General features: G+C 35.1%; 8 protein-coding genes and 1 long non-coding RNA gene across 20 annotated transcripts; 4 read left to right on the top strand and 5 right to left on the bottom strand.

The window, feature by feature from the left end:
* Nucleotides 1-704: 704 nt before the first annotated feature.
* Nucleotides 705-43,983, top strand: LOC130638689 (short-chain dehydrogenase/reductase family 16C member 6-like). Of its 4 annotated transcripts, XR_008982362.1 has the most exons (5): nt 8,769-9,063; nt 10,190-10,320; nt 13,546-13,992; nt 14,233-14,621; nt 41,430-43,983. XR_008982362.1 is itself a non-coding variant. In XM_057447024.1 (4 exons), exons 2-4 carry the CDS (start codon nt 10,191-10,193, stop codon nt 14,532-14,534), a joined length of 879 nt encoding a protein of 292 aa, XP_057303007.1. In that variant the 5' UTR covers nt 705-781; nt 10,190; the 3' UTR covers nt 14,535-14,657. The 4 variants fall into 4 exon arrangements, 3 of the variants coding, with proteins under 3 accessions (XP_057303007.1, XP_057303005.1, XP_057303006.1); XM_057447024.1 differs by lacking the exons at nt 8,769-9,063; nt 41,430-43,983 and adding an exon at nt 705-781 and having other exon boundaries at nt 14,233-14,657; XM_057447022.1 differs by lacking the exon at nt 41,430-43,983 and having other exon boundaries at nt 14,233-14,657.
* LOC130650199 (uncharacterized protein DDB_G0290685-like) lies at nt 17,012-19,465 on the bottom strand. Its single transcript, XM_057456040.1, has 3 exons — nt 17,467-19,465; nt 17,174-17,330; nt 17,012-17,114 (listed from the first exon to the last, which is right to left on the bottom strand). The coding sequence occupies exons 1-3, from the start codon at nt 19,463-19,465 to the stop codon at nt 17,012-17,014; spliced, it is 2,259 nt and encodes a 752-aa protein (XP_057312023.1).
* Nucleotides 29,503-39,601, bottom strand: LOC130638663 (protein Wnt-5b-like). 2 transcript variants are annotated; one of them, XM_057447021.1, is made up of 4 exons: nt 39,321-39,601; nt 31,443-31,675; nt 30,511-30,818; nt 29,503-30,215 (listed from the first exon to the last, which is right to left on the bottom strand). In XM_057447021.1, the coding sequence occupies exons 1-4, from the start codon at nt 39,341-39,343 to the stop codon at nt 29,745-29,747; spliced, it is 1,035 nt and encodes a 344-aa protein (XP_057303004.1). In that variant the 5' UTR covers nt 39,344-39,601; the 3' UTR covers nt 29,503-29,744. The 2 variants fall into 2 exon arrangements, with proteins under 2 accessions (XP_057303004.1, XP_057303003.1); XM_057447020.1 differs by lacking the exon at nt 39,321-39,601 and adding an exon at nt 33,204-34,216.
* Nucleotides 43,984-49,207: 5,224 nt separating the features above from the next.
* Nucleotides 49,208-52,433, bottom strand: LOC130638647 (uncharacterized). Of its 2 annotated transcripts, none has more exons than XR_008982361.1 (2): nt 52,028-52,433; nt 49,208-49,335 (listed from the first exon to the last, which is right to left on the bottom strand). It is a non-coding gene; the product is annotated as an uncharacterized LOC130638647 (long non-coding RNA). The 2 variants fall into 2 exon arrangements; XR_008982360.1 differs by lacking the exon at nt 52,028-52,433 and adding an exon at nt 49,954-52,016.
* A 2,991-nt stretch (nt 52,434-55,424) lies between these two features.
* On the bottom strand, nt 55,425-68,131 carry LOC130638631 (isocitrate dehydrogenase [NAD] subunit alpha, mitochondrial-like). The gene is made up of 12 exons (XM_057447019.1): nt 67,973-68,131; nt 62,300-62,344; nt 61,921-62,007; nt 61,457-61,571; nt 59,291-59,348; nt 58,277-58,406; nt 57,744-57,877; nt 57,395-57,497; nt 56,896-56,960; nt 55,996-56,080; nt 55,673-55,825; nt 55,425-55,596 (listed from the first exon to the last, which is right to left on the bottom strand). The coding sequence occupies exons 1-12, from the start codon at nt 68,066-68,068 to the stop codon at nt 55,516-55,518; spliced, it is 1,152 nt and encodes a 383-aa protein (XP_057303002.1). The 5' UTR covers nt 68,069-68,131; the 3' UTR covers nt 55,425-55,515.
* An 8,228-nt stretch (nt 68,132-76,359) lies between these two features.
* Nucleotides 76,360-81,487, top strand: LOC130638563 (uncharacterized). Of its 6 annotated transcripts, none has more exons than XM_057447016.1 (7): nt 76,360-76,761; nt 78,292-78,468; nt 78,587-78,721; nt 79,087-79,221; nt 79,779-79,862; nt 80,188-80,283; nt 81,076-81,487. In XM_057447016.1, exons 1-6 carry the CDS (start codon nt 76,689-76,691, stop codon nt 80,247-80,249), a joined length of 666 nt encoding a protein of 221 aa, XP_057302999.1. In that variant the 5' UTR covers nt 76,360-76,688; the 3' UTR covers nt 80,250-80,283; nt 81,076-81,487. The 6 variants fall into 6 exon arrangements, with proteins under 6 accessions (XP_057302999.1, XP_057303001.1, XP_057302996.1 ...); XM_057447018.1 differs by having other exon boundaries at nt 76,362-76,761; nt 79,779-79,838; XM_057447013.1 differs by having other exon boundaries at nt 76,363-76,761; nt 79,087-79,440; nt 80,188-80,287.
* A 15,202-nt stretch (nt 81,488-96,689) lies between these two features.
* Nucleotides 96,690-104,215, top strand: LOC130638537 (proline-rich protein PRCC-like). Of its 2 annotated transcripts, XM_057447010.1 has the most exons (8): nt 96,690-97,883; nt 98,274-98,710; nt 99,093-99,152; nt 99,701-100,762; nt 101,522-101,581; nt 102,186-102,319; nt 103,506-103,573; nt 103,992-104,215. In XM_057447010.1, exons 2-8 carry the CDS (start codon nt 98,294-98,296, stop codon nt 104,129-104,131), a joined length of 1,941 nt encoding a protein of 646 aa, XP_057302993.1. In that variant the 5' UTR covers nt 96,690-97,883; nt 98,274-98,293; the 3' UTR covers nt 104,132-104,215. The 2 variants fall into 2 exon arrangements, with proteins under 2 accessions (XP_057302993.1, XP_057302994.1); XM_057447011.1 differs by lacking the exon at nt 96,690-97,883 and having other exon boundaries at nt 98,245-98,710; nt 102,186-102,320; nt 103,508-103,573.
* A 1,138-nt stretch (nt 104,216-105,353) lies between these two features.
* LOC130638505 (tubulin polyglutamylase ttll6-like) lies at nt 105,354-124,376 on the bottom strand. The gene is made up of 17 exons (XM_057447008.1): nt 123,835-124,376; nt 123,624-123,664; nt 122,605-122,723; nt 122,188-122,318; nt 121,910-122,018; nt 121,340-121,531; nt 120,228-120,313; nt 119,659-119,731; nt 118,421-118,573; nt 117,329-117,504; nt 112,091-112,180; nt 109,527-109,714; nt 108,761-108,855; nt 107,836-108,039; nt 106,577-107,175; nt 106,024-106,075; nt 105,354-105,522 (listed from the first exon to the last, which is right to left on the bottom strand). The coding sequence occupies exons 1-17, from the start codon at nt 124,215-124,217 to the stop codon at nt 105,484-105,486; spliced, it is 2,730 nt and encodes a 909-aa protein (XP_057302991.1). The 5' UTR covers nt 124,218-124,376; the 3' UTR covers nt 105,354-105,483.
* Nucleotides 113,790-115,414, top strand: LOC130638521 (melatonin receptor type 1B-like). The gene has a single exon (XM_057447009.1). It carries the CDS (start codon nt 114,037-114,039, stop codon nt 114,979-114,981), a length of 945 nt encoding a protein of 314 aa, XP_057302992.1. The 5' UTR covers nt 113,790-114,036; the 3' UTR covers nt 114,982-115,414.
* Nucleotides 124,377-126,906: the final 2,530 nt, after the last annotated feature.

Here is a 126,906-nt window from a genome sequence, read left to right as displayed (position 1 = left end):
GTAGTTCAAAAAGTTTGAACTTCTGGCGACCATTCGCGCGACCAACAGAGGGTTGCGTAAATGTTCAAAAATAGATTTTGCGCATGCTCAGATATCTATTTGCTAGAGTCGCGCGACTAAAGCGAATGAGTGGAAACCGGCCTCAAGAGAGCTCTATTCTCCACCTAGATGGTACTACTGAGTTTTTTACTGTAAGTATGCTATGCTTTTCTATGTCTATATGAAACGTTAAACCTTAAGTTCAATCCAATGGTGATGTTACTCCTGTAAAAGGCTAGTTTTTGGGGCCGTAGATTAGTGGTTATAGCTCTCGTACTCTGTGCGGGAGACCAGGGTTCGATTCCTCTTGACGGCGATTCAACATGGGCGAGTGAATGTTACCATAGCCCGGGTTAACCCAAGCCATGTGAGGGAAATTGGGAAGATGGCACACTGTGTGGGCCGTTGGATGTTGCCGGGAGTTGTCTAGTAGAGCGCGGGCTCTAATTGGGTCTGCGTAGCTCAAAATGAGCATTAAATACTCTAGGACTCTCCATCTACGCCATGGCCCCTCCTGGAAATAATAGACAGGGTATATCTCTCGATATTTGTGAGGCTAGCCATGTAAAATATGCACATCCTATCTAGTTTGATAGTGTTTGTTCCAACCCGTGTTGTTATCTACACCATCTTGAGCAATATTTTTCGCGTTCTGTAAATTACCTAACTTGGCACTGCGCTAGTCAGACATCGCGCAGCCTATAGACGCAAGGAAGCGGGAAAACTCTGTGGAAGTCAAGAGGTAGCCACAGTTCTTGTTTTTAAACATAGTTTTCTTTTTTAATTTCATTGTCCTGATAGTTACATTGACACCAACCTATTTATGTAGCTAGCAGTTGCTACATTTATATTCTTTTATATTATATTTAGGCCGTGGGCCAATCTGTCTTAAAAGCTCTGAAAAAAGGTTTCGTACCCCAAATCTCGGGACAAAAGTATCTATATATAAATTAGCGATTTTAAACATACTGAATTCAAAAATAAATGTTACCAAGCTGGTAACCCCATAGTTTTCGAGAAATTGAGCATCAAAAATACATTATTCGTGTGTTATTGTGTTTTATTGTGTTAGCTAAGTGCTTTTTAAAGTATTTCTTTGTAATATAGCTAGCTATAGTTTAAAAAATTAAAAAATACATGTTAACACAATATAAATATTAACACACCCAAAATTTTTATAGCCTTGAAAAACTAGGTAAATATTTAATTATTGGGTCGTATCGAGAACTTTTCAATGAACTGAAATCTCCAGCATCCCTTATATCAGTTTTTTATTTTTGCTTGTACCTAATATTATTTTTTCTTGTACCTAATATTATTTTCATGTATATCGACTGAAAAATACAAAAAGGTCAGTAAGTAGCTTAAATATAAGTAAAATAATCTAATGGAAAAAGCAGACCGTGTGTTATCGATATTTTGCCAGCACTTATGCTTCCCCTTGCCGTAAAAGCAGCTGGCGGTATCGCAACCTTGAAGATGAGTTAAAAATTAAAAGTGTATTTATATTTTCGAGTCACTACACTCTTTTAAGAACATTTGATTTTTTGCAGATTGTCTTTACATTAGAGAAAAACAAATTGGTCATGTAGAGGAATTGTGTATTTTAACAGAATTTGTTTTAATTACCACTTGTTTTCTCCTGAAAAATTATTTAGCTATTGCTTAAAATTTTGAATTCCGGATTGTTTATACAACAAATGAGTTTATTGTATCATGCATGAAAATGCATGAAATCTGATAATTGAATTAACTTTGAAAGGGAAGATGTCCAAAATACGTTTCCTCTCACCAACTCCAGTTTCGACGAACAGGTTTGAAGATATTGAACTGTAAGTCGCAACCAGGATAATAACATATTAGGTAATTCTTTTAATGAGTTTATTGACTGTTCAACTAATGCAGTGTCATGTCTCAGAACAGAAGAGTGTGAAACACAATGTCCAAATCCATTTAAAATTCTGATAAGACGCTCACTACCAGTAATCTGTCGAACAGCCCATGACAAGTGCCATGGATTTTAGGGTTGGATTCCGTCCATTACTTTCGTGATATATCAAATCTTGTGCAATAGCCATTACAACATTCTCATCTTTGGTCAGTTTTAGAATTGTGTAATCACGGTGAGTCACTTTTACCAGTTGCCCATGCAACAAAGTTATACACCAACGGTGGTATTGAATCTTTTACAGCATTTATATTGAATTCTTCTGATGTAGGTGGCCATGCTTTAGTGAATTTTGGAGCATTTTTCAATAACTCACGCAAATTAAGAGCAACCAAGTACAACTCACGTTTAATATTAGGTTGACACCGTTGATCATTGATGATCTCTGTTAAAAAATAAGACAGTATGTTTATACCAAAGAAGAACTATATACTCTTCATAACAAGCCTGAGGAGTTCTTCTTAAAGTATATATGATTATATACTATACTTCTACTGTATTTTTAAATATACTAGTAAAAATTAGCAGCTTCTTATTATGAACATATTTTCTTTTTCTTTCTTTGACCATAGCTTAATTTTATGTATAGAACATGTCTTTTCTAATAACAGACTGTTTAAGACTTTTTTCTAATTTCACAAATTTTTGGCACATTTAGCAACCCTAAACAATATTACCTTTTTCTTTCTGATTCTAAGTTACTAAATTCTACTGGATTTTTTAAAAACTGCTTTCTTTAACAAAGTATATATTACATCTATTTACATATATATGCATTGTTCTACATGAAATGGGCCACCCAGCATTATGCCTATATTAGTGTCACCAGACATTACGTGAAGTGGAGCAAAGGAATTGAACCTTAAAACCATGCAGAACTTACCTTCAAAACTTTCATTTACTTCTAACTGACTACATCTTTCTTCAACTTGACTAGATGATTGAATATTTGTTTCCATAAGTTCAAATCTCCAGCAACCATAACTTCATAAAATACTAACTCACTACTATTTCTTACACTTGGTTGATGAAAAACAGTATGTGGAAAACTCTGTTGTATACGGGCCTTTTATCTCTCTGATTTGTAGTTGGAAGCATCTAATTGCTCTACAGTCTGAACAATTTTCACAAATCTATTGTTAAATGTTTTAAAAAATATACTTTTCCTTGATTAACTAACTTTTCGTTGATATACTTGTCACAAAACTTCATGAATGATTTTTCATACATCAATGTTTTCCTTTTTTTTCAACCCAAAGTATTTTGGGGTAGCTTTTGTAACATGGCATATGATATCTTACTTCCAATGCCACCATACCTTGTCCACTCCCCAGCTTGCACAGTATACCACTATAATAAATTGTTGCATTAAACTATAATATCAGGTTTTATTTTAATACACATAAAACAATTCCACTTTTGTCATTCAAAACATCACATTCATATATGTAAAATGACTTAATTAGAACATATTAGAACAATATAAGCACTTACGGTTTTAATAGTTTCCTTGTTGCATATACAGTACTGTGAAAAGGTTTGTTGACATCGTGGTTCGTGTTTATTTCATGTTGCGCACGAACCACGATAGCCCACGATGCGTATTTTTTTAACAATCGTGGACCTCACGATCATGTTTCGTGGACTACACGAACGAAAATTAAATATTACATCGTGGCTTCCACGATAGATAACTGCTATTGTAAAACAACAAAGACCGTTAGTTTATCAATTAAATCAAAAACTGACGGCAAAAATATAAATTAACACTTGTTGTTTTAATTCGTTGTCATAAAGCTAGCTACATAATAGATTTTAATTGTTCGTGAATCAAAATGTGATCTTAAAAAACATTTTTTATCGCCGCTTTTCGTCTATAAACTTTTAAAATGCGATCTAAAAAAACATTTCTATCGCCGCTTCTCGTTTTTAAACTTTTAAAATGCGATCTAAAAAAACATTTCTATTGTCGCTTTTCGCTTATAAACTTTTAAAATGCGATCTAAAAGAGCATTTCTATCGCCGTTTTTTCTTTTTAAACCCTTAAAAATGTGATCTAAAATAACATTTCTATCTCCGCTTTTCGCTTATAAACTTTTAAAATGCGATCTAAAAGAGCATTTCTATCGCCGCTTTGCGTTTTTAAAATTTTAAAATGCGATCTAAAAAAAACATTTCTATTGCCGCTTTTCCTTTTTAAACTTTTAAAATGCGATCTAAAAAAACATTTCTATCGCCGCTTCTCGTTTTTAAACTTTTAAAATGCGATCTAAAAAAACATTTCTATTGTCGCTTTTCGCTTATAAACTTTTAAAATGCGATCTAAAAGAGCATTTCTATCGCCGTTTTTTCTTTTTAAACCCTTAAAAATGTGATCTAAAAAAACATTTCTATCTCCGCTTTTCGCTTATAAACTTTTAAAATGCGATCTAAAAGAGCATTTCTATCGCCGCTTTGCGTTTTTAAAATTTTAAAATGCGATCTAAAAAAAACATTTCTATCGCCGCTTTTCCTTTTTAAACTTTTAAAATGCGATCTAAAAAAACATTTCTATCACCGCTTTTCGTTTTTAAACTTTTAAAATGCGATCTAAAAAAGCATTTCTATCGGCACAGACAAATTTAATTTTTCTAGACAAATGACATTTCGTAAAAATACAATCGCGTCCATAACGAAATAGTATACACCAAGCAAAAACTACGAATATGCTTTTTTAGCTTGATAAAACCTGAAACAAACAAATTGACTTTCATAAAAGACTTTTTTAAAAAGAAAAAAAAATTAAATTATATTGGCTATAAAAATCGTGGAGCTCGCGAAAATAATCGTGTGACACACGATCCTTCGTGGAGATAATAATATTAGCGTGGTGGCCACGATAGAATGTTTGAATGTTTGTTATACATAAAGACCACGATTTTATCGTGGTTCGTGTGCACCACGCTCGTTATACGAACACGATGTTAACAAACCTTTTTCACAGTACTGTAATATGTACATACTGCTGGTAAAACATGACCAGACTTTGCACCAACACTACTGATGAGCGTAGATGTTTGACTGACACAACATCATTCTAGGTCAGTAGGTAAAAAACTTAAGGAACTACTTTTGTCAAATAAAAATAAAAATGTATAACCGAAACCTAAGACATTAAGGGCTTATTTTAACAAATTTAACATCAAACATTAACTTATTACTCACACAGAAAATTAAAGAATTTAAGAATATTTAGTCTTCCATAGCTGGCTTGTAAAAAAATTGTATAACCATCTATAACTCCAGAGCAGGTATTTACCTGATCAGATCCTACTTCTTTGCTGTTTTTCTTTTTGTCACTAGCTCTTTTTAACTTTCCACAGTCTGTAAATCTTTGGTAACATTGCCGATGTTAAAATAACTCAGAAATTCTTTCTTCCTACCAATTCTCTCCCTCACTTTGTGGAAACAAGTCAAATGACTTCATATATATGTCTTTTGGAGGCTCTGAGTCATAGTGGTGTAGCATGATTTTTATTTTTAAAAAGGGCAGCATTAGAAGTGAACGATAAAACAGTAAAAAAGTAACATGTTTTGTAAAAATTAAAGAAAACTGCAGGTTTTGGGTCTTGGTAACATTTAAAATCGTGATCAACATCCTTTAAAGTATTAAAATCAACCAAGATACTTTTGTCCTGAGATTTGGGGTACGAACCTAAACGTTTATGTCTCTTGTCCCACGACCTGATTGTTTAGAGTTGCACGTTATACAAAATGGACGACATTATACTTAAGCTTACCTCCCACTTCAAAAAAAGTTCATCTTATTCTGTTTATATTATGTTGAGAATTTGTAATTTAACATTTATGAAGTAAAATTTGAAATAATGAAGCTAATATAAAGCCACATTTTCTTGTGTTTACAGCATATTCCTTCTTGAAAGCCGCCATTTTGTGATAAATTTTTTTCGGATTAAACCCATTTTGACGTCATCTCCCGGATGGCAAAAAAGGCCCCCTGAACATGTTGACGCAAAACGATAACTCAGGGAAAAAGAAAAAGAGTAAATTGTTGCAACTAAGATTAATTTTGTTAATAATTATAAAATGTGTTTTTGTGCTATGGCTTTTTGTTAATAAGGATAATAGAAGTAGCGCTGCAAAGCATTCCTTTGCCAGTCTTCCAAAAGGCAAGAAAAAACGAGCTGCTTATACTCATTAACAGAGTCGATACCCTTTCAAAGTCGAGTTTTAATCACTAGAATTCTAAATCTCTGTCTACTTGTCTTTGCATTAGGCCATATAGAAATTCTGGTATAGGTGCTCACTCTTCTACGTTGCATCTAAGACTTTTCTATTATATTGTGGTACACTAGGCAGGGGATTTACAGGATTTTATTTTGTTCTGCACGCAGGCCTTGTCAGGAAGGAAAATGCTGGCGTGCGAGCTTCGCACGTCATGATACTTCTTAATAATTTTGAGCCGTGCGATGGCGTGTGCTCATTTTTGTTCCATTTTTTTTTTTCGAATAATCATAGAACTCGCATACAGCAACACTAATTTTGCCATGTTTTAAAAAAGCAGGTAATTTGTTGCGACGAAACTAAAATGTGCGATGCGTTCATTATTCATTATTTTTGAAAAAAAAATTATACGACGTAGCAACAGAACGAAGAAAAATTATAAAACATGCAAGTTACAGTCATAAAACTCTTTCAGTTAATAACTTTTTTGGAAATATTTGTGAGTGTTTTTTACTTGTTTTTGAATGTTTGTCTTCTTTCTTAATAGACATTGCTTTAATCGGTCAATTTTAAAAGCATTGCGTAAACTTTTATCTTTTTATCCCATTTTTTTTGTTATATGATTAGCATCTTCATACATTCATGAAAATTACAAGTCTATAAGGCGCCAATTACATCCTACTAAAGCGCCAAAATTTGCAACTTTTTAGCGCCAAGACCACCTCAAATAATTTTACAACAAAAAAAAATTGATAAAGGGAACATGTGTTTTTACGCCAAAAAGCCCTTGCTTATATATGCTGTTAGAAATCAAATTGAATCAATGTTTCCGCTGCTTAATTTGATTGTATAAATTGTAATATAGCTGTCTGCAGGATAAATTAAACTATACCTTGGCGTGCTATTTTATAAACCCTTCGTTAAATAAACATGGTTTTGTTAACAAAGCTAAAGTTAAAGTTGTTCCTTCTAATAAGGCACAAAACAAGATGTAACCAGGGAATAAAAGCCATAAAAATATATATGAGCGTTCAAAATATAATACAGCTATGTTATGCTGTGATTCTTTAAGTTTTATTAGATGGTTAAATTGAATATAGCATACTATATAATTATACTGTAACAGTAACATCATATTTAAATGTTTTTGCTGAATAATATAACTATAAATACACTTCTTTGGTCACTATCAAAATATCTCCATCATTAAAGGTTTAACATTCATTTTCATAAGTTATACCTAGGATATACATTTATTATGAATACCAACCATAGCAATATAAGGTTATGTTATGAAACCATGCAACCAAGTTAGCAATTCTAAATTTCACATCGTTTATAGATATTTGCTGGAATCAGTTATACTGGTATCTACCAATAAGTCATATATTATTGCCTGCTTTTTTAAAAAATAAGGTATATTATTGTATTAAAGGAAACCCGGGGTATAAAATGATGCTGCACTTCTGTTATAAAGCTTTAGAAGTTGGTTAACAAAGTTTGTTTTAATTTTTTAACAAACCCTTTTGCATTCTTGTGAAAAATCGAAATCGAAAAATAAATTCCAATAAATTAAAAATTTATAACTATCAAGTAATCTTATCTTTTAAAACTTGACTTGTATCTTGCCTGCTGCTGATATTAAAAAAAAAATATAAGTGAATAAAAAAAGTTAATTAAAGGTCAAATTTAGGGAAGCACTTTATGGAAGAGTCCATTTAGTCTCTAAATTATATATATTTCAGTACATATATATAATTCAGAGACTAAATGAGCTGAATTCATTTTTATCATGCAGTTCTAATATAATGAATCTGTTGAATGACAAAGTAACTAAAAAAATTCCATATAAAAAATACCATCACACAGTATTTTCTAATCAAATCGTTGATTACGTATTTGATCAACTAACCCATGGCATCAATTTTAATCAGATAACGGAGAGTATTAGTAAACTTTATTTCTTGGAATATCAGCAAAGTCGTGACACTAATCTTGAGGGGTTTCATAAAAATGAGATGTATTCTTTTCCTGGCAGGGATAAGATTTTAAACACATTCTTAGACATTTTTCGAGACAGAAGGTTGTTATACATAAAAGGCGTGGAAGATTGTGTACCAGCCATTCGCATTAGTGCAGATCACACTTTTAAAATTGCAAAGAATATTGGAGGATATAGAGAAAAGGATGATAACTGCATAAATGAGAATCGAAAGGTCTTTATTTCAATAGATGAAAAGTATAGGGTATGTGGATGGAAAAAACTGTTGGTCATGCTGAAATTCAACCTATCATTTAAAAACATAAGCAGAGAATAAGTAATAATAATACCATTGTATTTCATTGTTGATAACTGCTGTGAATCTAAAGACCTTTACCAGACAGTTTTCCCTGGCATTGAAACAAAGTTAGATGTTTTTCATGCAAAAAAAGGTAAACAAACATTGTAAAATTAATGTCAGGAAGAAAGGCTTTCTGTACCAATACTTAGGACTAATAGTCAGACAGAAAGATGATATTGGCTAAGTAAGAACAAAGCTAACAGAAGGAGCTGGTAAAATCTTTGTACAACTTTATTTCTGGTCACAACGAATTTATTACTAATCTCCCAGAATGAAAAAAAGAACAGTTTCATGCTGAAGTTATAAAATTGAAAAATATACAGTTATAACAGATGTGTGGATATACAGATATATGGATATGTGGATTTTAAGATATATGGATTTGTGGATGTACAGATGTATGGATGTGCAGATATGGATATGTGGATATACAGATATATGGATGTACAGATATGGATATGTGGATATACAGACATATGGATGTACAGATATGGATATGTGGATATACAGGTATGTGGATATACAGATGTATGGATGTATGGATTCAGAGACTAAATGGACTCTTCCATTAAGTACTTTCAAATTTGGCGTTGGCTAAATCAAATTAAGCTAAATTAAGGCCAAATTATGCAGTGTACCACTTTCGAAGACAAATTTGAGTACTCAGAAACGTTTAGTTTTTAGAATGTTAAAAATGTTTGCTTGCTTACATTTTGTATCATTAAATGCATTACAGCCAAATATTTTTTTGTGATCTAAACTTTTAAATGATATTGGAACACTGTGTGTTCGTCATCAAGAAGGGGTTAAACCGTGTAACAAAAATCATGTAAATGCTTTCCAATGTTGTTGGCGTTGGTAAAATTTGGCTATCTCACCAATACACTGGCCAATATCTTATGAATATAAATGCATTTGTTTACTATGCTTTTTACATAGAACGCTTTTTAAATATTAAGTGATTTTTTAACTTTGTTTTTTCTCAATATTTATATTGGTTACTTTATTGCTCAATAAAATCTGCATGAAAGGTAAACGAGACAATAAATATTTGATATACATGAAGGAAAAAAGTATCCCTGTCAGGAATATCGTGGAAAATGCTAAAATATCAAGTAGTAAAAAATGTTTTTTGTACTTTTGTCTTGCCGCTGTGATATCATGATCAATTGATATTGGCCAACTTCTTATATTTTTACTCAGTTAATAAGATGATAAGGATGTTAAAATATAATCGTTATCACCATTTTATTATAATGTTTTGTTTAAATTTGAATATTATTATGCTGTTATCTTCTAAATTTTTTTTCCTAGTGTGGTGTAAAACTTTGTATTATATTTTCTTTTTATGTTAGTGTAGAAGTGCAGGTGAGTTTTCAGAGTAATATCCTGCTTCTGTGTACATGTTTAATTTTTGCAGATTAATTTTCCCTATTGATTTTTTTTGTATTTCTTTATATATTATTCCTGTGTATATTCTTAATACTTCGTATCAGTCATTTTTAGTTTTAAACGCTGTGATGGAGAGAATGTTTCTCACTCTCCTCCTACTGAACGAAACTTTTTGAATTATACAATCAAACTATTTATTTTATTTATATGTTACTATCAAGATTATCCTTTAATTATATTATAGAATGAAATGGTTAACAATTACTACTAGAAGATTTTTGACGCAAGGCATATCATGTATCTCCCGTGACGAAAAAGGATATATTCTTCTACGAGTGCATGCTAAACCTGGGGCAAAGAAAAACAAAATTGCAGGTAAAACTCAGCTGTTGTTTGTTTTTTTGTTTGTTTGTTTGTTTGGTTATTTGTTTAGTTGTTTACTTTTATTATTTTTGAATATTTATTTTTTAATTCCTTTATTTCTATATCAATATTACCTGTTGTCTGTCACGTGAGCTAATGTCGTGTTAGGAAAAATTTTTTGCCTAAAAGAGCAAATTGGATACATTTTTAATGATAACTTTGGATTTTCTACAGGCCTGGTCTATGTTCTATTACCTGACTTTCTGTCTGTAAGTCAAAAATGGTAGAGATGTAAGTAGCGGTAGGTTCTTGTGGATATCTGACACGCCTAGAGACTACTGTATTCAAAGACTCAATAACAGATCTCTTTTTGTTTTAGTATTTCCCTACGGGATGTATAGATGAGTTGCGGCGTAACGTAATGTTTTCATTTTGCATCGAAAACAATGGACATGCGCACACATATTCATAGGCAAGATATATAAACAACAGACCGCGACTATAGATAATAAAAATTATAAAAGAAACACTGACGCTAAAATTGGTAAAGTCTACTCTTAAAGAGAGAAAATAGTAGTTCATAAAAACAATTTCAGTGTATTTTTAACCTTACATTACTATACATCTATAAGTAAGTGTAACTAGCCAATCTGGTTTATGTGGTCCTTCTTTTCTTTCCTGTCAGAATGCACGCGGCATATACAGAACTTTGTAAACAATCACCACTCATCTATAATTTATTATTTCCCGTCTTGGGTCGTTTTTTTCTTAAAAAACAGATATTAAATTCAGCATTTGGAGTTAATTTTTTAAGCCATTGCAACAAAATGCGAATGCATGTCTAAAAGATTTGTCCCATGTCACTTTGGCGTGATGTTTAAACTTTGCTGCTAATTTGTTGTTTATTTGTTGTTTATTTGTTGTTTATTTGTTGTTTACTTGTTGTTTATTTGTTGTTTAATTGTTATTTATTTTTTATTTGCTTGTTGTTTATTTGTTTTTTATTTGTTGTTTTCTTGTTGTTTATTTATTGTTTACTTGTTGTTTATTTGTTGCTTCTTGGTTGTTTATTTGTTGTTTTCTTGTTGTTTTTTGGAATTTTAAAACATGCTGGGAGGACTGTGTAATGTACAGTAGCCAGAATTTAAATAACCAAGTGGTAAGATTGAAAAAGTCGAAAAACAATTTTAGTATAGTAAACATCTGCTAGCTGTTACGCAGATGAATAATATTGTAACATATGGTAGAATACGCGTATGGCAAAACTTAAGTGTAATGTTTCAAGTTATTGTTTGTGAAGGTTTTCTCTATCTTTGTTGAAGATCAGGTGTATTTAAGAATTTAATATGGAAAAGATTTTGGTAAAACACGAACGCGTCTGTCTTCACGATTTTTTCATGCGAAACAGGCGAGAGATTTAAAAGCAAACCTTATATACTTAACAGGAGACTTATGGGATACTGTTGTTGCTACAAGTGCTAAAAGTTATGGGTTTAATTCTCAGCCGAGTTTTACCAGACGGTAAAACCAACAAAGTGTTCCGGGCGATTGTCTAGTTGTGCGGTTACTGTGCTTTCACATTTTCAGGAGTTTATATGGGAACATTAAATACACTAGATTCCCTCGCAGGTCCCTGTTGGATAACAGTATAGAAATCGAATAGGCTACCCTGGAAATCATTCGATTATGTTAGGATAAAGGTTCTGTTTTTTAAGTGTTCTTTAACCGTGCAGCACAAACTTACTAGTCCGAAAGTCAAGACGTAACAGAGTACAATGACAAATGATGGGAAAATTTTAAACTGTATAAAAAGCCATGTTTTAGAGATATTTTAAGGCATCTTCAGAGTTAGGGTTCTGTTGGATGAGAGTAATGTGTAAAAACGCATCTTTTAATAGGACGATAGCGTAACTTGATATTTCAATTGTTTTAGAACTTATTCTTATGTAATTTAATCTTTAGACTTGTCTTCTGATCGTATTGGAATACAAATTGCAGCTCCTGCAAAAGAGGGTGAAGCGAATAGTGAATTACTCTCCTACTTACAGTCTGTACTGAAAATCAAGAGAAGTGAAATTTATTTAGAGAGAGGTGGAAAATCTCGAATAAAAACAGTGAAGGTCACTTCAACTAAACACACGATCGAAGACATCCAAGCATTTCTTGCAGAGAGCGTAAGGCCTTAGTTTAATCCGACCAATCTACTGCTGCAATTTATAAGCATCGCTTGTATCGAACTTATATTTTATCATCAAAATGGTCGATATGAAAGCGTGTGTTGAAGTTACTTCAGATGTATTTCTCATGCTTTTCACTGCCGTCTATGAGGTGTTGAAGTCTTGGGTGAAATTCTTCTACACACCACGTAAAGATTTGACAGGTGAAGTTGTCCTACTTACTGGTGCAGCTGGACATATTGGTTCGTTACTTGCTGAAAAGTTAGTGCGAAAAGGTAGAAAAGCGTAGTTTACTGCTGCTTGAATTCACTGTTCTTTCAAATGATCTTCATTCTCTTTTACATGTTCGACACTTTTTTTAGAGGTCACATAATTGGAGCAACTTTACTATTCAGAAAACTCAATATTTCGAACTTTCCAATGATAGTGTGAATTCTCTTTATTATTTGTTTGTTTATTTTTCTTCACGAAACGCCAACTTTCACATTCACGATCATCAACCGTAAAAACTACTACGCAAAATATATCTTTTTTTATAAATATAGTGTATTTTGAGTCCCGCCTCAATATTGTATTTATTTATTTATTTTTTGAACTTTATTCTCGTGATATTTATCTATCCTATCTCTTATTTCATCTTTTTCGTTTCTGACGTATTGAGTTTGTTATATTGGACACGATGGCGTAGAAAACATTTTTTGACAAGTCAATTTAATTTTGTTTTGAAGAGACATTGATTTTTTTGTGACTTTTTGTTTCTTTTTATCGTTCTCTTATTTTATGATTTGGAAATAAAATATGTTTATGAAAACACTCGTTTTTACACTCGTTTTTAGTTTATCTAGCCTGGACATAAGCATATGTCGAGGCTAGATAAACAAAAGACCATGTCCTTAAACTTTCAGCCTATATATTGTTATACGGATAAAAACTTTTTGCTTATAAAAGCAGTTGTAGTTGACTCGTGTTATCTCGGATACTCGATAACACAAACAAAAGCCAGTCATAAGATATTGTCTGATTTTATTTATTTATTTATTTTGTTTTGTATTTGTTTCAGGATGTATCCTTGTTTTATACGACATCGATGAGAAAAATGTGCACGAACTTGCTAATTCATTAAATTCAAACAATAAAAAAACAGTAGCATACGCGTATAAATGCGACATAACCAATCACAATGAAGTAGAAAGTGTGTCAAACCACGTGATCAACAACATAGGGCATCCAACAATGCTTATCAACAATGCAGGCGTAGTGGCGGGAAAGTATTTCACAGAATTGACAAGCGCTGATATATCGCGTACATTTGAAGTGAATGTGATTTCGCACTATACCTTAGTGAAGACATTTTTACCGCACATGTTAGAACAGAATCATGGTCATATTGTTTGTGTATCCTCCATTTTAGCCTTGGATTCTTTAAGTGGCGTTTCAGATTATGGTCCATCTAAAGCAGCAGCGTCTGTTTTCATGCGTGCATTGAGACAAGAAATTCGATTGCTTGGTAAGGCCTCGAATTTTGTTTATTTTCGCGAAATTTTGCTCAAAAAAGTTGCTCAACTATATGAAAAAAAAAGAAATTTTCCGATTGTAGGAGTTGTGCATTCATATTTTCATACTAAACACAATTAGGGCACTTTAAAATAACCCTTGTTGAAAGCAGCTTCAATGAGAACTGAAGAGGCAATGCTTAGGAAATAACCGATCTTCATTTTTCAATTTAAAAATATATTTTTGTATTTAGGAAAAAATATCCATTGTACATCTATATTTCCATACCAAATCCACACTGATATGTTCAAAGGTTGCGCTGCACGATTCTCATATGTACCATTTTTAAACGTCCTCGATCCGGATTACGTAACAACAAAGATGGTAGACGCTATACAAAAAAACCAAATCGTGCTTTACATACCAAGAATTTTATACGCAGCAATTGCTGTTATGAATGTATTGCCAGTGTGTGCATACGATGCTTTATATGACTTTCTTCACACGAACACTGCTATGAGAACATGGGTGGGAAAAGGAAAGAAAGAAGAGTAGAAAAAAGCTGGACTGGTTTGTTTTTATCAGTAAACATGTTGCTTCCCGAAATAGCTTCACAATATCTTTCAACAACAAAGTCAAAACGTAATTTTTATTTAACAAATTTAGTCTGGCTACTGATATATATTTTTTCTTTGAGCATGCGCATTGCGTGTTTCTTACTCCGGTAAAAACGTTGACATTCCCGAAAAAAGTTTAGTACTGTTTTTTATTTGTCGATCATGCTCTGTTCCTTTGGCCAATAAAACACAGGTTTTCCATCACTTTGACCAATCAAGTCAAAGATTTTCAAATTTTTTTTCCAGACTACACGATTTTAATTGTTTTATTTGTTTAAAAATTTGAGATTTGTAAGCGTTATAAATAGAAAAATGCTAAAAGTAGTTGCTTGCTAGGAATGAAAATAAACCAGACGTTGCGGCAGAAACTCATTTACTCCATTTCCTCTACGGGGGAGTATTTGCTTTGGTTTCGCTAAATATGCATGCTAAAATGCAGAATATCATGAAAGCAAGATTAGTTATGAGCAAATTTCGGGTGCTGGTTGTTTACATGCAAGTTTGAAAAAATGTATTACCAAAATGTTGCATTTTAGAGATTTTAACTAGCAGTGTCAGTCGTAGTTAACACAGTTATAAAGACGGTATTGGTAGTGTGACAAAGAAGTTAAAATATTGCAAATTTAAGAGTGTAACTTTTTTATATGTTAGGTTTAGCTAAACCTAAAATCTAGCCACGTTTTTAGAATGATGTGAATGCATTTTTATTTTACTGTTTTTTACTGTTTCCTAGTAAATTTAAAACTAAAATGTACAGTTTACTAACGCTGTGTGGCACTTCATATTACTCTGATCAGTTCAAAAATATAAAATTAGCTGGCTGGTAGCTAGCCAGCATATCTACCAGGCAAAACAGCATGTAGCTAGTTACGTTACGGACGGGGGAGAGACTTTATTTATCCTGCTGACCAGGAAAAGTTCCTCTGCTAGGTAAACCTAAAGAGACTAAGATTTTAGAAGGTGTGAAATTTTAACACAATCGTCTATAACTGATTTTAGTTGACAAACTAACACCTCTACAAAAGTTAAAAAAAAATTAAAATTCAAGCTGATCACCACGACGTAGTCTGTCATTTTGTTTCTTATGCAGTTTTATATGTTACATAGCTATTTTACAGAATAACGCTTGAGCTCAAAGCAGATTGGTGCTGATTATAGTGTTATCTCGGAAAAGTCACCCACCGCTTTTACGGATCTGCTAGTTAGCAACGTCGTTTACATGACTGATATGAAGTTGGTAAGGTTTACAAAATGCTTACAAAAAATGTTTGAATATATATTAAAATAGAGCACACACACAAAAACTAGTGAAAAAAAGGAAGGCTAAATTGATTGAAACAAATAATTAAATGCTATTGTCTAAAACATCACAGAGACAAGACTGCCAAAATAAAGTAATTCTCAATTTTTGCAGGAAAATATTTCATTGAATAATAATAGTCAGAATCCACCTCGTCCCCAAGGCTCTTTTATGCCTATGATTCTGACGTGAGCAGACGTAAAAACCCTTAGGGACAAGATTGGGATCAGAATCTTATTACCAGGTCTTCTTGCTTTTTTTATATTGAGACCGGTTTCGAAAGAAACTTGTTTGCTGTTTAAGTAATCGATAGTGACTCCGGCATGAGGCAACAAACACACAGAACGAGGCTGCATTTATCCTATTGCAGAGCACCAATCACAGTCCCGTTGTGGGCTAAAATATTTTCGCAACATATAGTATGACTACCACTAACCTGAAGTGAGAAATAAATTTTATGTCATTAAAAGCCATAGTTAGTTTTATTTTAATTCGTTTGATAATATAGCACCGTGACATGGAACGAAATCCTGCTTGTAAAAAAAAAAAATTCGTACGTTTTTTTTTCAAATAATCATTTAAATCAATTCCTCGAAAATTTTATCCCTTCGAAAAAAATGGGGAAATGTTATTCAATAGTACCCATTATGTAATCTCTTGTGTAATGCAGCAGAAATTCCCTACGCGAAAAAGGGTACAATAACATTTCCCATGACAAATAAAAGGATATTTCATAAATATCAACCAACAAGGTACACCCTGGTTCCCTGTGATATTACTTTCGTGTTTATGTGAGAGACAAGGTAAAAAGAAATCATCCTTGGGAATTAAGATAAGTCGGACTAGCAAAATAGCCTACGTCACCTCTTACTTTTGTTTTTCGTCAAAAGATGAATGTCAATAAAAACTATAAAGAGAAAACAAGTATTTATCCTAATATTTGTTATCCTAAAAACAGTATTTATTTCTCATTATAAAAATTATTTCTAATTCTAGTTTCTGTCTACGTTTTCTTCACCCTGTTCTTTTTCTCTCAGCTCTTGGAAGAAATTTGCTTTGTTGCATTTTCCTGTTGATAGCCAACAGTATCTACATGAAGCCGAAGATGTCCTTTGTTAATCCTCCATACTGCGTTCATTCTGATCAACTATACAGTTGAAATTGCTGTAGCTTCTCTGGTGACACATTACTTTCCCTCTAGTTTTTTGACAATTTCCACTGTATGTAGTGCACGAGTATTAAGCATCATATTGTCCTGTTTTTCTGTCCTCACCTACACCCCGTGTATTATCTTCATCATCGCGAAGTATCTTTTCGTTATTATATTTAATTGTATTTTGAGTGGCATCATATTGCATTGTTTTGGTGTCCTCACATCAATTTCTTTATCTTCATTGCGATGATTCGTTTCTTTGTTGTCAGTTGTTTTTCGAGCTTCATTATATTGAATCCTTCTGCTGTCGTAACTTACACTCTTTCTCTATCATCTTCATCGTGATATCTCTTTTCCCCATTAATTTCAATTGTATTTAGACCATCATCATTGTAATGTTTTACTGTCCTCACTTACACTCTCTATTATCTTCATCGTGGTGTTTCGTTTCGTTATTATTGTCAATTCTATTTTGACCATGCTCATCATGTATTTTTCTGCTGTTCTCGTATACATTCTCTCTATTATCTTCATCGTGATGTTTCATTTCTCCTTTATTTTTATTTGTATTTCGAGCGTCACCATATTGTATTTTTCTGCTGTTCTCACATACACTCCCTCTATTATCTTCATCGTGATGTTTCTTTTCGTCGTTGCCAATTGTGTTTTGAGTGTCATCATATTGTATTTTTCTGTTGTTCTCACATACACTCCCTCTATTATCTTCATCGTGATGTTTCTTTTCTTTGTTATTGTCAATATTGCAATCAACTTTTTTATTGCCATTTTTTATCTCTTCTTGATCATATTCTTTGTTTTTACCATTTTTCTCTGTGGTATTTTGTCCAAACATAATATCCTTTCCGGTGGGATTTCCAGTTACAGCTTTTACATCTTTCTCATTTATATATGATGAAAGATAGCTGTGATAATCTTGTTCATTTGATATGTCGTCACAGCCAAATCTATCATCTTCAGTAACAGAGCAACTCTGTTTTTTAGATCCATTGAGATACTGACCACTGCAACCAATGTCATAGTTTCTACAGTTGTCGCTAAGTTTTCCCTCTTTTTCTATTTGGTGGTAAAGAATATTCTGAGTGTTAGCAATGCCACTATTATCTTCACACCTAATTTTCTTTTCTTTATTGCACATCAATTCAATACATTTCATAATGCATAAATTGTCTTTACCTGTCAGCTCAGTAGTAATGCAGTGCTTACAATATCTTTCACGCCTTGTATCGTCACGATGGTTGTTTTTATCTACTAAATATTCATTGGAACTATTCTCGAGCTGGTAAAAGTTATCCTGACTTCCAGAGTCAAGTGCATTCTTATAGCTTTCTTTATCTTGTTGTATTTCTTGCATGCCAGATTTATTTTCAACCTTATCTGCTATTTTGTCGTTAGCAAAGACATTGCATTCTTCTTGGTTCTGATTTCTGTCGCACTCCTTCTTAGCATTTGTCATTTGGATATTCGCCTCCTCCGTCTCTATGTTATTCTCGCAATCATACACAATCCCTGTTGTGGTCTTTTGGTAATCACCAGATACTCTGTTCTCAACATAACCATTTGTATTTGCCATATGGCTGTACACATCTTGCATGTCGCTGTTGTTTTGACAGCCATTCACATTCCCTTCAGAGTTCGTTTGGTTATCACCAGATGCTATGTTCTCAACATAATCATTTGCATTTGCCATATGGTTATATACTTCCTGCATGTCGCTGTTATTCTGATAACCATTTACATTCCATGCAGTGTCCTTTTGGTAATCACCAGGTGCTCTGTTCTCAATATTGCCATTTGCATTTGCCATATGGGTATATACTTCCTGCATGTCGCTGTTGTTTTGACGGTCATTCACATTCCCTTCAGAGTTCGTTTGGTTATCACCAGATGCTGTGTTCTCAACATAATCATTTGCATTTGCCATATGGCTATATACTTCCTGCACGTCGCTGTTGTTTTGATAACCACTTACATTCCCTGCAGTGTCCTTTTGGTTATCACCAGATGCTCTGTTCTGAACATAACCATTTGCATTGGTCATATGGCTATATGCTTCCTGCATGTCGCTGTTATTCTGATAACCATTCACACTTCCTGCAGAGCTGTCGTATTTACTACCATGGTCAATACATCTAATGGTGCCTGAGCCTTGACTTAAGATGTAACCACTATCTTGCTGTTTCGGCTTAGTTTCTGCACATCCATCACTCCCATCGTCTTTATCATCGTGATTATGTTTCTCCTTGTAGCAGTCAATGTTGTACGAAGTGTCTTCGTCTTCTTCTTCTTCATCTTCTCCTTCATCCTTTTCTTCATGTTTCTCCTCGTTGTTTCCATGGTTTCTCAGATTATTACTGTGAGACAAATGTCTTTTTCCTATACACACAGGACATAACATTATAAAATGTTTTTGTGTTTTTTTCATTACATGCTAACACGAGAATATATAACGGGGAATGCGAAGCAAAAAACAACGAGAAAATAAATATGACAACTGGATAGAAAGTAATAAAGGTGAAGTCTAAAAAACAGAACACAGAAAAATTTACGCATTCAACATTATATTGGAGAAGAATTACTTTACGCATCACTGACATACTGCCTAGATACGAGCCGCGGTCGACAGGACGGGGAGCCGCAGACGAACCCACCAACTACTTGCAGCAATATGTTATTTATCTGTTTTCTATATATTAAACTTTGCTCGGAATTACCTGTTTCACTTGATCCAAATCCATCGCATGCACTATCAGATTTCTTCGAACTGGAAGGTTTATTGGATGCCTTTAATTTCTCAATATCAGCCAGAGTAAGGATAAAATCTCTGCGGCTATCCAGTTTAGCTTTAATCTGTTCTGCACGTTTCTTTCTCGCCATGTCATCATCCTTGTCGCTTCTCCCCATTTTAATGGTCCAAGCTGTAGGCAATTTAGCTGGTTTGTATTTCTGTTCCTGAGCAGTTTTTTCAATGCTGTCATTGAAATCAAAGAACCATGCTTGGGGCATTTCATGGTTGCTTTCCTTACCATGATCGTGTTTCTCTTCCTTGTTGGTTTCATTTGTGTCGTCATTAAAATCAAAAAACCAAGCTTGAGGCTTGTTGTTTTCGTTCTTTACGGGTTGTTTTGCTTCTTGTAACCATTCTGGTGAAGCTCGCTCAACGTCGCTCGATTCTTGCAACAATTCTGACGAAGGCTGCTTAGCGTCGCTCGATTCTTGCAACATTTCTGGCGTAGGTTGCTCAACGCTGCTTGATACTTGGAAAAATTCTGGGGAAGGTTGTTCAATGTCACTCGATCTTTGCGACAGTTCACTCTCGCCTTTTGATTCTACAATGACATCTGATTCAATTAAATCATTGTACTGTCTTGGTCTCGCAAATCGTTTTGTTGGTGGTGGTTTGGGTAAATAAGGCAACGCTGTGTAAGATGGTAGACGAAGATGGCTACCGTCGTAGTTACGATTACATATATGTTCTGCGTGTTTTGCATCTGTTGTCGCGTTACACAAACTTGGAAGATTATAATCAGTAGCTGCTTTAAATCTTCTGTGGCCGCGTTTTTGAATCGTTGGAGTAGATTCCATAAACATGTGAATATGTGGCAAAAAACCTTTTTTCTCAACATTTTGACTAGGAGCTGATGTTCTGTCCAATCTTGAACTTGGTGGACGAGGTGGAAAATATTCTCGCCCATGTTGAATTGGTGGCAGAAAGGAGCTATGTTCTTCTGTCCTGTCGGCAGGGTTACGGCCACGATTCTTTGCGTTATGTATTTTTGGAGCTTCCCTTTTTTTATTTACCGGTTGGTGATATTCAAATCGTTTACCGCGAGGTATAGCTGGTTTTCTAGGATCATAGTCATCTTTTCGCGTATCCCGTTGATGCCCAGTGAAAACCCGACCCCGGAGTTTTATCAGCGTTCTTGGGCTGTGTGATTCGGTTACCGAGGTTTTTTGGTCATCTTTAGATTCATATAGCAAGGAGCTTTTACCACGTGGTCTGGATGGTTTTCTTGGATCATATTCATCATTTTCCGTGTCTCTTTGACGACCTGAAAATCTTCTTCCACGAAAGCTTATGATTTCTTTTGGACCACGGGTTTTATCTTTGTTGATTGTGTTCTCCTGAACATCGTTTCGTTGGCGAAACAAGAACTTGTTTACACGAGGTCGAGCTGGTTTCTTTGGGTCATATTGACGACGCCGTTGATACTTGAAATCAACTCCAAATGCACGTCTGGTTGCTTCAATTTCGAGCCGCGGTACTCTTCCACTGCTAGGTCTTGTATCATCTCGAGTTAAACCATAACCGGACGATAGGTTATAAGTTATTTTGTTTTTACCAGGAACATACTCATCCTTTCTTGGACGAGGAGGTGGTGCTGGCACAAAATCTTGAGGTGATATGGGATGCTCTCCACCGCGTTTTTTTGCTGGCTTTCTTTCATCGTAATATTTCTTGGCAGGTCTTTGCACAACAGTTGATTTCTTGGCATCGCTGCCTTCTTTCACGTTTGGTGGCTTGTTGTCACTCCAGTGGAAGGAACGCTGCTTCTTTCGAATTGGAATCCAGCTTTTCCAGGTTTTCTTATTTTTTACCTGCTGTGTTTTTTTCTTCAGCTTACTTCTAAGAACTGGTATTTTACTGCCTTCTCTCATTCCTTTGATAACAGGATCCATCTTTCTGTACATGAGTACCTCTCAATCTAAGACAAGGAAGGGCGTTATCGAATACATATGCTTGCACAAGCTATTAGGGTCAAATATCTTACATATAGCTTATGGAGTGTCAACGCAGATCAAACTAAGTGCGATCATTGTAAATCACGTCACGGTTCTAACATGATATATTGCAACAAAGAGGAACCCTTATAATCTTGCTCCCTTATACCAGATATATCACTACAGTACGGTCCCGCATATTTTTTACCTCTATTTAGTACGAGGTTCGAGTTATATTCATTATCTAATGTTCTGGAAAGAATTGGATCTTGAAATTCAGCAGACTGTTGTCTAATAAAAAAATATAAAGATTCGATAAGTATCATAGCTGTGCAACATAGCAAAAAAGGGTTGTTAACCCTAACTGACCTAAAATTTCCAAAGGTCACCAGATTTTGAGTTGTAACCATTCCAAAATTGTAACCAAGATAGCCCGCCCTGCGGTTTCCAGGTACTAAAATGATTAAACATGACCAAAATTCACAAACTTCGCTGGTTAGAGAGATCTGGAAACCATTTGACCTTGTAGGAAATTCTGTCTACTTTAGATAAACTTAGCTAGAGTGTACCAAAGTCACTAGATTTTGAGATATAGCTCTTCTGAAATAGTGACAGACAGACATCACGACCAAAATGTTTCCATCATCTGCACCCTCTTCTATCAGCATATCCTTCTCTTCATGTTTTTGAAACAATTGAGTATAAGAAACAAATAAGAAACATTTGAGGCTTAATCAAGAGTAACTTAAAATTGTTTCTCAATGTTACTTATGTATCTGAAAGAACTTATTTAAAACAGCCTAGTTAGGACAATATATTTATAACTTCTTAAGAGTGTGTAAACTTTCCCTGAGTGATACGTAAAGCAACGTCGTTCCCGGGGCATTTTGTTTTTTAATGAATTTGATAGCGGTGTAATAAGGGCCAAGGAGCCAAGAGGCTCTGGGAACAAGAATGGTACTTAAAGCCTTGTCCAGACTGAAAGCGTTGAGGATGTTAACACTATATGTAGTACAAATGATCCGTATCAAGGGCGTTAGGGCAGTTGCTTTTTTGTATTCAACACCGATAAGCGCTTCATTGTCGATAACGGTTTAACATTGTTAGCTAACTTCATTAGTGTGAACAAGGCTTTAGTAGTTTGTCTCAACAAGAAATCACGTGAGTTCTATATCGTTTATTCTTACTTGTACTTTAAACTTCAATGTTGCTTCAGAGAAGAGATATTCCAAGATGCTACGAAGTATTTCATACTTTTAAGAACTTTTGCACTCACGCTAAATGTTTGGCGGAGGTTCGCCGTAAGTAAGAATTGCAATTTTCATATGATTGTATTTACCGATGGGTAAAACTTTGCTGTAGGGTTTTAAAATTGTGAATATAAATGTTAAGGATCGTTGAAATGGATTCATCTGCCGTCCATCGTATGAATTTAAAAATTAGGGATTTTAAGGTACAGAAAAAGAAAGATGTATCTCACCGAGAGTTGATTTTTCTTCAATCTGTTCTGCCGTTTCTTCGATCTGTTACAATCGTTTCTTGCGATTTAAAAATCTCGTTTGGATATATAAATTGATGCAATCTCTTCTTTTATAAAATCAGTCACACTAACTTTCCAAAAATATACTAATCGCTCAAAAAGCGTCCAAACTGGGCAATGTCTAAATTAAAAGACGCTTGTAAAATATATATTTGACGTCAATATAGTGCATGGTTATTTGACGCCATATATTTGTCACATCTTCGTATCCAGTCTTTTTAAGAAACTTTTAAGGAATATATGGAAAATAGACTAATGAAGAGGTGGTATCCGGTGATGTTTTTGCGACAAAAATAGATAACTCGTTTTCAAACCAGTAATTCCGGTTTGAAACTAGCCAAATATTTAACTCTCGGCATATCGACACGTCATGATAGCTTTCCATTGTTGAAGTTTTGTCGTCTTCTAAGATCCTATCAACCGTGTTGAATGCGTTCCTAACAGAATTTAATACTTAAGGTTCTAGAACAACCTGGGTAATTGCCGCCAGGAAAAATGTCCATGCTAATTTTCACTGTAAAATTGCCCACTTGACAATTCTCACTTAGGATAACTCCCCCTTGAAAATTGCTTCCTGGAACACACCTAGGATGAGCTTTTGTGTTTCAATTGACTATCCCTACTCTCTGATGAAAGATTCGGAGTAACGCATGTAGAGAAATGCTTGGGTGGTGATATTGATCCATGATGAACTTGAATCTGTCCAGCATGGCGATAACAGTGGGTCGCAAGAGTAAACATCAATGTTTTATCTTAAAATGTGCTGGGGTCGAGAATGCGTCGCAAGGGAAGGACTATGCTACGAAAGAGTAAGGTAGAGATGAAGGTTACTCAGAGACCCTGCCTAAAAGCACCTGCTTATAAAGCAGACCAAAATCAAAGACCGTGACTTCGTTCTCAGTGGCACACAACAGAACGTAGAGTCTCAAACACAATGTAGAAAAGAGAGCATGCACCAACACCAGAATTTACGCAGGGACAAATACCTAAACGAAAGAACTGTGAATTCAGATTTATAATAACCAGATTTTGCGTCAGTAAATACCAGAGCATTTCTTAAACTAAAAGTTAGTGAATGTGAATATGAAAACATGATTGAATAACAACAACACGTATTGACAATCATGTAACAAGGAATAATTGTATGTATATATTGAGTGGATATTATGTTTATTTGTTTCACATTACACTCTTATCAAAATTCTGACTACACTGGTCATTACTCTTATTTCTCTACTGTTTTAAACATTAGACCTATTGCTTTTAAAAGCCTGATTTTCTTACAAGATATATTCTTATAAAAAGGGGGGACTGATATCCATTTCACTGAATTCGTGTTACGTGGTAGTGATAATTTTGGTGACGCGTTTCATAAGGATACAGTGGATATGTAGCGCAGTGAGTTACTTCATTAAAACTTTCATGATAATTGAGGTCAAGTGAGAGACGTTCTTATGTTGTATAGGGCATGGTATCATGGCATTGTACAGATAACGCAATGCCACGGTTGCCCATAAGTCAACCTCGATTCCATTACCTGTTGTCTTTTTGCATGTCAGACAGCGAGATCTATCAATAAGCGCAGCGCCGATTAGAGAAAAAGCCTAGGAAACGAGGTTGCCCAGGAGTGTCACAACAACTTTTGCGTATACTTGCCTCAATCGATGTCATTATAGGAGATATGATGATGGTCACGCCAAACAGAAGTCATTTCTGAAAAGTAAGCGAATTGTTTTGGTAATATTTCACCATCACTGTTTAATTTTGCTAATATGATTTTAAGTTATTTGTATCACAACAATTTTTCATTTACTGGTTGTCAGTTTTTCAAAGATATGTGTCGAGAGATCATCCATATTAGCCATTCCAATACAACCAACGGAGTAGGAAATCCTTTTGTGATAAGCCTCTTATTCTGATGTATACAAGATTTTTTATCCAAGTTTTTCTAATTCTTTTAATAGTATTTCATTTATCAATGAAGCATTAAAAGAATTAAAATGCGTCATGGGAAATGGATCATTATCAAAGGTCATTTGCCCAATGCAGGGATGATTTTGTAAATGTTGGATGGAAGGAATTATAGTGGAGGAAGCTAATATAGGACCGCTTAAAAAAACTCAATTACGCCTGGGATCGAAAAAAAATCGGCCGAGAACAATTTTTAATATGGCGGCGAAAAAGTGATCAAAGCGGGCCTTTTTTATTTACCCAGGCATATTTATTTTTTTACTAGTGTTGTTATCAATCACTTGAAACTGTTGGGATGCGTCTCTAATTTGTCGTTAGGGTTTAGACTAGCTCAGTTCCATTTTTATACTTGTGATGGCCACCTTTCACCTGAAAAATAAACTATTAGAACTGCCCAGTGATTGGTAGATACATGTTATTATCCCATTTTTATTATTCATAAAATTTTAGATCACGAAAAAAGATAACAAACAGCCGTTGTAGCTTGATACTGTAACCAATTAAACATAAAAAAATAATGCAAAAAAATAATTTATTTGTGAAAAAAACAGGTTTTTGTACCTTGTTCTTCTGTTATCAACACTCGAAAACTAATAATTTCAAAACGCTACACTAGACTGGTACCCTTCCGTGTTTCACTATTCTCGGTAGTAAAAACGGCGACAAAAAAGGAACCTATTTTAAAGTTTTACCGGCTAAAAAACCGTAAAACAATCAGCGGTCTGGTTATTCCAAAGAATCGATCGCCGGAGTAAATTTGCTTAAAGCGACTGGACGGGAATGTGCCAAATTTTCTGCACCCGGATTGTTTCATTGATCCTATCTTGTAAAAATTTCATAGACATTTGCTGGGTTAACGTAACATTCTTGGGTGAAAATAGAGTTATATTTCCGATCTTTTTTTAGGTCGAAATTAGAGTTGGGCGGGTTTTTGTATCATTTAGGGCTTACCGTTAGTTCAGTGTATTTTTACCACGATCTTTTTAGAAGAGATATTTAATATGTTATAAATTTTAATTAATAGCATAGTATATAATATACATTCGTTTACATGTCAAAAAGTAGTCGGTCAACACGTTTTTTTATAAGAATGCCAAAATTCTAATCAGACTGCTTGTTATCCATATTTCTGCCTTGTTCTAAATAATAGGTCTATTATTTTAACGTGAAATCCCAGCCTGATATTCTTAAAGAATATTCTTATATACAAAACACTAAACGTCATTCTCGGTGTGTTCAGTTTAGTGTACACCTTTTTTTCTCATGAGTAACTTTTAAGTGATTACTCTTAAACAGAAAAGTGCACACTATACGTCAACCCTCGGTGTGTCCAGGTTGAAGGAGTTATTTGAGAACAAAGATATGTCCACTGAAATTAAATTTTTTTTACGATATTAATTTACGATATTAATTCGCGAAAACCTATGTTTGCTTGTGTGGACAAAGAAACGCGTTTATTTTCAACCTTGTCTCCATTGTGTTTAACTCTACCTTCCTGGCTTTTCTAAAGGTTTTATGAACAAACACAAAATGGCCTAGAAACGAGGTCGCTTTATTATTACCGCTGTCTCTATTTTATCGCAACAATAATCTTTTATAAATCACAAAAGAAAAACAATTTGTTTTCAAGGAGGCGCTATTTCCCATCATATATCATGGGTTGGTATTGAAATTTCTTTCTACAACATAACCAAAACGCATCAACGATATGATTCTCCATCATAATCCGCCCATCATGTAATCCATGCTTTGTTGACAGAATAGCAAATTTTAAACCAGGTATGAAAACTGCCATCAGTAACAAAAATAACGCGATTAACCCTGACGCCTCCAAAAGAGAATTTTCTATAACTATCTCCTCGTTGACTCCATCTTTAACTACAACATGAGCACATTCATCTACATCTCCTTCATAATAGGGGTAGACGATCTCCTTCAACAATGTTTTTTCTTGGCAAAACTGATATATGGTAAGCCTGCATTCTCCACTATAATCAATGTCTAGTACATTGGAACAATTTGGTGTTAACGGGATTGTCCAAGATTTGTTGTTACGCAAGTAATTGTACATGTTACCATGGAGAAGTAGATTGATGTAAGGTTCGCAGGAAATATTAGCAATATAATGTGTTAAGGATCCTTCATGCGTAAGGGTGATTGTCTTAGATGAAAATTTGTTTTTGGACGTTTCTACTATAAGGTCATTTCCATCATATGAAGTGCATTCTTGTACGAAAGTGTAACCAGGATAGGTGCGTATGGTGGTATTCATTTCGGCATTCTTTTGGTTCGTTTTCTTCAGCCAATTATAATACACACATGTATGCTCCAACTGATCGGGATTTTCCTTCATATAAGCTTTTATAATACCCAATTTATAACTTACAACTCGCTGTTCTCCTGCGGGAACCTTTACGTGGGTTCTATCATGTTGTAGTATTTCTAATGAGAAACAATCCAATGATTGAGAGTATTCTTGATTGTGGGATGACGGATTATTTAAAGTGATGTATAAATATCCCTTTGTAGCATCTTTGACGCCGGGACTAAATTTCCACTCGTATGTCACGTTTTTACACGCGACATCCTCCACTATTGCTGTCGCATAAACACACAAGATAAGGAAACATCTTATACGCATCATCCCACTGTAACTGTGTTTTTATCGTTTATCCAATTGACGTCAGATTGTTAGTCTTTATTTAATTGACGTCAAATTAATAATCATAACATCATTTTCTGCGCGACCTAATATATATATACCTTCTTTTGAGCTCTAAAATTCGTGAAATTCGGCACCCCCAGGTTTCAATTAATCCTAACCAGAGATGGTGTAGTGGTAGCTCATTTGACTTGTAATCATAAGGTTCGAGTCCTCACTCCGGTGCACTTTAAATGCAGGGTTGTAAGTCCATTTAGTGCCATCTAATGACCGCTAACGGGTTTATGTGTCAGGCAAGCAAGTTAGATTAATGCTATACGATTCTCTGGCGTTAATGTAATATTTACAGTCGAAGTGGAGGAAGAGCTAACCGTTAGAAAGAAATCTCCAAGGACGTTAAAACTTCCCGTTACTTACTTACTTTGTAAAGAAGGGTCTGCCGTGAAATTAATATCATTGGAAATGGAAATTTAATTTTTTTTTTAATTTTTTTTTAATTTCTTTATTTCTACCCAGGATAGCCCCTTCAGTTCCTATTGGTATTGTAATTAACAGGGGTCCTGCGAAGGGGTCTTAGTGCGTTTAAAGCTCCCATTTGAACTACGAAAGTCGTGCAAACACTGCAATTACTCAACTAGACAACTGCAAAATAACAGCAAATCCTATTCTCATGATGAGCGCTAAGCAGAAGAGATAGATTTACTCTTTTATAGTATCTGGCGTTTGAACCCAAGACCTTCCGCACTGTAAGCAGACGTTTTACCATAAGGCTACCAGTCAGAAATTATCTCTTTCGATTGGATAAATTTTGGGTTAATGGTTCGCGATAAATATCTTTTTGGAAAAATATTTTTGGCATTGCTTATAATTTTAGATCATAAAGTTTCAGGGAAAATGCGAAATTAAGGGCATAAACTTTCACGAGAGACTTTTGCATAAACTCAAGTTCATGAAAATTACCACGTTTAGTGTGCGTAGAGTATTAAAGATAGGAGTGCTTATCCTACAGGGACGTAAAAAAAGGATCCTCTCCTAAATAAACCCTTTCTCCGCGCACTGATATTTTTTAAATAATTATTTATACTTGAATCTTTGTGGCATATATTAACAAATTTAGCTAAAATCAAATACGGTACAGGGGTAGAGAAAATAGGGAGAAATTTTGCGGGGATAAATGTTTGCGGTATTTCACAGTTTAATTGCGAATATAGTAGTTCCCAGTAGTATTTTTTATGGCCAATCATGGAAATGAAATTATGCAGGTAAGCGCTTCTTTGTTTCCTTGTAGTGTTTGTAGAAAAAGAGAAAAAATATGAAAGGGAAGAAATAAACAAATATGATGCCGAAAAATAGATGATAGGCGGAATGAGTAGAAAGGAAAAGGGAAATTTCACTAAAGGATTATTTTCCGTTAAATGAGTCTCCTCATGCAATATTGTTCGGTAAAGTCTGCAGTTCTCTGCATTCTGCGGATGTGTTCTTCCCTTTTTACATTTTATTTTATTTTCAATTGATACGTTCCCAAAGGAAACCAAGTAACCAAAGTAGCAAGTAACCAAAATTTCTAGTAAAAAAGAACCAATAAACTCATCAAAACTATTTACAACAATAAATATATTCGTAGCTAAAATCTTGTAATTTCTTCCCAAGCAAAAGCGCGGGGAAGTGTAGTAAAAATCAACTTCGTTACCAGGGTCTCTCGTTTAGGGTCATTTTAATGTCAGAAAGACAAATAGCCCTGGGAAAAAAATTGAGTAAATATATTTCTTGTTCTTAAATGTGTCATTTGCACCTATATTCAGTCACTTCTTTTTCGCACCAATGACATTTGACGTCACAACACCATTTGAATGTGCAGCGACATCTCACCTTTGCTTTTCTTCGTACCGGATTATAACCACGTCCGCAACAAAGTATTTTACATGACGTCATATCATCGCCCGATTTTGGTTTTGTATTTAAACATACTCGACCCTGGGTACCAGCAATACCCAGCGACTGTATGACGTCACAATAGTTTATTCTTTCAGTGTAGACTAAATCAGTTTTTTTTAAAACCCTCCTCGGTTCAGCGGATACCAATTTTTTCATATTTTTCATTTTTACTTTGACAGCATTTTTATATTTATCATAGAGCTTTTGACCTATGACTTTTAGTTTTGGTAACCAACGGTAACATGTTTTTGCAATACAATTTCCTGTCGTTCCATAACAAGAACATTTTCTGTGTTTCTTCGATAGTTCGTGTGCTATCTAAATAATTTAAAAGCATCTGTTAGGAATAACAATTAACCAACCTTGTCCCTAGAACTTTTTTTATTAGTTTCAGTGGCCCCCAGTGGAAACAACCCACTCACTATAGGTTTTTGTGATTTCAGGGCTAGCCACTTTAAATATTTATTAGTATTATATTATTATTATTTGGAGAAGACTTTTTTGTCAAATCGTTTCTAAGAAACAAAGAGTGTTGAGAACGAATTTGTCATATGGTAGAAACGTATTGATTTCCTATTTAAAATTAAAAAGGTCCTAGGTACCAGGTTGTTACCTTTCTCGAAGCTTTATTGTTTTGTATCAAGACAAGCTTCTTCAAGCTTCGCTTCTTCCCATCGATATATGTCTCTTCGCGACTCGGATCGAGAAATATTCGAGTTGTACGTATCGCATATTTTAAATGATCTTTGCAGTAACTCCAATAAACAGGTTCTTCGTCGTCATTTTTACTCCACATGCGACGATGAGGTGTCGCCGTGCGACATCCACAACTGTTTAACACGCCTCGATCGCATTCTATTGAGAGTTTATTTATAACACCTGCGGAGGAGATAGCATTTACGTACGCGGTTTCCGGTGTCCCTAAAAAGTCAAGTAATTAGGTTGTCGTAAAACGAAATATCGTTTGTGGTGACGGAAGACTGAAGTAAAACTGGCTATTTTACTCCGTTTCGAGACTTTTATTTATTTTTTGATATTGTGAGACTTCGCATTGTCTCTAATACCTTCCTACTACGATTGAGTTTGTCTTTTATGTTGCCTTTTGCTACTTCTCAGAATAACAAAAAAGTCCTAGGAACGAGGTTTAATCGAGTAGAACAATATCGTGCACCTTTGATCATGAAGTGAAGTGAAGATTTTTGTTTTGAATCCCACTTTATCTGGGAGTTTTTTATTTTTTTTTTATAAAGGTGTTAAAAATGTTCAATACCTGTAAAAAAATAATTTCATTAAATACAAATATTTTACGGTAATTTTTTATGTGACTTATTGAATCAGAATCGCGCACGTACTTATTGTATTTACTCTAACGCTTTTAGTAAATGGAGAATTTTAGTAAACAGTCATGTCAATTTGATCATTTTCTCTCTCCCTAAACTAAGCTGAAATGACCTTGGGTAACTTGGGAAACCCGTTTACTGTCGAATTAGAGGCACCCAGAGTTAGCTTGCTTAAGGTGTAAAGGTATCCAACGAAGATACATACTTCTTTTAAATAACTTGTTACTGAAGTTATTATTTGAGCAATTCCATCGTTCATTCACGAATTGTCTTTCACAATGTGCCAGACCATCAGTTGTTCCCTTGCCAACGAGAAGCAAAACATTTGGATCAACTAAGCATGCTTTTAACTGGCTGTCATTCAAATTAAAATGGTAGCACATTGACTGGTCTTGTTTATTCAGTTTCTTTGTTTCTGCAATTACGCGGGAATACAACCTAAAAAATAGGATTGTGTAAGACATTGAAAAAGCCTTGGCAGGAGGTTGGCGATAAACTCTAATAGCCATAGCGGGAGAAAATAAAACTTTAAAGCGAGTACGCATCTTGATGTGCCGGTGGAGACTGATTTGGAAATAATTTAGACTTTCTGCTGAAGCAAAACATTTCTTTGAATAACTCGAACAAATCTCGACATTTCGTCCATGCTGCGACGACAATAGGCGTACTTCGGAATACTGCCACGCAGTCAGAATAGAGCACCAACGTAGCGTTATAGACTTCACAAACTTTACATAAATCTCATTCTTACTCTCCCAATGGATGTAACACAGCACAGAGATATTAACGAACAAATGTAATTGTACAAAACTCAATCTCACTATCTTGAATTATCAAAATGCATTTGGCCTTCCAAAGAAGTACAACAATGTGCAAAATATAGTGGTGCTATACAGAAAAAAACCCTTCCCCCAACAACAAAGCTGAGATTGTACCTATCCAGAATTGTTTTCGAAGGCCGGGGATAATTATAGGTAGGATAGAGGAGGAACGGGGGGAGGGGGGGTGATTATAAGGTACATGTTTTACACATGATTGTAGTTACTTGACTTGAGGGGACTGGGAATGAAATTAATGTGAAGTTTGTGGCACCTAAAATGATACGCGCCAGTTAATCTTTTATGCTGACTGTGACAAGCAAATTGACGTCATAACGTACAAACACGCATGAAAGAAAAATAAATGAAAATTAAGTCATGAAAATTATAAGCAAGAAAAACTTCCTTGTTAAAGAGAATTTTCCACATAACAACACGCAAATCAGGCTCTTCGCGTTTTTTGCACTGGTCATTATGTATTTACATTATACGTAACGATAAAAATCAATAATCCCTTGTCGGGTGTTGTAATAACAACCCACCCCAGGGGTGGATACAGGAATTTAGACAGGTTAGTCTAAATTTTTCTCGAAGTCGACTAGAACATGCCTTCAAACCTATTTAGAGGGACCTTTCTATAAAAAATGTTTTTCTGGTTTCTTTCAAATTTAGGGTAACCTAGAAAGCTTTTACAAACCTTTTCTTTTTTATAAGAAATAGAGTAGTAAAACTTGGCATAATATGAGTGAAGTAAAAAGGGTTAATCAATACCTTGAGCTGTAAAAAATACCAGCTAGATAAACCGAATTGTTAACCAAACTTTGTACAACTTAACCTATAACCATATCATTAGCAGTCACGTCGGTGAAACCCTAAGACGGAACCGACGTGGGGGTGTTTATGCTCCCTCCCACTCACGCAAAGCTTACACAGTACCCAATCCGGAGGTATTAAATTTTTTAAAAAAATTATTGACATCCCCAACTATGGCGGCGGCTTTCTTGGTCACAATGTGGACGCCTCAACTTTCAAAATCGTTTCGTCGGTTCCTGTAAACAACCAGCAACTCTTAAATAATTTCAGCGCTCGATAATTTTGCCTTCTTGAACTAATAATACCTGCATATAAAAAAATCAAAGGTTACTCACCACCATTGACCAAAACAAGTGTGCAAGTTAAACAAATAAATAAATAACCAAAATTTGGTCTTCTTTGCTTTGGTGATGAAATATTTCATGCTGAATAGAAGTTTTACCCAGATGCGTAAGAGTTTCATCTCTTTCTTCACAATATTATATTTGTGTAAATCAACTGAAGTTATTTATTTGTTTATTCATTCATGTTTTTGTTTGCTTTTTAATGAATACAGTTTATTGTCACGTGTCGTCACTGTATATTGACACTGTAGTGACTTCTGCTAACACTTTATATACTGCTTAAACACTCCATTGTATAGCCGATTTTTGACACTTCATCGCAGGACTTTTTATCCGCTTTTTCTGCCCACGATATTATTTAGTAATTTTATTTCTATTCTACATAAAAACGTCTATGAATACAAATGCATATACATTGAAAAACGACCCTGCAATGAACAGATAGGGTTGGAAATGAAATGCTGTTTTTAAAAATATCCATTTACTTTTTGAGTGTTTTGATTTTAAAATGTATTTAGATTTAACTTTATATATCACATATTTAAGTTGCTTCACTTCCTAGTAAAAACTCTTACGCTCTCCCCAACTCCCAATCCTAATTTCTTTTCTTCCCATCTTTACCCCGTTCTAAGATAACAAGATACTCTCATGGTCAATAATATTATCAGAAACATATTTATTACTTGTGGGTAGGAGATCGGCACAGCAAGATCTTGTTATAAAAATAACGATTTCACATTTTTCTCGCTTTCTTTTCTCTTATCTTCGTTCTTCTCATAAGCCTTTGTTCTACAGATCCAAATAAACCCCTACAATAGATGTTGTGGTTCATTGCAACACATTTTGCAGTGAGTGGCCTATCAGTGTTCTTATTATACACTTAGCCACGACTTTTGTATAGATCACTCAAACAAACTTTACCTGTCAAAATACAACTTGAATAAACTGCAACTGTAGCACTACTAAATTTCTCAGCACAAAATAATCACAAGACACCTTCTATTAGTATCTTAAAAGCAATAAATAATTGTTGAAATACTCTAGAGGTGAAAGAGATAATGATTGATTAACTAAAAATCGTAGATATTAATTACTGACATCTACACAGCTAATTAAAGACTGCGACAGCTTCAAAAAATTGATGTAGCAACCTCTTCACCATATCCTGTATTATAGTTCTTGGAATATAACCAAAAGCCGTATTTTTACGCGTATCATTGCTACTCAAAGGTGGCCTAATTTTGCTTCGCGGCAATTTTCTTAGAATAGAATTCACTTCCCACAACAGTGTCGATAACTGGTTATCACATTTGTTATTTCGTGACTCCGTAACACGTCTATAGAGAATCCGCTCCCATTGTGTCATTAATAAATCTTTGCCAAAGTCTAAATATACCGCAAATTTGCTGTATAACAGGAGGCGAAAAACTTTCATAGTTTCAAGCCGGAGCTGCAAAGAAGAAGAATTAGTAATAACGTACTAGGCTCGTCATTATTCTTATCTATTGTTCTAAACAATAGACCGATTGTTGTCAACCTGTAAAACCAGCATTACATTCTTACAAAGCATATACTAATAAAAGAAAATTCGTGTACTTTGTAAGACCTTAATTGGTAGAATTGGTATTTTTTAGTAAAACGTAGATAAACAAACAGAACGAAAATCTGAGGGATCCTGAAAGTACCATTAACCTTTCAATATATCAAACCATGAAATAACACAAAAAAAATTCAACAAAGAGTTTGTTATAACGAAGAGTTCTTTAAATGTTTTAAGAAAAAGTGGGTGTAAGTTAGTTCGATATATCGGAGGTTTCGTAATATCGAGAGTTAGCTGTGTGTGTGTACACTTAGTGCTAAGTCCTCGTAAGTTGTTAAAGATCGAAAGCAACAAATATGCAAATCAGCTTAATGTCCTGTCGTTAATTGTCTTAACCAATGAAAAGCTTTTGAAGTATTTTATACCCAATCATATTACACGTACGTTTGTAGTAATCCTTTTAGTGTTCATGCACTTTTGTCTCTGCCATTTCCTAACTATGTGCAGCGGTGTTGTTTCATCTTGCTTTTATGACAAAAATGTATACAAATGTTTAGATTGGGGAAGTTAATGCCGATTTTTTATCAAGAGGGATAAAAATATTCTTCGCATGCCTTGATATATTCAAATTTTATTTTTAGCATTTTAAATTTGATTTCAAAAAAGATTTGAAAAGATATTACAATTTTGAAAGTGGAAGCAGGAAAGACAACCTCGCTCCAGGGCTTTTTTCACTTTTTGATTTTGGAATAGTGTTTAAGAAAAAAAGGCCTGGGGACAAAGTTGTCAGAAAAGACACACAGAAGATGTTAGCTATTTACTTAAGGTCCCCTTTCTTCAGGTTTCCAAGCACCTTTTTAACAATGTTAGGAAGATATAAAAACATCGATTTTTATGGAGGTAAACAACAGCAACCTTGACCCCGGGCTCTTTCTCTCTTTTTTTCTTATATCAAAAAGAGAGAAAAAGGCCTTAAACGAAAGACTCAATACCTTACTGTCCGACTAAATTGCGTCGGCTGATTTTTCCGTCTGTCGGTATTTCTTCTCACCACTTAAGATATCCGTCACCTTTGACCGTCGTCGTTTATTTAATGCGATATCAATATAAAAGACAATTTTTATTGTTTTTACCTCTTTCAAAAAAATTTCAATAATGGCTCGATTTGTTGATCAAACATAATTTTTTCTCAGTCAAAATTTTAGTCGTTGTTAGAATTTTCATCACTTCGCGCGCAAAATGTATAATCTTATTCAGGACTTAATCCTTTAAATTGTAAAAGCACGCAACATGCTTAGGACAAGTCTTTTTTAAAAGAAACATCGTGCCCAGAGCCTTTCGCCTATATAAAGAGGAGAGCCGTCTCATCAGCTTATGATAGGCATAGAATAGCCCTGCGTACGAGGTAGACACAGCCCTTGATAGAATATTTTATGAAGTATGTTACTATTTTTATACCGTAACTCCAATTTTCCAGGTATCAAAAGTTTCATTTTTTTCATTTCTTATATACACGAAGGCATCTTACTAGGCAAAATAAATAAATAGACAAAACCAGGAAAAAAATGTTAAGAAACACCAATCTCGTCCCCAGGGCTCCTTTTTTCGTTTTCTGACATGTAGCTGGTGCATAACAGAAAGAGAAAAAGAAGCTCTGGGAACGAGATTAAAGAAACCCCCTTTAGATCTCATGTTAGTCTAATAAGTGCTAAAACTGTAAAAATTTTTAATAAAGTTTCATTACTGCGGCTTTTTGAAATAGTCTTTTGGAAAATTGTCCCATTTCCTCTGCAATGGAGGGTGAGAATAAAAGCTGCATTTTTAACCTTCTCACACGCGGATAATCTGTTTCTCATCAACTCAAAAATCGATCAAATTATATCTTAATCTAAAACAAGCGGAAATACTGAAGCATCAAATTAAAAATAAATCCCTCTTGTATTATTATCTAGATTACTTTGCTTACACCATCAACACAAACCAAATTCACTAGTGGTTATGGTAAAAAAAAGAGCTATGCAATATCTAAAAGTTATACCTTCTGTTCCTTTAGACTTTTACTTTCCTATTCTGATTTTTAAGTTGTACAGAACACCTAATCCCTTTTTTTGGACACCTACAAATAATAATTAGCCGTTTTGTGTGCTTCATAACATGCAAATCGGATAAACAAAAGAGAAATAAACAAACAAAGGCAAAACAAACAAACAAGTAAACAAAATAAACAAAATACCTGCACCAGCATAAACTTTACCACGCAGTCAATTAGAAATTCACTTAAAAATCAAATCTCTTGATCACCTACAGCGATCATGATTGTTCTGAAAAGCGATTTAATTGCCATTGGCCAAACAAACTGTGTTGAAGAGACCCCTTAGTTTGTTTTTTGTTATCATGTCCGGCCTACTCTTTAGCTACCATTCATCCTTCTTTGTCTTTTTACAGATATAGTTTGTTATTTTTTTTTTAGTATATTAATTTTTTGCTTATTAACAACACGAATGAAGCTTCATTTATAATGCAAAAAATATATGATTGACAAGTATTTGATTGACAGTTGAATGATTGACATATCCAACGTTACCTATTTTGCCTTGATTTATCAAAAGCCTGGAAAAATTATCTTGTCTTTCTTTAACCTAAAAAGAGTGGTTTAGAAAAGGCTAACTACTTTTCCTGAAAATAACGTACTGGGTAAACGAGACCAAACTTCCACGTGTTTCATTTTACTAAAGTAAATAGGAACTTAAAAAAATGGGTCAAGAAAATTATATCGAAATTTTAAATGTGAGTCAACAACGTCGTTCTCGGCGTATTTTGCCTATTTGACGAACTTGATAGCGAACCTGTTACAACGGCTCAAAGTCCAGGAGAATCTGGGGACGAGGATGACAAGCCAGTGTAGTGAAAAGCTCTGCTATATTTAACGCAAAAGATCTGCTTTCTTGGAACTAGGTTTGTGCTTTTTTATTGACTAACGCGCGTAAAAATAGTTCTTTTTATTTGTTTGGCTTGCAAATTTACTTATTTGCTTATTTATTTTCTTTATGCTTGTTTGTATTTTAATTTTTTTACGTCATACTAAACAAACCGTTATGTCTAGACCTATACACACTTTTTTTTAAAAAGCAACAGCTTAGTATAAGCAATGCAAGAACTAATAAATAACAAACAAGACACAAGTGAAGATAACTGAAGAGTGAGGACCTGAGAAACAAAAAGAATATATCGTGGTTACAATTTACCAATTACATAACAAAAAAAATACTAACGTTATGCTGGTAATTTTTTTCCAAAGTTTCAGACATATAGAAGATCAAGAGCAACCTCGTCACTAGACCATCTTGTATTTTTTCTGACTTTAAGACCGTCTCGATATATAAAAGAGATAACAGGTTGGTAGAGGAGAAGTAAAAGGCTGGCACAATGTGCTAATAAAAAACTTACACGGGTAAAAAAAATGTAATTGATTAAAAAGGACTGTTGCTAGGCGTGGCCCTTCTGCATCACACTGTCTCGCCGTCTTGGTATAAAAAAAGAGAAAAAATAGCCCTGTGGTCGAGGTCTAATCAGGTATCAGGTCATGCTTTGAATAAACTTCTCGCTTCTATAAGATGCTTCACTATAATTAATTTTTCAAAAAAGGTCCTCTTATTCACACTTTCTCCAACAAATATCCGCTATAAAACTTAATGCAAATGTTGAATTTTACCGAGAAAGAGTTATTCAAAATATCGGAAGATATACCGTCGACGCTGCGCCATCTTCACCATATAATAAACAATGGTGGCATATCGTCGACGCTGCGCCATCTTCACCATATAATAAACAATGGTGGTATTTATGATGATGTTGATATTATGCAAAAAAATGTATTGCACTAACAAAATAAATTACAAAACTTTAGCTAACCCCTATTACTTATGGGGGAGGGGGGGTACTGTGCCCCTCCCTCCGGTTTTATTTTTTATAACTTTTGCCACGTCATCGAAACAATTTGATTTTTGTGACTTTTCCTAAACAAACATGACCTCATAGAGCATTGAACATTTTTTCCGTCTAAATCTGTCATATTGAAGTTTTTTGTATAAGGCGTCTTGCGATAACTATTTACGAAGCCGAAGATGCTTGGAGGCAGGGGTAAGGGGCATAAAAGGGTAAAAAAAAGGGTGCAAAAAGGCCATCAGTAACAGAGTTAAACGCTCTTCTCTTCGAATAAACACCCTTACAAATAGAAAATTTACCAAACGCCTGTTCTTTTCAGGATAATGGTATACGTTTTTTATTGGAATCTAGTTTGCTCAGGATTATTTAGGCTGACATTTGGTCAAAATTAAAAACACCTCAGACCATAACCTTAGACTCAACCAATTTTTTACGAACGTCACTAAATATGGTCGTGTGGACGGTCATATACAGGTAGGAATTCAGTTTTTCTCTATTTTAGAATATAAACGTAAACGTGTGTGCAAATCAAAACAAAATGATCTCAGTAGCATCTTAAAATTTCACATTATTTAGATCCATAATGGCTTATAAAACCATTTTTCAGCAATCTTTATACTTACAACTGACTAACATGGTTCTGCATCTCGGTGATAATAACATAAGCTTTCTTACATAAAGTTCTTCTTAGTCGCCATAGTTAAAAACAAAATAACGGACAATCACACTGATTTATATTACTTTTCCATCAAACATTTGTGTTTGCTATACACTGGCGAATTTTTTTTATTTTTTTATTTATTTATTTTTTTATATATATATATATAAGAGTACCTAACATCAGGTTTAGCGATCTAGAGGAATAAATAATATTCCATATAATATTCTACGATGTTAAAAGACTTTAGACGAAGTTGTCCTGAACAAATGTGATCTGATTTCTGCCAAGCTATATATCCAGACACATAGGCTTTCAGCAACTTAAAACCTAGACTCTTAACAAGATCTCGCGCACAGCTGTTTTGAAAAGCAACAAGTTCTATGAGGTACAACCCAGTGCGTAAGGCGTAAATTTGTTATATTTTTTTTCAAAATCGTAAGAGCTCTGCGTTGGAGGGATCTATTGTAATTCCTTAAGCCTGGGTATAAGCAGTGTATTTTCTAATTTGACAAGTTGTTTATCCGTGTCAAATAAAAGTTAGTTGTATTTGTAAATACTTTTTGATCGTCTCTACATTTTCTTGACTTTACACTAAGATATCTCTTTGATGAGTTTAGTAACAAAAGAGAATAGCCAGATTAGAGAAAAAAACACGTCAAGCGCCATTTTGAAATGTAAAGAACGACAAATTAATCATTAAGTTATATTTTGATGGACAGTCGAGACAGTTCTTATAAACTGTAATTTGTCATTTAGTGTATTAACAACATGTTCACTTGAGGAGATTATGAGGCTATGTTGAATTTACGAGGGCAATAAATCGGGGGAGGGAGGTTGGGGTGACCATGACCTCCTTCGTCCGAAAAAGACTATGTTTATTTTTATAAAAGCAGAATGCAAGTGAAGTCAAAAGACTAAAAAATTGCGCATGCGCAGGATTGTCACTTTATCTCTTAAGGGTATTTTACTTCGTACACTTTTCGAAATACTATGGATGCATGACGTGTGACGTAATAGTTCATTAAATCTATTACAACACCTTTTCTTGGATATCATTTTGTGTAGTTATCCAACCTTGTCCCCAGGGTTCTTCTACGCCCATGATATTCTGACATGATCAATGAAAGAACAGAAACTTTGTGTATATATTCACATACTTTACGAGTTTTTGAATGGCTGTGTTGTATAAATATTCGTTATAAATAAATAAATAATTAAATAAGTAAATAAAATCACATAAAAAAGTAATAAATAAGGCATATTTCCGTTATTGTACTTGTGTGTGAAAATACTGATTTCTTTAATAAGTCAATGCTTTTCTGCACAAAATTTATATTATCAACCTTGACCCCGGGCTTCTACACCTATAAAATGCTGATAGTCGGCAGTATTTTGTAACATCATAATAAAATCAGACATTCTTGACTTATAAGAAACCCTCTTAAACTAAACGCATAAAGTTGATGCAACAAGACCGTCTAAAAACTGAGACTGGACCCCCCATTCGTAAAATTGGCGAAAGTTTCTCTGGTTAAAGTATTAAAGTTTCTATATTGGTGTAAAACGCTTTTTTCCGTATTCTTTCCTCCAAGATATAATATATATATAAATATAGTCTAGTTTAATTATTTAAATTATATATTAAAAAATTAAAATCAAAAAGATGAAGTTTTGTGTCATTTAATGTCTTTAATACATAAAAGGTGTTTATTTGACGAACTGTCATTTTTTCACATGAAAATTTTGATTCGCCGTATTTCGCTTTCAAAAACCGGAAAGTAAAACAAAGCCAAAGATGCATTAAAGACGCATGTAAAAGACTTTAAGACCTATCTAACATAAAAGACGCCTTTAAGATGTCTTTAATCCGTTTTTCAAGGCGTCTTAACATACTTCTCTAACGGTTAAGTAAAGCTAGCCGTACCTAACAGCCGCACCTTAGCCGTACCTTAGCCGTACTTAAGAAAATTCGTAATTAGCAGCTCTGTGTAAGACCACTTGCTTCTAAGCTTAAAATTAGTAGTTAATGTATATCAAAGTTAAATTGTCTAACTTTTATTTCGTCTTTTAGGTGAATATCTATGCCGATAAAAATGATGCAAAATGGAGCACTCCATCGTCGAGCCCCAGTAACCCCCAGGGAATCCTCAATGAAGAAATACCGATAATAATATATCTTACATGTATTATAATTTTTATAAAATGATTTTAATACAAATACAAAAGAGATTTTTAAAATTGAATGTATGAAAAACATTAGTAAAGTAAGATTGAACATTATTACGCTGCGGACAATATTAGAGCTAGCGCTAAAAGTGACTACAGCTGGCTAAATTTAAATACGGTTGCCAAAATAAGGTACGGCTAGATAATATTAAGGTACGGCTGGGTCTTATCATATAAGAAACAATTTCAAATGCTAAAAACGTTCAATAAAAACGAAATTATGTTAGGTACGGGTAGCCAAAATAAGGTACGGCTGGAAAATATTAAGGTACGGCTGGGTCCTATCATATAAGAAACAACTTCAAATGCTACAAATGTTCAATAAAAACGAAATTATGTTAGGTACGGCTAGTCAAAATAAGGTACGGCTGGACCATATTAAGGTACGGCTGGGTCCTATCATATAAGAAACAACTTCAAAAGCTAAAAACATTCAATAAAAACAAAATTAAGTTAGGTACGGCTAACCAAAATAAGGTACGGCTGGACAATATTAAGGTACGGCTGGGACCTATCATATAAGAAACAACTTCAAATGCTAAAAACGTTCAATAAAAACGAAATTAAGTTAGGTACGGCTAGCTAAAATAAGGTACGGCTGGACCATATTAAGGTAAGGCTGGATTTTATTATATAAGAAACAACTTCAAATGCTAAAAAAAAATTAATATAAACGAAAAGCAATAAGTACGTAGAAGGAGTAGAGTTTACTGGAAAGTAAAGTGTGGGCGAGGTTAAGAAAAAAATTGTATGCAATATGCTCTACTAGGTTGGCTCCACATTGTTTTCTGCACAGGAAAATAAAAAAATGCTACTTTGAAAGTGATGCGGTAAATCTTCTGTCTAACTGAGGTATAGACAGTGAATGTCTGAATAAGGAGTAGAATTAACGTTTTCGCCAGTTGAAGGACACACGCGTTTTTATTCGTTGGATGTTATAGTTAATGGAAGAGATGTAAACTTTTTATATAAAACAAAAGAACTTTTAAAAAATTTTAATATTCGTTGTTGTTTATGAGTGCACGTTATTTTAATGATGGAAAACGATAAGAAAAAGGAAGAACATAATAAAGCCGCGAACAATGTGTGAGTAAAGGTTTTTGATTTTTAATTTTGATTGTGTTAACTGTGTCCCGATTTAATTCAGCATATACACTTTTTATAAAAACAATTTTTTATAAGAACAATAAGGTTAAAAATTATTGACAAATAAGAACGAAATAACAACTATACTCAAGGGCAAAATTTTACTGATTTTTCTAAAAACAACCAACAAACATAAAGAAATATTTCTTGACAGAATTAAAATGAGAATGCGCTAACACATTAACAAATAAGATGAAAAATAATAACCAAGAGAATCCAAGTCTAGGTGGTTTTTACAAAAAAAACTGTCACTTCATTCCTCACACACTCTTTTTTTCTATTACAAGAGCAAAATATACACTACTATTTTCTATTTTCAACACCTAAAAAATATTTTATGCTCAGATGAAGTACACTTCTTGGCATACTAGTTTAAACATGCAAAATCACGCCTGGTATTTTCGGTATGTTGTCAAATGTGGTCAGCCCGTGTTATGAGTTGTCCTTATTGAAGCAGAATGCGGAGATTTTGATTCTGATAAGAAAAAGTAGCGAGAAGTTGGGACCGAGGAACAGTCATACATAATGGCAGATGATTCTCCATTTAAAAAACATTACACGCAATTGTACTACACAAAAAAAGCTGTTATCGAAAAGCAAGTTCATGAAGACAAGGTTTCAAATTTGTTCTCGCCAACATTATGCAACATTATGCTGGCATCGTGGGTCATTTTGCTGCGTTCTTGCTTTTAATTCACCAACTGATTTCGATAACCAGAGCTTAGAATCGATGTTGGCGAAGACAGCAATAAAAGATAAGAAAAGCTTAAGGACTGACTTGGTGTTCCTTGTACTTCCATATGGTATTCTTTTAATTGATATCAACGAAGTCAAATTTTACAATATTGGCAATGAAACGTTTTTGAATTCAAGTTAGTTTTATTGTTACTTCACTGCTATTTTGTAGCGTTTTTAAACTTTTTAAATGTAATGAGGTTATAAGGCTAAAAGTGTTCTTGAAGCGTTCTTTAAAGTCAGGAAACAGGTAACACAGGTTCTTTGATTTTTGTGACAAATGTTCTTACCTACTAAGATACTGTTCTTAACTTGTTCTAAATTTTAACCTAGAAATGCATTATGTTGTTTTACGGCTTTACATGCGTACACGTTCGTTCTAGTAAAATGATTTAAAGCAGTAGGAGATGTTTTTTGAAAAGCATAAATATAATTTCTTCTTATTTTCTATTTCAGGTGTGACATTTGTAAAACTTATTCATTTTGCAAATGTTCTTTATTTACAAAGGACAGGGATCTATCCAAAAGATACATTTTCTATTGTTAAATTGAAAAAATCGGAAAATGAAACATCTCAATCTCATCAAACACATGCTATTTGTTGCGAAATACTATTCGGTCTTCTGAACAAGAGAAACATCCTGACTTATCCATATAAGTTTCGGCAATTGCTTTTGGTAGCTCAATGTTTGATTGCAATCGATTTGGAGAATACAGATGGTTGTTTACGACAGATTAAAGCCTTTTTAGAGTCCCGTTTCTCATACTTAAAGCTGATCACGCTGGACAGCCATCCCAGCTCGCATTTTTCGTGCCTTGTTGAATCAGACGAAACACTTTTTGTAAAGGAGATTGCAACAAACAAAGTAGTTAAAGACATGCAACGTCTTTTTCAAAATGATATTTCATATCAACTTTCTGAAAATATATGTAAGCATGTTTTGAAATTTATTTGTTCTGAAGCGTCCTTTATACGTTCTTACTGTTGTGCAACAGTCAATGATGAAACCTTCGATAAAAGCATCGCCACTATCATCAGAAGTCGACAATATCGAAGTAATATGGAGAGAATGTCATTAGCAGCGTCAAGGAAGGAAGCCCTGGCCAAGTTCTTACCCAGTATTTTTTTGAATTGTTTGGCAATTGGGTTAAGAGTCACACTGACTGACTTTAAACAGAACTGGCCTGTATCTATCCCAGCTACCTCTAAATCACTCTTTACGACCTTTGATTTTATCGACATCTTTCTTTTACAGTTGTTAGCGTTTCGATATATTGCATCAAGATCGGATAGATCTGTTACAGATTTGGTCCTAGAAATGGAAACGTTAGAGAATGTAAGCAATCAATCTGACACTGATAGTGATATTTATTAAAATATAATTATATATTATCGTGTTCGTATTTGTTAAAACATTTTGTTTCTTAGGTAATATTTTTTATATTTTCAGCTATACAATTTATTTTACTTTAAATAGATGTGCAGCCGTACTTTAATTTTGATCAATGGTAGCCGTACCTAACCTAATTTCGTTTTTATGGAACATTTGTAGCATTTGAAGATGTTTCTTATACGATAGGACCTAGCCGTACCTTAATATGGTCCAGCCGTACCTTATTTTAGCTAGCCGTACCTAACCTAACTTCGTTTTTATGGAACATTTGTAGCATTTGAAGATGTTTCTTATACGATAGGACCCAGACGTACCTTAATATTTTCCAGCCGTACCTTATTTTAGCTAGCCGTACCTAACCTAATTTCGTTTTTATGGAACAATTTTAGCATTTGAAGATGTTTCTTATACGAAAGGACCCAGCCGTACCTTAATATTTTCCAGCCGTACCTTATTTTAGCTAGCCGTACCTAACCTAATTTCGTTTTTATGGAACAATTTTAGCATTTGAAGATGTTTCTTATACGATAGGACCTAGCCGTACCTTAATATGGTCCAGATGTACCTTATTTTAGCTAGCCGTACTTAACTTAATTTCGTTTTTATTGTACAGATTTTAGCCTTTAAAGTTGTTTCTTATACGAAAGGACCCAGCCGTACCTTAATATTTTCCAGCCGTACCTTATTTTAGCTAGCCGTACTTAACCTAATTTCGTTTTTATGGAACAATTTTAGCATTTGAAGATGTTTCTTATACGATAGGACCTAGCCGTACCTTAATATGGTCCAGCCGTACCTTATTTTAGCTAGCCGTACTTAACTTAATTTCGTTTTTATTGTACATATTTTAGCCTTTAAAGTTGTTTCTTATATGATAGGACCCAACCGTAAAATATATGTTGTCTTATAATTTTCATATTTTTCCTCTCTTTTCCTTACCTATCCCCTTTATTTTACTTTACTTGATAAGTCGCATTGAAGTTCACCGCTCGTACTAACCACCTTTTTATTGCCGGCCGTACTTAATTTGTCGATTTGGGAATCACCTTCCCGCGCTCTCCCCCGTTTGGTTTCTATAAGAGCAAGATGTTTCGTTAACATTTTTCGTATTTTGCGGGTTCATTGGCGATTGAGAAACAGAAATTCAGTGACACAACAAATTTACCACTACGATTAGCTCAGTTTTTTCCATTAAAATACATTACCTCACCTTAAAAAGAAAAGTGTAGTTACGTACGGCTAAGGTACGGCTTAGGTACGGCTGTTAGGTACGGCTAGCTTAACCTAAGCTTCTCTAACACATCTAATTTCTGGTTTTAGACGCAAATATGACCAGTACACTGATGGTATAGCTAGCAAGCTAGCTAGCTAAGAGCAGACACCATAAAAAACAACAACATTGTGTGCTTATGTGAGCAAGTGTGGTTGCGTTTTTTTTATTACATGTTATTAAATTTCGACATTAAAAACTAGTTAGTTGTAGTACATACCTGATGATTGTGGAGTTTGTGTTTTAACTGTAAGATAAACAACATCTTGCTGGTAGTGGATTTGTATATCTAAAATCCTTTTACACATTTCCACACGTGACATTTGCCTTGACTATTTCATGATTTTCTTTTTTCTTCTCTTATTAATTATTAATTATTTGTATTAATTATTAATTTAATCTATATTATAAAACCCGCATACGTCTGGCTGTCTGTCTGTAACGAAAAATGGTAGCTTAGCTGCACGAGTAGCGAGACGCACGCAATGCGGTGTAAAAAGGACGGGCGAACCCGTGGATTTTTTCCACGGGCTAACGACTAGTTCGAATATATTTATTTTGACTTTTGCCGTGGCTTTTTCTTTTGACGTGACATTTACTATAACCTTTGCCGTGGCTTTTTCTTTTTATGTTGTTTTTTCTTTTTCCGTGGCAGTCGTAAAAAATGTTATTATCTAACAAAATATTGGGAGATCAAGGTACGTACATCTAAATACAAGAACAAAAAAGGTTGAATTTCAAAGATGTGTTTTTCCATCTAGGAACAAATTAAGAAATAAGTAAAATAAGTAAGTAAGCAAGTAAGTAAGGAGGTGTTAACGTCCTTGGGGATTCCATCCTACCGGCTGGGTCTTACTTCCTTCCGGCTGTAATTATGTTACATAACCGACAATGAAACGTAAAGAATTGCTCTAACTTGCTTGCCTACTATGCCAGTTCGAATTGAGTAGATGGCTCCAAATTGGCTGACACACGATTCAGGTTAGATGCTACTGATCTTTATAAAAAAGCGTGTATACTCTCCCATTAGTGGACAAAATCGGTGTATGACCGGAGTGTCCGCTAATTGGAAATGTCTGCGTTTTGGAAAGTTTTGCATTTCAAGCCGCAAATTATTTTAAAAAGTCTTTAATTAATTGTTGTTCTCTGCTAATTTTTTTTACGATCTCTAGTCTCTCCTTAAGGGAGGAGAGGATTTCTCATTCCACTCTATTGAGATCGTTTATTGGACTGTCCGCTAATTGGGGAGAAAAAAAGCTCTTTGGTGGAAAAAATATTGTCCGCTAATTAGAGTGTCTGCTAATTAATTAATTGTCCGCTTTTTGGACTGTGTTTTATGAGACTTTTTGTGAGACGGTCGGTGCATGGATAAAGTGTCCGCTAATCAGAAGTGTCCACCTTTTAGAGTGTCCGTTAATTGGAGAGAATACTGTATTTTGATTGAGGTTTTTTTTAAATTAGTACCCGCAAATATCATTGCCGTCTACAACCACTCCTAAAATGTATTGAGACAAAGGGGCAAATTTCGAAGTTCATTCCACAAGTAATTACTTAGGTCAATCCAATAATAGGTTCACGCAATGTCAAGCGTAATTAGGATCTTATGTTAAATCTCGACTCTTAAAATGTGCTAATTGTTGCTTATGTCAGCGTGGTCTTTTTTTCTCACATTTTCGGCATCCTGATAGACCCGAACGTGAATTAGCACGATTTAAACTATGTCTACATAACCCACGCAACTGTAAAACAGCACTTCCACACCTCACCGACTGGAGAGAGTTTCATTTTTTAACAACTTTGTAAAATGTCGTTGTCCCAATTTTTTGTAAGGAGTTGTAGGTCTGTAGGATCTCACTTTTAAATTCTTAGGATTTCTTCCAAACTGTTTTTCTCTCATAACAGTCTACAAAAGAGCATATTTCGAAATTGATTTTTCTGTCGGATGGATTTTTGATACTTTAGGGAATAATATCAAAAAGTTGGGCTTTCATGAGATTTGCTGAATACTTTCAAAAGATACAAGAAGCCCTGTGGCTTAAAGATTTCCGCCATTAGCAATAATCTGAAAAAGTGCTGAACTTTGAAGAAGACTGGGGGAACAAAATCATTATATATTCTAAAATTTTAAAATTCAATTTTTGATTATTATTGTAACTGTAAATCATAGCTAACTTAACTTACATAAACTTCATTTCTCTATAGGAACAATTTTAAAAGAAAAATAATAATCCTGAAAATTGATGAACAATAAAAACAAAATAAGAACAACGGCAAGGCTGAAAATTTATCTATTTTCTCTTTTTCTCTGAAAAACAGCTTGGAAAATATCTTTAAAGGTGGCAGCAAATTTTTTTTACATAATCAGTTAGGAAAGTTTATTTTTAGACTACATATTCTTATTTTTTCTTTTATGACACATTGTCACGATTTTATAGCTATAAATCTTACACCAAAAATATTCAGCCTCAACAATTCCTCTAAATTAAAATTCATGAATAATTAGCTTTAGTCTACGTTCTTGCAAAATTGTACAGAGGGAAATGATGGCGCATTATAAGGCGATCTTCATTATGCTGTACTGCACGAGCTTTAACTTTCGATTATAAACTTTAAAATAAAGTAATGTTCATTGGATAATAAAACAATTTGTTGCACTATTAGGATTCTTATTGGCTTAAAGATAATTAAAGATAATTAACTCTTTTTTTTTTTGCGAATAGACTGCGCGAGTATTTAATGTGCGTGGGATATTCTTTTCAAAATGTGCGAGAAAATTAGATTACGCGAAACTAACAAAAACGAATAACGCGTGTCAAAATTTTGTACCGCCTTTTCCCACAGAATGATAAAAGTAAAGAGCGCAATACAAAATTACACTTTTAGCAGTATTCCGAAAGATATGTAATACATCGAGTTGTACAACCCGCAGAAGTTGGTCCTAACGTTAACGATTTCGTAAATGACCTTACAACAAAATAGTATTTTTTTCACGTAAAAATACCGGCACTAGAAGCCACAGAATCTGCTGGAACGAATTTCGAAAACTCACGGGAAACAATTAAAACAAAAACAAACAAATCAAAACAGTTTTTTAACTTTATCAAGATTTATTAAATAAATTTTTGGCAGAAAAAACAATAACGGTTTCGCTTTCTTTTCATCACACGCATTGAAAGATTACATCACTCACTCCCATTGCACACAATCTAAAAGAAAAAGAAAACATTTTCATATAGTGAAGCTTCCAGTGCTTTTAAGGGATGGCCAAGTCAATGGAATTGAAAGCGCTGTTTTTCATCTCATAAATAATTAAGGCTAATTCGGAAAAGTATAAAAGAAAAAAACTAAACAATCCGGCAACTTTACTAATTTTATATGCAAAGTTCCAACCATACCAACAATTTCCAAATTTGACAAAATCATTTTAAAAGTGTTTATTTCTTCAGAATTTGATTGATGCAAGGCCAAAGGAAATTAAATAAGTTTATTGTCCTATACCCATTCAAAAACACATGCTTCTCATCATTCAGGTTTTTTTCAACCAACATTAATGTAATCACCCAGAGGAACTTATAATGTCTCTTGTCGGTGTTTTAGAAGCTGAGTACACAAATACAAAAATATTACAAGTGCTGAACTTTGGCAATCATATTTTGCAATCAGACCCTTTTAAAAACTATGCTGAATCATGTCAATTATTAAATTCAGCACTAATAGAAAAGCACCTTGGATAGGATTCTTTTTGGAGGAATAAAATGACTGACAAGTGGTTTATTGTGAATAAAATAGTAATTTTTACACAAATAATTTAAAAAATAACGAACTTTTTTGTGTGGGTTGTTCTCAAACACACGTGGGCGGTGGACAAGAAACTGTGATGTAATTTCTTTTGGTCTATTATTTCTGAGAATATTCTAAAATAAGAGGGTGTCAATAAGCTGCAAATATACAAGAAGAGGAATTCTTAAGTAATTTTTGTTAATTGGATTTACAAGAATTTGAGGTACCCTACAATGAGAAGTAAAGAACAGAAACGCCGTTCCGATGTCTGATGATGAGGGATGGTCACATCTGGATAATATTTATTTTGTGATTTTAAGCTACCTAGCCAGTACCATGCCAGCACTCCAGGGCGCATTTGTTATTAAATAATTAAGTGATAAAGTACAAAAGCTAAATATATTGCTTTAATGTAGCTAGCTGCACAAAAGATTTTGTAAGGCATTCTGTCATTTTAAATAAAAAAAAGCTAGGTAGTTATTTGGACCTCCCATAACAGTGAACATTCAAGACTTGAGTATATAGCTAGTTAGGTATGCAAGACATTGCATGTTGGTAAACATGTTTCCACAACAAACTGAAACCTATATTTCATAAATAAATTTCTGCACATATATATAAATAATTTTGTAGATTTTCAGTTTTCTTTTATGAAATAACAAAATTTGGGAAAGTATAGCCAGAAGTAATATTCACTTGAAGTGGGAAGACCTAAAGTCTTCAGGTTAAGACTTAGTAAAGCGTAAACTGTTTCACATGGACGACACTTAGTGTAATGTGTTACAAATCCAGTGGAGCACTTATAGCATTAAGGGTATAATATCTTTTTCATAAACCAACATTCACACGACTTATGATAAAGATAAAGCCTATTGTTACTTCTGCAAAGCAAATACAGTTGTTTAGCATTTTTCATTTTGCATAAAAAGTTCCTGTGGATATTCAAAAATTAATTGCGAGTGGCACCAGACGGGGCGATTAGTGCAAGGTAAACGTGTTGCAGATCCAGGTGTACAAAAAATAACTTTCTAACCACTTTGTATTTATACGGCATAAAATTTAGATTATGTATTTAACACTGTGCTTTAGAAGCTCATTCCCACTTTCTCTGAGCTGGATAAGGTATTTAGTCCTAAACCTGGGACACATTTTATCTGTTTGAATTATTTTTAATCCTGAGAATCACTTAGAATGTTTTCGGTACACATGGCTTGTCAAAATTGATATGCTGTCAAAAAAAGTTTATCGGCGTCTCCAAAAATGGCCAAAATTAAGAACTCAGAAGCTATGATAGTAGTAAAAAAAATTTTTGGGTTCATTTCATCAAACTGGTCTAAAAACATGTAATACTAAGTTTCAAGTCATTATTTCAATTTTTACTGAAGTAATAGGACTTTTACTTAGTATTGTTGCATAGTTTTTCATACCGCTGACACCAAAATGACTGCAGGGACTAATCGGTTTGAAATTAATCTATATTATAATACCCGTATACATCTGTCTGTCACGCAAAATGGTAGCTTAGCTGTGCAATAGCGAGAAGCACGCAATGCAGTATAAAAAGGATGGGCGAACCGTGGATTTTCCACGGGCTAACAACTAGTTTATAATATTTTAATAACAAACTTTTTCTCTTGATGTGTTTTTATTTTCCTGCAAAAGTTGTTGCACAACTCACGTATTAACATTAGGATAAGAACGAAAAAGTTACTGTGAGACATGGGTTTTAAACCTTAAAAATTTCCAGCGAGAAATTTGAAAACTAATGAATGACAAAATCGCAAAAGTTTATCTTCAAATTTTAAATTTTTGTTAATGTAAAAGTAATCCACATGAAAAAAGTTTTGATGCTTTTTATGAAGAAATCTTCCATATTAGCCATATGGGGTAAGTTGATGAACAATGCATTTTTCAGGTGTTCTCAAATATGTGTAGTATAATCTTAAAAAATGTGATGTAATTTTCCTCTTTAAGTTTTGACTTTTAACCCAGCTCCTTTCATGCTTAGTCTAGCTAGCTATAGCGAAAAAGTTTAATATTCAAACTTGACCTATTTTACTGAGTATTAAGTAATAAATGCTAGTTTAATCCTAAATGTAACTATAGTAGCTAAGCTACCTGTAAGAACAACATCAAACAACATCGAGGCTGTTTTCTTTGTAAACAAACCCATTGGTATTTTTGTAATAAGCACCAAATTTTATGTGTTCATTTCTTGCGCTTATTAGTGTAACCAAAGTGCCCTGTACGTAAGTCCTAAAAATTTATGTCATTGGCTCACTCTTTACGAATGACACAACGTAACAAAGGAAAACCATGCTTTGCTATTTCCCGTAACTTATACCGAGATTTGGTTGTGATATATATCAGAATTAATTGTCTTTAAAACTGAATTTAGCCTCGTTCTCAGAAAAGAATCTGTCAAAACAAGGATTTAAGCTTTAGCCCGGACAAGTTTTAGGCGTCCAGGCTCTGGGCTGTCTCTATCTATCTATCTCTCTATCTTCCCAGGCGATATTAAAGATTCCGCCTTCGCCGGCGGAAATCAACAAGGCCATAAGATAATAAGATTCAAGTATGCAAACACGCAATTTTTATTTCCAATTTTCTTTAATCGACCATAAACTATTTCTGTCGGAAGGATTCGATATATTTTCAATTTATGGTGCTAAATACTTAACCTGGATTTTTATCGAATTAGGGACAAAAGACATCACTATTTGAAGTTTTCTGGTATCATTAATATATATCTAATGAAGACAAAAAGACAAAATATACCATAGAAAAATGTTTATGGAACAAATATCATTACAAGGTTATACAATAAATCTGTCGGAAGGATCTGTCAGATGGACAATTTTGTTTCGAAATTTTAACATTTGAAAAATCGAGTTCTTTATGTCTTTGCGAGTTATTAACTGGATGTCGTTTTCGAATCAGTAAATGATTTGAAGCTAAAAAGTTTTTATTTCTAGAAATCTCAAGAAAAGGTAAATTGTCCATCCGACAGATTAATCACTTAAAAATAAAGAATGTTTGCATCGATATGCTGAAATCACTTTTATAAAAAGATGTTCACTTTTGCTATATTTTGCAAGGTGTATTTCCATGCTTGAATTATCTGATTTTCATTGATTATAAATCCTTTTTCCCTCAGCAGAAATCGTCACCGAATCTAAGAAAAGTCCATCCGACAGATTTATCATTACAGTTAAAGATTCGTAATAAATGATTTGAAATAACCTAAAAGCAACTTTCATGAAACCATTGAAGGCATATTGAACACTTTAACCAGTCCTCCTTCTCATTTTCATGGTCGTATGACCCAGCACACAGGGCACAAATGCTCCTCATAAGAGATAAACTCTCATATTCTTTTTCTTCATGGCCACATTCTAGCATACGATTATCACTATACTGTTGTATTTTGAATGGTTCTTTATCGTTAGACAAATAAAAAAACTTTAACTCACATCCTCCATTCACAACCTCCCGTGACCATTTGTGGATTTTCAATGTGTCTGGAATCTTCGGCGCTTTGTTAATATCTTCCGGTTCTTTAAGTAGATCTGTTTGAAAGAGTGATGTGATTGAAGGAACAAGCCGATTTGCAGCATCACAAAATTCTTTTGCGGAATTGACAACGACTTTTCCCGATTTAACGTGTCGAAAAACGACGTTCTTAATGGTGCCACCGATGCCGTCCATTGGCCCCTTTCCGTGGTGGGCCTCGTTGAAATGCCATTCTAGATCTAAATCTGATCTGTATTGTGAAAGAATTTTAAACACAAATCTAGATCTGAACAGCCATCACTCCATAAAATAATCTTCTTCAGTTGCACAAACTTTTCAATTTCAACTATGATCATGTGTACGCAAGTCATCGATGCGATCCGTGAATGATCACTACTCTCACTAATGACTGTTACCGGCTTCTTGACCAACTCAGCAGAAGCGTTTGGCTTGAAATATACGCACGCTGTGAATATGCTGAATGAAGATTGTCCGAAGTATGCAGATTGAATTTCATCCTGCTGTTTATTTTTATAACTCTCGCTGTAGTCGACGTGAATTAATGCCGTCCCCTGCTCCATATTTTTCTTTTCATTGTTGTACGCAGAATTCTAAACAGGAAAAGGAAATAAATTTGAAAAATAAATCATACCTAATTAATACTTGATGACTTCAGAGATACTAAGTTTTGAGTGTAATTACTGGCAGCATTATATTCCTCACCTGTTCTCTTTTTCGATGGATATGTTTCTTCAGAGTTGAAACAGACAGTTTCCATTCGATATAGAACTCGTCAATGTTTTTTTGGATTGTGGCTTCTTTTATATGTTTATCTTCTCTAATCCAGCTAATAACAACCAGGTGCCCTTTAGTAAGGTATAGTAGGAATAATAGAAAATCTGTCGGATGGACATTCTCATTTTTTAAATCATTGATCCAAACTTTAAACTATACTTTTTCTGGTTATTTTCTCGCTTTTCTTCTGACTTTACCATTTAGTTCTTTGATTCATTGATTAAAATTTGAAAATTACTCTAATATAACGAAGAGTAAAACGTCTTTTAGACCCCTATTTTGATAGAATTTATCTGTCGGATGGACTATTGGTATTCATGGAATTTAAAAAACAATGCCATATCAGGAGTTTCCAGATCAGCTCTCTCTGGTTCAAGCAATCCAAGATTTGATACTTTTGAAAATAATAGATTGTAAACACATGATATATCCATGGAATATTGATTTTTATGTAACGAAAATCTGTCGGATGGACAAGTTTGAACTGGATACGCTAAATTTTTTAATTATGGTTCTTAATAAAATTTGATTTTTAGTTTGGAAACTTATAACATATATCAATAGTTAAGAGACAATTCTAAAGCGATCTTATCATGACGCTTCCCATCGTTTTAGCGCTGTAATTAGTTGTCCATCCGACAGATTTATTTAGTCACTCGCTCATACGATCAGGACCGTATAGGACAGAAGTCTTTGTTTGCAAAGAAAACCTTTTAATTTTATCAAAGTTGGGACATTAATTAAACCATTTTTGAAGAAATATCACACAACACTCAAAAACGCGTGTATTCATGACTTTTTTCTTCTTCGACAGTTTTATAATACTTCTTAACAACTTCGGAAAACTAATGACATATTTTTACTTAACGCAACCTCGTCCCCAGGAACGCTTTTCACTTTTTAATATCGATTGGGTACCATTATATTAAAAAGCAAAAAGAGGTCTTGGGGAGGAGGATTTACTTAGCGCTGCCCTGAAGAAAGAATCATTACTTCTAACTGCGTCTCACCTTGACCAACATAAAAGTGACCAAATATTCTCCAGGTGACGAAAATTTTGTCAGCATTTTTTTTGGAGGTAACTCTAAACCGTCACACTGTCTTATCAAAGTTTTTGTAACGATAGAAATCTTTACACCAATGAAAACGGGATATTTGTAACTCAAAGTTAACAGGGCAAAAAAGTACAGAGCAAGAAAAAAAACAGTGAAATGATTTCATTAAGATTTAAGAAAACTAATTTTTTGTTTAATAAATACATTTAGTTTTAACGCACGAAATATAAAATTTAAAATTATTTACATCGTTTCAATATGGCGGATAATTTCATCTGTGTAAGCAGTGCACGAAGAATTCCCGCCAAGATCTCCAGTGGTGGCCTATAACAAAAACGAAATATAAGTCAAATTAAATCCTAATTCCCCGTATTTACCCGATCGGAATAATAGGGCTTACCTTTCCTTCAGCTATCGTGGTAAAGCAAGCTTTTTCGATGACGTCAGCATATTTATTTAGCTTCATATGACGGAGCATCATAACACCGCTAAGGAGGAGCGCGGTTGGATTTGCTTTATCTTCACCAGCGATGTCTGGTGCTGTGCCATGAACCTAAACAGGAATATGAATGTGAAGCGTATTTTGCAGAGCTATATGCAAAGCTTTACATTATCACAAACCTAATGATTTTACAAAATCTGTAAAACACGTACTACCAAAAACGTTTCAGAAAAAAGTACTAGTCCTGTGAACTTTTTTTAAAGAAAACTTATCTGACGTACCGCTTCGAACACAGCTACACCATTCATACCAATATTACCACTGGGTGTCAACCCAAGCCCTCCAATTAAACCAGCACACAAGTCACTGAAGAAAATAAAAACACGTAAAATAAATAAATAAATAAATAAAACTTGAATTGTTTTCCATTATTGCTTTTTTAGCCGCGGTTTCTAGCGTTTAATACCTGCATTAGATCCCTTTTCTAGCCGCGGCGACTGTATTTTGACAACAGTAAATAAAAGAGTCAACTTCCAAGCCTTTAGTTAATAATCAATGAAAGCTAAGAAAATGCTGCCATCTTTAATTAATGGAAATTAAGCATTTTGAGCGGCAGGGGTTCAAACGCTGGAAACTGCCAATGGAATTGTTTCCGAAAAAAGTATTTTCCGTACTCGTTTGAATGCGGGATAATTGCTCGATTCGGTGTAAATTTTCAAGAAAAACGCATGTATCTGAATAAATTCGGTATAATATGAAGTTGGTTATTCAAAAACTTAAACGTTTTAGTACGCGAGTGTAAAGAGAATGGAAACGGATAAAATATTTCCGTTTTCAAATTATTACGTTTTTGATTTAAAACCGGACTCTTTCTTTGAATCCGTAAAAGTGTTAAAGTGTTAAAGCAGTACTTTATTTTCGAGGAAATTTGCGGGAAAAAATTGTGCCTAAATAATTTGTGATATAGATTTTTATGACACAACTTGACAAAACAAAACGTAGAATAAAATCCTTCAGCAAGCCGCATTAACTCGTAATTCTTTTCATTAGTGGACGATCAAAAGTTTACGAAAAAAAAACGTAGCGCAAATCTAAAATCTTGAAGGAATAGTTAAGCATTCCTGTCACCTGTTTACATACGGGCGGTTGATACTATAATTATAGGTGCGATTTATCATTACCTTAATATGTCCCCGTATAAATTCGGCATTACCAATACATCGTATTGGGAAGGATCCTTCACCATCTATATGAAAAAAATATTTAAATGTACTATAAAGTGATATCAGGTATTCCACCCCCTCTCGCCACCCCCTCCCAATCTTTACTCACGCATGATAAAAATCCACAAGTTATTTAAAACGGCCGACAATATAGAAAACACAATAAAATCTCCCTGAACCAGACATACTTTAAAGTAGACACCTCATGATGGACAGTTTGATTTGTCCAGTAATTTTTTAGTTTCATAACGATCTTCGGTCAAGAGTGAACATTTTGGTTGAAATTGACCTGCGCAAAGTCGATATTTGGAGATAATTTTTATTTATTCATCTTTGTCCTGTGGGATAACCTCCTTTATCTCAAGTCAATGTTTGCCCCGCAAGAATTTAAATTAGGGAGGTTTCACTGCATATTAATAAATTCATAGCAAAAACATCAACAGAAATGCGAACTTACATTTAGACATGTTGTGTCTAAGAATACCTCGGTATACTTAATATCAGGATTTTTCTCTGAAGCTTCTCGACAACACTGAAGAAACAATCCATCTGATTGACGCCTACACACAGAAAACAGAATTGTGCATGTTTACATGGTTACAAAACGTGACCAAATTTTAACAACAAAATCTAAGGCTTGATTTACACTTTACAATAAATAGCAGTGATTTAATATTGATACTTTGATTCTGGACATTCACGATTCATTAAATAAACAACCGACTGACCGACCGACCGACCGACCAAAAAAACAATACAGATCGTAACGTCTTATTTTTAATATACAGTACGTCGAAAATACTCACATAATATTTGCCTTGTGTACTGCAGTGACCTTATCTCTTCTATTTGCACGAGCGTATTCGAAAGCAAAATTTGCAATTCTTTCGGAAGCTGGTCTAGTTATGAGTTTTATGCTTTGTACAACTCCATCAACCACCTATAGATTCAAATCAAAGAATTTTTCAACACAAATTATTTTACTTATTTTTGCCTTTGCTCAAAAGACACCGTCACTAAATGTTCCACATCTGAAGATGTGTACCCCTCTTTAAACAATTCCGTAGAGTGCAGGGAAGGGATGTGGGAGGGTGGGTATTTTAATATTGATAAAAAAACGTTACACACAAGAAAACCCAAGAAAGTGAATTAAATATGGGTAGAAAAATGGTTATCTCTCACCGCCAAATCCTTCGGATATCTTGGGTAAAACCTCATCTTTAGCAAGAAAAGAGATATTCAACCACCAATGGCTTAAATTTCAAAGTAAAGTAGACTAGCCCGTGTAAGTATGGCAAAGATAGTGTTGTTGCTTTGAGGAAAAGAAATAGCGTCTTACCATATGTTCAATTCCACTGTATTCACCTTCAGTGTTCTCACGAATGGTCACAATATCGACATTATCGTATGCAGTTTTAAAGCCTTCTATAGAGCGACAAGGTCGAACGTTTGCGTACAAATTGAAAGTTCTAAAAATAAATGAGCTGCTCACACAGACAATATGTAAAAGAAATGGAAACGTTTCTTTATCTTAAGCCTTGAAATAAATAAACCTCTATAGACTTCCAAATGCAATTAGTACTGTGCTTCTACACACTTTTTTTTACAGCAACCAGGCTGTAACAAGCAAAGAGGGTCTTTTGACCAAAAATTTTTAATTTTGTGTGGATTTTCTTGCATATAAGAGTTATTTTGACAAGATAAGACATCGTTTTTTTACAATGTTTTTATCTTTTGGATTTTGTTTACTGTAAAAACTTAAAGCAGGGAAGGAGTTGTGGTTACTGTAATAAAATTTGTCTCCATATCTTTCGAGAATTGTCTTAGCAACCCACAGAGGAGACAATTCAGGCCAAAAATGTTATTATCGGTAACGATAATGATAACATCAATTGTTGATTTCATAAGGTTACGTATACCGATAGTGGTTACAGAGCAGTAACCTTACCAGTAACTAATTATCTGGCTAATACGGAAACAATTACTTTACAGGAGCTAAATTTATCAGTTACAGGGGGCACGGGTATGTTGGTGAATTAATTCCTGAAACTGAAGAATTTTGGTAATCCACAAGATTCAATTCTCACAGAATTTATTATTTTTATCTCACAACAATTTTTTTCGAAAATGAATGTAAAATAAGTTGCGAGGCAAATCAAATCAAATCTTTAAAATATAATTCAAGAAATGCCAGACGAGTTTAATGACGATTTCTTATCCATCTGTTTTTAGAACATATAATTTATAGTATTTTGTTTCACCATGCATAATATGGATCACTGTCTACCTTGTAATAATCTGCAGTTGGTTTGTACCGTAAATTTATGGATACATTGCACGTAGTGTGCCTTACCTTCTAAGAGTAAGATTCAATGATACATGTCCTTTTCCAATCGGTGTGGCCAGTGGACCTAAAATAAAATTTTTAGGAGTCATGGGCAAAAAAAGAATTAATGTTGTTAATTCAGCGAAGAGTTGACGTTGTTCTATTTTCAAGAAAGCATGTTTAATTTTAAGGTTTTATTGCTGTTTACCAAGTTGATTTGAATCTGCATGCAATTTACAAATTGTTTACATACATATTTACATTGGCATTTAATTAATGAGAGAGAAATTTTAAGGATTTCTTGAACTTTGTTTTTTAAAGAGCAATTTGCCCTTCTTAGATTTCTGGTACCTTTGGTGCCAAGAACCCACGGCTGTTTTACTACGGTCAAACCGCCTACAAAATTAAGATGGCTTTTTTACAATTTTTTTTGAAATTTTGTATTTTTATCATTTTTTAAGTTATTGAAACTTTTTTTGTATTGTTTTAATTTTACTGAAATAAAAAGTATTAAAACGATCTGCTCTTCTTCTTTTTAAATATATAAATATGTTATACATGTGTGTTATAGATTTCAAGTTATTTTTGTCGAACAAAATGCACAAAATTAAAAAAAAAACATATATTTTTGTATACCATCTTTCCAACCTTGTGCCAACGCCTCGCTTCTAGGTACGGATTTGAAAATTGGTATGGGGAGCCTGGAAACATGGCTTTATCGGCCCTTACCGTGTACTGATAGTCTTGCAAACTATAAACTACTTAAATTTTAAGTTAGAGTCTTCTTTAGGCGCTAAAACAGAGGAGAAAAAGTTGCCAAACTAGTGTGATCCCTTTTCTCTTTAATCAAATAATTATTTAAACTTCTAAGAGAGTCATAGCGATGGCATTTAATGTTTTGTTAGGTATGGGTTTTTTCCAAAAAAATACGGCGACCTAGTGTTTACTTTGGCCTTGATTGCTCGACCCGGGAATCCCTGTTTGGAATTTTTTGAAAATGCTAGAATAACAACAGTGTCTTAGCAATTTTGAAGCTAGCTAAAGGTTGACAAAGCACGAGTAAACTACTTTATTTTGCAGGGATTTTGATATTATTTTTTTGCTATTAGAGCACCCTTAATTAGGAAATTGTTTTAAAGGTTTAGACGTGGATAATTGTTATCCGTTTTAATTTTGTTCTCCTGTTTTATATTTTTCTGTAAAAAGTAGCTATTTTTGGTCCTTCAGTTTTGCATTTTGCATCGTATGCTGTAGCTAAGTAACTTAATACTTTTTTTTTATTTTTAGTTAAAACTTTGGTGGGCTTTCTCAAGATGAAATTGTTGAAATTGTTGTTGAAAAGATGTTTATAGCTAGCTGGCTAGCTAATCTTGGCTTTATCACAAGATTGGGTGTTATCATATACAATTTATAAAGAAGCACAAAATGATTTCTTTGTATATATTTTAATGTATATAATAAATAACCTATTTATGAACAACTTGAGATATTTTCTACTAACATGATAAACAAAAATGTTAAAACCGTAGACTCTGAATGACGTTTTATTTAATATAAAGATGTCACATATTCGGCCCGAAAAAATTTAGCACCAAAAAAGCCTTTTAATATATCACCTACATCATCTTTAATGGCCTCAGAATCCATAATGTTTTTTATTCAGTTAATAAACAAACTTTAAGCATACATTGAGACTCTAAAGGCCGTTTGTCACATATCAATTTGGCCTAAAAATAGCCCTTTGGACAATTTCGGACAGTAATAAAATTAAGTAATTTTCATTCTAGATATTTAACCCAACCTTGTGGACCATAAAAAACATGTTTTCCTAATTTTACTCCAGAGATATTTGGAAGACATTCATCTAAACGATAATTTGTAAGACATTTTTAGAAGTTTTGGCCTAAATTTACCAATTTCGGACAGGTGTCCAAAACTTTTTTTGTCTTAATAATATGGACAATTTATCTGAGAATTATTCTCTTTACAGAATATAAAAATCTTATTTCGTTCTTGAGATATCCTGCTTTAACTGAGAAGGTAAATCGAATTATTTTTTCGTAACATTTTTCTCCACTATGAAATAGCCATGAACTTTAGCAGCTATATGCTAGCCGATAAAGAAACAGAAAACTGTTTAAAAACATGGTATAGTTACTACATTAAATCATGTTACAGCATTTCTTTTCATACCTTTCAAACCAATTTTGGTTCGATTGACGGATTCTATTGCTGCAGGTGGAATTTGAGTTTTTCCGTCCAAACCAATTACCGGTGTTACGTCAACAGATTCCCATTCTATTGGAGCCTACAATAACGAAAAAAACATTATACAAAAGTAAAATGAATCTATTGTTTTTATTGCAAAACTGAACATGCTGTAAGAATTCATATCCTTACAAGAACTGGCAGTAGACACGTTTTGCACATCTGTATTATTTTTAGTCTAACTTTCACATCCTACTGGCACCTTTTTGAAAAAGTTCAAACATTATCTGTAACTCACACGATAGAAATCTCTTTACTTTCAAGCAAATATCTTGTAGTCTCTTAAACCAAAACTGGTTTATTAAAAAAATAAAAGAGCAAACACTGAGCAAAAAAATAAAGTTTGATAGAATTTGTGTTAATTAAAAAAATTCAAATTATCAGATTACCTGCGCAGCAGAGAATATTCTTTGTACTGCTCTTGAAATCTCTGGTCCGATACCATCCCCAGGAATTAAGGTTACTTTTCGAACATTCTATAATTAAAAAAAAGCTGTTATAATGTTGTTGATTGAACAAAATCTGTCTTTAAAGAAAATAACTTTTTAGCTTACTGACAGAATCAGCCATATAATATAGGCTAAGTTGTGGGCCCGTGGAAGGTCCACAAGGATATTTCGTGCATACTTATAGCACAAAATAGGGAATAATTATAATAGGCCTTTCAGCATTATAATATACTGCGTTTTTCACTTCTAATGAAAATATTTTCTGAATACCTTCGCTCAAATTGGCTCATGTTACACACAAAATATGGGAGATACTTACCTCAGTGCTGTAGCCACGTTTTGTACATGAAGAAAGTGATACAATCTAAAAAAGGATTTTATTAAGGTAACTATTCTTTGAAGTTAAATTACCATGTACATAGGAGTAGTGTTTAGTGTTTTTTAAAGTATAAGGTTTATTTGTTGAAAAATAGCCAGCATCGCCTGGTTTCAAAGTCATAAGCTCAACGCAATAGTTTCACTAATCCTAATAAATGCATTGATGTCAGGTCTAGTACCTTGATTATATATGCCTTAATGTCAAAAAAGTTAACAGGAGATAAATTTTCAGCTACATCAAGTGAAAATGAACAGATCTACTTTGCTACAGAAAGACAAATGCATGCAATATTTGTATTATTATAACGGAGTAGTCAATAAACCTGTAAAAAATCCACTCAGGCAGGACAATGGAAAAGGCTGGAAGTTATAGAAATTTTAATAACATCAGCATTTCACAGGAGTCCCTAGACATGACATTAGTTATTTTCCCCTTTTTCATTTGTTGGCCTCAAATTTTTAAGTACAATGCAATGGCTTTGCTGATTTTACATAGTGTTTTGACGTCATTTTATATCTATTGACGTTGTGCCGTAACGGCTAGAAAGTTAACAAATAATACATAATTTTGTTGTCTGTATTAAAGAAAATATTTAAAATATTTTGTCAACCTTAGTATTAATAGCACACCTAAGTCATTTTGCATGTTTGTAGGTATGAGCATGATTCTCCTGAAAAAAAACCTGGTGCAGTTCTGGTGCATTTTTTAATATGGGCAATTACAAATATCTAGGATACTTAGAGACATTAGCACACTAAAAATAGGAATGGTCGGTTGCTCAGTCCCTGTAAATAAAAGCTAAAAATTTATGCCCAACCATTAACGCTCCACGAAACATTAATATTTGTATAAATTTGCTGTCGTATTTTACATAATAGTTTTTTTCCATTTTAATAAATTAACTCATTCTGTGCCGCAAAGCACTGTCAGCAGCTCAATATCATGGAAAAAAATGTAAGCTGCTTACAGCAGCTTTTACTATCATGCTAATAAATCAGTAAATACAGCCATTTCCAATAGCTCAAAACTACTGTTATTGCTTTAGAAACAAATGAAAATGATGTGTAAGCATTTTAAAAGGGGTTTGAAAGTATGAACAATTGGGTTTTAAAAGAGTAAGGGATCCCAAGGAACTTTTACAAGTTGGACTCATCTGAACAAGAAGATCGAAGCGGCCATCAAGGCGGCAAGAAAAACAAATATTTAAAAAACGATATCTGAGGTTACATGAACTTTTAAGAAAAAGTGAAAATGTCATTGGGAACTTCTTATGAAAATCTTCCAGGTAAGTCCAACTTGTAAAAGTACCTCGGGATCACTTTAAGCTTTAAAACGGTATATAATGACATGACTTATTTCTGCATTTGCATGGCTTACAGTACCGCTCGAACGTAACTTTACATGTACGCGCACGAACGGAAACCATTTGTTTATAAATTTTTAAAACGCAATAGAAATGCTTTTTTTAGATCGCTTTTTAAAAATTTTAGAACGAAGAACGGCAGTAGAAATGCTTTTTTTAGGTCGCATTTTAAAAGTTTAAAAACAAAAAGCGGCGATAGAAATGGTTTTTTTAGAAGGCTTTTAAAAAATTTAGAACGAAAAACGACGATTGAAAAGCTTTGTTGCTTAAGAACAAAGAACGGTGATAGAAAAGCTTTTTTCGATCGCATTTTACAAATTGAAGAGCAAAAAGGAGCGATGGAAATGTTTTTTTAGATCGCATAGCAAAAACAATATGTCCTCACAATGAGTGTTTTCATCTATAAAGAACGTCAAAAGTTATATTTTCATATTTCTTCTTTGTTCGGTATTAAAATTCAATTGTTTTTGAAATCTCATCATGAGGGAAAAGGCTCGAACGTAGGGTTTTTCCGTTTGCGTTGTTAAACATTGCTTTTTATAAAAAAACTTTTAAAAGTTTAGCATGTTAAAAAATATGCTTTGATGATAAAGAAATATTACTAAAACGTTTAAAAGGCTTTTAAATATTAAGACCTCTGGATTTCAATAACACAAAATCAATTTAATGATGTAACTTTTACATGTTATGTTCGTTCATTTTTCTAAAATAACTTGTTAAATAGCCTTTGAGATCTTTAACACTTTTAAACAATAACATGCATGTTACATGTGCCAACAAAAGGATTCATCAAATCTTATTGTTATGACTCGCGCAAAACGATAACAATAGAAGAAAGTTTGTGTATAAACAAAAGATATGTGAAGGTTCTTTATATAGACATGAGATCATTACATGAAGTCGTAAAACTCGCGTACATGTAAAGTTACATTGCGGTACTGTACATGGCTGATTTTTACAAGATGACATGACAAAAAAATCTTGTGGTATTTTCACACTTTTCTCACTGCACATTCAGTTAATGGTGTGTAATGACTGCAGAAAAACGAAGAGCATAACATATCCTGAGCCCTACATCTAGGATCTAAACCATGTCACCAATTTTAATGGTACCGAAATTTGTGTACTTAATAGAACAGAAACCCAAAACTTCGCTAGGGTAGCTCAGTCATAAAAATACTGTGTGGTAGGGGTACAACATTTAATCTATTGTTATCTCTGTAATCATTTATCAAATACACAACAAACCTATATTGTTATGAAACTTGACAGGCTAGAAAATATTACTCTCTTGGTTAATTCGCTTTACCAAGTTTTCCTAATTTTGCATCTGTTTTGAGGTACAATACAGCCTAAATGTAATTTTAGATTTATGCAAGTTATATGACCTGCGTAACAACCTCTTGTCTGCATAAAGAACCTTTGTATATCTTTTATTTACAGATGAAGTTAATTGATAGTTATTATTGTGCATAAACCAGGAGATATGATAAAGTATTTTGTTCTCACATGTAACATGTAAGCTTTTTTTTAAAAGCACTAAAAATCACAAAAGCTGTTGAACTTTATATATTTTTAAATGTATAGGCACAAACTGCTTTCAATACTGTTTTACCACAATGAAAAAAATAGTTTTGACGGCTATATTAAACAAAATACAGAGATATTTAGGACAAAATATTTTCTCGTCATTTCAGAACGAAATACAGCAATCTTTAAGCTTTGTAGGGTCATTGTCACCTCACTTAAGAATGAAGTACAGCGATTTTTAACCTTCTATGGGACGTGTTCTTGTTATATTAGAACAGTATATACAGTGATTTTACAGTACTTGAATCAGGACACCTAACATCGCGAGCGCGTATCATGCGCGACACGAACAATCCGCGATCCTATCGTGACCATCGCGATAGAAAAAATGTTAACGAAGAGCTTCACGATAGTCGCGATGTATAAAAAATAACGATGCTATCGCAATCGTCACTATTAATCGTGATTGTCGCGATTGATCGTGAATAACATTAAAAATATTAAACACTAGATGTGTATAGCTAATCTTGTGTCTTTGTTTTTGTTTTTTTACATTTAAAAATTCTTTTGCATCTTGTATTTTTATGAGAAATTGGATTTTAGAAATAAGGTGACTCCAACTTAATTACTTCTTCTACGCGTGAAGTAGATAGTAGAAGTAGATAGTAGTTTACGGTTTGTCTGTCGGCGAAATAAAAATAATTTTATCGATAATGTATAAATGGTCGGAACAACAACAAAAAACAACAATGGAGGAGGGTGTTGCGACAAGCATATTTTCTATGTATGTTTTTCTTGTATTAGCGAATATTAAATTAGCGAATGCCCGATTTAATGAAAGTTCATGGAAAAATAAGAATGAATGGTCGGAACAACAACAACAAAAATAATAATAAAAAATAACAAAAGAGGAGGGTGTTACGACAACCGTTTTCTATGTATTTTGGCATAACGCATGCAGTTTATATTTTTTAGTTGCGAAGGAAAAATAATAATAATTTGCCTCATTAAAAGAATGTTACTAGTACTCAAGGTGAAAAGATAAAAATACTTGCACGTTAAAAAACTTATTTTCAAAAGTTATGCAGCAAGTTTTTTTGTGTTGTTTTGAAAGCTGTACAGCTGGAATTATTCTTGTGCTGTTTCGAAAGTTATACAGAATATACCTGCTTTGTTTTAAAGATATACAGCAGATTATACTTGTTGACCTGCAATGCTATAATAATTAAATATAACAATGGTTGACAGGAGCTACTTAAAGTTGTTGTGCGAGACATATATTATTTTCAACATGCAAAAATATCTAATGCAAACTTTAGGTAATAGGTTAAGAATGACAACAAAAGTTCCTATGTCATCGAAAGCTTTTGCGAAGGTGATAACTGTTGTGTACATAAGGTTATATTTAAGCGGTACTATAACGAGGGTGCAGACTTGCCGGAAAGGCCGCAAAACCACAGGCTGTCAGACGAGTTACCTGAATTAACCTGAAACAACATTTTTTTAAACATTTATTTTAATGCATAACTTATTTATTTAATGTAGTGCAGTGGTAGTGGAAGACTGTTTTTTATATCATTTCTTCTATAAATAGTTGTAACAAAATCCTAAAAATAATAAACTGTAAAATTAAATGAAAATGAGCTTGCCTGCGTTCCATTTTGGGCACAATTTGGTCTAGGTTTTCCGGGCGGTTACAGACAAAAACCCTGAAAAAAACTGAAAACACCCACTGCTGCCCTCCATATATACAGCGTTTTCGGCGAGTCTGCACCCTTGTGTACTATATAAACTTAGCGAGGTTAGAAGCAGTCAATCTGGAGTCTTTTGTTTAGATAACCTTGTAATGAATACGGTATATAAAAGAATTAAAAAAAAACCACTTAGCTAGTTAAATAACTGTGACATCGGCCGCCATCCAAAATATGTTATGTTCGCGTCCTCCGACCGAATAACTTTTGGTAATAAAAACCTGAGTCGGTAAGTCGGAAAAAAAACGGAAAAAACTTTTTGATCCAACAAGATATATTTGAAAAATAAAATTTGTGAGAACTAATTTTCCCAAAATTGACAAAAACTCGCGCAAATTAATTCCGGTAAAAATTAATTTATTTAGAGTACCAATGTCAAGTTTACAGGGCGGCGAAAAAGGGTCTGCATACGATGTTGAGTGGCGCTATACTGGCACTAGGAACAAATTTTGCCCCCATTTTTGCGGGGTCTTCAGGACGCGAACATAACATATTTTTGATGGGGCCCTAAATGTTTGTGACATGTGTCCTGTGTCTGCCTCAAAACTTTAGGGCAGTGCTGTGGTGGGAACAAGGGTGTCTATAAGCTCCATAGACTAAAAAGGGCAAGTGTTTTGTGAAGGTAGTATACACTTAGAAAAACCAACCCATATCAAAGTCCAAAAAATAGAAACAGTCAATAAAGAACTTCATTGCACATTTAGCTATAATCTGTACTGGACTATGTTAGAAAATGTTACGTTAAAATAAAAATGTAAGTATATGGAGAAAAAAAGAGAGTTTGGACCGTTGAACTACCATCAAATATGATGTTATCCTGTCCTAAAAAATTCAGGATTGTTGCTGGCACCCTGGTTTTTGGGTGGAGAGGACCTTTTGTTGAAAGAGAAAATTTTGTTAACTTTGCTAAGATCAACGCGAGTCGTCTATGGTTGAAAGGTATGCTACTAATTTAAAACATATCATTACATTTGAATATCTTTTGTTTGATGCGGCCAAGTATTTGGCACACCAGGATGCCCCTTTTGCGAAAGAATTACCAAATACTGCTGCGCCGGCAACCATCTTGTATCAACAAACTAGACGATTGATTTGGGCTTAGTGTAAAACGCTGAACGGTGGGAACACGGAACATCGGAATAAACCGGAAACCAGAACTCCCCGGCATAAGTTATCCAGAACAACACACGGCGCACACCGGAACAATTACAAATACTTCCTTTTTACTGCTCCTCCTCTTAAAAATGCTTTAAAGGTAGAGTCTGATACAAAATAAAAGCTTTTATATTAACTATTATAAACTAATAACTATTTTCCACCTGTTTATACTGATTGGCTAAAAAGCCTTCACAACGGGCTGTATACAACACACAGTAAACTTTTAACCTTAGCAACCAAAATTATTGCTATAAATGTAAACAAATAGCATTGCCAGAGAATCGTTAAAGCATAGCTACATAACGCGCATGCGTTTCAGATGGCTACTGTTCCTGTATTCCGCCATCGTACATTATTATTTGACGACATCGTGCGATGTTATTTGACAAAAAAATATGCAGTACGTATATTTATTTAAAACATTGTTTCCCAAAGTTTCTTACCATGGTGTGTTTCGTCCCCAGGGTTTTTGCCTGACGAAATGACGTCCAAAAATTTTTGCCGTCTTCTTTCATATCACAAAGACAAAAAACCTTGGGGACGAGTGTGTTTCATCCCGAACTAGTCTTTTTTTCATTTTTTTTGACTTGTTTGTTACAAAACTGAAATCTCAACGAGTTTGGCGGGACAATTAAGCAGTCAAAATTGTCGTTTTATTGATAAGAGACAGCACGAACTATTAAGAGCAATTATTAGGAACATTAAGAAAACTAACTATTAAGAAAAGCAAAAACAAATCATGCTTGGGAAAGGCACGAAAAATAAGAACAACCAGTCTCAGTCAGAACGGATTTTACTGGTTGTTACAAAAAAGCTTAAATGAATACATCACCACCTGGGCTGGAATAATATTTCATGTGATGATTATAATCCTACTTGAAATTCTTCATTTTAATACCGAGATTTTATAAAAAGAAAGGCCTCGGAGCGAAGCTGCCAACGGAATTGTGCCAACAACTTAGGAAAATTTGCGCTAAATGTTATTGAAAGATAGCTGTATCTTTGCGAAAATAAAATCAGCAGGCTGCTTAAGAATTACATCGTATTTTACTGTCACGCTTTGCAAGATTTCATTGCCTTCTTTCGAGAAAATTTCGTTCTGTTTAGCACAAGACCAAAATTGCTCACGCTTTTTTATTAGAGCCTGTAAAATCCGACCAGGTATTCCGAATATTGAAAAACTTCGGTCCCGTCAGCATTATTTACGGTCTCCATTTGGACAAATTACAATCTTTATCTCGAACTTTTCAAAAAATGCCGCTGATAGGAACCGGTTTCGTTTTTGTTTACTTTTCAAAGGCTTTACAGAATGTCTCTTTCTCCACTTCGTGATCTTTTACCTACGTTTTACTCTGGACATATCAAAAGGAAGCTTACTGTAAAAACATTGAATGAAAAGTACAAAGCAAAAAGAAATAGAGAAAGGGCTTTAAAACAAAGATGTTTTTATCAAATATGCGGTACTCCCAACTACAATTTCGACCTGGGTCAAAAATAAAGAAAAGTATTTGAAAGCTGTGAAAGACAACTCTTCTAACAAAAAGCAAAAATTAAGAGAGAGTAATTTTGATAAATTTGGCAGTGGTTGTGGTGCTCCAATGATTTTTTCAAAACATAGTCAAACATTCTATTAGACCGCAACTTGTTAAAAGAGAGAGCTCTCGCAAGTATGCCAAAAAATATGATCATAGCAGTTTTTCATGCATCACATTGGAGACATTGTCATTGTTAGTAAAAAAAGGTAAAAATATTACATATTTTTTAGAAAATAATTTATTTTCTAACAATTCACTATAACACAATAATGTTTTCTGTAAAATATCAATAAATTCCTTTCGAAATACACGGAACTTGTATCCTATCACTGTCACCTAAGTTTAACAGATTTCCCCTTTACCAAGACAATGCTCTCAAAAAGTGAAAAACAGTTTTTCATCTTTTCCTAGCGAAAGATGTCCAACAATTTCACTACTTTTCTTAACCACACACGGAATATTTGTCAATCAGATTTCCTGGCTTCCTTTTTGTTGACAAAACCTCACTAATTGTTGGTGTCCAGATGCTTTACATTCAAGTATCCCTTGGCTTGACATACAAATTTAACATTAAAATTTGTTGTTTGTTATTATTATTATTCGCATTCGTGGAAAAATGCACGGGTTCTCCCGTCGTTTAAATTAACCCGTTGCAACAAAATGGACAGAAATATATCGCATTTGGTATTGATGCTCATTTTAAAAATTTTGTGTTTCCGTTACGGGACACGGCTTTCGCGGACACACAGACAGACAGACGACGGGTATTATTGAAGAGATAGATAGATATCTGAAAAAAGATACTAGTATATAGTTGCAACTACTTGCCGCCCTTGTTTACCATGATACGACAGTTGTTCTTTCAAAGCTGATACATATGCAACCGTTATTTTCCAAAGCGATGATTAGCCCCAACACCAACCTTTACCCCAGGGCTGGTTCTCTTTTTATAAACCCTGGGGTCGAGGTTGCACCAACACGCGAAGTGCACAATGAAAGGATACTCAGTTTTATCTGATCACGTGTGCACATTCTACCTCCGCAAGCTAGGTTTAAATCTGGAAGTTACATGCACATTCGACTTTGTTTCTAGTGGATTTTTGCAAGAGCAACAAACGGTCTATAACTATTAGGATCCGGAAAGAATAACAAAATATTTCCAGTTAAGTTTTTTAAAGAATTATTTTGCACAGTATTATATACAGTGATATACGGATGAATTTCTTGCCACATTCTACCTCACTATAAATTGGATTATATTTATACTGTTTTGCATGCACAATTGATACTTTCAAAATGTTTAAAATGCAGTCTGTGAAGCATTTAAAATAAAACTTTATAAATATTTATTTAAAAAAGGAATTAAAAAATCCCAATCAAAAAATAAGATTTTAGGACAAATAACACTTTGTTCAGACACACGCATAAAAAATGTAAAAGTATATATCATACAACATAAAAATATAAAAAAAATCAGGCCAACGGTTACTTTAAAAATATTAAAGCTGCAGGTCTATACCTGCAGCTTTAATATTTTTTAAATCAAATTTATAGTTTAAAAAATTTAAAGGCATAATCTGCAAAAACAAAATCTATAGATATATGCATCAGTTCATGTTAATGGTGGCAAGTTTTTCTGCAAGTTTAAGCCAAAAGACCTTGTGGTTTATTGGTTGTAACGTATCAGAAGGACTTTTCCTTTAATCATTTACAAGTACGTCCTTTATATTTCCAGTTAGGATCTCCATTAAATTTGTCCTTTTTTTGACTCTAAAAAAGTATATAATTGATCAAATAAGCAATCCAAAAATGAAGTTATATTTCAAGGATTAACCAGTCACATGCGGGTAAAACAGACAAAAATCATTTGTCAACAACTACTATAATGGGTCTATTCAAAAATGCGTACATATTATAAATCGTCAATCTTATACTCCATTGTATGCTTTGCTTTCGACTTACCCCTTTCCCGAGTTACAGATTACCCCTCCCATGAAAAATCAACTTAATGACTATTAATTATAACACGTTACTTGAAAAAAGGACAATTGGTAACTGTGGCAGGTCTAAGGTGTTAAGCTGAAATAACCACGCATTTCTTGCAGAAAAGATACCTAAAAAAACCGCAATAATTTTTTAAAGCGTAGCTAACTATATAGATATGTAAGCCCTTCGAAGACCCCCTTCCCCTTGTACACTTTGATACGCTTTTAGACTACCTCTCCGCCTCCTTTTTTTTTGAGCATGCTAGCTACATTACTTTGTGTGAACAAGCTCATAAACCTTTGTTGCTGCAAAGCTACATGGACGTTTGTCATGGTGGATGGGTGGTTTCGTGGAGAACGCCAGGAGCAACTGTAGAATTTGTGCAGAGAAATCTTGTTTGTCATATAAAAGCTGCAAACGCAAATACGCACTTATATTTTATTATTTTTTTTTTGTGTACATTTTCTGAAGTTTAGCCGAACGTCAATTGGACTTTTAAAAAAATGCGAGTGCTCTCTCTTTCCCAAATCCAAACTTACACATTCTTTTTGCACAGCTGAATTTCAGGGGTGACTACTTTACAGGACTTTACAGAACTTTACATAAAGAAAAACAATTAAAATACTGCAGCTACTTACATTACATACACATATAGCTAGCTACCTCCAGGGTGTAGGCTTTTTAGCAGTGTTCAAATGATGAGTCCAGCAACGAGGGTGCCGATAAGCCGCATACGCCGTAAAAAGTGCGGGCGTTTTCGGGCGAGTTCGGCGTTTTGAAAAAAATATAAGGATTCGCCCGAAAAAACCCGCATAGGCCCGAATAATGCCTGATAAAGAAAAAAAACAGACACTAATGTGATTCAAAAAAACTATAAAAATTAAAATAAACTTACTATGTGGTAGTGAAGTTCTTAAAAGAACTGTTTTTGATGGTTTTTGATAAAGTTTACTTTATAAATAACTTATATATGAACTATATTAACTCCTTTCTCTTCAAGCGCCTTCTTCCCAAATATCGTCCGCATGGTTTGTTACAAGGAATTGCATTTCGGGAATGTTCCGGGCGATTTCGGGGGGCAAACGCCAATTTTATTTGAAATGTCGCCCGAACTCGCCCGTATATATGCGGGCGTTTGCGGCTTATCGGCACCCTCTTGTCCAGCAGGGAAATTGATCTAGCGTAGCTATCAACATTATCAACAAAGTATTTTTCACAGCTATGTAATGCAAGAATGTATAAAGTTGTCATCATTAAAAGATTCTTCCAGATCACTGTCATCATCGCATGAAAGGTGATACTCACACAAACCTTTCTATGGTCCCCGCCATGACAAACCTGGCTTTTAAGTACAGCTTCACAATTAATTTTTATTAGGTTCTATTCGTTTATTTTAAAGTTTGTGCTACTTCGAAGCTGTACTACTTAAGTAGTTTGTTTACACGAAATCAAGTACCACAGCACGAAACGCAAGATTTCGCTCAGCAAAAAAATATTTTTATTCACGCCTGGCGGACTAAGAGCCGCCCTTTATGGGGCCGCAATAAGATGCCCCGGGGAGGAGGTTGATAGGAACGCTGTTTCGTTCGGGTGTAACCCTTTTATAGTGTTGTAAATATTTTTCCCACCTGAGATGGAGTGGTTCAATTTAAATAAATAAATTTCAAAAAGGACGTTTCAAAAACCCGGGAAGTTGTTAAAAACCTCCCACTTTCAAAAAAGTATTCGAAAATCAACTCAAAATATTGTACTAATAACGAAAAAAAAATTCTTTTGTACTTATTTTGATTTGTTCGCAAGATATTCGTTGTTGAAGTTGTAAAATATTAGCTGAAGAAGAAGCTTCGTGCCAGTCGCCATCTTGTGTCCCGATTGTAAATAAATTCCTTCGCGGGAGGGCTTGTGACGTCAACTCCCGGATGATAATTTCGCTGACTCTGCCGTTGGCCCATGTTTTTATATACAAAGCGGTTTTTTATATGACAAAGCGGTTGTTGTTTTTTCAACATTTGTAACGGGTACTGAAGATGAGTTTGTAACAGGTATATACTGAAGATAAGTAAACACTTGTTCTTTACTTCCCTTTTTAAAACTGAGTTCCCGTGAAAAAGTTGTGGGCTTTCTTAGTTTTGAAGTTTCGGTCAGTAAAAAGTCTACAAAACCTGACAGTGAATCAGACTCTAGCTGGGAAAGCTGATATGAGGATGAGAATGGAAGTTGAAGCAATAGCTTAGCAGTGAACCGTGGCCTTTTTAGCTATTCCGATGCTCTCAAAACGAGATTGACTCTTTCTGACTTGTGTAGAGACTTCAATGCCCACAGGAGACGGGTTGCGGCGCCGGAAAGTATATTTTAAAGTGAAAAAGAAGCTATTTAGGGCTATCAGAGCAAACCATGGCGGGCGACATTTTATTTTACTCTTTCGAAAAATGCCGCGCTGTAATCCCTAAGAGTTTGTGTTGGTTAGAAGAGTTAGACTCTGAAATTTAATTTAGAAGATTTGCAAAAACTTCATTTTATGACTAGACTATTGGCAGCGTTAATAATCACGACCATGCGGAAGTAAAAATAGAAAGAACGGGTACAAAAACACAACCCTGGGCTTATTATAATAATAAATCAAGCAACCTCGATCCCAGGTCCTATAGCGTTCTTTGATATGAGAATGAAACGCGACACGAAAAATAAAATAAAATAGATTAATAGAAGAAAGGAAAAAAGAAAAAAAAAGAAAGAAGAATCAACAACGCGCGCAGAACAAAATAAAATCCCGTAAATCCCTTGCCTAGTGTACCACAAATATAATAGAAAAGTTATAGACGCAACGTAGAAGAGCGAGCACCTATACCAGAATTTTCATATGGCCTAATGCAAAGACAAGTAGACAGAGATTTAGAATTGCCAAAGTCTTTTTTGCCAACGTTGATCAAAACATTCTAGTGATTAAAACTCGACTGAAAGGTATTGACTCTGTTAATGAGTACACGCAGCTCGTTTTTTCTTGTCTGTTGGAAGACTGGCAAAGGAAGCTTTCCAGCGCTACTTCTATTATTCTTATTACAAAAAGCCATAGCACAAAAATACATTTATAATTATTAACAAAATTAATCTTAGTTGCTTAGTTGCTAACCTTGCTTGCTTCACAATATCCAGGCGAAAATGGCAGGTAGAAGTAAAAATGAAGTCGAGAGTCTTATCAGGGAAATGATAAGTGTGCCTGTTAAGAATTTAAATTTTTAAATTGATGTACTACCTTAATTTTCGCAGCTAGTTAATTTTGCAATTCAAGAAAAAAAATATTTCCGGGTATTAATTTTTAATTTTTTTAAATGACGTGAAAGATGATTACTTTCTATTTAAGGAGCCACTGTGGAAGTTATTGTTGACAGCGAAGATACATTGAACGCTATATACTATCAGGACATGGAGATGAGAACAGCTTTTTCTGCTTACCCAGACCTGCTTATGTTAGACGCAACCTACAAATTAAATGATTTGCGAATGCCAGTATATTTGTTAATATGCGTGGATGCAAATGGAGAAAGCGAGATTGTGGGTGTTTGGATAGTAATGAATGAGGAGAAATCGACAATTGTCCGCATGAGTGAATGTTTCAAGAAACACAATCCTAACCATAATCAGATAGAAGTAGCAGTCATTGATAAAGACATGACGGAAAGAGATATCTTGTGCTCTGCAGTTTCTTAAAGATATGTTGAAGTGCATAAACACACTTAACATAGAACGAAACCACAGAGCTGCTCGATTATTTCAAAAAGTTTCAGGTAATGAACCCACCAATGTGATCCAACACTTGTGTGGTAAAGCTGCGTGGAAGCATGTTTAAAAAAAACACAAAAAATAAGAAATGGTTTTGCGAAGTTTGCAACAACGATCTTTCCGAGGAAACGTCTGTGGGATGTGATGGTTGTCAGTGCTGGTGCCATCTATCTTGTATTGACAGAACAAAATGCCAGCAGCTAGGATCTGGTTCTGCAAACCTTGCTCCGTACGACACACCGCAGCCATAAAATCAGATAAACATGAAAAAGGTTGCTAAGAATGCTCTTTTGTAAATATGTACATACTGTGAATTTCTCTAAATTTCTTTTAATTCCCCCAGATTCATTTTAAATAAATAAAGTACGTGAGTTTCCCGTACGAGTGTAAAGAAAATAATAAAGTACACGAATGTCACGTACGAATAGAAAAAAAATATTAAAGTACGTGAGAGTCACGTACGAATAGAAAAAAAATATTAAAGTACGTGAGAGTCACGTACGAATAGAAAAAAAATATTAAAGTACGGTCACGTATGAATAGCCACTGCGTTTAACTTGGAAGATGCTTTATCCAAAAAATCTTTATCTAATCTCAAGATAACTACAAAGTAAAGATATAATTATCACATTAATATGTTATCTTAAGATTACTCGAGTTATCTTACAATCAGGACATTAATGTGAATATGCACGCATTCCAAAGTCACATTAATACAGTTATCTTAAGATAACATTTGTTATCCTAAGATAACTGTATTAATGTGACTTTGGAATGCCATAAAAATAAGATTCCGTGGTTTTAAATTTAAATTATTATTAGAATTACGTTATTCAAATATGACGTATTGTTGCGTAATACCGAAATGCATTGGGTGCGCATTTAGCAGGAATTCGCGGAAAAAGCCTGAGGCACCACGCACGTGTTAATGCCGAAGTATTTTAAATAAGAGTTACTTTTAAAATTTTAAACCACGGAATGACATTTTGGATAAAGCATCTTCCTTTAACTTAGGTTTCCTACAAGAACCAAGTTTTCTTTAATAAATGTGACAGATGGCTTTTATACTGCACACTTGGAGGTCATTGTTGATAAAGCTTTACATAATGATTGACCTAATGTTTTCCTTTTGTTTTGGGGTCAGAGGGCAGAGCAAAGAAAAAGTCGAAGTCACAATAACAACAAATTTGGAAGGGCGAGTCGTTTCGTTGTGATATTTGGACAAAATGTCACTCAAGTTTTGCTTATATTCGTTTTCGTTGGCCTTCTTAATCACTGCAGTGCAGCAGCAATTTTTAGGTATATAATTCTTATCAATTTTTGTTTAAATAGCTAGCTATATAGCTAGCTAGCTCTTCTCTTGCCAGTCTTGCCCCACCCAGTTTTACAAATGTGCAAAATTAATTTCCACATATAGCTTGCTAGCTAATGACTTTTCACTCAGTTACATTCAGTTGAAATGACCTTAAAAACCTTTGACCATCACTGCACATAAGGCCAAGGAAAATAACATCACAGTTTCCCTCCTAGCTAGCTAGACATATTCAAAAATGTGGGTGGTGTAGATGAGAGAAACTGTGATACCATTTCTCTCCTGTCTAACTAAAGCATTACACATTGATTTCACAGTTACGCGATTTCACAGTTACGCTCAATCTACAAATCAGGGATCCTGGGATCAGATCCCCTAAATTCAGGCATCGGCAGAACCCCTGAATCACGAATATTGTGGTTTTCTCTATTGTTCACACATGTGTTTTTTAACTGAAGGTAGTTTACTCTATAATTCAGATCAGCTAAAATATCTATGTAGATTTATTGGTAGCTACCAAATCAGATGTTTTACGGTTAGAATGGCTAAAACTGGAATTCACTTTGGTTGACATATATATATATATATATATTTGTAACTAAACTTTGTAACTATTTATTTATAACTAAAACATTAGGCTTGAGAAACATGGCCCTTGTGATACATTGTTTTGTGAGTTATTCGCTAATTATTTATTATATATATCTAATATTGGCTGTGCATTTCGAATACGAAAACTAGAACACATTTTTGACAGCTGAGCTTTGTTTGAACTGATTTACAGCCCTGGAAATTTGTTGAGTCCAGGAAAACAATCCATCGTTACCGTGATTTGAATCTAACAGAAATTATCAAAACGTTTTTTCTTTTCCACCGGTAGTCTCACAAAATATTTCATAATCCCCTTAAATAAAGTAAAACATTGCTACTGTCTTTATTGCTTTGCCAACATGTCACTGAAACGAAACGATCGCTTTTACCAAATTTCCAGGCTTGGTATAATAAAGCACGAATATCACTCGATTGCAGTGAACAAAAGTCCCTGGAACATAGGATCCCTGTTCCGTAAGTTGAGCCTAACTGTTTAACAGTCATGTCATCCCAGGATGAGATTTCATCCCACCTGAACACGTAAATGTTATGAGGATTTTCATTAGAAACGGGTTAACTCGTCTCGCAGTATAATTTTACGTGTAAACGGCCCCTAAATATGTTTAAATGAACAGACATGTAGCCAAACTGTGTTCTGTAAAGACGTTAAACAACAGGTGAAACTAGAAATCAAAAACTTATCTCTGCTAGTGTCCAGCTGTGATCGTTTTAAATAGACTTGGTCTAAAAATTCACACAATGGTTTTTTTGAAAGACAAATATCTTTTCAATTTGTTTTTACTGACCCTTAACATTTCCAGAATGAAAGAAAAATCAAATTAACTCCTGTGTGGAATTTAGATAGAGAAGTTGCATAATTTTCTGAAATAAGGAAAGTTGTATAACATTTTTTCTGCTATTTCTAGATTATAATATGCGTGCTTGGGCAGACAACCTATATCCGTTGGTTGGATCCGATTTACGCTTATACTGTTATGCTCATGACAAGACAAATAAAGGACCACTTAATCTAACTTTCCATACTTCGGACGAACTTGAAGTTCCATCTTCAGACCATATTATTTATATGAAAGAATATTTTGGTACATATAACTTCTTCTGTTTTTGTATTGTAGCAGCGTAATGCCAAGTTCTACTCTGTAATGATTTTAACAACACATTTCTCCAGCTTGTTTATTAGTTTCTGCACATCACATTTAGAAAAAAATGATACCACATTAGTCACAGCTTTGATAAAAAATTTAACACTTAATGATGAAAAAAAAGATGGTATTAAAATGTGTCGCTACGATAGAAGATCTAGTTCTTATCTGATAAATTTCTTCATCATACCTAGTAAGTAATCTTTTATTTTACAATCCACTTTTCTAATTTTTTTGTTCTTCTCAGGAAATCTGAGATTACAAGTTATTTGTATCAAACAGTTCATATTTCAAAGTGAACCTACAAAATTTAGAATGATAACTGCATATATTTTTTGTCATTGCAAGAAATAAACTAATTTTTAAACATTTTTAAATTTCATTTCTCCATTTGAATGTTCCAAAAATCAGTATAAGATTACGCAAGAAGATTGTTTATGGTTTTCTGTTTTAAAGTAACAACCAACATCAAGAATACGATTGCGTAGAACATATACTATTCTTTTTACAAACAGCAGTCTCACGAACATTAATGTAATATACCTAATTTTATTCTAGAAACTAGTGTCCCAAATATCACTGTCAATAAAGATAAATTTACAGCAGAGCTAGGCACCTCTTTGACAATGTCTTGTAAGATTTCCGTTGTCTTGGGAGAGCCTGTGATAGGGATGAATTTGGTTTGGAAATACGGTACGAACACAGGAAAACTTCCAAATGACACTGATGTTAGCCTTGACACAAACATTGTTGAATACCCTGACAAAAAAAATTCATATGCATATTCGTCTCTTAATATATCCAATGTACGCGGCTACCATAGTGGAAAGTACTTTTGTGTGGCAGAGTTATCTTTAACAAAACGTATTGGTCGTATTGCTCGTTTTAATAAAATTGTTACTTTAATGGCAGGTACTCTACCAGTTTCTTTTTATTGTATATCAACACATTTTGAACCAGATTTGCTTTTTCCCTGAAGCTTGTAAATTTCGTTGGGTTTGTTACGTTGCTGCTTCAATATTATTACTCTTTGTTTATGTTTTACCTTTTCAACCATTCAAATTATACAGTGATTGAACTTAAGATTTTTTATGCTGAAAATTTATCAAAAAAACATTTCAAATGCAAAAAACACTATTTCGTTTGTTCCGTTTTTGGTAAAATAGCATATGTGGTATTATATATTTCAAACATACATTTCACGTAATATCAAGTGAAATACTTAAGTATGTGCTAATTTATTATTTTAGTTAAAAAGTCTGTTGCAACAAACGTGGGAACAAGTCTCCACATACCAATGTTGAACTTTGGTGAGCTTCCTACTTGTATTCAAGGTGGTGATAATCAAAATTCGCTAGAGTTGACTTTAAAATGACGATCTTTCTGGAAGGTGTATTAGTAACTGTGTTACAAAGTATTGACTATGATGTTTTTGTAGTTACCTCCTGTTCAACAGTGTTATCATGTGCAAGAAGTTAAACTTCAATTTCATTTTCTTTCACATTCCTTATCAATAGTAGACATAGTTATGGTTATGAAACGACGAGTGTTTCAAGAATGGATTTTTCTCACTACTCAGTAATGGGGACTTATTTATATTTAATTTAAGTATTTACCTTATTTAACCATCCACGGTATATGTTTTGTTTTTGGTTTTAGCGGCCCAACTTCCCCTCCTGTTGTGTCTCATTCAACTGGTGAAGGTGTTCGTGCAAGAGTGACAAGTGAAGATGAAGAGAATACAGCGTGAAAAAAGTGGGTATGATTGTCTTTGTGACTTGTAGCTTCTTTTTCCCCTCATTTTTCCTTTAATTTACCACAGCGAAAACTTGTCCCTGTGCTAGCAGGGCTCCAAACGGTTAGCACCGTTGCAAACAGACAGACGGACGATGTTTATTATTAAAGAGATGCAAAATTATTTCTTTTATACTAATTCCAATAAATCTGTCTGGAATTAGTATAAAAAAAATAAAGCGCTCCATAACAACTATTAAGTCAACATTCCTTTTTCTGAGTTATTGAACTTTTGACATCTACCAAAGATGATAGGATGCTCATCATGACGAAATAGTCACTATCCCTAACGGTTGAACCTGTAGGATGTGTTGTTTATATCCTAACCGCTTAAATTATAAATTTTTGCGAGAACTTGTTTTGTAAGAACGGCAAACCAAAAGGATGCATCCGGCGTTATGTCAGTCTTTCAACTAATACAGGTGTATTTACTTTCCTTTTCTCACTAATCGTGACAGGAGTTCTCTAGCTATATCTCTTGGTCTCTTTTTATGAAGACGAATTGTGGCCTGCCTGGTGTCTTAGGTAAAGGCAGCTGTGGAAAGGAAATAGGTGAGAAAAGATGTAAAAATGTATTCCGTTCCACTTATGATATTTTTTACATTTTGTTCTTCTGTAATAGACAACCATCGAGTAACAGCCAAACACGTACAAATTCTACGCCATATTAAGCGCCCAGTCAAATTTGGCTGGCCAGTATCACAGTTTGTTCAAAAGCTTGTAACTTAGATATTAATTTTTTCAAATTTCTAGATCTTTACGAAGAAGTTAATGAAGATATTACGAAGTTAATGAAGATATTACGAAGAAAAATGTTGAAGATGGACGTTGTTGCCCGGAAAAATATTCTCAATGAACATTGTAGTGTGATTTTGTTTTTAGTGTTGATTTTTTTGAGATAAGATGAGCCCCAAGTTCCATTTTTACTGAACAGCGATCAGCTTATAGGTAAACTATTCCTGAATATTTTAATGCTTCCAATAAGCGTCTCCCTTCAATTAGACGCCTCCTTTCAATTGAGAGTTATTACCAGCAAAAGTAGTGCTCAGTGCTCGTTTTATTTGTTTTTCTTTACTTCATTATCGTATTGTTTCATGTCGTGATAAAAATTGTATTGGTTTCTTTTAAAAAGTGTGTTGTGAATTCTAAAAACCCGCACACTCAATTAACTGTTTTCTGACAGCAAATTCATCTTAAAATACCGTGGCAAGTAGTGGTTATGACAAATTTAGGTTTTTATTGCGCATTCTGGCACTTTTTCCACCCAACCGCAATATCAATGCATAGTAACGCACATAGCAACCATTTTCGCATTTTTAGACAGCTTTCTTGTCCCTCCGTAGATGTTTAATTCCTTGCAATAGCTAGATGATACTTTAGGGCCTCCTAAAACAATATATGACAGTTTTCAATATTAAATGTGGTGTTCCACAAGCATTCAGAAAGCTGTCTTAACGACGCACTCGTCAGAGTTTACTCGTTAAGTTCGTTGGTGCTTTTCAGGTCGAAATAGTGCTGGCGTAACCTTTTGTCGACCAACAAGTCAAGAATGTCCATAAAATAATCTTTAAACGAGTTTTTTACCGTTTAAGTTCGGAATACACGCAAAACAAGAATTCTCAAGATCGAAGCACCCACGCTTTACAATTTCTCCTGTCGCCCAAAAAATACTGCATCAGTTCTCTGGAAGACGATGCAGCCTTGCGAAAATGCGCTTCGCTCAATCCATACACGTGACCCTTGAGGAACAAAAGCGGCCAAAAAGGCGCTTGAGCTAGAGTAGGGAGGGAATATACCCAGGATTTTCCAAAAACCACGGTCAAACTCTCATAAAGAATATCATACAGAGTTTTGCTTGTGACGTCACAACTTTTTGTCACGCCTCATTGCTCAAGAATCTATTGTTATACATGACAATAGTGTTATGCGCGGTGCTTAGTCATGCATAACAAGGGTAAGTTCCTAACAGATGAGAAAGTCGAGGAAAATTCCCTACTCATAAATCGAGCAAATACCAGAGCACCATTTTTCAAATAACTCTGTATTTAATAAAGATGGACAGCAGCATCGTTTTAAATACAATCGGGGAGTTCGACGAGGCATTTGAAAAGAAGCCCCGCCTGCCCGAATATGTCCCCGATCAATTCAACACGGGGGACATGTGCAGCAAAGATGTTGGGGGGATCCCTACATGTTAGAGTATTACCGGACCGTTTCAAGACGCGGGACATGTGCAGCAAAGCTGTTGAGGAGGAGTCCCGCGTGCTCGAGGATGTGCTGGATCGGTTCAAGACGCAAGGCATGTGCAGGAAAGCGGTTGAAAAGAAGCCCCACATGCTCGAGTTTGTCCTCGACAAGTTCAAGGAACATATGCAACAAGAATCCGTATATGCTCAGGCATGTACCGGACCAGTTCAGGACGCAGGACATGTGCAATAAGGCCGTTGAAAAGGATCCCCATATCCTTGAAAATGTCCCCGAAAGGTTCAAGACTCAGGACATGTGCGACAACATGTGAAATCCATAAGTTATCCCACAACCCTTCGGGGTTAAGGAATGAAATCAAAAATACTACTATAATAAATGTGCGTTAACTGTCAGAAATCAAAATTTGATATGTTCGGAGCTGCAGCATTCATGACCTTTATGGCTGGCATTGGTATCTCCCTACCCCTCATGGCCCTAGCATTGGTACGAGAATCAGAGTGAATAAACGGAAGATTCAAGGCCTAGATGATCGTCTTGAAGACTATAGAATAAATGGAGCACTGTAAATGGACTACCTGACAGTGTCGAATCCCATTCCTGCCAATGGAGGTAACGATAATCGGTACATAGTAAGATATCATAGACGAGACCTTGTGGCAGCCCTCAGGGTAAAAACACCAAAAATCTGGTCCCCATATAGAGTGACCCGGTATAACGCAAATGCAGTACCAGCAATGAGTCTCAATTTTGAACAGTACCTTGATTGGGTTGCAAAGTATCGTCAAATCTGGTCCAAGATTGAGGAGTTGATATCCGAGCAATTGACGACAGAGCCCGTGAAAAAGGACCGTTATGTGAACGCCAAGCTTAAATACTACAAGGACGCGATCACGACTAAATTCCACGGTATGCCAGTACCGTATGATGAGCAATGCCAAACCAGTGCCACCCTGGCTATTTCATCTGTGTAAATGCAAAGTAAAAACTACTACCCTCAGGTACATATTACAGAATGCCGGTATAAGGACTTCAGAAAAGAATGGTTGCTGAGTGAGGATTAAAAACCATATATTTGATAGGCCATACAGGACCTATAAAATATATACATATTAGGGTCTATACTCAGGCGGGGACTGTAGGTACCGCTTACATACTGTGCAGGTCGAACGTTTTTTAAAATCTTATCCTGCATCTCTTTCCTACCATTCTCCCGACCTTTCGCAATTAGCTGGGCTCTCTCTTGTTCGTTAATCGCATTGACAATACGGTTAAACCGCTGTCGCATTTGTTCCTTTAGCAACATATACCTCTGCTTTTCACGGCTAATCAGGCTGTACTCATAGTCGCTAACCACACCGTTTTCTACTGCCTTTGAGATGAGATCAACAACTTCAATTTCCATTCGGCGAGTAGCCTAATACCCTCATGTTTTTTTTGATTTTACACCAAGCCTTTTTGAAGCGCTCCGTAGACCGGCCTGTCCCGGATGCAATCGTCAGCCCCCCCACCCCCCCCCCCCCCCATAGCTGTAGCAAGGAGGCCATGGCTCCTATGCCAAGCCCCGACGTAAACACGCTTATTCCAAGCAGACCATGGTCGCAGAAGCGTACCCACGTGTTGTGCATTTTATACTTTTTTGCAAGCCTGTTCTGCTCCTTGATTTCATTTCGCAGATATTGCTCTATTTCCTCAATCTTTTTAAGTATAAAAACCTAGCCTTCATCCTGTATGTCGGTGCTTTGCGCAGGTGTACTCGGCAAACTCGGATACATTTTGCTGATATCGCTTATCTTTATTCTATGAGAATACACATGGTGAGGCCGGTGAACAAAACGTTCTTCTCATGGTGACATTCGTTAACATGAATTCGAGACGATCCGTGGAACACTTTAGGGGAAGGTAAACAGAGGTGTCAAAACTCCAGGTCAGCATATCCCCTCTTTGGTGGGAAGCAAAGCCAGAATCTTCGACTTTTTACCGTCTAGTATGCGCTCGTCTTCATCCAACTGTGGACAAACGAGTCTCAATCTATGGTAAACATCAGTCCTATAGTATACATCGTAATCACCCTTCATATAGTACTTTTTAATAGGATCGTACTGTAGACCTAAGAGCTCTTGCAGTTGTCGATGAATCACCACCGACTACCCGTCACTGACACGAAGCCTTCAGAGTCCAGTTTTAAGGACAAACAGCTTAATCCTCTCCTGGGCCTGGCTGTTCACAATGGCCGCCAAATCCTCGATCATGTACAGGCCGTTCATGATTTCAATCCTCTGGTCAGTCCCTATGTTACGGATTACGATTTCATTGTCACTGTAAAGGTTCAGCCATACAGGCCTGATACTGACGGATTTCACAGCTATACGAGTGTCCTGCCCCAGGTAGTCCTCAAATATAGTAGGCTTTTCGATATCAGTAACATAGAGTTGTTTCATCCCTTTCTTGTTAGAAGAAAAGGATGAACATGTACTCATACAACCCCAAGGCAAAGTACAAATCCAACAGGAATGGACCCTTGGTATTACAAATTTGGAACATCAGGACCTGTACGTGTCTACAGACTCACACATTAAGGTGGCATTCCCTGAATTTACCAAATATGCCATCTCTATTTCGACCAATTTGCTTAATGATCCTGTTAGAGTGGGTTGGACAGGGCAAGGCTTGGACTACTGGACCATTCAGGGTAATTTTGCCACCCATTGCGCCACCACGGCATTAGGCATATCTGCCAAGCACATGACGGGTTCGATACCCCTTGTCAATTCGATCTTTAAATTCCATGTCTATTACCACATGCGTCGTATCCTAACAAGAATGAGGGTGCCGATGCTTTATGACGATGGGTTCTCACAGTATAAGAATCCCTACTCCACCTGTGGGTATGCCCAAGTGTGTCACGAATACGGTGCAGATGCTAACCCCTTGTACAAGTTTAAAGCTGTCATGTCGTCATTGACAAATGGTAGATGGTGGCCCCAGGTTGATGGTGATTGGGCTAAATTCATCCTACCAACAAGCCAAGGCCTAGCATCAGAGGGTCAAAAGCATCCCTAATCGGCTCTGGTGCCGACAACTACACAGCAAGGCAAATCCTATTGCAAAAATTTGGGGCCATGGAACAACGCCAAGAAAATGTAGGCCATGACATCACAGAGTTCCAAAAGGTGCTTCAATATGCCTGAACCCCGGTCAATTTTGCTGTTATTCCAAGCGTATACATGCTACCTTCCGATATGAACCTGCGTGTGGGTAAATTGTAGGGTACAACAACAACATCCTCATAGCACCTGCCAGTGTAAATGTGGGGGTAGAGGTTGATGTGAATAACAAGCCTATTCATACAGAGAAGACTATCAAACCACCTCCAAAGCATACCATCAGGCATGAGGCCGCTATCAAATTACCACCCAAGCATACTATCAAACCACCTCCAAAGCATACTACTCCGCCTATACATACCATGCATTCTATACCTCTTAAGCATGCTACACCTATTACACCTCCAATACATACTCCTGATCATACCATACAGGCTATACCATCCATACCTCACAAGCAGGCTATACCTCCTATACATACCCCTGATCATACTACATCGCCCGAACAACCCCCCCCCCAAAAAAAAAAAAAAAACAGTACGAGGATACCAAGACCGTGCTGATCACGACGGGGGTAGGCCTCGTCATAGCCTACATCTGGCTCAAGTAACCCATTTCCTAATATAGAGCACAATAAACCCAGCGCCTGCCGCAATGACCATATACAGATGTTTTGCCGCGTATTCCACGATAGTTGATGCTACCCTGAAAAAGAAAGAGACTACGGTACCAATAATCCCGAATAATGCTGCACTTCCTCCTGCAGCACCCGCCGCGGCACTTTCTCCAATAACGGAGAGCACAATGGGGGAAACTAATAGGCCAATATTAGACACTATAATCGCTGTAGTTATACCCTGCTTCCTGAAGAGGATTTTAAGCTTCTCCAAAGGCATATCATCTCCGGCAATTTTCATCAACTCGCCTTAATATTTTTCAGATGCTTAAAAATCTCCCCTGAGAGTAGACCATGTCTACTCAGTGCAACCTTCCTATCCCTCTTCAATTTATCAATACTCTTCTCAAGATTGGCGATATCCCTATCCCTTTTCACCCCGGCTTTCTGCTTTTTGAGTTCTTTCACCCTAGACTCTTTTGTTTTCATATCGCTATCATATGAAATAATCTTACCTTTTAGTTCTTTAATGTTACTCTGTAAGGTTTCAATTTCGAGCTTTATTCCTCCTATATCAATGTCCAATGTCCTCGACGTCGTCGATGCCAGCATACGAAGTATCTATAAAACCCTCCATATCATATGCAAAATTTTGAATACCCTCTATGTTTCCATCTGGATCATCTCACCCTCCTTCTCTTTACCCGATGCCTCCTCTTTACCCGAAGGCTTCTCTTCACCCCTATTCAATACAAGAACATCAAACTTATTTGCGAGGTTCTGGGCGATCGCCCTACTACCCTTGCTGGGTGTTTGATAGTCATCAAAACCTATGGCCTTCATACGCGTGCTACCTAGCCTCCTTCTGAGCTGTTCAATAGTTGGACAAGGTACAATCTTCCAATGTGAGTACTATATCCGGTAAGGATATTTTCCCCGTCACAATCTTTTTAACGACAAGTTGATATTCTTTATCCATTCTAGACCTGTCGTAATGTATCGCATTAGGCATAAGCCCCAGCCCATCCGTAAGATTCGTGTTGAGACTATCAACCTTCGATTTAAAAAGTATAGTCTCGGCCGACGCCGCACCCAACCCCAGTCGCTTGCGTATATCCGACCGTTGTTGTCCTGGCGTCGAAATTCCCGATGTTCCGAGGACTTGCTGTCTTGATGGCGTATCATCCTTATCACATATAGGCAAAAACCTGGTGAAGAATCTGCGCATTACATTGGATGGCAACGAGGTGCAAAACATATCTGACTACAATATATTAGCAGTGTACCGGGTTTTATGGCTACCCAAATTCGATCGCGATAACAACCTCATCCTGGACGGCATCAACCCCAATGATGGGGCCAATAGGGCCGTGCAAGTCAAGGCTAGGGATCACGTTGTTACGGATGAAAAAAGGGCTATTGCCGCAGCGTATGGTAACACCTTTTGCAAACCCCTTGGCCAGATGTTTGAACTGACTAGGAACCTCCCGCTTTACCCGGCAGGACTCCATGACAGATTGAAGTTTGCTCTGTATTTCGTGGCCTACGGCGACGTAATCAAAGATGCAGGGACAGCGGCCTCGGGGAGCACGGCAGCCGAAGCGGCCAATGCCGCGTACAAAATTCCCAATATCAAGCTTGAATTTGACAAGATCACTCATGAAGGCCTCGCCAGCGCTATGACATCAAGTTATGCAAGATTGGCCCTGCCCTACAAACACATACTCCGTATCAAGGTAGTCACTATGAGGAAGCAGGATACCTCATATAACCTTCAAATTGATACCCCGCGAAAAGCTTCAAAGGTGTGTTGCTATTTTTCATAGACCCTGGAAAAGTGAAGTCATATGCAGGCGTTAATGAGGTGTTCTATAATCCCAAGATCGAGAGTATTAGTATTACCGTTAAGGGGGAGCCCAATGAGGTCTACTCGCATGCTATGCTTCCCAAGGACCATTTGGAGCAGATCGTCAATACTTTCGGCGCCCACGATAGAAACGTCACGATTGGTCAGTTTTTCAACGAAAGGTATGTGCTGTTTATTGATTTTCGAGCCTCTCCCGACGATACCCTACATGGTTCCGGAATACACCTACAACTTCTAAGTGACGGCATTACCCTCCATATGAGCAAGAAAGCCGACGGAACTGGTGATTTTTTGTGCTATGTATACCTTATCAAACACGCGCAACTGACTATCTTAGATGGTGGATTTCATAACGTGGAGCACTGAAATAAAGAAACATGGCTACTCTTATGATCATGGCGGGGGCGCTAGTCAACGCCCTAGCATTCTCCGGCACAAATTTTCTATTCAGTAAGCTCTCAGGACACGGTGAGGCAGAGAGAAAACGGTATGACGAGCCCGTCAAAAAGCTTGATGCAACTCAGGCGGAGTGCATCAGGAAACGGCAAGATAAGCTCGATTGGTTCGCCAAGCAAAGGGAGATGCAATTAAAGGCTGGTAAAAGCCTTCATGAGTTGGATGACGATATGTATTAATTTTTAATTGCTTCAGACAAGAAGGCCTCGCAATACACCTTTACGATAATCCGGGAAAACTAATACTCCATCGCAGCTTATTTAGCGATCGGAGGAGGTAAACATCACACTTTTATAAAAGTTTATTAATGAGAAAACACGTTTTTTCGTGATAACCTTTCTTGCCGCGTTTTGTTTTATCTTATTATTATTAACGTTTCCTGAAAATTTGAAAGAAATCAAAAGGAAGTTAAAAAACTCTCATAAAAAAAAAGATTTTTACCTCCTTTTTTTCTGATATTGTAAAACGATGGAGAGCCGTAGGAACGCATGTACAATTCAATTATCATAAAGGTGTATTGAAAGATTTTTATACCCCCTTGAAGGAACAACAAGACGGGGAGCTGGCATTCGTTGTTGGCTCCTTATACCTACTAGGCTTCGTTGCTTACACGTATTTGTAAGAACGCGTTTTTAACATGTATATATAAAGACATGTCAAAAGCATCACACATTGTTACCAATGAGGAGGCAGAGATATTAGGCCAAATTTACTATACCCCAGAACATCTGTGGACCGGGCGAAAAGCCATTAGATTACTCGCAAAGGAGGGCGGTCTCTCAACAAAGCTGGTTACTCATTGGCTGTCCCGTCAAGTCTTGTGGCTGAGGCACATCAAGGGTCCAAAACGTATAGACTACCCCCATTTTACCGTTACACACCTAATGAAATGCATCAATTTGATCTACTCTACATGCCACATGACAAGCTATACAGCAATACGTACAAGTATATCCTGACAGGTATTGACGTGGCTTCACGTTACAAAGTAGCTAGACCCCTGCGAACTAAAAAAGGCAGCGAAGTCGCGAGTATGATCCAAGATATATACAAGGCAGGACCTTTACACTACCCAAAAACCTTCCAGTGCGGCAATGGTTCTGAGTTTAAATCGGATGTAAGGAAACTGCTTGAAGGCAAGGGAGTGGAAATTAAGTGGCCCACCACCAAATACCATCACACATTTACAGCCTTTGTAGAGTCATACAACAAGGTATTTGCGGAAAGGCTATTCAAACCTCAGGATGCGCAAGAGCTATTCTCTGGGGAGCCTAGTACCATTTGGGCCAAACAACTGTACGCTATCGTGAAAAATCTCAATAATACCAAGACTACTATGATCAACATGATACCCAGCAAGGCGATCAGGCTGGATGAGATACCGCTCGCGAAAAGCGACGAATATCCCGAGGAAAAACCCCTACCTGAGGATGGGCCGTACTTGTATCTGCTACAACCAGGAGAGGAGCATGCTGACTCGAAAAGATGCGCAACTGACGCCTTTTGGAGCAAACATACTTACAGGTTCGACCGTATAGTAGCGAGTGTTTTATACTATTTAAAATATGGGCCCAATCGCAACTTCGTGTCGAGAACTTTATTCCAGAGGACGTTCAGGTACCTCGGAGCATGTAAAGAATTAGTAGACGCCCTTAATTAGCATACTTGAACAACTGTAGTCGCCCGCTACAGTTGGCATAAATCCTACAAGGAGGCGGTGGCACAGCACCCTTTCAACGCCATAATTTTTACTACCCGTAAAAATTAGCGTCGCCTAATCCTCCAGCGCCGGAACACCCAGATCATACGGGTCATCCCAAGTAATATCGATAAGCCCAAAATGGTTCCTATAACGTTCTACATGCCCTCCTTCTCAAAACGATTAAAGGCGTGTATGCCGTTGGGGTTATCGATGACAACAATCTCCTCCGCCCCCGAGTAGTTGTCACTGAACCACAACCTCTTCTTGCTAATACTACGCCTCTGGACACGCGTGCAATAATAGGGAAGATGATGGTATTCATCGTCATCCTGTGCACTATATCTTCTATGGATTATGATGACTTTGTCTTTACCGGGGTCCTGGGCATTGGGTATATGCCTTTCTGCAGCCTTGCATTTTCCTGAGCCTGTGCTGCAATTTTTCGATGCCTGTCCTCAATTTCATCCCCCAACACCATAAGCTGGTTGTCCCTATCCTCAATTTCATCATTGAGGAATGCCAGAGCCATCTCTCTCTCCTCAAGGACTTGGCGCTGCTTCTCAAGCTCGTCCTGTAATTTCTTCACACCTGCCCGGACTAACTGTTTGATTAGCCCCACCGTTTTAGGCTTTTTTGACCTACGCACAATCTGTAATGCGTCGTCTAGTGTCAAAAAATCGTCATACCTATTTTGGTCCTGTTTTTGTGGTTGGTTTGTAACCAATTATATCTCATGGCGTGCAAGGGTGGGAATATCTCGCTAAGACTCCGCAATATTTTCAGTACCCAGGAAACGTCCTAAATCGGCACGTTTTAACATAGGTTGATTTTGATTGTTGGATAGTGTCTCGATGGCTCCTGCGTTGAACATAACTTGCGACGATATCTTTTTATTATAGTAACGTGTTTAGGAAGACTACACTCAAAGATCTTCCAAGCCCTGGGGTGTTCCAATCTCACATACAAGCACGCATGCTTTGACTTTTTCAGATCAGCCTTGATGTCATCCCAATCAGAGATCATGTTCGTCTCTTTATCAATTCCTCTCATGTCGGTACCAGAGGAAGAACTGCTTCTTTTGCCTCTTCAGATTCTTGGGCAATGCGGTATAGCTCTGCGTGAGTAGCCACAAGCTGTGTTTGCGATGCGTACCCGAAATAGCCAATTCAAGTAGGCTTTGTCGACGCTTGTCGAGGCTCTTGTCGGCTATGATGTCGTCCACAACGAAGAGACTCTCCTCTCCAACTAGTAACGACGACAATTTCTGAATCCATTCAAACAGCTCAATTCCATGGTCTATAAGGAACACATAACTATCCTTTCAAAATGAGGACCTTTCGAGATAAGATCTATTCCAACGTATGGTAGGACACAAAATGATGATATTGTGGTAGTGCTTTTTATACTCATTTTCCAGCAAATCCAAAACACGTTGTATCTTGCCACAAGACGTCGGACCTGTGAAAATATCGCAACGCCTTTTGATATCTCCCGACGAGCAGTGCCTTTTCCGGGCTCTCGGAGGGTGCCCCGATGAGTTCGGCGTACCGAGGTATAATGTCACATGTGAACAGGGTATAAAAAAGTAGGTAATCTTCATACTGTTTAAACCCTCTAATTTTCCTATCAATATTGATAGGGTCTACTTCATAATCAACGTCCTTGATGTCCTTGTATTTGGTACGCTGCCTCGCCTTCGCTTTAGCCTACAACTTTTGGTTCGACCATTGCCCTTAATTTTAAACTTGCAAGGGGGAAGCAGTTTTTTGCATCCTCTACAACGTCTGTTCTCCATTTACTAGTGTGGTATACGCCTTGGCGATCTCGGCAAGCGTTGAAGACCTGCCAGTCTCCTAATATTTAAACGGTATCTTATGGTGAACGTGTAAATATTCATAGAGCTTGCAAGTGTAGCCCTCAGAGAACCGAGCTTCAATATGGGCCTTACAGATAGCTATAACCTCATGTACAGGGTACGTGCCGGGGCGGCGCCTGCGCTCCATTGACAATTTGGTTGAACGTCGCGTGTGATCTTGAACTGGTTCAAGGCAACAGATTTTAAACATTTTGAACACTTTTTGGCCTCCTCCATATTTCTATTTGTCCTAGGACAAATAAAAATATTATCGGACGGTCTATTCTGAAACATATCGGTTGCCTTTTGACATGTTTTCACTCGCCCACATGGGTTGCGTATTTGTGTAGTGAAGTCTTTTCGTTACCTCAAATAGAAACTTTACTTTACGCTCATTTTGGCTTTGGCACGATACTCGCGGGTAACCACCCCTTTTTCACGGGCATTTCGCGACTCGCCCTACCTGCAGCAAAATAAGCAACCATCTTAAGGACATCGTTTGTATCCATTTTTAAAGGGCATGAAATACCCAACAATTTCTTACTTGCCATGGCATAGGCAAAGGTAAAAGATAGGTCTACGACTGTCTCATAAAGCATATCCAAAATCTCCTTTTCTTTCGGGGTTACGTAGCTTGTGGTCATTTATTTAGTGTCATTTTTTGAAAAAATTCAATGCATCTTGAAGATGTCAATCTGAGACTGATTTTTGCCTTGTTTTCCCTGCTGAGGCTCTGGATGGGCCGCCGGCTTGTTAGACTCATTCCCACCCCTGCCAATGTTATACCAGACGCCTACTCCTATGGCAAGCACAGCCAAAGTCCTTATCCCATATATGTAGACATTGTCCGTTGAATTGTGAGGACTTGCTACAGGTTCTTGATCATCTTGTAAAGAACCTTTGCCCACGTTCTTCTGTAAGTTGGCTTTGTTCTTTCGGTTCCATTCCGCAAGTCTCTTCTCGGCGGCAACACGACCCTCGTTCTTCTTGGTTATGACTTGATTAGTAGACTCCTCACTCATTTTATTATAAGACCCTGGTCCTCAAGGATCTCCATGTTCTCTTTCATCCCATTGAGTATAGCTTTGGGGTGTTTAAAGCCCTCTCGAAGTATCTCAGAAACTCTCTAAATGTGGAGCTATTCCAAGCTTCCTCTCCCTCATCAGCGCTGCTAGCCTGTGCTCCTGAGCAACTCTTCCTGCATCCTCTTTCTTCTTGTTCATATGTCCCGCCGTGTGCGACAGGACCAGGAGCGGTGCAAGACATCTGCCAATGGTGCAGTACACCAGGATACCGAGATCTGTCATAGAGTCTCGGATTATAGGATCATCCTCAATTTCTTTTCGCAGTCTCTCGACACTGTCGATATCCACAAGGTTCCCAATCATGTTGGCATACAGATTGACTACGTGAGTAGAAAGTGCGTTTGCAGTCTTCTCCCCCTTTTCATGGAGCTCACATTGTGCGTACTCGGTATGTACCTTGTCGATTGCCTCATCAGGGGCCTTGTCGACAAACCCTTCTGTACACTTCTTCGGTAAAACGTTAGGGTTACGTAGGGCCTCTTTCAAAGCTTGACGTTTATTGATAGGCTTCTCTATCTGTTCGTATTCCGCAGAGGCATTGTCGAATGCCTCAATATCAAACAATATCAAACATCTTTATTAGTAGTCGTTTATAACGAAAAAGTACATAAGCGATCAGGACATACGGTAGAACTATAGCAATATACAAACACACCTCCATTTTATTAGCCTAAACCGCAAGTGGGGTGGTATGTACACCATCGTCATGTACAACTCTCTTATCGTAAAACACCGAGAGCCCGAGCTTGTTTTGTTCATACGTAACCATCCCCTGGTTGTGTACCCGAAAACCTACGTTTTTGGCCATGTCTAAACCACCCCTCAGCGCACTCAGTATCTACTTCAGGTCACAGCATTTTTGCTTCTTTGGCATGCCCTTGCATGAAAATTTCGTACCCTCTTTACCCTCGATGAAATAACACTTGGCTGTGAGGGCAATCATCCGAAACCTAATAAATTTCGCTTTAAATAACTCTCCTGTCAACTCGAGTACTTATCAGTGACGAGCCAGTTTTTTACATACTCGTCAAGCAGTTCGGGACGAACGACATTCCTGAAATCTTCTCCAGAGATGGAAAAATACGCACTGTAAGTGTCCATGTAAATAAACTCAAAGTCTCGACGATCCACGTACTTGTCCAGAAAATCGTAGTAAAATTCAATCATGCGAAGCTTGGTCAATTGGTACACTGCAATACCACACTGGTAGGCTCTATCGATAGTACGCTTGTGTTTGCTCCTTCTTACCTCATACGCATCCCCAATCTCTTCATGGTCCTCGAGGTACGGGCTTTGCAGGACTGCATCAACCTCCTTTTCATCCCTCCTAAACTTAGTAATTGCGTGCCTCGCCAAATCTTCAATCATCTTGCCGTAGAACGAGTTGCCTTTTAACTTTGCCGTATTCCCCGCAATACGTTTGTTGGGGTCTTTATCAGCCTGTCGTCGTGCATCAGCAGTCTCTTCCGGGAACCATTCAAAGGGCCTACCTTTAGCATACTTGAGGAATTGACAAAAGGCAATCACTTTCAGCCCATGGTCAAAGTACCATTTTAGCACAGGGGGATACAGTAGGATTTTAGCAGCTCTCATCAACCCCAAAAGCTTACGTGTACCTGGAACACGCTTGCGACCCGTAGTATTTAAGTATTCGTGCATGTGCTCGGGGAATTGATCAACACGTATCTCATTGACGAGAAACAGGGGAGCCATTTCGCCGAATTTGTTACGCAGATACTCAGGCACCTCGATATCAACCTGGGCAAACCCAAACAACGATCCATCCACCACACCTCGCGCCAGTAGCTCTAAGTTATGTGCTGATGTTGGTGTGGCCACCTTCATCAACTGCTCCTTCCCACAGGGAAAGACTTGCATCAAGGTACTTGGGTAGAGCATATTTGCGTCGTACCCTAGAATGGTTCTACACTTGTTGAGTTCGCTGTACACGTGAGATCTGATACCCGTCACGTCTCGTTCGTGGTATCTACAGAATACGATCGCGGGACCACCCACCATCCCCGTCCGCAAAAGGTCGTAGGCCTCATTCCTTGTGCATTTTTCGCATGCTTTCTATACCTGTTTACAACTCTTACAACTATTGATGTAGCAAGAGTCCTCGCACCTATGCCTGCCTGGGTCTCCCGGAGCGTATAGCTCTAGCTTGGGGTTCAACCGTAGGGACTTGTTAAGAACGTAGCGTATTGATACACCCAGGATACTTACCGCCTCCTTCAAAATATCGATTTCATCCCTATCATACTGCAAAATCGTCTTGTTCACGGCGTAGCAACTTTTCCCACTTAGACGGCTATGAAAGTCCTCGTGAGCCACAGGCCCAACATGGTTTAGCTTGTCGTGGCTCGTCAACCACTCGTATGGAAACACGAGCTTTTGCAGCTTACATTCCAACGACTTGCACGAACCGTCATAGCTTAGACCAGGAGCAAGGAAATTTTCGATGTCGAGAAATTTAAACCTCGAGGTGGTGAGGAACATGTAGTCGTTATCTTTTTTCGCCACCTTGATCTTATCGTCTTGTGCAAGTTCCTCGACAAAATACCGCTCGATGAGGTTGATGTCGTACTTGCCAGAATTAAACCCTATTATAGCTACTTGACTTTTTCCTTCTCTGTTTTTCTTTAACGGTGTGAAATTTTATGCAGAATAACGTCAGTTACATTGGTCATCGATAGTAGTGATAAAGATTCAGAATGAGAGGAAAACGAGTAGTATTGTGCCAGCGCTATCAAGTTAATCAGCAAGGCAAAATCCCCTCGAAACAAGGTCGCAGCAATGTCCCATGTACAATATTTTTTTCAGAAACTGGCGTAGCAACTTTTGACGAACGGTTGAAGAGATTATACCAATTCCGGAAGATCACATGTGAATGATTTTAGGCTGCGTGTTGGAAAATTACATCATAACCAACGACTGGTAAACTTAAACGGTTTTATCTTTTAATCGAAAAGTCAACCTGCGCCTACTATTGGTAAGTACTATTTGCGGTTTGTGACGATATTTTCTTATTTTCTACCGGTATCTCCGCAATACTGTTTACGGCGACGTCCGGAAATTTTGTGTGTAACCAGTCGGCATTTGCGACGCTAACCATAGAACGGTGTGTGTGGTGAATGTCACCACACACACCGGAAACAGTGAAGGCAAGGGCCGCGGTGTGGCATCCGGCATGTATGCAACGATTCCGGTCTACTTATGCCGGGCGAACGGAAATTTGTCACGGATTATCAAGATAATCAAGATGGCGACGCTGCTGTGTTGAGATTATACTTGTATTTTTTTGCCCAAAGAAAATATTTTCAATTTCTTTGGTAGAGATTTTTTTTGTTCCTATGATTTTTTGATTTTTTTTTTGAGTCTTTCGTTTTCATCTCACTGCCGAATTAAGATACATACCTACTGTAATAAATTTTGGTCTCAAATATCAGATTCATTTTTCAAAAAAGATGGATAGATAGCTAGATAGATAGATAGTTAGATAGATAGATAGATATTTTACATGGCTAGCCTCACAAATATCGAGGGATATACCCTGTCTATTATTTCCAGGAGGGGCCATGGCTTAGATGGAGAGTCCTAGAGTATTTAATGCTCATTTTGAGCGACGCAGACCCAATTAGGGCCCATGCTCTACTAGACAACTCACTGTCGGAAGATTGGCCTAGCCAGTCTTAAGACGGTGCGCGTTCAAGATTGGGCAGAACAGTGCTACTAAGATCTGTGAAAAGAGGTTGCAATCTTTTTATTTAAAATGGCTAAGCATAATCTGTTTCATTGAGACTACTGTAAGCTGGGCAGGCTCTTCAAGTTATGGTCTAGGAGGATTGCTAGGAATTATTGCTCTAATGACTGCAGCACAAATGTCAATTTTCTGAAAAGCCTTTCTATTGGGCATCTTAAATCTAACACATTAGACTAATGCCACCACTAAGCTTGTCCTTTTGACCTACTACCCTAAATAAATTTTGAATTCTTGGAGCCTTGCAGTAGTTGTTTTGGGCTATTCCATGAATGGATTTACTTAAGTTGACATTGACATAAGTTGAGTTTATATGTATAGAAAATGGATTTATAAAAGGGTTAGTAAATTCTCCCTATCAATTTATATAGGCTTCCAATTAATTGATATCCTCCATCAGGACTTTGTTTATGTTCTTTAAAAAATATATGCGCATGCGCCGTAGCAGAAAATAGGTATTACCTGTTAATTAACAATAATGACTTAGTTTGATTGTCTCACTTGATTACTCTGTGGTATCACAAACACAACCAGCGGGAACGCAACAACACAACTTGATCTGTAACATAACAACACAACTGGATATCAACACAACTGCACAACCACTTGAGGCCCCACCAAGGACATTCACTATTGTTAATTAGTCTACATTATGGAGACAACATATTAATGTCAACATTACCTTCAGTTTCTAACCCAAACCTGTGACAAACTGAAACCAGGTCTTGGTGTTCCATCTTCGACAATATGGTAGTATAGTATATGGTAGTACCACTCTTGAGATCTTTCAACAACAAAGGTTTCATCCATTCTAACTTGTCCAACTGCAACAGATGTGTTTTTTTTCAATCAGCAACATTTAAACTTTTGTCTTCTGACTCAGTAGTAGCCCACACTGGCCACCAAGTGTAAGTGATTTTTTCAATAAGACAGCTTTTTAAGTTTTGTATAATTTATATATATATATGTCTTCAACACTTGTGTGATTTGTCAACGGCTTTACACCAAAGAAAAACAGGTAGCCATATTTTTTGAGGTCCTAATAGTTAAAATTGAAAGATATATATAGATAAGAAAACATTATCCTGAAAATTTTATTGAAAACTGAAAATGAGAACATGTTTAAATGTTTTACTGAAATAACAAACTCGCCCTAATTTCTGGCCTACGTGTGTGCAAGATAGCAACTTTGCAGACTGTAAAGCCTTGACTGCTAAATGAAAAAAAAACTGGCTTTGTCTCAATATTTTAGTTTAGATTGTGGATTAGATTACAAGTTCTGTACATCTTTTTTTTAGTTTATTTCTATGAATTAAGAATGTCATTGGTGGCAGCATATAGCGACAGTGAAAACGAGAGTGAAGGTGAAGAGATTGAAGTAACAGTGGCTCCCAGCATAGTACAAAACAAAGACAATGAGAATGGCAATATGCTTGATATTGAAGATGAGGATCAATGGCAGAGTGTGCAACCCAGTAGCACTAGAACCAAAGATTCATCTGCTGCTACGAAAAGTTCTTTGTTTTCATTGTTACCACAACCAAAAGACAGCCCAGTTAATGTAATTGAAGAAAAAGAAGATGAGTTCATGTCAAGGAAACCATTATCTGATACAGTAATATCAACGCCCGCTTCTAGTAGTAATTCAATTCAAAGAAAAATTTTAAATCTTCCAAAACCAGTTAAGGGCACCAAGAAGCAACCTGTTAAGATATCGATTCCAACATTACGAAAGGTATAGTATTTTTACCTATGTCAGGCCTATCAATAAGGCATAGTGATCGCTTCTGAGAAATAAGAAACTAGCTGAGCCATTAACTGCTCCCCCAATTCCACAAAAAGTTTGCCTGGCTGAGCAATATTAATTCATCTCACATCTTTCAAGTATTTAATTGTCTTTAAGTGATTAAATAATTTTATTTCAGTTGTCTCTTTGTCAACTTGTGTAAGTTTTGAATGCACCCTAATTCTGACAGCAATGTTCTTTTATGTTTGATTGTTACTTTTTAATATGACACAATCGAGCAGAGTACTATCATTTTAATGTAAGAAATTCTAATATTTACTGTTTTAAGTATATATAACTATTCCTTGTTTTGTTGCTATTATTTGTATAGGTTGATGATGATTCAGATTCAGATGAGGAGGAATCTAAGAAAACAATCATTACAAACATGGTATATACTTCTAGTTTTTTAATTTTCTTTAGACCACTTTTCTGAAATATGCTGTTTGCTAGTGTTTTTTACTAGACCTCCAAACCTTAGATTTTCACAACACATTTTCTTGAAAATATGACGACTTTGGATGGCGGGAAAATTAAATGCAAGTATACTCTTAGCCTTAATATTTGAGATTTTGAAACATTTTGCACAAAGGACACTCAAGTGACTTATGGCGTGACTCCATAAAGTTTGTGTTGCAAATAATGACATCGTGTACAGCCTTTCCTCTTGGTGTGGTTGGGTTTATTATCCTTTTTAAGCTGTAGTTGCATTTTGAGTACGAGGAAATTGACAAATCAAGTTTTTCTCACTGTAGGCACTAATAACTGACCTCTGGAAATACTATAAATTATTATCATAAAAAGCTATTATATACTGATTTCAAAATGGCTGCATCCCCAACCATGTGAAAAAAAATCCTTACAAAAACTTTTTTTTTTTTTGCGTAACAACACTAGAGTAAAATACAAAGAAAAAATTCTAATTTGTTTTTATTTTAGTCGAAATCAACCTTGTTTTCAATGTTACCCAAACCTCGACACAGCGTCACAGTTGGACAAAATAAAAATCGTGTTTTTCAAAAGGAAACCAATCGAATGCTGATGCCTCACAGTTTAACGAAGAAAAAAGAAGTGAACACAGATAAAGTAGTTGATAGTTTAAATCCAGTAAAATCAGATGAACAGAGTGACGATGATGAAGATGACGTGTCAAGTGATAACTTTTTCTCTCTCGATGTTCTCTCTGAAACGATAAATAATGAAAATGGAAGTAAGGAGGTCAGTGTTCCATCGTCTACTGCAAAGACAGTTACTGTTGAAAATTCAGGTAACCTGGTAGGTGAAAACTCAACTAATAGTCAGGTAATATCTCCGGATAATAAACAAATAACTTCTCCAGATAATAAACAAACAACTTCTACAGATGATAAACAAAAGACTTCCAATTCCACATCTACTGCAACTAAGAATAATGCATTCTTTGCGAACTTATTCAAAAAAACAGAAGTCACTTCAACAACGTCTGCAAAGAATTCACCAGACTTGAAACAATCTGTTATAAATGTTTCCATAGAAAGTAATAACAAAAGCAATGAAATTATACAGAGTGATATTAAAAAGACAATTGGTAGTAGCACGAGTAATAGCGTAACTGCACCCTATGGTACCGTAACTGAACCTTATAGCAGTGTTACTGAGCCCTATGGTAGTGAAACTACATCTAACAATAGTGCAACAGAACCTTATAACAGTGTTACTGAGACCTACAGTAATGTCACTAAACCTTATAGTAGTGTACCTACACCATTTGGTGGTGTATCTGCACCATATGGTGGTGTGACTTCTCCATATAGTAGTGTAACAGAGCCATATGGTCAAGTTACAGAAATATATAATAATGCTGCAACGCAATATGGAAGTGTTACTGCACCTTATGGAGAGACTTCGTTATCATATGCGTCTCACAGTAATTCTTCAGAATCACATGGTTATCCAACATCTGGAAGTCTGTTTCAATATGCATATCAAACTAAAGCAGAAGAAGAGGATGCTTCACAACCGGTGGGATAATTATTTCAATTTTTTTTTCTTTCACTTGTCATTGTTGACAACAAATTAAACATATTTTAAACATATTTTGATTATAAGATTATAGTTGTTCTATTTTCCTTTTCGCGTGAAATCATACTCCATTAACTATAAGTGTGGTGAAAATTCTAGAAACCTTGGAAAAATCATGGACTTGTTTTTACATAAGATTAATCTTTCTATTTCGATGCCTTTACGCATTTGTATTGGTTCATATTTTTGGTATGTATTCATATTGACAAGATGAGTGTTTTTTAGTCCAATTTTTCATTACCTTCTATATCCTTGACATGCATGTCAATGGGAGCTCGGTCAGTAGAACGTTTGACTCATGTCTAGGAGGTCTTTGGTGCGATCCCCACATTGCCTAATTTGGCAGAAACATCATAGGTTTCTGTCCCTCAAATGGGAGCTTTGAACTCTCTAGAACTGCATTTGTCCATCCTGGAAACAATTGAGAGAGAGTATATCCCTTAAAATTAGCGAGGCCACAAAATATAAATCGCATTGAAATTACGAGAAGTATTGTTAAATTTATTGCCTTTTAAAAATATTTTTACTTCTTTTAGTAGTCATGGGATTTAAACTATACATAATTTAAAATCCTCATTACTGTCTTTGTGTGATCTTGCAAAAGGGGTAAACTTTTCATCATTAGTGCTCTTTTTCAACGGCACGTATACCTAGTATATACGTTTTTTCTTACCATAAATGATGCCTTAAATTTTTTAGGAAACTTCATCTGAAATTGATTACTACCATCAACCGAACCAAGATTTACCTGTGGAGGCTGTGAGTGGACCGTTTAAAGTTAAAAAAAAATTTTGTCGAATTTGTTGACAAGGAAACCTTTTGTTAAGCTTTCATAACAGTAACTTCTGTTATATCGTACTTCCCGCGTGCAATAAACAAACCATAAGTATAAGAAACTAATTTTTGCGGGAAGAAATTTTAGCGAGTCGAATTGAACAAATTGAGTTAATTTTCGTAGTTGTTCAAATTATGAAAAAATATTTTTGCGATCTGAAATCTGCAAATTGCATCAAAAATCGAGTATTTTTTTCCACATCTTTCCTTAATTTCAAAATTTTTATCGCGCGAAATTGAATCAAAATTCATTCGCGAAAGTTTGTGCTCTCAAAGTAAATGGATTTCGTATTTTGTATATATAATTTTTCGCAAAAAGTCTCTCGAAAAGATTTTGCGGAAATTTATTTTTGCGAATAAATGCCTTTAAATATTTTGCGGGCATTAAATTTTGAGAAGTAGACGAAATTCGCGATTTAAGATATCAATGCGTAGTTGGAACTGTGTTTATGCAAGACAAACTGCTTTTTTTTCTTTTGTTTGTTGAGAAATCGTGAGAACTATAATGGCAGCCTCGTTTCTGTTTTAGTTGAAGGCGTTGCAAGGAAGTAAAAGACGTCATGAGGAAGTAAATATTATTGATGTTCATGCTGATCAAATCCACGGTGGAAGTGATGAGTACCTACGTAACCTTACCAAAGAAAACGTATACGCGTCAAAAAAGGTACGGTCAGTGTGTCCGTGTTTTATCTATGTTTTAAAGAAACTGCGCGTCTTGATCACTTCTCTATAACGAAAGCCGTTTTCTGTCTGTTCGTGCGCGATAAAAAAGTCGTGTAGCCGAAACACGAAGTGTGATATATAATGGACAGGTTAATCCGTGGATTAATCCACGGACTATTAACTAGTCTCTTATAATGTCTGTGTGTGACTTTTGCAAAGCCGATTATATTTTTACAATCAAACGCAGGAAATAACTGACGTCATTTCCTGCGTAAGTAACTTGGGACTACCAGGGACCGAATAAGAACTAATTTCCTAAAGCTGGGTAATACCACCCGTTTCGGAACCGACGAAACGGGTGGTTTTCTCAATACCTCTCCAGCTGTTCATAAAACGTACATGATCCTATACATTTTCTTGATCACCGTTTCAAGCTGCTCCATACAATAGAGGCAACGTCGAAACAAATTTCTAAAAAATATTTTTTGTGCATTGACGGGTCATTGTTTACGTCATCAATATTTAAATGACGGATCTTCTTTATTGTTCTGCTGTCTATCTAAGGATCGGACATTTGTTATTTCTGGAATCTGATTGGTTAATAAAACTTTCACGCCGATCCAAGCTGAAAGGACAAAAATGTCAAAGCAAAGAATAATGGCAGATAGTCTAGGAAATTAAAGTTGTTGTTTCGTTTCGTTCCGATCCGTTTTGCTCTTGAGTGGAAATTCAGCCAAACTTTTTTTTTAAGCCGTAGCTGCATCATTCCTCAGTTACAGCACACTTAAGGTTTGTTAACACTATATGATTTTAATTACACGGAATCTGTAGTGGTTTAAAATTGGCTGCTGATAATTTAGTAAGAATATGCGGAGTAAAAATGAAACCTGGGACAGTTTGCTTACCGTATTTCCTCCTTAACGCCGTCCTCTTTTAAGCACCACTCTCTAATAAACGTCTTCACTTTGGTTCAAAATTAAGTATCAAACAAATGTAGTTTTTACTGGTTTCACAATCTGTGGTCGTTCAGAGAATGATTTTGTAACCACCTCCCCCCTAATAACTACCCCTTCCCCTAAATTTCAAAAAAATAGCGCCTGGGCAATTAATAAAAGAAATGCGACATATGCGGAATGTTCCTACTCACCTCCAAACATTGTCTTTTTTATGCAGCCATTTTTATTTTAGCCAAAAGGTGCCCTTCCAAGATCACAAGAAAAAAGAAAGCATCAAATTACTTACTTGGCGTTTCAGGTACGTGTGTTGTGTTCATAAAGTTAAAGGGGTGCGAACTCCTTGTGTGCTCTCTTCCACATTGCTTCCCTTCCTGCTGCTCTTTATACGTACACACAGCCTTAGTTGACTTTATTGCATGTTTGCGGAATCTGAGTTTGCCAATGAAACTTTCTAGCAAAGAATGTGAAATATACGTTTCCCCTGCGCTAGCCAGGATGCCGCAGTCATTGTCTACTTCATCTGGATAGGCTAAGTTGTATTAGCTTTCCTGTGCATATAGGCACATCATATATCAGGCAATGTCGCGCCGCTCGAGAAAATCTTCACGTAACACTTGTTAATAATTTGAAATAATTTTGTCTATTTGAAAGTGATAATGTTGTTTTCAACGTATTATATTTCTTTTTTTTTCCCTATCTTCTCGCCATATTTTTAGGCGAAAGAACGAGAAATGCAGCTGCGTCAATCCTGGGCAGAAAGTCGGGCAACGAAACAACAAACACAATCCCGTTACGGTTTTTAGCTGATTGGAATATTATAATATTCATGCGTCGTACACCTATCTTGACTTTTTAATTATATATGTGTACATAGATAATAATGTAAAGTTATTTGTCATCCAGTAACTGAGGCAATGAAAATAAAACCACTAAATTGTTATTGCATTGTGGCAGTTCCTTAAAGAATTTACCCAGTAAATCTATCCATTTCAACTTCCTCTATAGGCCGTTTACATTTTGGACCCGTTGAGTCATTTCGGTCCACGGTGTATTTGTTAGGACTGTTTTTGTCATGTCGAGCGGCATTTCGTTTCTATCAATTTAACCGAAGTGAAACTTCAATAGGTGCGAAGTTTCCAGCCTGTGGAAAATGTTGTTTTCGGTCAGTGCGCATGCTAAGTCACGAAAATGCAGGGTTCTAGGGCCTTTTCCGAAATTAAATTGAACACACAGTGAAACATGGCTCTGATTTAAAATTTCACTTCGGTCTTGTAAACGACTTTTTGGCGCAGATTTATCGTGCGCGATGAGAGTTATTGTTTCATTTCGTTTTGTAGCGACATTGTTGCACAAAAATGATACATGAAATCAACCCTCATTCCCAGGAATATTTGCTGTCTTGCAGTTTTCCTTTGTATCAAAAAGGCAAAAAGCTTTGAGAACAGGGGGCATGAAATCATGTTATCGTGGAATAAAAAAGTTATTTTAGCGCCGTTTTTTAATTTCGGGAAAAGCAAAAACAATTTAGCTACCTAAAAACAAAGTACCTTGGGACAAAATGTTGATTATGACCTGAAAAAAATATATAAGCAAGGTATTTTCGTGAATTTTTACATGATTATAAATTGAGGGTTAATACTTTAAGTGCAGAAACTATCGTGGACAGAAAGTTTACCCAAGGATCCATATTAAAAGATTTTGCGAACATGACTTGCGCGAATTATCAAAAGGTAATCTTCAAAAATTCAAAGTAAAAACATGAAAAGTATTCTTTTAATAAGGAAGCAAAAGTTTTCCCACTTTTAAGAACTTTTTAAAAGGATTGTATCAAAAATGTTTTTTTTTTTTCGAGAAGAAGGCGGCATACTTATCAACAGAGGCAATTTCCCATTCAATCATAGATAAGATTTCAAATTTCCAAAAAAGCCTATCGCGCGTTTTTTCACCACTCTTCCCGAACTTATCTTCAAAACAAATCGAAAACAGAACCGCGTCAGCTCATTCCAAAGAATCCGCGACGATTTCTACCTAAAAGTTTGTATCTTCAGTTTTTAATGGTTGTGGTACACAAGAACAACTTCTTGGGGTAAATATGTATATTCTAGTTGTAATAAGACAACCATAAATAGAGCAACGATAACGTATGGTATTTTCAAGTTCATTGCGAAGGACAACTGCAAGACATCGTCGACTTAGTTTGTTTATTTGTCAACTTGAAACTGTTCGACTTTCCAGTAGTTCCATTTGCTAGAAAAAATTGTAAAAAAATTAGAATATACATATTTGAGGAGTTTCTTAGTTGTTCTTATCAACGCAATTTACAGTTTATAGTTAGTAATCTAATTTTAGGGGATTTTTATTGCGCAGAGGGCGAGGTGCCAATCAATATAAATGGATGAATTTTTATTTTAAGGTGGCTTACCACTAAATAACCTATATCGCAGAGGATTGAATTTTCTTAAGCTCTAAAGCTGTCTAAAATTTGTCATAAGAACTACTTCCCACGGTATTCTAAGGTGAATTTGCTGTCAGAAAACGGGTAAAAGACAATTCTTGAAATTTAGACATGTTTTAGTGATAAACCACATTAAGGTCTATAGTATGGAAGTCACAATAAAAAAGGGAGGGGAAGAGGTTGTTTTCCATTTAAATTTTGTTATTAGAACTGCTTTGAACACAATGCCACAAAAAAAGTCAAAGGAAGACCTGGGCATAAGGTGGATACTTCAGCAAAAAGTAACAAAATACCTTGATTCGTAGATTATTAGTTGCGCCACGAATTCTTTGAGCCCGAGTGGATCTAAATAGCATAACAAGGACATTTAACAACTCATATTTACGATCACATGATAACATGATTCGTGAATGATATATACTAGTCCATAAACTAGTGAAAAATATCCACTTAGGCAGAAGAAAAATAGAATTTTTTTGAAAATTTGCTTAGCTGATGTATTTTGACGAGCAGTTACAGAGATATTGGTGTTTAAAGGTATTTTGATGATGTCATCAATCAGCCTGTTATAATTATAATTTTGTTTTAACAGTGGGCATTAGAGAAAATTTTGTAAAGTCAAGGCCTAACCTTGTTCGAAGTTCATATGACTGACATGTTCCACGATTGCTAACAGAAAGAACTAGTTTAGTCTCAAAGAACAGAGAAGATCATGGTCTTATACTTCGGTGTTTGTTGTTCTTTGAAATTTTATTCGCCCCAAATTTAGTTAATGTAGTATTTCCAGAACAACAAAATTTTACATTCACCTTTATGGAAAATAAAGTAAGATAAAATGTACCATACCGCCTCGATAATCCATCCCGATCTACTTGGTTACCATATAGCTGATTTAACAAAGCATCTTCACGAATCTGCAAGGGAGCTGGTGACGAAATGATGGACAAACCACGTGTACCACAAAAAAGAGGTTTCGAATTAACATCTTTAAAAAGTTTTATCGGAGGACTAGATCGCAAATACGAACACGATATCTGTTTATTTATCGTATTAAAGCAACTGTTCTTTTCGTAAGACAGATAATCGATACGATTATAATTATCAATATTTCGCTTTTTATTGATAATAGAGTTTCGGTTATTTTCAGCGTGATCGCAGCTTCCCGTCTTTGCGAATGGAATGGCCTGTTTCGGCAAAACCTTGGACTGTACTGCAGGCGTAAAATCGATACCAGCCGAAACAAAAACCTGTTGATCCTTTCGACTTAATGCGGGCGGTCGACTAGTCGCCCAATGATGTTTTGCTGTATTATTAAACATAGTTGACTGCGTGTTAGAAATATATGATTTTTTCGAGTACGTATCGGGTACGTGAGAACGAGTTTTGGTACTTATTTGTTGAACTGAACAGGTTTGCATAGTTGGAAGGCTTTTACTGGATTGCTTCTAAAAAATTACAGGTATTAAGTCGTGCCGTACTAGAAATCTAAGAGCTGATTTTCATTTGACTGCATTTTTCGCTTAGCGCGTGCGCACTTTGAGAGAATTAGATATTTTGTCAAAGTGTGCACGCGCTGACATAACTATGCAGTCAAATGAAAACGGCTCTTTAAGGGAATGAAGAGAGACATCCTTCTAGCCAACCTCTTACCTAAGGCTGTTTTGCTATTTTTTCTATTTTGCCGTCCGAGATTGTCAGAAAGAGAAAAAGAGCCCTGGGGACGAGGTTGCTTCCTAGCAGAAATAAAGTTGAACTGTAAAAAATTACTCCGCTAATGCGAATACTCGAGTGAAAATATTTTGTTTTTCTATTTTCTATGAATGCTCCAATCGGACAGAGTAATACAGCAGCGTAATAAGCGTATATTCCTTATAAGGAACATACAATTCCTTGAAAGACAAGGAACGTACGATTCCTTATAAAGAACATACGATTCCTTGCAAGATCGGAAGTGGCGGGGTAAAGCAATTTATGCTGTACCTTTCTTGAAGGTAAAACTCTTTTTTCAAGCATTTCTTAAATGTTTAAGTAAAACTAGGCTAAACCACAAATAAAAACGTTAAAATTTCTTGTAAAACGTAATTTGATATGAGAAATCTTCTTACCGACGAGTCGTCGTCATGATTACACGACGTCGGCGGATTTTTCTCCTTTGCCGGCTTGCTACCGTGAAGTAAACGATAGACAAAATCAGGAACCCCCAGAGTCCTTAATAAATTGTCTCGCTGCATAATACTACCAATGCGTTCTAACTCTTCACGCTCGTTGATGGGATATGGGTTAAGCGAGTTAAATTCTTGCCGCTTATTCTATGAGTAAATATGGGTGTGCGTAAATATGAAAATCTCGCTATAAAAGTGAACAGTACGTAGTCTATTAACTAATGCCGGTGAAACATAGAGGAGATGCCCTGGGAACGAGGTTGAGAATCACGTCGTAACGACAAAGTCATATCACGTTGTCGTAAGTACGTTGTTATGTATGCTGCAATGACGGTATTATATCAATGATGCATTGTCTATCTGATCTAAGAAATTCCCTTCAGAAATATTTGTTTAGGCACTCCTGGTTTTCATTAAAATCTATAACAGTAGTTAATTCTTATATACTTTTGCACAACATGTGTTCCCAATAAAGTCATTAAGGTGACTATTGTGTAGCAGTTGTTCAACACTTTTTATGTTAATGTAAAGCGACCTTTAAAGGCATTTTCTGGCCATTGGCGTTAATTAGGTAATAACCCTTGCCACTCACAAGATTCAGCCAAGCTTTTCCTATTAGTAAATCGCTAGGATGTTGAAATAGAGACCTTGGGTTGCTTAATAACAATATTTCTTTAACTTCAGCGTTGATCGAGTTTTCACATTTCACATCGACGTTGTCAAAAAAAAATTATTTTACCCTTTACAATGTACTAGAAACCCGCTCAAAAATCTACACCTTTTGTCACACAATATTTTTACCATAACCCAATTACTCTAATACTGCTGTTTTATTGTTACGAAGATGTGAAAAGAAACAATTTTTTACCATATTAAGGTCTCGCACTCTGGTCAATCTTTTTAACATTGATGTTCGAAGTTGTCTGGGTCTACTTTCACTTTCTGGTCTTAACCCATCGGTACCTGCAATAATAAAATAGTTAGAGTTCCTCTTAAGTAGCACTGTGGTGTTCCTACTGTGTTTATTGTTAATAAAGGATGCCTCACGAAAATAAATATTCGCTAAAATAACTTTAAAATGTTTATTCGCGAAAATTAATTTTGTGAAAATTGAGATTTTACCAAAAAAAAAATATTTTGATCGCAATAAAACCGAAAAGACCTACATTATATATAAAAAATGTTTTTTTATTTCAAAAACTGTTTGTATTTGCTGTTCAGAAGTTTTTCTTAGATCCTCCATTTGCCAAAATTTCTTCTGCGAAATATGCCTTTCAGTTTTAACTCGCGCAAATTTCTTTCGTCAAGTTCTCAATTATCTGAACCTTAATTTGCGAAAATTTATTTTCCCGAAATTTTCTTCCCTATGGCAATCGTCTCAGTAACAGACTTCTGTAACAGACTGTTTTAATCGGCTGGTAAGAAACCAACACCCCAACATCGCAGCACTTTTACAACATTAGGGAATCGGGCCGTTTTAATAAAAAATCAAAAAGGAACCCCTTTGAAATTTTGAAAAGCGAAATAGATGCGTACGTCTAAGTTGTTTTCATGACAAAACTCAAAATTTCAAAATCTAGCGTTATATATTATTCAAATACACAAACTTTAAAAGTAAAGCAAAGCCAGCGTACTTTCAACAAATTTACATCCATTTTTTCTTCTCATGAAATCAATCCATTCACTTTTTTGTTTAATTTCCTCTCTTTGTATGCGAGCGCATTCTGAACGGGCTTTGGAAGCAGCTGTTTCTTGAAAGAGAGAACAGCTGTTGGAGAAAAATTCTTCATATTTATCCTCGTTATTTTCGGGAAAAATTCGTCTGAAAAAAATACCAAAATATTATCTAAATATCAACGTCAAGCACTGCATCATAACGCCAAATAATACAACCCAGTATAACGTCAAACACAGCAACCCAATATAACGTCAAACAATGCAACCCTACACAACGTTAAACAATACAACCCCACATAACGTCAAACAATACAACCCCACATAACGTCAAACAATGCAACCAAATATAACGTCAAACAATGCAACCAAATACAACGTCAAACAATACAACCCAATATAACGTCAAACAATACAACCCAATATAACGTTAAACAATACAACCCTACATAACGTCAAACAATACAACTCAATATAACGTCAAACAATACAACCCTACACAACGTCAAACAATACAACCAAATACAACGTCAAACAATACAACCCTACATAACGTCAAACAATACAACCCAGTATAACTTCAAACAATACAACCCTACATAACGTTAAACAATACAACCCAGTATAACGTCAAACAATACAACCCCACATAACGTCAAACAATGCAACCAAATATAACGTTAAACAATACAATCCAATATAACGTCAAACAATACAACCCCACATAACGTCAAACAATACAACCCTACATAACGTCAAACAATACAACCCAATATAACGTCAAACAATGCAACCAAATATAACGTCAAACAATGCAACCAAATATAACGTTAAACAATACAACCAAATACAACGTCAAACAATACAACCCAATATAACGTCAAACAATGCAACCAAATATAACGTTAAACAATACAACCAAATACAACGTCAAACAATACAACTCAATATAACGTCAAACAATACAACCCAATATAACGTCAAACAATACAACCCTACATAAAGTCAAACAATACAACCCAGTATTACGACAAACAATGCAACCCTACACAACGTCAAACAACGCAACCAAATATAACGTTAAACAATACAACCAAATACAACGTCAAACAATACAACCCAATATAACGTCAAACAATACAACCCAATATAACGTCAAACAATACAACCCTACATAAAGTCAAACAATACAACCCAGTATAACGTCAAACAATACAACCCAATATAACGTTAAACAATACAACCCTACATAACGTCAAACAATACAACTCAATATAACGTCAAACAATACAACCCTACACAACGTCAAACAATACAACCAAATACAACGTCAAACAATACAACCCTACATAACGTCAAACAATACAACCCAGTATAACTTCAAACAATACAACCCTACATAACGTTAAACAATACAACCCAGTATAACGTCAAACAATACAACCCCACATAACGTCAAACAATGCAACCAAATATAACGTTAAACAATACAATCCAATATAACGTCAAACAATACAACCCCACATAACGTCAAACAATACAACCCTACATAACGTCAAACAATACAACCCAATATAACGTCAAACAATGCAACCAAATATAACGTCAAACAATGCAACCAAATATAACGTTAAACAATACAACCAAATACAACGTCAAACAATACAACCCAATATAACGTCAAACAATGCAACCAAATATAACGTTAAACAATACAACCAAATACAACGTCAAACAATACAACTCAATATAACGTCAAACAATACAACCCAATATAACGTCAAACAATACAACCCTACATAAAGTCAAACAATACAACCCAGTATTACGACAAACAATGCAACCCTACACAACGTCAAACAACGCAACCAAATATAACGTTAAACAATACAACCAAATACAACGTCAAACAATACAACCCAATATAACGTCAAACAATACAACCCAATATAACGTCAAACAATACAACCAAATACAACGTCAAACAATACAACTCAATATAACGTCAAACAATACAACCCAATATAACGTCAAACAATACAACCCTACATAAAGTCAAACAATACAACCCAGTATTACGACAAACAATGCAACCCTACACAACGTCAAACAATGCAACCAAATATAACGTTAAACATTACAACCAAATACAACGTCAAACAATACAACCCAATATAACGTCAAACAATACAACCCAATATAACGTCAAACAATACAACCCAGTATTACGACAAATAATACAACCCTACATAACGTTGAACAATACAATCCAATATAACGTCAAACAATGCAACCCAATATAACATCAAACAATGCAACTCAATATCACGTGAAACAGTACAACCCTAAATAACGCCAAACAATGTAACTGAAGTATCCTGCTAATGTATTGTACTCAATATATCCTTAAGCTATATCGGCAAAATATCTCCCCTTATGTCGAGATATGTTACAACAGTAAATTTCAATATAACGTTACGCAGCACACAATAAATTTTATACGTTTGTAATGCGAAATGTTTACCTAAAGTTGCCAAGATGTGAATCTTCATACTTCTTTAAGCTGTTTAAAAAATCTGTTCCTTTTTCCGTTGTAAATTCGTCCTTCTTGTCTCTTAAGATAGAAAGGAAAAAGATTTAAAAGCAAGCTGTTTTCATAACATACCTTATTAGTAAAAAAATGTCGGCAAAAAATTTAGTCACTTTTGCTGACTAATTTCTGGATAAAAAATGACCACAAAAGTTTTCAAGCGTTATTTCTTCAAATATCTTTAACAAGAGGACAATAAGAATTACATAAATCAGTTGATGCCAATTTTTTTCTTTTTTTTTTCATTTAAACATTTTCTCTGCTTTGATCCTCGACTTTTTGTTTCGCTCTTTTTTCTCGGCTCTATTTTCCCCCGCTACGCTTACTTGAAACGTTACTCAGATTAATTATGACGCCGCAGCTTAGTGGTTATAACTCTCGCACTTTGTGCGGGAGACCGATTCAATATGGCGAGTGAATGTTACCATGGCCTTGAGGTAACCCAAGCCATGTGAGGGAAATTATGAGATGGCACATGAGAACACTGTGTGGGCCGTTGGTTAACTTTCGTGTTCTCTTTATTACTGGTATAGTTTTATAAATATTGAATTGAAAATGGTCAAAGAATGAAAACGAACAAAGAAAAAATCGGCAAAAATTATTGGTCGGCCAAAAATTATATACCGACAAGTTTTCGTTTTTCAAGAAAACAATAACATATAAATATCAGTTTTTTGCACTGTAGAATTGAAAAAAAAGTAAAAATTGCAGTTGTTTCTCGGTAGAAAACAAAAATATAGCATAAAACAAAAATATAGCATATATTTCGTGTAGATAAGCCAAGCACAGTGCAACCTCTACAATGCAAAACTCTAACCATATCATTAAGAAAATTAGTTCGAGGTATGACAAATTTTTCTCCAACTGGATGATCGTCCTGAATTTTTTTGGGGTGCTACAAAATTCACAAAATTAGTTAACAGGAAATTCATTTTGGTGCGTATAAATCGATTCTTCCTTGACTCTACCTCGCCCTGACATTTTTAACTCAAATTTTTATTTTCCGACATTCTCGTTTTCAGAGCTCTTTTAGATACCTCAAGGTATATCTCAAAGAGAGCTCTGGGGACGAGAATGTTTTCACAACAAAGTATACGAGAAACAGTACCATAAATTAAGATAAATCCAGTTAGTGGAGGACCACATCGTACCCATGTTACAAAAGTTTGAGAAGCACCTCTTCGGAAAACGTCTCATAAAGATTTTACTGCATAGTTTAGTTATTAAAAATTTTATTGTTGCATTCCTAGAGCAAAATTTATAATAACTGGATACATGAATTAATAAAAGATATGTTTTCACAAGTTTCTAAAATAATACATTTCATATGCATGATTTTATTTGATTTTAATCAAAGGCAAACACTAAACTTAGCGGTAATTACAACATTTTTCAACCTCTTTTCAAGTCTTTTTATTGCTTTAATATCGCGCCGTCTCCGATATTAAACGGCGAAAAAAGGTCTTGGGAACGAGGTTAATCTTTTTTTGTAACTTAAGACATGCCTTTTTATGAGAACATTTTAAAGTTTAAAAGTCAACCCTTTTATCTCTTTGAACAATTAACTTAATTTTATTAATAAACAAATATTAATAATAAAAATATGATTGAAAAAAGGATATGACTTTAGAGTACATTAAATAATAAACTTATTTGTGAAAAATCATTTTCCAATGTAAATATTAAAAAATGTGAATAAAGACGATCGCAATGGTATAGAGAAAATGGGTACGAGCAGCTAAACTTATTTTATTATGGGCATGGCAGGAACATATATGATCATATAGCACAATAACAACAACAGCAACAACAACAGCAACAACAACAACAAAAACAACAACAACAATAACAACAACAACAACTGTAGGACCATCAAAAAGATGAATTTAACAGACACCAGGCAGCACAACTGCAATGTGTTACAAGCAGTGTATTCGTTACCTGGAGTTGATAAAATAATTCTAACATTAGTCTACGCGCTAACAGGGCTTATCATAATTGTCACAAATATCATGGTTATATATGGACTTGTCAAAACAAAACAGATAAAGAATCGATCAAACAAACTGTTTATCATTCTCAGTATATCCGATATCGTAATTGGTTGTTTAACAGTCCCAGCACAGATAGCGAAACTGATTAGTTTACATTGTGTATTGGTGCCAGCACTTCAATTATTTTCAATGTTTCCCGCGCTTTTTTCGTATTCACTAACTGTCCTGATAGCTATAGATCGATACATCCTGGTCAAACACACCAGCGTTTATCAGAAATATATAACAAAAAAGAAAATGAATATAGTCGTTCTGTTTATTTTTCTTAGCAATGTTGCAGCGTCTGTGTGGTATGGTTTTGGTGTTGAGTTAACTCCCAATGTTTTTCTTGGGGACAAAACCTACATTTTATTGTGTACATATGAAGTTCTCACTGTTATATTGACATCTGTACTTTACATAAAGTTATTGTTCTTTGTGAAAAAGAAAGCTAAGACGATCGAAATTGCTCGCCACCCGAACAGCAACAAAAGCAAACGAAGCGACTCAAGAGCAACGAAAACTATAGCCTACATATTTATTAGCCTTATTTGTTGTTATTTTACGCACGCCTTCGCTTTGCTCTATGTTATCGCGAATGTGGATGAACATTTCAACAAAATCGTTTTACGGAATATCTTAGCGTGGTCATTTTTAGCTGTGACGTCAAATTCGGCAATCAACGCCGTCATTTTTCTTATTCGCAATCAGAAGATTAAGGAACACTACGAAGTAATATTTAGGACGGTACAAAGTAGGAGACAGATCGATGTACCGGAAGCTAATGTGTAGCATCATTTTTTTAGAAAGAATGGAAAAGAATGAGAATTTTTTGTTGTTGTGCTGCACGTGCTCACTTTAAAAACAATAGTTATGTTTAGTGTGTGTGTGTGAGAGACAGTTTTTTTTACAAATACGACATAAAACGCAGGATTATCGTTTAAAATCTCATTTGGTCTAAGATAAATCATCAGGAAAAACATTAAAAATATTCTCAACAATGCGTATAATTCAATTTTTCTTTTCTAATTTGATTAAACAGAAATATGAGATTTTCAAAACATTCAACTACTTTTCTCAGCTTGAGAAAAGGAGTTGTATAGTATTGGTCTTGACAATAAAAATATTTTTACGTTAAGGTCTTTTTAAAAATGGGTGCATTCATTTATTCATATCGTGCCTAAATGTCTCCACATTAAAAAAAATCCTTAAATAATTAATAATAGACCTCTGCCTTTAATTAGAAATCAATATTCTAGTTTTAATATTTTTTTAATTTCTGCTCTTTTTCTTTTTTCTTGGTCCCAAACCCCACTGCTAGGTCAAAGTAAGGAGGTCATAAATTCTTTAACACGAGCGACAAATGAAATCTCCAAGAAAAGATTCTTAAAAAAATACTAAAGTTTTAATTCAAGACACCCTACAAAATTTGAAAAGTAGATATATAATAAAAACGCATAAAATTGTAAATTTCAACTTGACTTTCCCGCACAATCCACATTAGATTCACTACTGCTTAACCTGTTAAAAAATTATTAGAATGATTTTTTTACGCTTAATGCAAGTAAATTTGCTGACAGTGATAATCTAGTTGCCCTGTAAAAGCCAAATTGGGTGTGTCCTTGTTCCTTTAAGATAGCCAAAATATGTTTTTATTTAAAATAGTGAACCCATTGCATTGCAATTAAAAGTTTGAAGTTAAATAACTGGAAAATAAGTGATGTCAGCTTTTGCGTGGCTCAGTAGGGACCACCCCAGACCAGAATTAGGTTAATTTTCTAAAGCTTGATCAACCTACCCGTTTTGAAACAGACGGGTTGATGACGTCATCAAAAAACCTTTAAACCTCAATATCTGTGCAACTCTTCGTCGAAAATACATGATCCTATCTATTTCATTGATCACCGTTTCAAGCTCTATACAATAGACGCAATGGGTAAACAAATTTTAATAAAAACAAAAATATCGCATCGACAGGTCATTGGTGACGTCATTAAAAAATGAAATTACGGATACTTTCCATTCTTCTTCTGTCTACTAAGTGGATTTTAATGGGCCTGGTCGACTAGTCAGAAATTGATACACGATAAATTAGACGTCATGACATCAATACATTAATTTGACGTCAAATAATTAACTTAAATTTTCTTAAATAAAAACATTGCACTAGATTTCATTTGAGGCCTAATTACTTAGAAATTAGATAAAATCGAAGCCAAGCACCCGTTTGGAAAACACTGATTTAATGACGTCATCGGAAATACATAATCAACGATGTATCAGCAATTAAAACGGGTTTGAAAGAGTAAAAATGAAAAATTGTGTCACAACAGTTTCGCATTAAATCGCTTTGTGTAAAGATTGTGTTTTCTTATGGTGCATACTTCCTCGCAACTTTATATTCTTTTTGTGAAATAAAAACTAAAACCGCAAGCAACCGAAATTGATTTGGAATAGATTGACAGAAGTTGAGATTTGTTAACCTGTTCAAACAATTTTAAAAAAAATACCACAAAACTTAATACGCTGGTGAGGTTAAAACCTTACTTTTCAAGGTCAAGATAGCAAGGCATAAATAATGTATTAATTACTTCTTAATTTGAAGATTTATGGGTAGTGTGTATTAGGAAGCCATGAATGAGGTGAGCATAAAGGGCCTAAGATTTATGTTTTTTCTAAGTAATTGACAATTCCACATCAGACTGGGATATGCTTGCACGAAAAAATCAGGATTATAGTGCGCTAACGTTATACTTATTGAGAAATTAATTAAAACTTGAACGTTGCTTTATGAGTTATATGGATAAGATGTAATGGTGATGTTTTTACCTTCAAAAGAAGGTATAACTACACGAGGCAAACTTCATATAGTGCTGTGGTGTAAATTAAGCTTTAAAAAACTGTGTCTAATTAAAATTCCCATAACATAAGAAAAAACGCATCAGAAGGATTCATAGTTGAGCAATATGCTTAGCATACGCTTATAAAATCCCCTATCTAAGCCAGCATGCGCTTATAAGTGGTATGTTTATACGAAAAACGTGCATATGAATCATTTCATGATACGAATCCTTTTATGAAAATATATTTTCAGACGGGACTATTCCCTTCGTCATAGTTAAAACTAGTCTCTACCTACTTTTGATCCTTGGTTTTTGATAGTAGTCTTTCCCTCACTTTTCTTCTTTCTTCTTCAACACATTTTCTTTTGTCACATAACGAGAAGTTGACCAACACAAGAGTGTCATGGATAAGCGAGTCTTTGATCTCACGATCTAACTTGGAGTCTGTGGTAAAACTAGGCGAGTGATTGACCTGCAGAAAAAAAACGATAGTGTTTTAATCTAGCCCTGTACATTCTTTCACGTGAATGTAGACAGAAGCTTTTGAGCACGCGTACTTAAAATCGTTCCTTTTTGTTCCGTTCCGTTTCGGGGAAAGATTTTAACTTTTTCTTTGCATTCTGTACGGAAACGACAGGTAGAAAGTTAGCCAATCAGATTATGATATTTCGTGAGAATTGTTCATGGTATTTCATTTTTTATAGGTAATTGTGCGTAATATTATGAAATGAAGATTACCAGCAGAAAATTTGCTGTTCAGAAAATGTTCTTCGAGTGAAAAAAAGCCTTAACCGGGCAAGAAATATAATGACCACAAGGTTGAAATTTCAAACAAATTTTAAATTTCTTGACCTTCATAAACTTTTAAAAATGAACTTATATTTAATTTTTTGTGGCTGTTATTTTCACGACATAAAATATGACATAAATTGTTCTTTAAGGATACATTTAGATCCAGTAAAAATTGTTTGCAAAAGTTAACAAAAAGCAAGATTTCACAAGCAAGACTTTTGAAAATTGGGACTACAAACAAAGAAGCTGTAATAAGTGGCTTCTGTGTTGACAAGATGTCTTAAAATCTAAATTTTCAACATATGGACAAAACATTTCTTGTTTTCTAGCCCATATTCTTGATTTGCCTTGGCACAAGAAACTATCAGACAAATGCATAAAAATTTGAAATTCTTGTAAAAAACACCACAAAAATAAAATCTTTTAAAAATAAATCGAATTAAAAAAACACTAGTTTAATCATTTCAAAACCAAAACATCAAGACACTAATATTTAAAAAAAAAACATTCGAAAAATGTAAATTAACCAGCAATATTGAAATGAAAACAAGGGAAAATACTTTTATAGAAGAACAAGCAGCAGGGGGTTGAGTTACCTCTAAAATCCATGGCTTTAGCTTACGGTCCAATATAATGTCAAAACCTAAGATCTCGAAACAAGCACTGCTCTTCATGTGGTTAGGGAAACATGTTCTATAGTTATGTTTCAGAGTTGGGTGAGCTGATATAAGTGTCTTGATAATAACATCCTAAGATATAAAAACACATATGATGGAGAGCGAAACATTTAACAAAACTAAGGGGAACCTAACAAATAAAATGTCATCTTATACTGTCAGTTAAACCCAATTTGAGATCTCAGCCCTAAATCTCATGACCCGACTTCACTTGAAACATTCAGTTGACTCTTGGTATCGTATATATACTCGAAAACTCGAATGTCTGAGTAGGTCGACTTGTTGGTACCTTGAACCTACTAACTCTTTTTAAGCAAAGTTGTTGTTTCTTTTGATGCATTTCCCCCTTGATATTTTTCTAGTTTCTGCATTCTTTCATTTTTCGAAATTTTGACTAGAATTCGAAGATATCAACGTTCTCGAATCCTGCCTTTGATTTTTTTAATCAGCAACAAGTGGCTTTAAAGTTAATCAAACAAATTTATTCCTGGTTCTTTTGTGAGACAAGGAAAATGGCGCCCATTAAATAAGATGGTTTAAACATAGTTCGTCCAATGATGCTGTATTACAGTAGTTATTGGGGAGGAGATTGAGGAGAGTGATGATGATAAAGATGATGAAAAAACCACACCATTACTGCGTCCTTTAATTAATGAAATTCAAGATGCGCTCAAGATTCTTCTATGTTTAACACCTGCGGAGACGAAATTTGCACCGTAAATAGCGACATTGTCGGTCCTGGAGCAAATTAAAAATTTAAAAGAAGTTTTGTAATCGACTTTTTAAAAGAAGATGTAGCTTCCCAAAGCCACATGTGTCAAATTTACCGCTCTCACCAAAATTGTCCAAAATTGGACAAATCGAATTTATTTTAAGGTTCAGTAAGAGTCAACGGGATATCGAAAATTAATGAAAATAAGTTTCCATTTGGTTGCAGGCTATTACAGAAAACTGATTTTCTGATTTGTAGCAAGTACGCTTTCTTGACTTTCTTGACGTCGCAGAGAAAAATTTCCTTCCTTAGAAATGCATTTTTGCTGCAGGAATACTTTTCTTGTTCCCAAAAAAATCACCGGGTTTGAGCTTTTTAGATTTTCACTGGCTTTGTAGGAACCTCTAGATCCTAACACCTTAATAAAAAATAACCCCCTACTTACATCAATACGCGACCATATTTCATTGACATTGTAGTTATTATCTTGAAACCATTTATTTACCACGGACAGTCTCCTGAATTAGAAAGAAAACATAAGATTGTTTGTATTCCATTAGTTGGGTGGCATGAATGAAAAATTTGTAATTGGTATACCGTAGCAATAATGAACAGGTCTACAAAATAAGCTGTACTTTTGCATGTTAATGGCAAAATAAGTCAACTGAAGCGATTTATAAATGAATAAATGCAGAACGAATTTGCAAACAATATTTTTGCTAAACCTTGACTAGATAACGAAAAAATAAAGGGTTGATTATGATATAAAAAGGGGAAAAATAATAGAAAATAAAATAGCAACTTGACTAACTAAAAATCTTTACATGTGCAAAATTCACAAAAAGGAAAAAACATTTGTGGAACCTGTACAACCAACCTTATCTTAAATATGTGCAATAAGGCATAATAGAACAATATTCCTTGTACATATAATACCCTTTCCCTTAATCTGGTTATTTCCTTTAAGCTGGTTAATATTTCGTAATGAGGCTAAGCACAAGAATAATAATATACCTTTTACTGCCACTGTCTTCATCTCGTATAAACTCGTCACTATTCTTCTGGATGGCATAATTCGTCAAATGCATATAAATATTCTCCTTAAATATAAATTTTGTTAGCACCGTTGTTTTCTAATCTTTAGAATATTGTACAATTACAGCTTCTAACCTTGGCGCATATCTTTTATAACTCAAACCATAGGCTTAGCTCTAATTTTCTCTTGGAAAAAAGGTTGGTTAGAATGTTCGCAATCAGAAACCTGAGCTTTTAAGAATTTGTTTTAATATTGCAATACGCAATTTATAAATTATATGTATTCTTGGTTTGCGTATAGCTAATTATTTTCAGATGTAGGGGTGGGACTGTAAATTTTAAAACCTTTTTCATATTAAGTTTCATAATTTGGGCCTAGAAAGCAAAAAAAATTTGAATTTTTAACCCTCTAGGTTTGTTAAAATTCACTGCAAACTCACTACAGTATGAAATTGCATTAAAAAGATGAAAAATATGCCACTAAATTGCATATGGAACAATCATGTTTGGTAAAAATTGGATCCTTTTCTGTACGCTCCTGTTTACTACTCAATGTTGACAAAAAACTTACCAGAGAAATAAATTTAAGAAACAGCCTCTAATACATTTGTAAAAAAACATTTTAACCATCTATGGTAAAATCAGATATACTTTTCTAAGCAAGTAACCTTTAAAGAGGGTTTAAAATTGAAAATAATTTTTTATAAAACTTTTTTAAACATCGATAATCAAGCATGATTTGTATAACCACTGGGCAAAGTTGTGTGCAATTTCAAAGAAATCTCCAAACAAACTTTCCTCACAATTTCATGCAAAAAACTAGATTGCTTAGATCGCTGTTGCTCACTTTTCTCACATTCAATCTTATCTCATCTTTTTTATCCTTGAAAGAGCATTTTTTTACTTTTTACGAAACAATATCAGGTAGGTTAGAGTAAGAAAAAAGATTTGTTGTATTATTGTCTTTTAAAGTCACTGTTATAGAATTCCCACTTGCCACAGGGTTTCTTTAAATTTAAATTCTACAGGTACTGATACGAAAAACTGAATTAAATCTCCTTAACCAAACTTTGTGATAGTAAATATCTTACTAGATTATTACTTGTCGGTTCAACATATTGAACTGTAGAAAATCTGGCTAAACCATCTTTGAATACAAACAATCGAAGTGGATCACACGATGTCACCAGTACGTATACTCGAAGATCGAACTTAAATCCATCAATGAGAAATGGCTTTGAAACATATTGCTGGCAAATTAAATCTTCTCCAGGTTTTATATCCTACATGAGAGAGAATCACGTGGTGATTTAAAGATTGACCTAGCATTTTTTCTTGTGGCTCATTACAATGTAAATAAATTAACCCCAAAATTGACCCCTGAAAGTTTCAACTTGAAAAATTCAACTGTGTCAATTTTTTCCGGAACTAATTGGTAATAAATTGCCTTTAAGTAACAATATAAAAATGGCTCTTTGAACATGCTTCAGTTTTATCTCTCTATTTAACCATAAAAAATTTAGTGCATCAAGTTATTATTCCAATCAAATTATGGAAAACTATAACAAAAGTTGGTTTTGCAACATTTCCCTAAAAATGAACCAGTTCTTCGTGAACATGTCCTTAGAGCATTTTCTACAAAACTAATAAATTAGATATACCTTTGGGTTCTTGGTCAAAAATATTCCTTTACCCTGAGATCCACTGTCTGGTTTTAATATGTATGTTTTATTCTTTTTTGAGCGACAGTATGTCTGAAAATCACCAAAACTATAAAAGAGAATATGCAATGACACATAAAAATTGATAACGCAGCATGAAAATAATATAAAAACTTAATGAATCAATGTTTTCATCCTTTATCAAAGAATAGAACACATCAAAAAACAACAGCATTGGAAAAACACAATGAAACAAATATACAAACATTTTTGCTTACTCTGCTGGCAAACACCATGTTCTTGGAAATATCGCATAATCCTTGGGAAACTGCTTCCATAAACGATTCATATTGCGAGCTAATAGATCCTTGCGGCAAATTTCACTCATTCCAGGAAAATGGTTAATTTTCTATAGAAAAAACAGTTGTGTGGCTATTTTTAAATCAGTAAATCTAACCTTAATAAAGAATTCTAAGGCATTGTTATTTTACCAGTCGTTAACCTGTGTAAAAATTCAGGTTTTCTCCCGTTACAAATTTTGAACATACAGAATATAGCCATTATTATAGAGATTACGTTTTAAACTTAACTAAAACCAAAAATATACTTAAATCCGAAAATGCGCAAAAACCACAATGGTTGCCCCACACTTTCTAATAGGTTGCCCCACAAAGTCTAATATGTGTTAGTTTTACCTGATATTTCTTCATGTCCATTACTCTCTCAAGATTTACAGAAAAATCTGTCCAATATAAACACCAGTCTTCTCCATCCTCTACTTCACGAAATCCAAAACGTCGGCATACACGGCGAACTTAAATTATTACAAGGATTAACAACAGCAATAAAAACAACAACAACAACAGCAACAACAAGAGGAGATATTTTGTTAAGGTTCATAATAAGTAGCAGGTCATTATGAAATATCTGTATTTGTAATTATTACAAACAGGCTTTGTAATACTTTATTGTTAAGAAAATTAGTTTTGATAAACTTTTCTCTATGTTCTTACAGTACATGAGCCTCCTAATTAGGCTCCTAGGGAACTTGTGTACACTAAAAATTTTCAGCTTTTTTCTAGCGAAACTGCTATAGTGGCAACTTCTGAAACAAAGGTTGCATTATAATTTTCCACATGTGCATCAGTTATTATTTATTATTTAGTCAGAGTTAACAAACTTCAGTATGGGCAAATCTTAGGATATAAAGGGTTTAAGGCAGATGCAAATTTATACCCAATAACATCAGTGGTCTTTTTATATTTATCCATTCCTAGATGGAGAGTCCTAGAGTATTTTATGCTCATTTTGAGCTACGCAGTCCCAATTAGGGTTTGCGCTCTACTAGACAACTCCCGGCAACATCCAACGGCCCACACAGTGTGCCATCTTCCCAATTTCCCCTCACATGGCTTGGGTTAACCCTGGGCTATGGTAACATTCACTCGCCCATGTTGAATCGCCGTCAAGAGGAATCGAACCCCGGTCTCCCGCACAGAGTACGAGAGCTATATAACCACTAATCTATGGCGCCTCAAATCTACGGCGTGTGTGCGACACTAATAACCTGTTTTTTGTTTCTGATGTCTATAGTGAAACTGACAAATTACCTTGCCAGTTTTGGTACTTGGGCTGTGAAAATTCCAGACAAAGGTCTTATATGCAACAATCAAAGGAAAAGTGTAATGAAGTAAAAGTAAAAATTAATACCAACCGCATTGATATTTGCAAGATGAAACATTGATTGTTAGAAATCTAGAAAGATAAAATTAAATGCATTACAATTTTTTTTCTATTTGACTCAAAAAAAATGTGTGTTCAAGTGAGTGCCAAGACTTTAGTACTGATGGATTTGAAAACAGAAGTGATTTCTAGGCATTACTTTCAGATTTTTTAGCTTGAGTAAGAAAAACTGGCTAACTAACCTTTTTCTTTTCTTTCTCTGCTTTACCTTAAACTGGTTTTTGTAAATTAATTCCTCAAGCCTTTTATTTTTTTGAATACTGCCATTAGAAATTTCTTCTGAGCATTTTCCTAGTTCCAATTCTACAGTTGATATATTTTTGTTACTTTGTATAACTTCATCATCATGTTCATCATCAGTATCTGAAGTGATAAAATCGCCTTCAGGCTCTTGGTAATCGTCTTCAACACATTCTAACTTTTCATCCGTTTTAAAAAGAATTTCAGAACTTTCAGGTTTTTCTAATACCACTGAACTACCATCCTCCAATAATTGACGATATTGTTGTATTTGACAATTTGATTTAAGATTTGTCTGTGGTGAATCCATGTTTTCTAATAACATTGTCAACGAATAAAATAAAGTTCGTAAAACTAAATTTAAAACAAACAACGCCCCTAACTGGGCTCATAAACTATCTAATGTCGCGGATACATCGCAAAATTGGGTTTTTGTTCAGTTCAGTTACTTCACTTGCTCTTTTTTGCTTGTTTACATTTTTCCGCCATTTGTTATAGCAGACGTCATATAAAACTGACCCGTGATAGGAAATATTATCTGTTCTAAAGATGAATAGATAATGTATATATAAATTTCTAGAGATAAAATTACTTACAAAAAATGTTAAATTATATATAAAATTGCAAAAAAATACTTATGTTTTATAGATGTTGGCCAAAAATATAAAAACTTTTAGGTCAGGATTATATTATTACCACAGTTGCCTGGCTGCCGTGGAATAACCTGTATTAGTTTATTTGTTTTCAACCATTTCGAAAACTATTGGTCATAAATGGATGCTCATTTAAAATGGCGGGTCGAGGCGTGCGTCCAGTTTTTCTGTTTTCGTTCCAACTTTAAAGTCTCTTTACCTATGTTCACATTACTTTTTTGATTTATCTCTATCTTTAGTCAATATATAAGGGGTGCGGAGCGAATCTCGTCCCCTAAAAAATTGTACGTTATCCACGTAAAAATATCAAACAATCGTTTTTGTAAATGAGAACGGAAAACACAATGCTTCTTGCAATTATTTGTTTTTTAAGGCTTGGATTTTACTAAAATTGGTAAAGAAAACATAGCCTAAGTTTTCCCTGATTGCTCTTTTTACCTGATTTTCCAGCAATGAATGTTGCATTGATTTCAAACACCTGCATATATATAAAAGCAAACTTTTTAAGTAAAATTTAAGCTTTTCACCCGATAACTCCCAAACTCGTCCTGGTTATTCCTGAAATAATTCCTGCAAAACGGTTCTTTTTTCGTCAACTGAGCCACAAAAGAGGCAACCTTCACCCTATTCTGTTCCTGCTGCTTTTGAAATGATGTTAAACCAATTAAAAACTATAATTAAACTTATTAAATGTAAATATTTTTTTGTAAAAGTGGTCGTATTTCGTTCTAAAATGACAAGAACACGTTACTTGGAAGCTTAAATATAGCCGAATTTCATTCTATAGTTTCAAAAACACAACGCTACAAAACTTAATGTTGCAGTATTTTGTCCTAAATTAAAAAGAACTTGTCTCTCTATAGTTTAAATTGTGCCACATTTCGTTCTAAAATGAAGCCATTTTAAAATACAAATGAGAAAATTTCTCAACACGACTACCAGCCTGAATATGCTGTTGTTTTTATTTTCAGTAACCTTTGCTCCATACTATATTCTAATTCAAAATCAATGAAGCCATTACAATGTTGCACATAATCCGGAAATTGCATTGTACTATTGAAACATGTGTTTTTATTTGGGAGAAGAATATCTTAACATACTTGCAGATACCACGCATATTATCAATACAGCAAAAATTAACACATTTCTGTCCTTGTCCTTGAGCAGACAGAAAGAAACAGTTTGTGTTTCAATCTATTTGAGGGAGTGCACCAGCAGGAAAGTAGGTCAATAGGACTTGTACTCCATTTTTTAATTAGGTTTATGCTAACAGGGGGCGATGGGTTCAGGGTCTATCATTCATTCCAATTTAGTAGCGCTAAACTTAACATTGCTAGCATAGCAACATGTGTATGTAGTAAGATAAAAAGCCTACTGCACATCAATAAAACAATAACCAGGTTGTTTTATCGATGAACTATTTTTGAGTAGGAAGTAATCTGTCAACGCAGGTATACGGTTCTTCCCGAACCTCACATCATTTAGATAGGCAATGGGCTTAGAAACGCAATTGCGTACCACAAAATGAGAAGCCTGCATTTAATTACTTGTTGGATAATTATTTTTTTACTATTTTTTAACACCCCTGAACCACTCTTGAAACAATATGAAATGATAAAAGGAATTATGCTGTATAAAACGATCATACATAAACATAATAAAAGGATTTTAAAACAAATTCGGTCTTGTACGGAAATGATTTTAAACAAATCAGAAATTGATGAAACTATTTCCATGTAGTTTGGAATGATTTCATTAGGAAAAATGTTCTTTTAAAATCATTTTAAATTCGCATGGCAAGTTAATTAAAAAAAAGAAATATATAAAAAACGATTTTTTTTTTAGTAATCTTGAAGACATTCCCTTATAATCTTGAAAATATAATAATTTTCGTTAGCACTATCCTTAGGACTAGAAACTTATGACACAACTTTATTTGTCAAGGAAATATTTCTTGGAATTTTGGTCAAGTGATTAGTCCAAATTTCCAATTTTTTTCAGATTTTACCCAAAAATTATTATTATTATTATTATTATTATTATTATTATTATTATTATTATTATTATTATTATTATTATTATTATTATTATTATTATTATTATTATTATTATTATTATTATTATTATTATTATTATTATTATTATTATTATTATTATCATTATTAATTATTATTATAAACAATTTTATACAGGATATAGATTTTCAGTATATATAATATTGCTATGAACAAACGTCCTGTCTTTAAAAATAAAAATAAAAACATAGTAGGGTAAAAATATATTATATAAGCAATAAAAATAAAACTAGTTAAAAAGTCTTACAATTAGCTAAAACTGCCAGATTGTGTGTGAAATGATAGA

Source organism: Hydractinia symbiolongicarpus, chromosome 1 (genome assembly GCF_029227915.1).
Source record: "Hydractinia symbiolongicarpus strain clone_291-10 chromosome 1, HSymV2.1, whole genome shotgun sequence".
NCBI classification, from domain to species: Eukaryota; Metazoa; Cnidaria; class Hydrozoa; order Anthoathecata; family Hydractiniidae; genus Hydractinia; species Hydractinia symbiolongicarpus.
The sequence above is the reverse complement of the archived record's forward strand: the minus strand, read 5'-3'. Positions and strand labels throughout refer to the sequence as shown.

What these genes read in the sequence shown, in the direction of transcription:
- LOC130638689 (XM_057447022.1), top strand. Translation starts at nt 8,906, where the DNA reads ATGGATATGTGGATTTTAAGATATATGGATTTGTGGATGTACAGATGT. An exon ending in ATGGATATGTGGATATACAG is followed by an intron (nt 9,064 to 10,189) that starts GTATGTGGATAT and finishes ATTATATTATAG; the next exon opens with AATGAAATGGTTAACAATTA. An exon ending in AAAGAAAAACAAAATTGCAG is followed by an intron (nt 10,321 to 13,545) that starts GTAAAACTCAGC and finishes TATTTGTTTCAG; the next exon opens with GATGTATCCTTGTTTTATAC.
- LOC130650199 (XM_057456040.1), bottom strand. Translation starts at nt 19,465, where the DNA reads ATGTTATGTCCTGTGTGTATAGGAAAAAGACATTTGTCTCACAGTAAT. An exon ending in CGATGAAGATAATAGAGAGT is followed by an intron (nt 17,331 to 17,466) that starts GTAAGTGAGGAC and finishes AATATAATGAAG; the next exon opens with CTCGAAAAACAACTGACAAC. An exon ending in ATGAAGATAATACACGGGGT is followed by an intron (nt 17,115 to 17,173) that starts GTAGGTGAGGAC and finishes CACTACATACAG; the next exon opens with TGGAAATTGTCAAAAAACTA.
- LOC130638663 (XM_057447020.1), bottom strand. Translation starts at nt 33,331, where the DNA reads ATGAAACTCTTACGCATCTGGGTAAAACTTCTATTCAGCATGAAATAT. An exon ending in ACTTGTTTTGGTCAATGGTG is followed by an intron (nt 31,676 to 33,203) that starts GTGAGTAACCTT and finishes CCTATTTTTTAG; the next exon opens with GTTGTATTCCCGCGTAATTG. An exon ending in TAACAAGTTATTTAAAAGAA is followed by an intron (nt 30,819 to 31,442) that starts GTATGTATCTTC and finishes TTGACTTTTTAG; the next exon opens with GGACACCGGAAACCGCGTAC.
- LOC130638631 (XM_057447019.1), bottom strand. Translation starts at nt 68,068, where the DNA reads ATGGTTGCCGGCGCAGCAGTATTTGGTAATTCTTTCGCAAAAGGGGCA. An exon ending in CAAACAAAAGATATTCAAAT is followed by an intron (nt 62,345 to 67,972) that starts GTAATGATATGT and finishes ATCCTTTTTTAG; the next exon opens with ATTGTATCACTTTCTTCATG. An exon ending in AACGTGGCTACAGCACTGAG is followed by an intron (nt 62,008 to 62,299) that starts GTAAGTATCTCC and finishes TTTTAATTATAG; the next exon opens with AATGTTCGAAAAGTAACCTT.
- LOC130638563 (XM_057447013.1), top strand. Translation starts at nt 76,689, where the DNA reads ATGTCACTCAAGTTTTGCTTATATTCGTTTTCGTTGGCCTTCTTAATC. An exon ending in AGTGCAGCAGCAATTTTTAG is followed by an intron (nt 76,762 to 78,291) that starts GTATATAATTCT and finishes TGCTATTTCTAG; the next exon opens with ATTATAATATGCGTGCTTGG. An exon ending in AATTGTTACTTTAATGGCAG is followed by an intron (nt 79,441 to 79,778) that starts GTACTCTACCAG and finishes TTATTATTTTAG; the next exon opens with TTAAAAAGTCTGTTGCAACA.
- LOC130638537 (XM_057447010.1), top strand. Translation starts at nt 98,294, where the DNA reads ATGTCATTGGTGGCAGCATATAGCGACAGTGAAAACGAGAGTGAAGGT. An exon ending in CGATTCCAACATTACGAAAG is followed by an intron (nt 98,711 to 99,092) that starts GTATAGTATTTT and finishes TTATTTGTATAG; the next exon opens with GTTGATGATGATTCAGATTC. An exon ending in AAACAATCATTACAAACATG is followed by an intron (nt 99,153 to 99,700) that starts GTATATACTTCT and finishes TTTTTATTTTAG; the next exon opens with TCGAAATCAACCTTGTTTTC.
- LOC130638521 (XM_057447009.1), top strand. Translation starts at nt 114,037, where the DNA reads ATGAATTTAACAGACACCAGGCAGCACAACTGCAATGTGTTACAAGCA.
- LOC130638505 (XM_057447008.1), bottom strand. Translation starts at nt 124,217, where the DNA reads ATGTTATTAGAAAACATGGATTCACCACAGACAAATCTTAAATCAAAT. An exon ending in TCACATCTTGGCAACTTTAG is followed by an intron (nt 109,715 to 112,090) that starts GTAAACATTTCG and finishes TATTTTTTTCAG; the next exon opens with ACGAATTTTTCCCGAAAATA. An exon ending in TGGATGTAAATTTGTTGAAA is followed by an intron (nt 108,856 to 109,526) that starts GTACGCTGGCTT and finishes TTATTATTGCAG; the next exon opens with GTACCGATGGGTTAAGACCA.